The 139,696-nt window shown below is 50.2% G+C and overlaps 3 protein-coding genes and 1 non-coding gene across 6 annotated transcripts; 2 read left to right on the forward strand and 2 right to left on the reverse strand.

Annotated features, from left to right (window-relative positions):
• Positions 1-12,447: 12,447 nt before the first annotated feature.
• Mafa (MAF bZIP transcription factor A) lies at positions 12,448-15,216 on the reverse strand. The gene has a single exon (XM_052161479.1). The coding sequence runs from the start codon at positions 14,840-14,842 to the stop codon at positions 13,751-13,753; it is 1,092 nt and encodes a 363-aa protein (XP_052017439.1). The 5' UTR covers positions 14,843-15,216; the 3' UTR covers positions 12,448-13,750.
• Positions 15,217-21,252: 6,036 nt separating this feature from the next.
• Positions 21,253-108,087, reverse strand: Zc3h3 (zinc finger CCCH-type containing 3). Of its 2 annotated transcripts, XM_052160890.1 has the most exons (12): positions 108,010-108,087; positions 105,416-106,730; positions 102,984-103,180; positions 75,719-75,869; positions 51,284-51,468; positions 45,792-45,834; positions 45,558-45,716; positions 45,399-45,468; positions 42,998-43,129; positions 24,380-24,564; positions 23,442-23,788; positions 21,253-21,779 (listed from the first exon to the last, which is right to left on the reverse strand). In XM_052160890.1, the coding sequence occupies exons 1-12, from the start codon at positions 108,053-108,055 to the stop codon at positions 21,748-21,750; spliced, it is 2,862 nt and encodes a 953-aa protein (XP_052016850.1). In that variant the 5' UTR covers positions 108,056-108,087; the 3' UTR covers positions 21,253-21,747. The 2 variants fall into 2 exon arrangements, with proteins under 2 accessions (XP_052016850.1, XP_052016851.1); XM_052160891.1 differs by lacking the exons at positions 21,253-21,779; positions 23,442-23,788 and adding an exon at positions 39,076-39,199 and having other exon boundaries at positions 24,476-24,564.
• LOC127668257 (small nucleolar RNA SNORA17) lies at positions 26,697-26,827 on the forward strand. Its single transcript, XR_007974038.1, has one exon. It is a non-coding gene; the product is annotated as a small nucleolar RNA SNORA17 (small nucleolar RNA).
• A 17,387-nt stretch (positions 108,088-125,474) lies between the features above and the next one.
• Gsdmd (gasdermin D) lies at positions 125,475-130,281 on the forward strand. Of its 2 annotated transcripts, none has more exons than XM_052161318.1 (11): positions 125,475-125,868; positions 126,719-126,942; positions 127,176-127,368; positions 127,935-128,103; positions 128,284-128,386; positions 128,636-128,686; positions 128,960-129,049; positions 129,168-129,340; positions 129,417-129,561; positions 129,665-129,744; positions 129,873-130,281. In XM_052161318.1, exons 2-11 carry the CDS (start codon positions 126,723-126,725, stop codon positions 130,110-130,112), a joined length of 1,464 nt encoding a protein of 487 aa, XP_052017278.1. In that variant the 5' UTR covers positions 125,475-125,868; positions 126,719-126,722; the 3' UTR covers positions 130,113-130,281. The 2 variants fall into 2 exon arrangements, with proteins under 2 accessions (XP_052017278.1, XP_052017280.1); XM_052161320.1 differs by lacking the exon at positions 125,475-125,868 and adding an exon at positions 125,897-126,038.
• The last annotated feature ends 9,415 nt before the right edge of the window (positions 130,282-139,696 follow it).

Here is a 139,696-nt window from a genome sequence, read left to right on the forward strand (position 1 = left end):
GTGCGGTTGGGGCTGCTTCACAGCAACCTGAGCCCCAGGCCCCTTCCTGGCCCGCTTCATCATACCATGCATAGGGCACCATGGAAGGAACAGAAACGGGTACCACCTTATGGTCAGCTTTGCTCTTCTTTGGGTGTTTGGGAGAGGGGTTTGGCTGATGATGAACCCAAGGCCCCGCCCATGCAGTGGTGATGGTGATAGGAGAAACAGTGGTGATGGTGGTAATGGTAATGATGGGTGTGGTGGTAATGGTGATGATGATGACTGTGGTACTGATGGTGATGATGGTGGTAGTGGTGAAGATGATGCTGGTGGTGGTAATGACGGTGATGGTGGTGATATGGCCGCGGTGGTGGTGGTAGTATGGTGATGGTGATGACAGAGTGGTGGTGCTGAGACAAGAGAAGAGGTGAGGGGCTTTGGGGACTGTGCACCTGAGGTAGAGCATGATGCCTTTGTAACCCACCCTGCCCTATAGAGCTCCGCCTGTCAACACCCACGGGACTCTAGCAGTCTGTGTCTTGAACACAGGCTCAGAATGTCAAGGCCTCCCCTTGTCCAGAGAGAAGTCAGGGCCCCAGTGTTCTTGGAGAATGTTTGGGAGTCAGAAGTCCTGGTCAGAGGCTAGATGGGTCCTTGAGCCTTCCTAGACTTTCCTGACCTGCCCCCCTGTGACTAGAAAACCTCATGACAGGACACTGGTTAACCATGGAGGTCTACTTGAGCTGGCATGTTGGCACATGGGAGGTTCCAATCCTTGGTGGCCTGTCACTGATGAGACCTGGGAGACCACCATAGGCTGACAAAGAGAGTGGCAGTAGCCTCAGGGGAGGGTAGAAACCAGCCACCAAGCTCAGTGTCAGGGCTATGGTACAAGAGCATCTTCCACACAGGAGGCCTAGAGAGAAAGTCCTCCCTGTGTCTACTTTGCATGAGTCCTGCTGTGCTTGAAACTCCCACCTGGGCGACCTTCTTCCCCAAAGGCAAACTGAGGCACTGGGCAGGTGTCAGTGCTTATTATTGCTAGACCAGGGCAAACAGGCTAGCCAGGATCCACCTTGAAAAGCCAGAGGCTCCCGGCACCGTCTATGACTTGGGTCCCTTTACTGTGCCTCAATCTCAGGAGAAATCCCAGGCAGAAAGCATGATGCTTTTCCAGGCCTATATCTTCCACCCAAGCTTGGGGCGGGGGTGGGGGGTGGGGAGGTGCAGAGCCTGGAACCTCTGCAGAGCCGAGGGGCCAGGGCTGTGGTAGTGGCAGGCCAGGAGTGTGGAGGCCTCTGGACCTCCCATGCCCATGGTGGGTGCTCAGAGTCACATATAATTACTCACCCAGTGTATCCTAATTACCACAAATAGCCCATTAAAAGAAATTATCATCAAGATGATATTAGCAGACAGCAGGGGAAATGAAGAAAGAAAAGTGCTTATTCCCTATTGTCCCTTAATGGGGACAGGGGATGGCCAGTGGGCAGCAGCCAGAGCCTTAGCACCAGAGCTTGCTGGGCTGCCCCAGTGTGGCATGAAGGGTGGCCCGCCTCAGGCCTATTACAGGCAGATACCACAGCCCGTCCCTCAGCCTCACACCCAGAACCCTCACATCCACCCAAAGCCTTCAGAAAACCCTATCCTGGAACAGTGTCTGTGTCCTGCAAATCCCAAGAACTTAGGCATCCTCTAAACACAGTGGCCTGAGCTCAGGCCCTGAAGTCTCCCAAATGCCACCAAAAAATAGCATCTGGAGAGAGGTGTAGTCTGTGGGAATAAGGATAAGCTGGAAGGGGGCAGAGACTCTTGAGGGGGAAGGGGCAGAAGGTCAAAGTTCTGTTTGGTGGACCTCCGTGGTTTCAGCCACCAGACCCCCTCTCTCTGGCTCCTGGGGACTCCTGGGACCAAGTTTACTAAGGACAGGCAGAAGACCCTCACTGAACACAAGGGATTAGTGACACTCCAGACTCAGACCCTCTTCCTCTCATCAAGGACACCAAGAGCCCTTCAGCTGGGAAGAAGAGTGGACAAGCTTCCTCTGAGAGATTCCCACAGCCACGGAGAAATGACCAGCCACTGGCCACAGTGATATCCAAGAAGCTGCCGACCATGGGCTGGCACCTCGTTGGGGAGGCCCTACCTCAACAACACCTGGCCTCCTCCGGGAAGCCATAAGGCCGTATCTTACCTGTAACTAATTCAGAACAGCTAACCATGAGCAGGCAACAGGCAGGTGATAAAATATCCACAGTGTGGGGCTGGAAAAGGGTTTGGTGGTTAAGAGCATGCACATACCATTCTTTGAGAGGATCTAAGTTTGATTTCCAGAGCCCATGTTAGGAATTGTCAGGTGTCTCACAACTATCGGGAACTCCAACTCAGAGGGTCTGCAGGACACCTGCATGTATGTGCACATACCCCCCACACCCACACACAGACTTACATGCATGTACATAATTTAAAGAGTAATAAATAAATACGTAAAAATGTTCCCTATGGGGCAGACCAAATAGAGAAATGGAGCCTGAAAAATCAGGACACCATGACAGCAAAGAGAGGCAAGGGTGCTCAGCCTCGCCATCTAGGGTGGGGCCCCAGAGGTCAGCAGCATTATTATAAAAGACTTGAGGCTAAATGAGGTCTCACACATCTCCCCAAAGTCAAAGAATCTAGAAGTGGCCAAGTTAGCAATAAGGGAGGGGAGAAACACAATCTTAGAGCCAGAGAAAGTTTAAAGGGGAAATGTACTCGCCAGCAAGATTAAAAGATAAATGATAGACAGACAGTGAGGGTGTCATTAAAATGTAGGGATGATCCAGGAGGCCCAACTTGCTGCATCTGCAGTAGAAACATGAGTGTCAGGGTCTTCAAAGGGACCCTGGAGATGGGTGGTGCCAGGGTCTCCTGGCCTTGCAGGAGTCCATGAGTGAGCCTCTAGACAGACAGGCTCACCCAAATTCAGTGTGGCTGGGAAGGGGGGAGGGGAAGAGGGAAAGCTCCAAATGCTGCAAATCTGGTAATAGCAAGTGGAATCAAGATCCCTACTAGTGCTGGGCGGTGGTGGCACACACCTGTAATCCCAGCACTCTGGGAGGCAGAGGCAGGCAGATTTCTAAGTTCGAGGCCGGCCTGGTCTACAGAGTGAGCTCCAGGACAGCCAGGGCTATACAGAGAAACCCTGTCACAAAAAAAAAAAAAAAAAAAAAAATCCAAAAAACCAAAAAAAAAAAAAAAAGACCCTACTGGTGGGGGATACAGAGGGAAACTGTCAGCAGGCAGACAGGTCACTTTGCTGGAAGGAACAGGGACAAAGCCCTTTAGGGGACAAGTCACACGAGGGAGGGGTTCAAGGCCAGCAGTGCTACCCAGGCCTAGAGTGGAGGAGGAACCAGCAGAGGGTTTAGTGAGGAGCAGCTCAGCTGTGGGGGACAAAGTTCCCAGCACCATAGAATGGAGGGAGGTGGGTAAGGGGAAGTGGGAGGAGCCTTTGCTGGTCATCTTGCCATCTTCCTGGGGTCAGGCTTTGTGGGAGGCTCAGGAAACAGTAGTTAGTGTAAACACACACACCGCCCTCCCTTGCTAACAGTGTGACAGCCAGGGCAGGTGCTGGAGACCAGCAGGTGAGTCAGATGAGAAGAGCAGAGAGAAATGAGAGACAGGCTAGGCAAGGGCCTGTAGAGCCCTCGGCTGTAGGCATCTGGACATGAGTGGGTGAGATTCGAAGGGGACAATAAAGAGGTGGGCACGGCAGGAGGAGACCTGCTGTGTGAACTTGGAGCTGCCTGTGGCTCTCTATACCTCCCTTCCCACTCAGCTTACCTCTCTACTAGTTCCACTCACCTATCCATCCACATGTCTACACCCACGCATTCACATGCTCACCCACCCATTCATCCACATCTATCCACCTACTCGTCCATCTGCCTGTCCATTCACCTATCCACCCAGCTACCCATACATTCACCTATGCATCCAAATACCCATCCATTTATTCACCTATCCAACAATCCACCATTCTACCCATCAATACACCCATACACCCATGCATCCACACATACATACACACACATATATACATGCATCCACACATACATACATATATACATGCATGCATACATGCATCCACACATACATACATCCACACATACATACATATATACATGCATGCATCCATACATATATACACACACACACACACATACATACATATATACATACATGCATGCATGCGGGCATGCATATATCCTCAGGCCCATTCTGAACCATTCATGCATCCCTCTATCCAGTCACCATCCTCCCCCAGTCGTCCTCCCCCATCTCTGATCCACAGGCTCTGGTTCTCTCACAGTGACTTGGTTATGGTTAGGAGGGTCTTGAAGGACATCTGTGGCTAGCTTGTCTGGGGCTTTCTCTATAGCAGGAAGGTCCATAGCCCGCAGTCCTTACTCAGGTAACGTCTTACACACAGAGAGCCAAGCCATTTTCTCATTCTCACAGCTGCGTTGACCCCCTACCTCTCCTCTTCCTGCGCCCCAAGCCTTGGCTTCGGTTCCTGGATGGCACTGTGAGATCGCTCATCCCCCTCCTAAGGCTTCCCCTCCACGACTCTGCAGCTAACACCTGTGGATCCTGAGCTTTCTTGCGGTCAACAAAGGCCATGTGGCTGACTTCCGGCCACCAGACACAAGTGGACAGGTCTCCCTTAACACATGACAGCTTCCCAGCCACTTGTTGGAAGATTAGCAGGAAGTCTTTGGTTAGACTGTGAATTCAAGACCCATCTAGGTTATATAAGACCATTTCTCAAAAAGCAAGCAAACAAACCAAAACCCCAACAACATACAAGAAGCAATAGTTTCTTTCTCCTTCCTAGAACGCGGATGCGATGCCTGGAGTGGAAGCAGCTAATCTGGACCACAAGACTTGGAGAATGTAGACCCAGGGAGAAAAATGTCAGGGGGTGCTTCATGAAGCCTCTGGGTTTTCATAAGATAGAAGTTTAATTTGTAGTACTAAGGATGTAGTACAATTAGTACAGAGCGAGGATGAGCAAAGACTTGGGGTCACTCCCCAACTCTAAATAAACCTGGCTTGGTTGCACACATCAGCTCTAGGGGTGGGGATAGAGGCAGGAGGGTCAGAAATTCAAGGTCATCCTTAGTGATACAGAGTTCAAGGCCAGCTAGGGATACTTGAGACTCTGTCTCAAAAATGTTTTGTCTCTTTATGGAGTCTTTGTCCACTCAATGCTCTATTAGCTGACTTCCCGTTGTTCACTATGCATTGCAGGTTTTTTCAGTAAAGATTTGGAAAACTGTGGGCAGCTCAAGCCAGAAGATAGATGAGGGTGTGTCCTTCACTGCTCAGGGTGGGAAAGCCCATCTCTTGCCCCTTTCTCATTGTGTTCAAGAACTGGAGCTCTAAGCGGAAGGGATCCTGAAGCCCCCCTGCATGGCTCTCCCCCCAAGGCCTCTGGGGGGGCGGGGGGGGATCTGCAGATGAGTCTGAGAATGGTCTTTTCTTCAAATGTCTTTCTAGGTAAGAATAAGAGGTATTTGCTTGTTTGCCACCGTGAAAAGCATCTCCAGTGTTGTTTAATGTGTGATGTTTAAATGTTCTTAATGTTTGATGTTTAAAATATGCCAGATAATGGGGTCTGTGAATATCTCTGGGCTTTTCTTATAAATTCTTGTAGAGTAATTCTCTGCGGGTTCTAAAGACCGTGCCTTCCTGGATTCTGATTTCCATGTGACCCCAAGTCCAGGGCTCCAGAGTGTCTTCAGACTAGCTTCCCCTCCAAAAAAAAAAAAAAAAAACCCTAAGAGGTTTGGGTAGACTGTCCCTAGAATAGCATTCCCAGACTGGTCAGGGCTGGGCTCTGCCTGCTGCATAGGACCCACAGGGCACAGGCTCATATCAGACATAGCAGCTCCTGCTGCAGAGTGCAGAAAGGTGGTTATTGTAAGGACAGAGCTCAGCTAAATGTCATCCTTACTGACTGGCAACTCCTGGGTCCCAGCACCAGAAGTCAAACCACTCTCAGGAGACAGCTATGCTCCTAACCCACCAAGTACCCCATAAACATGGCCAATATATCCCTAGCCATGGATTGGGGGCCACCCTGGCACAGCAGTTTCGTGTCCTCCCTTGTCAAAGCTTTTCAGAGTGCCTAAGGACTGTGGAGAGACCTTCTGCGGGTCCTTACCATGGCCCCCTGTGAAGGGGTGGGTGGGGACAGCTCAGTGTCATTGTTGATGGGATATGGCAGGGCTGGGGGTGTGCTCAGTCTGACTGTCCAGGAGGAGAGGGTTGTCTGTCCTCCCCTGCTGAGACCACTGCCCCCTTGGCCCACTCAGTCTCCAAGGACACAGAGGGAAGTGGGTTCAGCTATAGTGGCTCCCGTCACACAGGGCTCAGAATGATTGAAACGACCCCTCAGACGGCTTGAAGTTGTTGTGGGTGCTGAGCCTGCAGCCCTTTTTCTCACAGCTCTGGCTGCCTTCCTAAAACTGACTGGCACAGAACAGGCACCCTGCTGATGCCCAGTGAGTCACCTGAGCTGAATCCTCCTTCCCTGTCAGGCTCCCCTTTCTTCCCTCTGGCTGTTCTTCCCTGCCCCTCCCCCTTCTCTACCCTCCAGCTACCTTTCTTCTGCCTTCTCCCTCCCAGCCTTTTACCCCTTCTCTCTCGCATCCCTCCCTTTCTCTTCTCTAGGCCCTCCCTTGTCCCTCTTTCCCCTCTCTCCTTCTTCTACCCCTCCTTCCCTTCCTTCTCCATCCTCTTTCCCCCACCCCAATCAACTCCCCTTCTTTTTCTTCCTCTTCCACCATGTCTCCCAATCCTTCTTTCTCCTTCCCATCCTCTGTACTCCCGTTCACTCTCGCAACCACACCTCTGCATCTTTGATTCTGCCCCCTGATCCGAGCCACGCCCCCTTGCACTGCCCCCCCCCCCCCGGTTGGCTGCAATGCTTACCTGCCGCTCAGACATAAGAGGTCCTACAGATACTGCCCTGCTCCAGGTCCTGGGGTAGCCCAGTCTGCATCTCACACACCAACATACACAAGATGTGCACGTGTCTGCAAATGCAATCTCTCAATATATCTGCCAAAGTTACCCCCACCTTGGCAAAGCATAGCCTCCCCGATTCCACCCCTGCTCGAACTGTAGCAGAGGAGATGCCAGCCAGGCAAGACCAGGGTGACAGGCAGGGCAGTGGGTGGACAAGGCAAAGAGAACAGCTCCTCACTGCCCTGATCGAGGCAATGATGGCCTTGCTTTAAGAAACTTGGTGATGGCTGGGCGGTGGTGGCACACACCTTTAATCCAGCACTTGGGAGGCAGAAACAAGTGGATTTCTGAGTTCGAGGCCAGCCTGGTCTACAGAATGAGCTCCAGGACAGCCAGGGCTATAGAAAAAAAAAAAGAAAGAAAGAAGGAAGGAAGGAAGGGAGAGAGAGAGAGAGAGAGAGAGAGAGAGAGAGAGAGAGAGAAAGAAAGAAAGAAAGAAAGAAAGAAAGAAAGAAAGAAAGAAAGAAAGAAAGAAAGAAAGAAAGAAAGAAAGAAAAAGAAACTTGGTGATGGCCTCCACCTAGGAACAGCCTATCTTGGGTGAAAGGGGTCTCTCACAAGAGAATCAGGATAATCTGAGGTGGAGCCTGGGGCAGCTGTGCCACCAAAAGGGGCCCCCCAAGGGGTGTCTTGGAGCTACCTTGGCAGCACACTAGCCAGGTGGCATTGAGTAGCCCTTGACCTCTCTTTGCCTCAGCAACCTCTTCTGCACAGTCAGTGCCTGCCATCCCCCAGACCACTCGGAGGCCTGGCAGATCATGCGTGTGGCACACTCGAGGTCCTCTAGTGTTCATCTCTGAGGACAGGTTTGGAGTGAAAAGAGCTGGCTGCCCTTCTGAGCCAGGGCAAGGCTGCTATTGGGTGATGCTTGGGGGCTGGGCTAGGTCAGGTCTCTGGTGACTTGCACCTGACCACTGGACAGCCTTGGGAGAGGGAAGGAGGACACAGAGAGGAGTGGTAGAGTCAGTCCTTCAGCTCCATCGCAGGTGATGGGGAAGCATCACCCCCACACTAGAGCTGATCTCGCTGTCTGCAGGACATTAGACCTTGGTGTCAGTGGACAAGAACACTGGAGTCACAGCAGCCAGCACAGGAGAAGCCAGCCTGAGGGGGCATTAAAGTTAGTGACTTAAATGCTCACATCCAGAAACAGGTTTCCAGCCTTTGCTATAGTTGCGGGTCCCCCACAATCCACCCCCAGCACGTATCTCCCCAGCCCCAGGCTAATTGGCTGTGACAGCTCAAACCCTCAGCAGCTGAGCAGTGTCGCTGTGAATTAGGCAGCCGCTGAGCCTGCCAGTCGCAAATTACTCTGCCTCTGCTGTGCTATGGGGGCTGCTGAGCGGCTGTGAGGTCCACGTAGTGTGCCTGCACCTGGGTAGTGGGCAGTGCACCGGGCCAGAGAGCGCAGACACTAGTCTTTCTCCTTTCTCCTCATGTTGACCAAGGGTCTCACTCTCCCGCAGCCCTTTGACCCCTGACACCTCACATCTTCCCAGGGGACCCTGATCTGCCTTTTTTCCTTTCCCTTGCCCCAGATTGGTTCTCACTGGCTAGTGATGGCAGGGGTGCATCTCTGGCTCACCCCTGAGTGAGCCCTAGAGGATACTTAGGGCTCCTAGAGTATCCACTGACCCCCACCACTGGACACCCTGAAACTTGGATATACCCCCTTCTGCTCACAGAAGCTCCAGGAAGCCAGCGCCTCTTTCCCAGGGTCACTAACACAGTATCTGTCCCCTGTTCCTCCTCTGGCTTCTAGACTGCAGCATTTCTGGGTTCATACAGCTACTGGGGTATCATACTATGAAAGTGGGGTTCATCCTCATCTATTCCTCTGAGATTGCTCATAATATATACCTACCTGCCAGTGTTTACTGCTCCCCAGTTCCCTCTGCATAGGAACTTCTTCCCCGGGCTACTCCATCCTGGTTCTTCTCAGTCTCTGCACACTCCCCTCCTCCCATCACTCCATTCTGCACATCTGCCTCTCAAGAAGGAGACCTCTGGGTTGGCTCTGTCATATCCAGAATGATTCACTTCCTGAGAGCCTGCATCACACAGTAGATGCTCAATCAACACTCAAATAAACGAGTCCCCTTTCCAGCATCTCTCACTTTTTACAAGGCATGCCTGGCAGGAGGCAGAGGCAGGAGGATTGTGGTAATGGGTCATGGTGTGCCCCACCATCCTACCTTGGCCTGGGCTGGGCTTGAATCTGGAAGATCAGGTGGCAGAGACCCAGTCCGTGCACCCAACACGGCTTCTCTGGCTTCTAGCCTGACTCCAGATCCTTTGCAACTGCTGACCAGGCAACTGGGTTCTGAACTGGAGGGGGATAAGCAAGAGAGCTGTGGACCCTGAGGGACTGGTGTCCCTTCACCGTGGCTTTCACAGATGGCTCAAAGTTCCCACGCTTACTCTTACCAGAGCAGCTGGTGGATGAAGAAATCCCTAGCTTGGGGCCTAGGCTTGGGGCCAGTTTCTTCCTCATGCTTGCCCCATGCAAGCAGCAACTGCATGCACAGGGCGTGGCACGGGGGGGGGGGAACCATCACACCTGAAACCCCTGCTCTCCCCCCTTGGCTTCTGTGTGAGGCTCAGAGGCCTTCGTCTGCTGGTGTGTACTCAAGGACCCGTGCCCTTGCTGGGATGGGAGGGGTCTGTAGGTGTCTGTATGTGCATAGTCTGCACCCACATGTATGGCTCTCCGCACGCACATATCCATGTATGCTAGGGCCATGTCCATGTAGGTACACAACACGATGGGGTTCCCTCCTGTGGGGTGCTGGGGACACTTGGGTCTTGTCTTGCCCCAGCCTTAGAGTTATCTATGAATAAGATGGGGAGGGAGCTTCAGGGTTTCCATGTGCAGAGGACGCAGGGGAGGAGGGCAGAGCAGCACCCAGCTGTAGCAGAGGTGGGGAGGCCCAGGAGTGGCAGCTTCCTCTGGAGCTTGCAAATGGGCTGCCCAGAAGGAGCGGCAGGGCCAAGAGCCAGAGCCAGGAGAGCGCGAACGACCTGAGCCCAGTTAAGACTGCTGGATCCAAGTCCGCAGACTTTTCTGGGAAGTTAGTCTTCTGTGAGATCTTTGTAGACCACAGGAAACAGCTGGGCAGCCCCCAACCTTCCTCCAGGTCACAGCTAGGATCTTAAGCTAGACCCATCGTCGCCAGTCATTTGAGTCCAGAGGGGGGCAGGATGTGGGGGTGTTGCCTGGGTGCAGGGTGTGAGTGTAGGCTGAGCAGATCTTGTCCTCAGGCAGCCTCGTCAGGGAGTTATCTATCTCCCCACCCCAACCCACTCCTTGTCTTCAGACCAGAATGGCTGGCGAGAGAGGACTGGGGGCCTGATCTGCTCCAAGGCTCCTGAGAACCAGGCTCATGACTACCTCTTAGAGCATCTGTGGAACAGGCGAAGACTCCGGACGAATAGTCAACAAAGTTGAATATAAGGCTAATCCCGTTGCCTTGCACTGTGGTCATCTTTGCCTCAGTCTCATAACCAGATTGCTCCCTAGCCCCAGTGGTCCATATAGGTCCTGGCGGATACCTGGTATTGACACGCCGACAGAATGAACAAGCATGTATATCTGCACACACACACACACACACACACACACACACACGTACACTGAGCACCTGCAGGACTCTCAAGTTTCTCAAGAACACACTGAGACCTCCTTAGAAAACGGAGCCCTAAGGTGGGTATGATGGCTCCCGTCTTAATCCCAACACTTGGGAGGCAGAAGCAGGGTGAATCTCTAATCCAGGACAGCCTGGTCTACAAAGTGAGTTTCAGGACAGCCAAGTCTACACAGAGAAATCCTGTCTCAGAAAATGGAAAAGAAAAAAAGTGGTGGTGGTAGGGCTTTGTGTAAGAGTACCCATGCCCTTGTGCACAGGCCAGGGCTTCCTTCCCTGCACAGGACAAGGGAACTTCCCACACATGGGGTTTTCTCCCCCACCCTCCCACCCCCCAGTTTCAGAGCTCTCCAAAAGACCTCTAGACAAGACCATTTTTGGACTCCATATTCATTTGCATGCCTCACTAGTCCTAGAGGAAAAGCAGGAAAAGAGAAGGGGAAAGAAGGGAAGTGAACTCAGATCTAGTGAGATCCCTCATAAATGGAGCAGGAGCACAGGCAGCCCTGTGCCTCTGTGGCCCCTCAGTACCACACACAGCAGCAGCAGCCCTGCAGCAGAGCCCCAGATGCTCAAACGGGAGAGAGGAAGCCTTGGAGTACTGGACGCTGAGGGGCCAAGAGCCAGTGTACTAAGCAGGTAGGGTAGACACAGCTATTGTCACCTCTCCCCAAAAGAAATCCAGTGGTGGGGGGTGTCACTCAGGCTGGACCTGTCTCTGTATATCCTCTCAACAGAGAGGGGTTCTGTTACAGCTCTGTGGCTCTGTGTAATGGAGGGGTAACACAGAAATGTCCCGATTCTTCTGTGCTAAACCAGGACCTGTCATTGGGTCCCAGGGGCCGAGTTTCCCTCAACTTAGATCCCTTCTCCGGGAGACAATTTTTGTGAACTCCCTCAGCAAGGCTGGCTGGAACCTGCAGGTCTCTCCTTGCACCCAATTAGTTCTTACAGTTCACCCCTCCCCCAGTTTCTCCCCTTTCCAACATTTTCTCTCCCTCACCCCCCCCCAAAAAAAGACTGGCACAGTTGCTCCCAGCCTGAGGCCCTGCAGGGCTGTCCCCTGAGTTTTATTCTAAGGCAGTAGGATCAGGGGGACAAAGGTGGCCTGCCTCTCTCTGGTTGGGATCGAGACTCAAACTCAGGTGGTTCTCTCAAGAATCCTCTGCTTGTGGCACTGATGCAGAGCTTCCGCTTTCTGACAGAGAATCTGAGGTCTAGGGAGGAGCCTGGCTGCCTCCAAACTTGCCAGATTCAGGAACTTTACACTCTACTCCGATGGAGGGAGGGAACTGTCATTTAAAAGTTTGCAGAGGCCCAGAGAGCAGGGTGAGATTTTTCAGAGAACTCTTACTATCCAAATTGGATCCGCATCCTTTGGAGAACAGAAGCTGGGCCACCCTTCAGGGAGGAACAGCTATCTACCGAGAATGGCTGTTCAGGTCACCTGGAAAAGACTGCAATGGCCTTGGAGTCACCACCAAGGCCGCCTGGAGCCTCTGCACTGGCCTGCCTCGATGGCCAGCCAGAGAATGCTGTCTTGCTTTTGCATTTGCAAAAATACATTTACCTCTTGGTCAGTTCCTCCCTGCTCTTGCTTATCTGGACATGCCAGCTCCCATAAAACCCAATCCAGAGACTTTCACAGTTTTCTATTCCAAGAGAAACATGTACAAGAATGAAAGCCACAGACACAACAGCCAGGTTCCAGTGACTTTTGGATCGAAACAGATTTATTTTTTTTTTAATTTTTTTCCTTTCCTCAGTTTCGTAACAAATGGAAAAAAAAGAGAACACAACAAAAACCAACAACACAAAAATTTTTTCCCAACGATTTGTCTAGCGTCCTGTTCAGAAGGCTCAGCAGGAGCCACCTGGGAGCAGACGGAAAAGGAGTCTCAGTGCACCGGGGCCAAGCCTCGGAAAACCAGACCTCGGCCGGTGCAAACGCCATAGCTTAACACCCTCCACCGGGCCTCTCTTCCAGCTAGTCCAAAAAAGCGACCAAGCTTTAAAAAAGATTCCACAAACGAAACACAATTGAAATTAAATAAAAACACCTTTCCACCCGCCCATGCCAGGAGGTTCAAGCCTAAGCCTCCTCTTTAAAAATTTTTTTCTTCTAAAACTGTGCATTACTTTTTAAATTCTTTCGCTTCTCTGGAAGGTTAAAATAAGATATATTTCCCCAGGAGTCATAAATACGATCTGGTGCATAGAGAAATAGCAGCGCGGGAGTCCGGGCCAGCCCCAACCCGGCTGAGCACGGCTACCCCCCACCCCCCTCCCCCAGTCGAGTATAGCAGGACAGTGGGACCAACACTTAAGTTCCTCGACTTCCTCTACAGGGAGCAGCGAACAGGGTGGGGACAAGCGGGCTGGAAGGCAGGCAGGGCCGGACCCCTCAGAGCGAATGAGCGAGGAGGGCACATGCGAGCACTCGCCGACCTCCGAGGGCGCACGGGGACCAGGGGGTTCCTCCGGGTTTTCTAATTACCAAGCAAAATAAATATTAATGTTGCGAAAATATGACCGCTTTAAAAAGGAGGAGGAGGAGGAGTAAAAACAGGGCAAGGAAACAGAGGCAGAAAGAACGACGACGGAGGAGGAGCGCGGGGCCGGCGGAGGCTACCGGGAGCTGGTGGCGGCGCGGCCCCGCTGCGGCTGGGCGGAGGTTGGGACGCAGAACTGCGCTCCACGTCTGTACAAGTGGACGCTGCCGAGGAAGTCAGACCTGGCTCGGACTTCCCTAAGTAATCACCGTTCCCGGGGCGCCGAGGGACTCCGGCAAAGTCTAGACGGCGACCCCGAAGACGCTCGGACCGGGATCCGGCGGGAGAGGCGCACCGCGGTAGGTACCTGGAGCTGGGGCTTCGCGGCGGCGCGCGCAGGGCGGACTGGAGGACCCCGGCAGCCGCGGCTGCACCGCCGGAGCGCGCGTCCCGGGCCTCAGAGTCCGAACCGAGACCGGGGCGGCCTGCGCAAACTTGTCCCCGGCGGCGGCTGCGGCGGCGGCGGCGGCGGTGGCGAGGCCCAGGGTCCAGCGCTCACAGAAAGAAGTCGGGTGCGCCTTTGGCCGCCCCGGGGCCAGCTTGCGCTGGCGAGGGCTCCCGAGGGAAGCCGGCCCCGCCCGCGCCCCCGGGGCCGCCCCGGCCCGCCAACTTCTCGTATTTCTCCTTGTACAGGTCCCGCTCCTTGGCCAGACGCCCCACCTCCAGCTTCAGCTGCTCCACCTGGCTCTGGAGCTGGCACTTCTCGCTCTCCAGAATGTGCCGCTGCTGCACCCGCTTGAAGCGGCACGACTGCGCGTAGCCGCGGTTCTTGAGCGTGCGCCGCTTCTGTTTCAGTCGGATGACCTCCTCCTTGCTGAAGCCGCGGAGCTGCCGGTTCAGCTCCCGCACGGACATGGACACCAGCTGGTCGTCGGAGAAGCGCTCCTCCAAGCGCACGTGGTGGCCCGCGCCGCCTCCGCCGTGACCCGCGCCTCCGCCGTGGTGGCCAGAGCCGCCGTGGTGGTGGTGGTGGTGATGGTGGTGGTGGGCAGAGTGGTGATGGTGGGCAGTGTGGTGTGCGCCGTGGTGGTGGCCCGCACCCATGTCGTCCGCGCCGCCGCCGCCGCCGCCGCCGCCCGCGAAGCTCTGGCCCCGGAAGGCCTCATAGGCCGCAGCAGCCGCCGGGTGATGCGCGCCGTGGTGCGCGCCGTGGTGGCCGCTGCCGATGAGCGCCTCCACCGCGTCCTCCGGCGTCAGGTTGAGCGCCTCGGGGTTCAGGTGGTGCTGGTACCCACTCATCCAGTACAGATCCTCCAGCACCGCTTTTCCTGAGGCGCCCCCGACAGTGCCGGGGCCTCCACTCGGCGGCCCAGGGGCGCCCCCGGCCTGAGCCGCGCTGCCCCCGCCGCCCGCGCCGCCGCCGGTGCCCGGGCTGGGTGCGCAGAAGCTGGGCGAAGAGGGCACCGAGGAGCAGGGCGTGCTGAGGGGCGTCGAGGACAGAGAGCCGGGCGGTAAGCGGTGGCAGAAGCGCTCGGCCTCGGGCGGCTCCTTCTTCACCTCGAACTTCATCAGGTCGAAGTCGTTGACGTACTCGATGGCCAGTGGGCTGCTGGGCAGCTCTGCGCCCATCGCCAGCTCCGCGGCCATCGCCCGGGGCCCCAGCCCCGCCGCCGCCGCGCCCGGCCGCGCCCCGACGGGCGGCGGGGGAGCGTGGGGGGAGCCGCGGGCCTCTCTCCCCCTAGCTCCCCCCGGGCCGCGGTGGGCGCAGGCTCTGGTCGCGCCGCCGAAGGGTGCAGCAAAAGTTTCGTGCTGTCAACTCAGGGCTGCGCTCAGGGGACGCCGCCGGCCCGTCCTCTCGGGCGGCCCCCCGGCCCGCTGCGGGCGGGCGCCGGGCCCCCGATCCGGTGCTCCTCCTCCTGTTTCTCCGCCGTCCTGGCCTGGAGGGTGCAGAGGCCGCGCCCCGGGCTCTGCTGCGCTTGGGGCTCTCCCGCCCGGCCCCGCCCCGCGCCCCACCCGCTCTGTTGGCCGGCCCCGCCTCCCTCGGTCAAGCGCAGCGCCGCACAAGCCTTTATAGAGACGCGCTTCTGGGCCCGCCTCCCCAGGTGGGGGCCGACGCCCCCGGGCCAATCGGAGCCCCAGACCTGCCGCCTTCATTTGCCTATCCCCATGGCAACCCGGAGCCCAGCTGTCAATCTCCTGCGGGAAACAGCTGTGGGTAGGGGTGGGGAAGGGCCGCCGGCAAGAGGAGTGGGCAGGGCCCCCTGGTGGCCGCCGCAAGGGACTGCACAGCAGAGGGCGCGAGACCAAGAGGTAGATCCCGAGATTCCAGGATCGCATAACCAGAGAGTGCAGGGGAGCTGAGGAGGTCCTCGTCCAGGGGACTCCCTCGGTGTCTCGGATCCATTAGGTGGCCTAGCTGGCTGTGTCCCGCACCAGGCCCAAGTGGCCTGGAGTCCCCAGAACGGGAACCTCTAACTATCCTGACACCGGTGACTCCGAGCTGCCCGGGAGCGCCGGCTATTTTTATCCTGTGGTTGGGACAGGTTCAGGAATTCAGTCAACAAAGTTGCTGGCACCTCGGGCGGCGGGATGCACAGTGGAACCGCAGGCCTCCGAGCTGTGCGGAGGCGGAGTGGGACAGACGCCTGTGGCCACCGCTGGGTTAGAGGAGCAGGTCTTGGGAACTGCCTGCGTAGAGAGCCCATTGAATGCATGGGGCTGATGGGGCTGGACGCCTGTGGAAAGGCCCACAGGGAATCTCAGACCCAGCTGCCCACCGGGGCGGTTTGGGGGCGCAAGTTGGGGTGACAAGTGGAAAGCAGATTGCTACCCTCACACTTGCTGAATGTCTCTACACACCTACTGGGAGGCCGACTCAGAGCAAAAGAAAGCCACAAGGGGAAACAGAGGGTGGGTGACAAGATGTGAGTTTTGTGACACTCCCCCCCCCCCCCCCCACTCCTCCAGAATTCCAGATCCCAACGGAAGATAGAGGAGGAGTGCACTCAGGAACTACAGCTGGGCATGACCCAGAGTGGGGCTTTCTCCTCTCTCTAATCTATATTCTTAATCGCTGTTGACTATTAGAAATAATAGTGGAGCAATAGCGGTGCAGGCCTTTAGCCCCAGCTCTCCTGAGGTAGAGGCAAGAAGATTTCTGGGAGTTCAAGGCCAGCCTGGTCTACAGAGCAAGTTCCAGGGCAGCCAAGGCTACACAGAGAAACCTTGTCTCGGAAAAACCAAATATCAATCAACCAGTTAATCAATCAATTCTTAAATATAAATCATTTGTTTATATTTAAGAAAATATAAAAAGCCTGAAAGGATATATTCACAGACACCTGTCCCGTGATGTCACAGTGCCAGCGGCTCTGCCTGCTCCCTCTACAGGTGCCTGCTATTTTACAGGGCATGCCTGGCAGCTAGGAGTGGATAGCTCCCAACTCCTTCCCTCAGTGTCCAGACCCTCCTCATCTTCATCTTCATCTTCATCTGTGCAGGGCTTGGTCTTCAGAAACAAAAGGAGCATGAGGAAACCCCTACGAAAGTCTCCCTTCAGTCTGTTCTAAAGGAGGCTTCAGGGAACCATTGGTGGAATGTATATCTTGAGGACTCTATAGTGCTGAGGCGGTAGCCACAGCCATCAATGTGATCGTGTCCATTCTACAGACGAGAAAAGGCCGTGAAAAGCAATTGGTCTTGTCCAAGGTAACCCATATCAGGTACACCTGTGGCCAAAGGGGAGCCTTTGAGTTAGAGAATGAGGCCTCACCAAATGAGCTGGTGTTTCAGCTCTGTCTCTTGTACCCTGGCAAAGGCATTGGACCAGGGCAGTCAGCCCGAGTCCCAGAAACTCAGGGCCTTAAGAATGAGCTACATGTCTGGGCACCGCATCCCATGTGGTCTTCGGCATACTAAAAAGGGTACAGAGAGAGGGGATGAGATTGGGCAGCCTGCCTCCTCTGAGCCCCGCTCCTGGTGTGGGTGTGGTGGCATACACCTTTAATCCCAGTACTTGGGAAGCTGGGGAGTGTGGATTTCTGAGTTCAAGGCCAGCCTGGTCTACAGAGTGAGTTCCAGGACAGCCAGGGCTACACAGAGAAACCTATCTCAAAGAAAGAAAGAAAGAAAGAAAAGAAAGAAAGAAAGGAAGAAAAGGAAGAAAGGAAAGAAAGAAAGAAAGAAAGAAAGACAGACAGACAGACAGAAAGAAAGAAAGAAAGAAAGAAAGAAAGAAAGAAAGAAAGGAAGGAAGGAAGGAAGGAAGGGAGGGAGGAAGAAAGGAAGAAAAGGAAGAAAGGAAAGAAAGAAAGAAAGAAAGAAAGAAAGAAAGAAAGAAAGAAAGAAAGAAAGAAAGAAAGAAAGAAAAGAAAGAGAAAGGAAGAGAGAGAAAGGAAGGAAGATGGATAGATAGATAGATAGATAGATAAAAAAGGATATGTTGATTCCCTCCCGTGTGCCATCACAACTTTAGCACCTCAAAGAGAGTATGTTCCCCCAACTGTTTCAGGGCATCAGGATAGGAACACAGGCCGGGCCCAACAGGGTCTTCTGCTGGCATTTCCCAGGCTGCAGTGAGCTGTGGTTCATCTAGGACAGGCTATTTTGACTCCAGGACAGTTCTGACTTGCTATTGGCTGAGTGAAGTGTGGGAAGAGCAGAAGAGACAGGGGGGCCTCAGAAGCGAGTGAGGGGAAGAGTGAGCCCTGAAAGCAGGGGCAGGAGCTGGGAGGGGCTGCTTGGCAGAGTGGCAGGGCTGCCGGATCAAGGTTAGACCTGTGGGGGTGTTGAGGAGCCTGAGAGGCCATGTGTGGCTCAGGGCTTCCTCAAGGGCTCTTGGGCAGAGGGGAACTGGTCTGTGAGACGTGATGGAGACATTGGGGTACCCATCATACTACCCCCAATAGCCAGTACCACCTACCTCCCGAGTCTACCCAATGCTGCTGCTTGCTATTGGCCTGCTTTGGGCTCAGTGCACCAGATACTCAGCTCAGGAGCTCCAACGACTACTGGATGGCATCAACAGGGTGGGGTCATTGCACAGGGCACGAGTCACAAGCAAAGCTGATCTAGCTTCCGTGGCAGTAGAACATCACCCATCAGAAAGCACTGTGCTGGGTGTGACCTATCATGTTGTATTTAATTCACAGGAACAGGGCCACTGGGTGAGACACTGAGTGTCGGATTACACAGAGCCAAACCTACACTGTGCCCCTTATTAGAAAGGGTCTCACTGTGTAGCACAACAGAGCTTTAAACTGGAGGTAATCTTTCTTCTACTGGCCGAATACTGGGGTTACAGTTATGTATCACCATGCCAGGTCAGAAAGTTCTAAACGTCTGTCTCAGGTGAGAGATATGGCTGAGGTGCTTGTCTTTCATACACGAAGGCCCCTGGGATTTGACCTCCAGCACCTCAAAGCTGGGCATGCTGGCACAGACCTAAAATTCCAGCTCTCAGGATGTGGAGGCAAGGGGATCAGAAGTTCAAGGTCATCCTCATCTACATATTGAGTTCCAAGAGCCGACTGGGATAATTGAGACCTTGTCTCCAAACAACAAAAATATTCTCTGCATTTTCCAGGTGGAGGCTGCAGAGTTCTACGGCAGCTAAGATGCAGAGGCCTACTTGGGATCATTTATATTTAAAAAGATAGACTGGACTGTGGAGATGGCTCGGTCAGTTAAGTGCTTGTCTTGAAAGCATAGACTAGAGTTTGAATCGCTGGAACCCATGTAAAAAGGCATGTGTGGTGATACACTTGCAATCCCAGTGTCGGCCAGATGGAGAGTGGGGAGAGGTAGACTGGCCTGCACTATGTGACAAAATTATAGGCCATGGAAAGATTCTGATGTCAGTCCTTGGCTTGGCCATTGCTGCCTGGCTATAATCCAGGCACCTTTGGTCGGTGCATGTGCCTTGGAGCAGTAGGTCCAACCAAGAGGCCCACTGCCAGCCCCAAGAGAGCAGCTCGTGACATGTTCTCCCCGTTTTCCACCCTTCCCATACCATAGTCCCATCACGGGTTCCCATGACTTCTTCTAGGCACATAGAGGCAGAATTCTACAAATACAGCTCTAGGCACATTCTCTACCTTAGGGCCCTCCACTTAGAGGAAGCAGTATCTGGGCCATCTGACCAGTGTAGCTGGGCAGCTCCTCAGCTGGGAGGGAGGCAGGCTGCCCTGCTGGCCTCAGGGAACCAGCTTGGAGCTCAGGAATTCCCCGCTGCATGGCTCTGTCCAGCAGGCCCTGACACCGGCAGCTGCTCATATAGACCAGTGTCTCACTTAGTTCCTTGGGACTCGGAGCTTGTGAGGATCAGTGACATGCTGATGCTGGGAGGTGGAGCCCTTCTAGATGATGCAGCATGGTCTGTGGGCTGTGTGCAACTCTGGTCAGGTGCTTGCTAAGTGCTGGACATGAAGGTGAGCTACAGCCAGAAAAGCAGCACCTAGCGTGGCTGTCTCAGGCTAGGCCAGTACCAGGTGACTGTAGGTACCCTCTGGCCTATTCAGGGATGCCCACTGGGGAAGTGAGCACAAGAAGTAAGGGTGTGCTCCCTTAGAACCTCCCTATGAAACCAGAGTGCTCAAGGATCCTAGCTCAAGAAGCCAGCCATGTCCCTTTGCCAGCCGGTGGGACATCAGTCACAGAGCAAGAGGTGGGAGCAGGGGACAGGTGAGTGCCACAGACTGGTAGCCTGCAGTTCTGCTTATTTCTATTCCTCCTCCCCAGAAGAGGAGAGAGATCAGAAACGTCATATTCTCATAGGTGGGTAGGTACCCCAGAGGCATGGGGAGGAGGATGCGGGGGTGGCCCTGTAAGCCCAGGGGCACTGGATGATAGTTCATTTTGGTGGACTTAGCGCCTCACATTCTAGGCAAGCATTCTACCCGAGCTACACACCACCTCCAGGACACAGGTCTAATGGCATGTGACTGTCCCGCCCCGCCCCCACCTTCTCTGCTGGTTCTCATGGGATGACCCTGGCTATCCAATAAGGAAGAGCAATCTGAGGGACAGTTAAATACTAAGCCATCCACTCAAGGTCAAGGCTGGTGGCACAGGGCAAACACCCCACTCCCAACCTCCGATTGCAGGCAAGGATTGGAGTTGCCAACAGAAAACCCACCCAGTGTCCGGGGACTCTGAGCCGTCCTCTCTGATGGATCTCACGCTTTTCTGCTAGACTGGTCCGGGTTCTGAGCCCGCCTTCTTGCCAGGCTCCCTACAGCAGGCCCTGATTAGCCATGGTGAGGGCGTCTGGCCTCACCAGACTAGACCCGCCTATGTTGGACAATTTTTATGAATCAGCCTCAGGATTTTTTGTCTTGTTTTGTTTTTGTTTTTGAAGCCTGGGTGAGGAAACTCTCCTCCTGAGCAGAGACTGTGGTAGAGTGTGGAACAGCATACCTATAGCTCCTACAGCCTTAAGGGCAGAGGTCATTGCCACCTGTGTGTGGGTTGGACACCAGGATCCTGAAGGACAGACTTGGCGCTGCAAAGGCTTAGGGGTTTGGGGTACTGAGTCACAGCAAGGCATATGGACCCAGGTTACATGGTAGTGACGTCACACACTACAGTATAGCACGGGGCAGTAGCTGACCTATACAACCATCAGTACAGATACCAGGACGTTGCTGGCCTGCATCACTGGAAACCTATAAACAAATGCATTGACGATCCGTGTCTCATCCTTGGAAGGACCACTTGAACCATCCTGTGTCTCCAGTCTTTCCTATCCAGCATCTCTGTTGGAGGAAGCAAGATCTCAACCCAGTCTTCTGGAGACACCTGCAGAGAGGAAGTCTATCCAAGCCATGCCCCTCCCCAGGGTTGCCAAGCCTTCCCTTCCTGTGCCTCAGTCCCCGCCTGTCCCATGTAACTTCAGACTATAACCTGCAACCCAGCAAACCACATTTACATTGGCCTGGCCAAAGGGAAAGGCTGCTCTGAACCTCTAAGCCACACCAGAATTGGAAAGAGCAGGCCATACTCTCACCTCCCTTATATGTTCACAGTCTTGGGGTTGTGTGGTAGTCAAGACAGCCAACTAGACACAGGATAAAACCTTTATTGCTGAACATAAATACCCAACAGAGAGGCCTGGCCAGTAGCCTCTTCCCTGGGCAGGAGTTCTGGGTAAGGAGGGTTAGGGCACCAGTCCTACAGCTACTGCCAATGCCACCACAGGAGACAGACTGGGACAAACCTCACGAGGCACCCTGATGGATAGAAAGCCAGGGACAAGTCCTAGAGTGAGGCTGGGTGCCTTGGAGGGGAGAAGGGGAAGAGGGAAGGAGGGGGAGAGGGGAGGAGGGGAGGGAGAGGAACAGGGAATGGACAGGGCCTTGGCTTGAGGGAGAACAAGGCCTGGGCACACAGAGACCTCCAGAGGCTGAGCCATGGGAGGAGCTATGTACCCCTGCTCATAGCCCCAGCTGGGCTCAGTGGCAGGCTGCTTCTCCTCAGGAGCAGTGGTGAGTAGAGCCTCCATCCTCTCCAGGGGTGAGGGTCTGAGGTAGGTGCGGGCTGGTCCCCAGGGAGCCTCACAGGCGTGGCTTGATGTGTAGCGGCTTCCCTATATGGAGAGCAAAGGTCAAGTATCAAGCAGGAACTTCCCCACTCCAAGCTTCTGGCTGAGACTCAGGCCTGGGAAAACTACCAGCCCAGGCCTGTCAGCAAAGGTCCACAAGGGGCCAGCCTCCAGGTCTCATCTACCTCGTCAGTCCCTGCCACGAACCAGGCCCTGAGGAGCAGAGAGGGGAAAGGGACCAGGATTCTGCCACTTCAAGGTCTTCCCGGGCTGAGAGGCAGCTCAGGAGGGCCCGGCAGCCCTTGTTCAGTGGGCGGGCCCACAGGTGGGAGCCACAACACTGCAGGCTGAGCTATAAATACCAGGTGCATGCAGACACGTAGGCACATGCCACACTCACACCTGGGAGCAAGGCTGCCAGACACAGACGGGCAGGTGTGCTTTCCACATGGAAAGCTGAGGTGTGTGAGAGCAGGTGGCCCCCCCAAGGGGTGGGGTTAGGAAGACCAGTAGAAGCTGACAGGGTCTGAAGGCAGAAGGGCAGGAAGGGTCCCTGGAGTGGACTATCCTGAGGGCTCCTGCCTGGTGGGAGCTTTCTTTTCATAAATGTTCTGTGTCACTCTCCAGGTGCCAGTGTCCTGGTGGTCACAGTTATTTCAGTGCGGCTCTGTGGCAGGGCCCGCATGCACCACAGTGTGGCAAGGCCTCTCTCATGACAGGTTCCTTTCTTCAGGGCTGTTAATTCCATTCACTGTCCAGCCCGCTAGAGACAAGCGTGAGGCCCAGCAGCTGGGCCCAGGCCTGTAGAGTCAATGCCTAGGCCAGGTTAACCCCCATTTTTCCTCTGAGCTGCTTCGACAGGCCCAGCCAGGCTTCCCGCCAGAGACTGCCCAGCTCAGCTGCACTTGCCCCGCAGCCCCCTTCCCGGCTGAACAAACCGGAGTTTTCTGGAGCCCTTTTCTAGTCTGCCCAACCTACACACAGGGTACTTACACCCTGTGGCTCCTTTCCTCCTGGGATTAACTTCTGGGTTCCTGGTCTTTAAAGACACATACTGCCTCGGGGGCCCCAGCTGCTCCCCACACGGTGCCACCTACATGGAAGGAACTGTCGTCCCATCTAAGTTCCACTGGGCAAGGGTCTGGCATCATCTACTCTGCACCCAAGAAGGGCGATGTAGCCAGGAGGCAGCCCCTCCAGCAGGCACTTCAGGGTGCTCAGTGGGGCTGTTAGGGAAGCCTGCAGCAAGCATCTTCCATTAACGTTACGGCCGTGAAATATGACAATAAAATGATAGCCGTATGGTCGCAAATTTGCAGCCCGCCGAGCTGCGTGGGGTTTATCGTCACTCAAACGCGCAGAGAGCTGTAAAATGTTTACAGAAAGGGTCGTTTGCAGCCATAAAATCCTCTTTTCTCTCCTAAACAAGGCTGAGTGGAGCCATTTACCAAGCCCCAAACGCTCACTGGGGAGAGGGAACATCTGTTCTCTCCAGGAGTGTGCGGTGATCTTCCAGAACAAATTAACAGAAATGGGTGCTTTCTAATTAAATCAGCCCTCGCTGGGGTGGTCTTCAAGGCGGCCACTGCTGTGCTTGCTCCTTGCTGGCCCGCCCTGGGCACCCTGTACACTAACTCCCAGGCCCCACCCAGAGATGTCATTCTGACTGTACGTTTAAAAAGACCCAGGAGGGGCCAGACTGCTCACCTGAGTCCTTGGTGCGAGGGCTCCTGGGGGCCTGGGACCCAGTCTGGCCTCCTGGGCTTGGAGAGGAACGCAGGGAGATGAAGGACGGCAGCTTGCAGAGGCTGCTGGAACCTGTTCCTGAGCCTGTCCCACCTGTCCCAGAGACAGCTTCTTCCTGCTCCAAGGAAGGGGCAGGGGAGCTAGTAGAGGGAGAGGAGGAAGGAGAGGAGGCAGCGGTGGCCTTTGAAGACAGGGTAGAGGTGGAGGCTAATACCCTTGGGGAGGGAGGCGGGGAGGCTGGGGCCTCAGTTCCCGAAGCCAGACCACTGGACATCTGTCTGGCAGAGCGCTGCGTAGTAGTAGGCTTCCTGCAGGAAAGGGGGAACAAGAGTGAGGGCGGGTGACTGTGGAGAGACAGGGGACTTGCCAAGTGTTTGCATGGTGCCTATCCTATTAACAGGGCTCTTGGCCCCTTGCCCCATACAAAGCCTGGAGACCACTGGGCTTGTCTCTACAGATCTAGGGCTGGCCTACAGTCCAAGGGCATGCTGGTTCCAGAGACTTTCACCTGAGGCGGATAGAGCTGAAGCCTGTGAATTTCCAGCTCCATTCCTCACCTTCTAGAGCCTAGGGCTGGTTCATTTGTAGGGAATCCCTACAATCCACAGGATATGGGCACAACTCTGAGTCCCATCCTCCAGAGGGCTCACTCCTCTCCCCAGACAGTGGGTCTCTGAAGGCCTCCATGCATGGGGGCTGTTTGTGACTCTGTCCACATTCAGGGATCCAGAATGTAGGCATCTTAGGAGCTCTGGCCTCCAACTGAGATTCCCCTTTGGATCTAAAGCCCCAGTGTTGGAGTAAGACTTTACCTCAAGGGTCCTACATGTCCTTAGAGCAGGAATGGGCCACCTCCAGCTCACATAAACTCACACACGCAACACCCACTCATCTGTCACCTGAGGACATGGCCAGCTGAGGCCTTGCTTCTGGGGGTTCCATCACTGGGCCCTGGGATAGGAGGTGCAACTGTCCGCCGGCCATGTCGCTTCTGGTTACGATGGAGCAGCTGGCACTGGGAGCCACGGGGACAAATACCCCTGCGGGCAAAGTCAGGACACAGCAGCGTGTGCTTCTTCTTGCACTAGGGGAAGAGTAACAGTTGATAGGACCAAGTGGATACTGTGAGAGGAGGGCCAAATACAGCCCAGTGAGAGCCCACTGACCCTGTAAGCTACCCACCAGGTCTGAGCTAAAGGCAGCTTGCTGGAGTGACAAGGCCACCAGGCTAGAGCTGTTCTACATGGACATGCACTGAGGGCAGGGCCAGGGCCAGTGCCTGCCTGGGGATTCCCAGAGGCTGAGGCCAGGCTACTGCTGGGGCTCTGCCTGTCTGCTCTGTCTGCTTGTCTCTACTCCAGTGGGTGTGTTTGCAGCAGAGGAAGGTGGGTGGGGCTTGAGGCCTCAGGGGACCTCATGGGATAGGGTTTGGGCTAGGAGCCCAGGCTAGCAGGGAAGGCAGGTCGGCTGAGGCCGGGCATCACTGGGTTAGGGCTGGGCCAGGCACTCGATCCATGGCACCTGTCGTGGGGCTAATTATACCAGTGTAGAGGGTAGGGGGAGGGCCATGCCAGGCAGCAGGTGTCCCAGGCCAAGGCTTAGACTCAGTTCTGTCCACCAGACCATATCAGGGACTCCAGAAGCCTCAGCCTAGGGTGCAAAGGCAAGGTCCAGCCAGGGGGAGCCTTGGATGGTGACTGGAGCTCAGAACTCCTGAGTCTACTCTGTAGCCCCACTGCTACAAATCCAAAGGCTCTGCAAAGGAGGGTTCCCTCTTCACAGCTCAGACGGACACACTGGCAGAGCAAGCCAGGGTCTAGCTAACCTCGGCACCCAGACTATAACTTCTGTTGGACCAGGAAACAAGAAGCCCTAGGTCAAGCTGAATCCAGTGAATTCACAGGATTTGCCAAGAGTTAAAATCTCAAAATCACCCATGGTACCAGAGCAGCCCATGCCAAGTCATGGCTACAGAATGGTCAGCCAGCAGGAAATAGGTCTCAGTCTCAGAGCCATTTCCTCACAGGCCTTATGAGGTCCCTATTGGAATGTATCACATGAGGGAAGGGGTGTCCCTACCCTGCTTTCACCAAGTAGGACAAAGCCTGGCAGAGTGGCAGACACTTCCCAGCAGGTGTCCGGCTACAGTGAGAGGAACTGGACCAAGTAAGCACCCTAGAATGATTTGCTCCTGTGATGTGGGTCCCCCACCTGCTCCACATGCAGGTGCAGGCAAGGTTCCTCTCTCCTAGACTCACTTGTTCATTCCCACAGGGATGTGAGCTCCTGTGCACTGGGCCTTAAAACCTGGGGCTTAAAACTAAGGGCGGCCTGACAGGTATGAGCACTGGGGTGGCCAGGCGCTTGCTCCCAGCATGCATGTGAACATGTGGCCGTGAGCCAATGCAGGTGTGTGGTGTGAACAGTCACATTGGGTAGTGCCAAGTGCCCCCAGGCATGTTTTATCTAAGCCATAGCAGACCAGCGGAGTTGGCTCACGGGCAGCTTGGCCCCTACTGCTCTATACTACGACCCACAAGCACCTAAAGTGGGATGAATGCAAGCAGAGATACACCACAGAGGTCAAACATGATTGACTTTAAACTTGGGACAAGAAGAACATAAAATATGGAATTCTATTTTCCATTGATAACATGTTAATTTTTTGATACACTGAATAAAAAGTAACTTTTATTTGTTTCCCTCCACATTTTTTTAACACCTGTATATTCTTCCCTGAAAGTATTCATCTGGTCTAATACTCCTGAAAAACTCCCAAAACTCTAGGACAAGTGTAGAACTTCCTTAGATCACCCAAGAGCTATGATGAGGAAGCATGATTAAAGAAGATTCTTAGATAGCAGAGACAGGGACCACCTCACTCATAGGCTGCAAGGGCCTGGCCAGCAACCTAAACAAGGACCTGGAGTTAGGCTCTCACTATTACATAAGCAGAAAAATGAACCAAAGAAATGGGAAGGAGATAAGAAAAGAATAGCAGGAATTAAAGCCAGGACGCTCCAAAGGCACTCCTTCGCACACCTAATGATCAGAGAGCAAGGCATGAAGACAGAAGCAATGACAGCACAGAGGACAGCCAGGTGCTGGAATGACACAGAGATAGAAGGCAGGTGACAGCTCAGTGGAAGAGAATAGGCCATGGCTCAAGTCTGTAAAGTCTTGGATTCAATCATTGACACTTAAAAGAAAAGACCACCTGAGCCTAGAGGCCTTGCAGGTGTGGCTGCTGTGTCACATGTGCATCAGTAGGTAGCAGAGAGGAGAGAGACTATGTCTATGCTATGGGTTCTGACCTGTGACACCTGAATGATTAGTAGTCTAATATTCCCTGAAAAAAGTGAACCTGAGAGGACCAGCACTTTGGCGCTCTGACAGGCATCCAGGACAGAGAGCTAGTGGAGATGAGAAGAACCCCACCTAGGACCATGGCTCCAGGTACGAGTGAGCCCAAGGCAGATGACCTTTGCAAGGGTCAGGAAGGGCAAGCAAGTAGCAAGCCAGAGAGAACCACCAAATCAGTGCCATTGGGTCAGACAGACAGGAACCAGCCTGAGATGACCACAAGTCTGGTGCCACACAGGCCTGGGGAGTGTCAGGACCATGACGAAGATGACCCCCACCCGGCACCATACTACATGAGTGGGACAGAGCACTCCTGAGATGACCAGGCACCACTAAGAGGAGTAAGTAGGAGGTGGAGAAATGGAAAAGAACGAGAAACAGAAGCGTGTGGGCACAGTGACGAGAGGCAGAGCTGGAGACTCACGGGGAGTGAGGAACAGCCTGATGTGAGTAGCTAGTGATGCCCCTGAGACCACAGTGGGGTCCAAGCCTGGGCTGCTACCAGAAGCCACATCTGAGTCCAGAACCCTACAGCAGCTGGGGTCTGTTGTCACCAAAGGCCAGGTGGACCTCCCCAGTCTGGGCTGCCAACCTGGACCGTGTTGATGTCTGACGGCTGCAGAGAGCTGGTCCCACTCTTCACCTGGGCACTGTTGGAGAGCTGGCCCTGCGTATCACTAGCTGCAGCACTTAGCTGTGGGCCCTGCCCTTGCCTGGGTACCACAGTAGAGCTGGCCCTGGAAGTGGAGGTTGTAGGTGAGCCACCCCTGAGGGTGTGAGAACAGGAGTGCTGGCCCTGCCTCTTGTCAAGACACCCTCCTCCACTCTTTCACCCCTCACCGTCCACAGTAGGGGAAGAGATGACCCCAGGGCCATGAGAGTGGGAGGACTGGTCCTGCCCTCACCAGCTGTAGCATTCAGGAGAGCAGGACCTGTAACTAGTCTGGGCAGCAGGGTAGAGCTGGCCCTGGTTGTGGGCATTGCTGGTGGGCAGGCCTCAAGGGCAGGAGACCAGGAGAGCCAGCAGGCTGACCAGCTCAGATAGCTCTCAGACCCAGACCCAGGGCTTTGAACTGGCCCACCCCAACATCTACCCCATCAATGGACTGAGGTGTATGAGGAGGCCAGTCCTGCAGATCCAAAACGAAGAATCTTCATGAAGCGGGGCAGCAACAGGAGGAGTCCAAGTAAGACTCCAGTATTCAGAGTAGCAGACGCTACAACAAGCCTCAAACCAGACTAACCAGTCACTGCAGTGAACATTTGCAAGCAAAGAAATGTGGACAAAAGGATATACTGTGGGACACATTGTGACACAAGACAGCCTCCACAAGGAGATTTTTTTTTCTGTTGGAGAAGCAGTTACAAGGGTGGTGGGTGGGTCCAAGGGGAGGGGGAGATGAGTGGGATTGGGGTGCATGATGTGCAATTCCCAAAGAGCCAATAAAAAGGTAAAAAAAAAAAAAAAAGCAAAAAAAAAAAAAAGCAAAAAAAAAGAAGAAGAAGAAGAAGAAGAAGAAGAAGAAGAAGAAGAAGAAGAAGAAGAAGAAGAAGAAGAAGACAAACGCCACGCTGTGATCAGCTTTATGTGGTAATCAATCTGAATGTACAGGTGAAATCAACAAGCTCCAGAAAAATTAACAAGGAATAACAACATTTGGATTTTCTTACTGCCATAAAGGAGTTTCAATCAATAGTTAAGAAAGTTCCAACCCAAAGGGGTTTTCATGATAGTTTTCCAAGAATTCACAAGACAATCCTATTTCATGAACAAATCAAATTCACAGAAGTGTAAGAGAAGAGCCGCTCTCTATGCGGCCAGAACAGTCCTGAAAAAAAAGAGCTTGTCCTGAGGAGAACGTCTGCGCCCACACTGGTCACATGCGGAGGTGCATGAGGAGACCTAACCTCCCAGGACTGCGGAAATCAACAAACAAAACCAAACAAACAAAAGGCAGAAAGTTAAAGAAAGACTGGAGGACAGACGGCAAGATGGTCCTGTGGGTAAAGTGGCTGGCGGCCCAAAAGCCTGACGGATTAAGTTTAACTGCGGGAGCCGACATAAAGGCTTGGAATGAGAGCGCTAATCCATGGGGTCATCCACATATACACCATCACAAGAACAAAAACAAATGTCCAGAAAGCAAGTGTGGTCCAGAGGAAAGGCACTACATACACTATGGCCAAGAGTGGCAAGAAGAGGAAAGAAACTGGGAATGTGCCTGGACTAAGGGAACAAAAAAAGCCCTCACTGATTAAAACACCACCGCTTACAAACTGTTCTCATCACCATCACAGATGCCATGTAGCTAGGTTGCAGGAAACAAGATCAACATAAAGGCTGTTTCTCTGGACATGAATGAATAGTAAGAAAATAAAATTTAAAAATACTTTTTTATGGTGGACCTGGAACTGAACCAGGGCTCCATGTACGCTAAGCAGGAATTCTACAGTTGAGTCCTATCCCCAGCCCACTAGATTCTATTTGTAATAGTAACAGTGACACTTTAATGGCTGGAAAGCACACTGTGACAAAGGTCTATGTCCATTCTCACTGCCCTGACCCACAGACAGAACTCCAAGTGTGTCAGGTGTGCAAAGCCCATGTGTGACCCCATCACCCAGCAGGCTGAGGCAGGAGACTCCTGAATTGGAGACGAGCAAGACTCTATAAACAAAAAAAATGGAAATCAACAAGCAAACAGAATCACCCAAGTATCTTTTTAACTTGACAAAGTGGCTCTCAACTTCACATCTAGGATCAGTGGTATCACACCTGCCCAGCATGTGCAGAAGGAATGAACGACTGAATGACTGCGTGAATGAATGAATAGAGGAAAATACTTTTGGAAGAACAAGGGTGAATATAATGAAAACTAGTTAGTGTGGTAGTGTACAACTTTAATCCCAGCATTCGGGAAGCAGAGGCAGGTGGATCTCTCTGAGTTTGAGGCCAACCTGGCCTCCAGAGTGAGTTCCAGGATAGCCACAGTTACAAAGAGAAACTCTGTCTCAAAAAAAAAATCTTTTTTTTTTTTTTTTTGTTCTTCAAAAATATGCCAGAAAAATACAATGAAAAGAAAACTTTACATTCTAGTACGGAAGTCAGCCACACAGGTGAGTCATGCCTGCATCCCCACCCCTCTGAGAGCAAAGGCAAGGGAGTCTGAGGCTAGCCTGGGCCATGTGTAATCAGAGCCTGCCTCAAACAACCCGGCTGCACAGAGCAGGGAAAGGATGTCTAGCAGTAAGGAACAGAAAAGGAGAACACCGCACGCGCAGTGAAGGGAAGGCTCGTGCTAAGATTCACACCCGAGATCCCCAACAGCTATTCTTACAGGCCTGTCTTCAAACACTAGCAAACTCCTTCCAAGCCAGCATGAAGGATAAAAACCCAAAGGAAGACTACACATACTGCGTAAAAATTATCAGAAAGGAAGGCACACAGGGCTCACACAGCAGAACAGTCCTCAGAGAAACACAGCTTCACAGTTCAAGAAAACCCCCAATTCCTCCAGGGACTGGAAGGAAAGGCCAACATCTGTGAGGCTGCGCAGAGAGAAGCTGGCAACACTCCGGCTGTGCGTGTGTCTGGGTAACAGAGCTGGGTTCACATGCTCTGCCCGCCGTCCTCCGAGTGCAGCCTTCCACAATGGCTCCCGGCTGTGTGCTCTTCAGTACCCAGCGTCCCCCATGGAGCGTGTTCCACGGTGAGGGCCACGGCCCATTCCCAACAGCTGCCCACTCTAGACTAGCACAGGTACGGTGGTGGTTTTCCTAGCAGGTGGCTTGCGCTCCTGTAGCTAACGTGAGGGGTGAAAGGATCAAGGTCTGACGGCACGCTGACCCGTGGACAACAATGACTGCTCGCACCCCTAGTTCCTGAAGTCTACATCTACTAACTTTTCCTAGGTCACGCCCTCAGCCATGCCAGCACTGTCTCCACCAGATGGCTTGCTCACAGCCCCATCCTCAGGGCCAGCTCTAGCCTCATTCCTACCATCTAAAATTAGAGCTGTATCTACACCCTGAAGCTCAGACGGACCCTCTGAGCACCCTGCCTATTCTTGCTGTCCTGTCCTAGTCACAACCTATCTCACCCAGCCCCCTTCATCCTGAAGCTGGTGAATAAATGCAGTGGAAGATGGGTGGGAATCTGGAGAAACCCACGTGAAGCTCGGACAGAAGGTGGCAGAGGCTGGCAGCAGCGTGACACATGATGGAGCAGCAGGCCTCTCTACTGGGCTTTTCGCTTGTTTTGTAAGTGTCTCCTAGCTGCTGACCAGTCATGGGTACAAAGGGTATCAGCAGCAAAGGAGCCACACGTGGCCATGGAATCTTTGCACATCTTTGGTAAAGCTATACTGATTGCAAAGTTAAAGTTTATTAGGTAACAGAAGTGGCACTGGTAGTAGGTTTGGGAGAGCAGGGAAGGGCAGCAGCAGCACTGTGGGAAGTGTGCTCCAACCAGGAGTACAGCCTTGAGATGGGGCCCAGATTCAACCAATTCTAGAGAGGGCCAGAGCACCAAAGACCCACAGAGCAGGATCTGAGTTTCAGATCAGGACCAGTGCATGAGGCAGAGGAGACACTGCTTCTTAGGGACTTCCAGGTTCAAGGTCATTAGATATGGACAGCTGATGAGAGTGTTTTCTGGAACTATCTACTTCCAGATGGGGCTGGGCTGAACCTAGGAAATGAATTGATGTTCTAGAGCACAGAGACTGAGGCCTTGGGTTGTGAGGGAGGCACCAGGTTTGAGTGAGCTGGCTATGCCTGGAGCCGGGTCAGAAGGCAGAAGGCAGTTGTGTATTGCTAAGAGAAGAGCAAGGGGTTTAGAAGAAGAGAACCCAACTAGGACCAAGGACACGGCCAAAGGGACATCATAGGGATAACAGTCAAAAACGTTAGGTAGAAGACCAAGATGAGGGGAGGGACTGTTAGGGATGGCCCTGGGTTGAGGGACAGTGAGCAGGGACATTTTGTTTACTTTTGAGGCAGGGTCTCCTGTAGCCCAGGCTGGCCTGGAACTTGCTATTGCTATGTAGCCAAGAATGACCTTGAACTTCTGATCCTCTACCTTTTTAAGTACGAGATTACAGACATGTACTTCCATGTATAGCTTATGTGGTCCTGGAGACCAAACTCAGGGCTTCCTGCATGTAACTCTGCCTACTGAGGCCACATCCGAAGCAGCTTCTGTCTTCAACTAAAGTGGACAGTGGACAGAGAAGACAGGGCAGTCAGCAGTTTTTACCCCATTTGGTGATAATGAGGAAGACTTCCCACCAACAACAGATAAGATGCCCAAGTTCAAGTGGAAAACAATGTATTATCTAGAGAACAAAGAGGAGCCCGAAGAAATGCTATGGCAGCATTGGAATTTGAGGCTGGGAAAGCCCCTGGCTGCTGGAGGGTCAGTGAGTGAGCTGAGGTGTGGGGGCTCGGCTGAGGGGAGCGCTGAGAGCGGTGTGGGTGGTGAGGTGTGCCTGCGATGTTTCAGAGGGAAGCGAGGACGCTATCAGAGCTCTGCATGTGAGACCTGGACTTCAGCATCTGTGGTTCTGGTCAGGTAGAGTTGAGGAACTGGAAGAGACCAGAACCACTAAAGTAAAACCTTTGTTTTGCTGGGACAACTGAAAGCTTCTGGAAAGCGTTTCCTCAGAGTCAGCACGCAGAAGCTGCATTCCAGAAGTAGCCAATGTTGTATGTACCTCATGCTGGGACTCAGCCGTGGCAGGGTACCAGTCACCCGGATGGACAGCAGTGGCTCTGAAAGTACAGGGAGGTGATGCCAGAGCCATGGTTGACCGTCAAGGACAGCAGCAGCCGTGGAACAGTCAGCCGAGCCTAGCTCACACGCTGCACGTTCTGCAGAGCTGAGCCCAGCGCGTGACCCACGCACTTAGGAGAAGCCACCAGACACTGGACACTAAGGCACTCACACTGTGGTTATTTGGTTTCACTTTGTTCATATTGACCATGCCCTGGTTCTTCCTTCTTGGGGTATAGCATTTGACTTGTTTTTGATATTACAGGAATGCACAGTTTTATGACAGAGAGACTTTCGATAATTTGAGAGAACTGGATATTTTAGAGAGAGATTTTGGACCTTGACAGAAACAGGATATTTTCAAGAGACTGAACTTTTAAAGTATTGAAAAACTAAAAGACTATGGGACTTTTAAGTTATACTATGTTTATATTGTGATTTTAATATGAGATCTTGGAGATGAAGAAAAAGAAATTTTTTTTGAATTTTTAAAAATGTTTGTCCTGTGCACTGGTGTTTTGTCTGTATGTATAACTGTGTGAGGGTGCTGGATCCTCTCAACCTGGAGTTACACACCATTGTGAGCTGCCATGTGGTTGCTGGGAATTAGACCTGGGTTCTTTGGAAGAGCAGCCAGTGCTCTTAACCACTGAGCCATCTTTCTAGCCCTGAAATATTACTGTTTAATAGTGTTATGTTGGTATGTCAAGTTGACAAGGGGCTAATTATCTTGGCTAGTTTTATGTCAATTTGACACAAGTTAGAGTCATTTAGGGAGAGAGACTCTCAACTGAGAAAATGCCTCCATAAGATTTGCCTCTAGACTACTAGTCTGTAACATATTCTCTTGATGAGTGATTGATAAGGGAGGGCCCTGCTTACCGAGTGGTGCCACCCCGGGCAGGTGGTTCCAGGTGTAGGCAGCACTCTTTCACGGTGTGTGCTCCTGCTCCTACCGCCCGGCTCCTACTCTGACTCCCCTAGATGATGGCCTACAGGATGTGAGCTAAAATGAAGCCTTCCCTCCCCAGGTGTGCGTGTGCTTCTGGAAGCCTTACTAACAAAGTGCTGAGACATGGGCATGTGTCAGCCTGGAGGGGACAGAGGTTAGAACCCCTGACAAAGGTAAAGCAGCATCAGAAACACGCACCACACTAATAGTGCGTGTGCCAAAAAAGATAGGGGAGTGCAGGCGAGCCAGTGGGAGATTTAGAGCTGAGAAGTACAGTGACTGAAATAAACTCAGCAGTGGACAAAGGGGCACAACTGAAGTGGAAATTAACCTGAACCACAGAAATAACAAAGTCACACCAGGGACCTGGAGTCTGTAAGCCAAGACCTAACTGTCCTGTAGGAGAAGCCACAGAAGGGAACAAACAAACAAACACACAAACAAACAACCCTCAATCCAGGAAGCAGAGTAATCTCCAAACTGGGCAGACTAAGAAATCCTCTCAGAATACAAAATGATCAGACACAAAAGAGAAACAGCATGACCTTCAAGATAAAAAGAGAATAGTGCTAAGCTAGAATCTATTGGTTTGTTTTCTCACCATGTAGCCCTGTTAGTCTTGCAACTTGCTATGTAGACCAGGCTGACCTCAAACTCACAGAGATCAGCCTTGATTTTGCCTCCTGAGTGTTTGGAATTAAACGTGTGTTCTTTTATGCCCAGCTTTCCTGTCCTTTTTTGAGCACAATGTCTAAACTGTGCTTGAAATGAAAGTTAGAGTGTTGACTGTGCTTTTAATTTTTATTTAATTATTTTGTTTCAGGCAGAGTTCTACTACGCAGCTAAGGCTTTCCTCAAGACAAAGGCGAGCCTTCTGTTTCGGCCTCTTGAGTGCTGAGATTTCTCCTTTGACCCTACATGCCAAATATAAATGGTACAGACTCACTAATTTAAAAAACAGATATTGGCAGAATGCATTTTAAAACATGACTCTGTTATCACTGTCTAAAAAAATTTCACTTAAAATATAATGAATAGATAAGTTTAAAATAAAAATATAAAAGCTGGGTACATACTTTCAGTGGTGCACACTTTCAATCCTAGCACTTGGGAAGCAGAGACAAGTGGATTTCTGTGAATTCAAAGCCAGCCTGCTACAAGCCAGCCAGCATTACATAATAAGACTGTTGTCCCAGTGTATATGTATATGTACATGTATGTTTATATGTATATGAGTGTACATACATATTATATATTACATATAATTATATTATATACAATAGATATATGTGGAGAAAATCTCTTATAAGCAACAACTGCCAGTAAAAACGCCGGTGGCAATGAGCTGAGGCAGAAAATAGGAAGTGAGACACTGGCAGGAAGAGAGAGGATTCTTGGAAATAGAGTATAAGAGAGACACAGAGAAATGGACATAAATCACCAAGTAGCTGAACTCAGGACAGAATAAAGAAGAGACTAAAGAGAGATCTGAGACAGCCACAGAAAGGCATGTAAACCAGCATGTGGATGAACTCAGGAAGATGCTGAGGAAGACGCTAAGGAAGAAGTGGGCCGGGACTGAAGAGAGGTAATTAACCAAGTGGTAGACATAGAATAGTTTGAATGGGTTAAATAAGTTATGAGCTAGTCAGAAAATAAGTCAAAGCTAATGACCTACACATTTAATAAATAGTGTCAGAGTCATTGATAGAAACTAAGTGGCCAGGAGGAAAAAGTTAATTTTTTTAACACACACACACACACACACACACACACACACACACACACACACAGATGTATGTATGTGTGTGTGTATGTATGTATGTATGTATGTATGTATGTATGTGTAGAGAAATTGGAGAGATGGATCAGTGACTTGGAGGAGTTCTGTTCTTGGTGCCATGTTAGGCGGCTCACAACTATTACTCTAGCTCCAGATAAACCTGATACCTCTGGCCTTCATGGATACCTGCATTCATGTGCACAGATACTTACAGCATACATGATTAAAAATAAAGTGAAAATGAAAAAAGATGTGAGGGTGGGTGGGTGGATACATGCAGAAGGGATGGTTCAGAGAGGTTAAGACCACTGGCTACACCCACACAGCAGCTTACTACTGTCTCTAACTATAGTTTCAAAGGATTCAATGCCCTCTTCTGGCCTCATGGGGAGTAGCTCATAGGGAGTGGCACTAAGACACTACATGCATGCAAGTGATGCACAGACAGACATACAGGCAAAATACTCAAGATGTATACACTAAAAACAAATAAAGCGCCGGGCAGGGTGGCACACGCCTATAATCCCAGCACTTGGGAGGCAGAGGCAGGCGGATTTCTGAGTTCAAGGCCAGCCTGGTCTACAGGGCGAGCTCCAGGACAGCCAGGGCTACACAGAGAAACCCTGTCTTGAAAAACCATACACACACACACAAAATAAGTAAATAAAATAAAACAAAATAAAATTAGTGTTAGGTGGTGATGGTGCACAACTTTAATCTCAGTACTCAGAAGGCAGATGTCTGTGAGTTTGGGTCTATAGAGCTAGATGTCCTGGAACTGTCCAAAGTGTCCTGGAACTAGCTTTCCAGGACAGACAGAGTTGCACAGAGGAAACCCAGCCCTGGGGGGGAGGGGGGGGAACCAAAACAGAACAAAAAACAAAACAAGCAAACAAACAAATTTTTTATATACACATTCATACACACACACACACACACACACACACACAGAGAGAGAGAGAGAGAGAGAGAGAGAGAGAGAGAGAGAGAGAGAGAGAGAGAGAGAGAGAGAGAAGAGGACTAGCTCACACAGAGTTGAACTGAACGGATAGAATCCAATCTGAAAAGGAGGCTGCAGAGCAAAGAAAGCAGAGCCAGGCTTTATACCATGATAAAAAGTCAATCTATAAAAGGATGAAGCAACTCCAAACACACATGCCCCAGCTGGCTGCGTGCACTTGCCTGTAGCCCCAGCACGGAGAAGCAGGAGTGGAACTGCCACAAGCAGGAGACTCGCCTCCTTTAAATTGTGAGTTCTAGTCTCACAATTGAGACTAGACACCCTGTCTCAATAAGTCTAACCTAATAAGGTAAAACCTAAAATGCATATGCACCAAACAAAAGAGCTTTTTCTTTAAAAAAAAAAAAAAGTATTTTATGTGCATTAGTATGTATGTGTAGGATGTGTATGCCTAGTACCTGCAGAGGTCAAAAAACAGCACAGATCCATTGGAACTGGAGTTACAAATGATCATGAGCCAACATGTGGGTGCTGGGAATCAAACCCAGGGCCTCTGAAGGGGTAGCAAGTGCCCTTATCTGCTGAGCCACGTCTCTAGCCTTAATAGAACAAAGCAAGACTAGCAATAGAAACCATAACTGAGACACCCTGTCTCCAAAATTAAAGTGAAGAGCAACTGAAGAAGACACTTGATGTCAATCTCTGGCCTTTACATACACACGAACGCATGTACACACATGCCAGAACACACATGCACATGCATATGTGCATACACAACAACCACAAGACTGACTGGAAGGAGTGATTAACAGACTGAGGAAAACCTGACACCCAGGGGCTAAGGACGCAGCTAGCTGGCAGAAGGCTTACCCACTGTACCTGATGCCCAAGGCTTTGGTCTCCCATGCCACATAACTCAGGCAGGGTGACACAGACCTGTAATCACAATTCTTTGAATATAAAGCCAAGAAGATCAAATGTTCAAGATCATCCTTAGCTACATATTGAGTTAGAAGTCAAGTTGGGCTCCATAAAACTCTGTTTCAAAAAAAGGAAAGAAAAGAGAAAGCTAGACGAAAACTCAGAAAGGATATAGTACAGAACTTAAAATACCTTCAGGACCAGCAAGATGGTTCAGTGGATGAAGGAGACTGATAGGACAAGCCTGACCAGTTAAGTAATATATACACACATACACACGATATGTATACTCATACATACGCACATATACAATAATAAGAAATTTTTTAAAAAAAATCTTTCAACAGCAAAATCTATTATGCAATCACAGAATGTTTTACCTGACAAAAGAACAAGATATTTCCCCCAGGGCACCACAGCCCCTCCTTTTTCCTTACATGGTGATGTCTGTTAAGGCCTAATGTTCTCACATAACAACAGAAAACTGGCATCTGTGGTCCAACTTGTTTGAAGCACAGGTAGGACAGAATGTAGTCTCATCATTGGGAAACAAATAGGTTCAAAGTTTGAGTTTAGCCTTGGCTACATAGTTATATTTTGTCACAAACAAACAAACAAACAAACAAACCAAAAATCCAGTATAAAATACACAAGGAACATAAATACATAAATGGGCAGTGTGTCTGAGATTACAGGTGAAATGCCAGCTATTTCTAACTCAAGGTCAGCAATAAACCACGGACAGAAACCAGCGGATAAGAAGGGAAGGTGGGTCCAGGGCTTGTACTTTCCCATCCTGTAGAAAAGACCCAAGACAGTTCATTCCCTGAGCTATAAAAACAGGCCCAAAGAGCCAGGCTGTGATGGTGTATGCCTTTAATCCCAGTACTTGGGAGGCAGAAGCAGGCAGGTCTCTGTGAGTTTGAGGCCAGCCTGGTGTACACAAGTGAGTTCCAAGACAGCCAGGATGATGCAGAGAAACTCTGCCTGGAAAAACAAAAACTGAAACCAAACAAACAAACAAATCCAAAGAAACACAAATGGCTGGGGATGCACTGTAACTTAGGGTAGAGCATTTTCCTAGCCTGGGTCTAAGTCCAAGCTGGATAGGGATAAGGGCAGAGAGAAATACTAAAATTACACAGTGTATTCTTTACTCTGAGGGCTCAATTCAAGGCTAGAAAGACAAGAAACATTTCTGCAATCCTGACAACCGAGGAGTACACTTCTAAATCACCGGGGTCAGAAAGCACAGAGACAAGCAGCCCAGCGTGAGAGCACAGCAGGGCAGTGCTGGGGACACAGCTAACCAAACATACCGAGATAAAGGGAAAACCTCCTAGTACTCAAGTACATAGAGGTGGAAAAGGGCAAAATAAATGCCAAGCAAGCAGAAATAAATAACGAAAAGAACAAAAAGTGATGAAATTGTAAAGGGAAGAAAGCACCAACAGAACAATCACTGAGCCGGGGCTGTCGTGTGGAAGGCCAATGGACCAGCGAACTCCAGCCACACCAGGGGGAAAGACAACACTAAGTGTCAGGAATGCATGCTCAGTAGACCCTGGACACCATAAATACAATCAGAAAATACTTCAGTCACATATACATTTGACAACTTAGATGAAACCGGTCAATTTCTAGAAACACTTCCTACTGACACTGACTCTCACAGAGCACTGAGTAAAAGCCCCTCCCCAGGGAAAGCCTGCGACCACAGACTGTAGGCCCCACTGCTGAATTCTACGTCGTTTGACAAAGAATCAGCACTACTTTTTCTCAAACTTTCCTAACTGGCAAGACGGACATATTTCTAAACCTCTCCCATAAGGTCAGCATTACCTGGGAACCACAACATCACACTCCATCAGAAGCCCACGGCCGGCAGCACACTCAGTGACAGAAAAGAGGAAGGCTCCACTGTCGCCACCTTTACTCCACAGTATTGACTTTCCAGACAGAACAACTAGGCAAGGAAAAGAAACAAAAAGCCTTTTGATTGAATGGGAGCAGTAACATTTTGTCTGCCTTCAGATGACAGGTCTTATGTTTAAAAGATCCTAAGGAACCTGCAAAAGATTGTTAGTGCTAACAAACGAATTCACAGCATGCGGTGGGGAAGATGTCCTGTTTATGGAAATATGAAGTCGTCTAGTCACCATGGAACACAGTTTGGCAGGTCTACAAAAAGACAAATATAGGACTGACACATGATCCAGCAAGGAAGTAAAAGCAGACATTGATGCCAGTGTCCATTACAGAATCATTCACACCAGCCAAAAGGTGGCAGTAACCCATGTCTATTTACAGATGTGCAGGGATGAACAGAATGCCTGCACACATGTGATGGAATACTATTTGGTCATAAAAAGGAATGAAGTTCTTATATATGTAACAATATGAATCCTGAAAACACTATACTGAGAGAAAGAATACATGCCAGACACAGAGGAACAATTACTGCCTGGTTTTATCATGGGAACGCCCAGATGAGGCTGCTGGAAGCTGGGGACAGGGAGGAAAAGGCAGTTGCACTTACTGCATTTACAGCATTTTCAGTTTGAAGTGCTGGAAAAGGTTTGAAACTATTTCATAGAGGTGCTGAATGCAGAATACTGTGAATACTTACTTACTCTTGAGATGAATCTTGCTGTGTGGCCCTGGCTGGCCTAGAACTCAGTATGTATATCAGAATGGGCATAAACATGTATTGATCTTCCCACCTCTGTATCCCAAGTGCTGATTCACTATTGTAAATCTAATTCATCAGTGACAGGGCTGTTGCCTTAGAAATGGCTACGTTAACAAGCCTTGCTATAAGTGTTACTGAGCAAATTTGCCTGGGGTTTTAGGGCTCACACTCAGGGCCTTCCCTTGCTAATGCAGGCTCTCTACCACGGAGTTAAATCCTAGCTCTGTATTACACTAGTCTGCTTCATTTCATGCCATAATTAAAAAACAAAGCACAACAAATGGTGAATGAGGAGGGCTTATGTCTATGGCGGGGTGCTTGTCTAGTGTGCATGAAGCCCCAGGCTCAGTCCTGAGCATTAATAAGAAACAAAAATAATATTCCAAAAGCCATGACACTGAAAACAAGAGGGTGCACTGTGTAAATTACATGTCAGGGAAGCTGCCCTCATCTCTACAGGAGGAAATAGCCCTAGTGGTCATGGCCTATGCAGGGGCATGGCTGCAAGTGATAGAGCAAGCTGCACAGGCCTGACCCCTTACTCACCAACACCTCACCACAGCCTGTGGAGATGGCAGTACCAAACATGGGCACTCACCATGATCATGGATGAAGATAAGTCCTTTGACAGACTCAACACACAAATTACGGGGAAATGGAAGGGCTGCCCATAAAGTAAGGATCTGAAGAGATTGAAGGGCAGAGATAACATGTGGCGATGGGCAGGGAAACCAAAGATGCGGTGGGAGAACTCAGTGCTTCAGTACCATGAGGGTTAGGGGGTAGATTAGTGCAGAGTCTAACCTAACTCTTCTGTCCAGGGTCCTGGACAGGCCTGAGCACATGCCAGGGACAATAGAGCAGGAAGCGGACTGGAGAGAGGGGAGCTATGTGGTAGGTTCAGCAGAGAGATGGAAGAAGCTAGGACACATGCACACACATTCTCTCTACACACATGCACATACAAATGAAAGGATGGTGCCCAAAGGCACACACATACCCCAAATGCACTTGTATACATTATACCAAAAAAAAAAAAAAAAAAAAAAAAAGGATTGGCAGCTCTGTGCCCTGGGGCATGTGCACACAGAATACTCAAGATCCAAGGAGATATGTGGTAGGGCAAAGCTGGCATCACATCCATCAAGTGATCAAAGTGTGCCCTAGGTCACAATCAGGAGCAGGACACAGTGCAACCCTGACCATGACAGTGAGAGGCAGACTACAGAACAGTCAGCAGCCTGCAGCTACAATCTGTCTGCAAGGCCAGGAGGGACGGCTGCCAGCTGGCACAGGTTACCCTCTGAGTGGTAAGACCTGGAACAGCCCTGTGCCCCCCAGAAAGGGAAGGAGCAGAGACTTACTCCCAGCCTAAATTATTCAAAAGGAAAGGGAACGTGCCTCTTTAACAAGCCCTGGCTTTATGAAGCAAGGTTAACAGTTTCACTTGATTCAGTGGAATATTATAAACTCTCCAGGGCCCATTTGAGGACTTCTACTTCAGGCGCAAGGTGACGACTCAGCACTTTTTATATTATTTAGAGAATAAAATTAACCCTCACAGGCCCAGACTGCTGCCTCCCCTCCCGCTGGATCTGGCCTGCTCAGCGCTTTCCCCCATATATAATTACAAGCTGCTATCCATCATGCAGCGGGGACGCAGCGCTGACACGCCGAAAGGGACGCAGTAAGCACTTCCACTAATAGAAGCAGGACTTAAATATCGCTCTGATATCTTCATTTAAATTGGAATATTTTACAATAATCAGCTGCAGCCTCTATGGGGTCTTGCCCCTCACCTGGGCCAGCACCTAAAAGTAACCCTGCCAGGACCTGCCAGTCCGCACCTCCCCGGAAGGACTTCCTTGCCAGGGATCAGTGCCCTTCACAGTGACCTGACAGGGCCTGTCATGCTTACGCTATCAGTAGCAATACAGAAGCATCAGTGGGCTCAAGGAAGTCATCTGGAAGGGAGTCTCGAGCCACTTTGTTGGGGGGCAGGATAAAAGACAGAAAGCACCAAAGAGCTCAAGCAACTAACTTTAGAGGGCTATGCCTAGGTATGAGACAGGGTACATAAGCTGTGTTTTTGGTGCCTCCTGTGATGTGAAGCTCCTAACAGAGGGCTATCCCATGCCACAGGGTTTGTGGGATAGGGGCTGGCCTTGTGCTTACATACCCTACACTGGCTGTTAGCCTTGATTTCACTCTCACTGGCAAAGTGAGGTTGGGGACAGGGAAGACAGCAAAGGCATTTTCCATAGGCCCCCAAGTGGTGTGTCATGGCTCTACTCTAGCACACTAGGGACTAAAGGACACTCTCCAAGAGGGTTCAGCCTCGCTCAGGCCCACCGCAGGCATAGAGCCCCAGTACGAGTAGCTCAGGTCTGAGAGGCTTAAAGAGGAGGCTCTTCTGTAGATGTGCAGTTGATAAGATCAAGCTGGCTCAGCCACAGAGAGTTTCCTGTAAGAGCAGGAAGGCAGGACTGAGCTGCCCGGGCAGTCAAGTAAGTGGTCTTGAACATCTAGGAGAAGGCAGCAAGCAGTTACCCAGGGATAGGGTGGCAGCCCCTCCTGACCACTTGCCACCCCTTAACTCCATACTGGGTACCTCCAATGGGCAATGGAATCAAGCCCTAGTCTCTTTGATAGAGAATAGCTGCCCTCTATTAAAGGTGAGAAGGAAGTGAGAGATGTATACACACATACGCAAACACACACACACACACACCCTTCCAGCATCAGGTAGCCACTTCAGTCCTATAGAGCCTCCAACCTTTGACATCTGTTTCAGTGACTCCTGGTCTTAACCCTCAGCAGTCTCCTTGAGTTTTGCTGTCTCAGCCACTACATCTCTCTCATCTTCTGAGTAGGCTCTACTCTATACCCATTGCCCCTGCAAGAGGACCTGGGATGCTATGGCACTGAAGGACTCTGGGCAAGTTACTGTACCTCTCAGTCATTTATGAGATGGATGGAATTATAGATCACCTCAAAGCTAAGCAAGACTACAGAAACCAATGCAGATGGTGCTGTTTAACTATCTGTCCCATGCCCAACTGTAGTCCTCACCTTTGCACCCAGTGGGCAATAGCCTTTGAGGAAGTCACTGCAGACCTCGGCCTTGCGGGACACGTACACGTGGCTGTAGGGGCAGTTGCTGTTGCTGCAGATCCCCTTCAGAAAGTAGGAGCACACAGGCATCTGTGATGGGAGGGAGGGAGAAGTGAGGACCTGAAGGTCTATACCTTTGTACCATACTCACATTACAAGTAAAAATATCACAACTTGCAGGCCCCTGAGAGGGTCCCACACCTGGACAACAGCCACCCAGATTCTGCTGGAGACTATCACCCTGGCTCTCCTGTGGGAGAAACAAACACAGAGCTGGGTGTAATGGCACACACCCAACACTTGTGAAGCAGAGACAGGTGAATTTCTGAGTTCCAGACCAGCCTGGTCTACACAGCAAGCTCCAGGCTAGCCAGAGCTGCATAGTGAGATTCCAGAGTGTGGGGGATGGGGTGGGAGTGACAAAACCCCAAAAAACCCCACAAGAAATGAACACACATGCCAGCGGCTAGCACCAGGGCGCCCCCTTCCCATAGTAGACCCCCCTTCCCTCCTCTGCTCTAACTTTACCCCAATGAAGATAGTCTGTAGCAGTGGCTTGGTCCTGGGTGCGCTGTTCTCTACATGTGAGCACAGCAAACAGGGCTCCTAGCCACCAACACGCGGGAGCTCTGGGACATGAGCCTACTATGTATGCAGGGCATACTTGGAGCTGTGCATCTAGTTTATCAGGCTAAGTACTGGCCACAAGGTAGCACAAGGCCTAGCATATCAGTAGGTTGGGTCCTGGAGCAGGCAGTCTGGACGCACCCTAGCAGCTGTGGGTAGACAGGCCTGGGCAAGCAACTCAGCCCAGGAGCTAGACATACCCCCCTGTTCCTCTCAGCAGAGAGCTCCAGCAGCCCTGGGGACTGGTGGCTACAGTTGCATGTGGCCTAGAGGAGGAAGAAGGGCAGCCCAACCCCAAGGTGGTCCTATAACACAGGACCTGGATTGAGACCACCAGGAAGAGGCTACTTCTGAATTTTCCAGGCAACTTTGTTAGTTCCCTCCCTGTGTGATAGCCACCAGTCCTTCTTGGACTGTTAGAAGACTAGGCATTGTCACTGTCCCGGGCCAGCATGTCCTCCTCAGCTGCATTTATACCACACAATGCACACCTGAGCCTTCTGACAGATATTCCACCCTTAGACCAGCAGTGGGTCTGAGGAGTACTTCCCTGTCCCAAGGAGCCCATGGACTTTAAAGAGTCACTTTTCTGGGACAAGGTGGGAGAGGGAAAGGTAGGAACCTATCTGGGAAGAGGCTGGGACAGCAGCCCTGGAGTAGAGAGAGGAGGGGAAATCGAAGAAACAAAGGGTGATTTACTGAGCAAGAGTTTATTTTTAATTGTCTTTTAACTGCAGCCACAGAGGGGAGAGGGGCTGGGGGCCCCGTTTGGGCTGGTGCTGGAGAAGCTATAGACAATTCCCTTAATGTGGTTTTTGATATAGAGCCCAAATTAGCTCTAATAAAAAGGGATAATAAAGCCAACTCTTGCACCAAACAGAGCTCCTCCTGGCTGTCAGAGCGGGGCCGTTACCAAGAGGAAACTGCGTTCTCATTTCAATTAACCTTGTTTGCACCCCGCCACGTCCACACAAATAACAATAACATTAATTCAGGGCGCTGGTGCGGCCCACACATTAGACAGCTTGGAGTGCGCACGGGCTTCGGAGCTGGCGCTTAATGAACCTGAAACTCGACGTGAATTTCCAAATTGCTCACGACAGAGTTTCGAAGCTCGATTAGGGAGAAAAATGCTGATTCTCTCCAAGCTTCTCAAGGGGAAAAGCTGTCGGAGCAGCAGCAGACCTCACCCACCCGCCTCCTCTGCACTGTGCGGCCCTGGCCCCAGGCGCTCCCTCACGCTCAGAGGTCAGTAGGTATAAGTAAGGTCCAGTGGTCTGGCTAGCACTGGGCCCTGACTGCATGCTCTCAGGCTTTCCAGGCTGGGCACACCTGCACATGGCAGTCATGGCTATGCCACCGTGGCTCTTCTGACCATCACGCCATCCATGACAGGAGGTAGTTGAGACCTTGGCCCCATACTCTAAGAGCATCTACTAGGCTTCCCTCCCCTGTGCCTATAGTGGAGGTAGGAAGTGGTTTGGTACCAATGCAGGACCCAAGGTGATGGTGACAGGAGAAAGCAGACTTTTGATTTTGGTAATGTTGGGACCCCAGGCCTGGTGCTGCTTCCAGCTGAAAGAAAAGGCAATACCACAGCCAGGACGTGGGAGTGAGGAGGCTGGAGGAGCACATGTGGTGGGAGCTGCTAACTAAGACCAAGGAGGACAGTGCAAGCGCCCGGAGGCTGGGGTGTGTGCAAGAGAGGGCCTGCTGACCACACAACACTCACCTTTTCCTTCGACACATGGTGAGAGAAAGGACAGGACCCATCCGTCTTCTTGCACGTGCCTCGGACAAATCTGCAGCATGGGATAGGAAGGTGTGGGGAGGGCTGGGAGCAGGTTCTGCCACAAACCCCCCAAGTTATCAGGAAAGCTGGACAGGGCACCTGGTGCACACGGCCACCTTCTCGGGGTCATGGATGTAGGGGCAGCATTCACCACGGTTACACCTGCCAAAGCGGTTGTAATACATGCAGTACTCTCTCTTCTTCTCTTTCTTCTGCTTCGCCTGCCGGATGATAGCCAGGCTCCGCTGGATGGCCCGGCTACACACAGGGAGAGATTTGTGAGCCCCTAAGTGAGCAGGGAAGCCCTTACCTTCCCAGCCTCAAGGGACGCACCTGGCCAAGGAACGACTGCAGGTGGTGGCAGGGTCCAGGCGTCCTATAGGGAAAAGGAACAGGCCACATCAGGCCACAGCCCAGCTGTAACCCTTCCCTACCCTTCCCTGGCAGGGGCACACCTTCAAAGGCCCTTGAGCCCCTGGCACACAGCTTAGGCAGAGTTGCTTCCTCCAGGAGCCCTTCCCTGGGGGTCAAAGCATCAAGAGTGGGAAAGTGCTGGGCCCTGTGTATGGGTCATGTCACAGGTGGGCAGCCTTGGATGCCAAGGACAAGGACAGCCCTGATTTCTTCAACCAGCTGGGATCCCTAAGATCAACTTGTTGCTTAGTGGTTCCCTACTAAGCTCCCAGCTTCCTGCTCCCCTCAGTGTCCAGATGGCTCATGGCGCAAGTCCTTGGGCTGAGGTAATGAATGGCCCATGGACATGTTTCTAGGCTCTGTCCTTGGCCTGGCTACCAAGGAGACCATTGTACAAATGACAAGGGGCGATGGCACCTCACTTTGTCAAGCCTGGGAAAGAAACAGAAAGGGTTGCTTATACCAGAGTAGAATAGATGGACCAGTAGATACAGGAGAAAAATTGGTTTTAAAGAATTGTTAAAAAAACAAAAAGAAGAAGGGAGGAGTGGAAGGGGGAGGAGAAAAAGAAGGAAAAGAGAGGGAGGAAGGAAGAGGAAAAAGAAGAGGAAGGAAAATGGAGAAGAGAAGAGGGGGAGGAAGGAAGAGGAGAGGAAGGAGGAGAAAGGGGAAGAAACAGGAAATGCTAAAGGAAGATGGGCGGAAGGAGAGGGAAGAAGTGGGGAAGGATGAAGAGGAAGAGACAGAAAAGAAGAGGGAGGAGGGAGAGGGAAGCATAGGGAAGAAGGAGAAGGGAAGGAGAGGGGGAAGGGGACAGAAGAAGCGAGAAGAGGAGGAAGAGGACAATGAGGAGAGACGGGGATGCGGGAAGGAGAGAAGAGGAGGAGGAGGAATGCGGCACTGTGGCTGCAGACAAGGGTGTCTGTCTGCGGTGGCCATGTGGCATAAGACAGTAGGATGGGAATGGTGATCTCTGAGAACATCAAGGTATCCATGGGGTGGGGAGGTGGGGGGGGGGGGAGTGCCCAGGCTCAGCACACAGCTTTGCCTGCCTTTTAAAGACACAGGCCAACTCCAGGATCACAGGGCAGGCAGGGGAGGACCTCCTCAGGATGGCTTCCCTGGTTCCTCAAATACGCACATGACCCTTCCCAGAACAGATCCAATTTCCTACAGAGCAGCTGCTGAAATGAATACAGCACTAAGAGGCACAAGTGACATCATTCAGAAATTCTGAGGACTGAGGTGATGACAAAGCCATCTAGGTTTTAAAAGGGGATGTTCTAAAGCGCCTGAACCCACATAACCAGGCCCTAATCCTCCATGGGAACACTTGTGATCGGCTCCAGAGCACTCTTCAGTCTACCCAGCCCACTGCAGCCCTTCATGTCTCGCTGGTTGAAAACCCAGACCCTCTCCCCTGGAAACCCTGTAAGCCACACGGCCCTGAAAGATCCTCGCTGGTTTACCATCCTCCCTAGGCAGGGGTGGGGCGTCTGCTGAACCCTGACACCTTAGGAACTTTGGGCCTAAGACAAGCCGGGGCCTGCAAGGGAACCCAGCCTGCTGCGAGGGCGTACCTGAGGCGCCTGCGCTAAACGAGCTGAGGCTGGATACTGCCTGCATGGGATTCTGGGGGACTCTGTGGCCAGAGGTTGTCCTATACTTAATCCCGATGCCCTTGAGTTTGAAAAGGGCATCCATGGGGTCCCAGGGGGAAGCAGAGGCCCTGCTGAGTGACTGCCAGCTCAGACAGTTGGGGCCCGGATGTGGACCAAGGAAGATACGGGAGCTGAGGGCATAGGGAAGACTGCAGGGTCTAAGGAGGAAGCAACAAGGCCAAAGGGGCATGATAAGACTTCCTGGGCATGCAGAGGCAAAGAATTTAAGGTGGCCTCTAGTTCCAGTGAAGGACACCTGTCCTTAGGGTGACAGTGGAGTACTGTCCAGGTGGCACAGACGCACACTCACACCTGCCAGTCTTTGTAACCAGTGACGTGCAATGTGATAGTCTGTCAATGAGCACTGGTTCCCGGGCTGTCGCCCAGGCTGCTGGTGGCACTGGCACCATCTGCTCCCAGACAGGAACACGCGGGCGTCACGTGCCACCTGTCAGGACCTGGTAGGGAGCAGCTTTCTCTCTTTCCACTTTCTGCTTTTAAAAACACATCAGCGTGGGGTTCACGGTGGGAGTTTTGACAAGGATAGGAAGCACCTTTCCAAATGCTTTGCAGTGTTAAAAATGCACATAAAGTAGCTGGCTTGAAAAGAAGCAGCAGAGGTGCAAAAGCATAGCCCTGACCTGGGAGCACAAGGTGGTGGTGGTGGTGGTGGTGGTGGTGCTGCTGCTGCTGCTGCTGCTGCTGCTGCTGCTGCTGCTACACGCTCTGGAGCCCTTCACTTCCTGGAGCTTCCCAAAATAAATCCTGGCTCCCTCTAGCTCTACCCTTGCTAGTGTCCTGTCTGGTCCCGGGTCCTCAAAGGGAGCTCATCTTTCTGAGAGGTCAAAGCCTCCTCAGCTCGTGGCTGCAACTCTGGCAGATCCCCTCAGGCAAACAAGGAACCAAGCACAGGTATTTGCCTGAGGCCCACTGCAGAGCTGCTCCCAGGAGGTTAGACAAGGGCCTCCTAAGGCCCAGATCTACTCTGCTGAGAGCCTGCCAGGTCCAGGCAGGGCACATTCAACAAAAGCACCTGGAGCTGCAATCTTGGAAAGAAAACCAAAATGGCAGAGGAACTGTCAGTAGAACCAGCATGTGAGCAGGTTCTCCATGACCCGGCAGTTCTGCAGCCCTGGAGTGCAGCTGACAAGGCTTCCCTGTATGCCCTCTATGCCATTCCTATCATCCAGGGAGGGGAAGGCAGGCCTCAAAATTAGCTACAGGGGGCTAGGTGTGGTGACATGTGCTTTTAATGTCAGGACTCGGGAGGCAGAGACAGATGGATCTCTAAGTCTGAGGCCCGAGTTCCAGGGCCTCCAGACCTACATAACAGAAGGACCCTGCCTCAAAAAACAAACAAAAGAAAAAAATGTGCTGATACCTCACTTGCCCAGAAACATGTAGGTAGCTAGTCAGCAGCAAAAAATACATATCACACCTGCCTCTCTTTGGCCTGAGGGCCCTGGAGTGCCTCAAGAAGCCAGGGCTAGCTTGAGACTGTCTCTCACTGAAAGGACTGTCAGGTTCTTTGTGCCCTTAGCAAGTCCAGCCAACCAAGGACACAGGTCCCAGGCCAAATTACAGGGCAAGGGTGCAGGAACTGAGCCATCTGAATAGCAGGAAACCCTGGGAAGGTGGGCTGAACTTCAGAAAGCCAAGAAAGCCATGGCTATGCTGACTCTGTCCTTGAGGGCCTGGAGGGGGGCCAGGAGAGGAGTCAATGCCCCATCCCTCCTGTGAAGGGTTGTACTTTCTTGTTGAAGTCAAAGGTTTGCTGACACTAGGGAAGGAAATTTATTTCTTTAATTATGACTACTGTAAGTGGGCCAGTCAGCAGTAGTGCACAGTTGGGAGCAATATACCTTCTTCACTGTGGGGGGGTCATGGGGAGTTTGTCTGGGCATCAGGTGCTATCCAGCCCACGGATCATCTCTCCTGGCTCAGAAGGAAGGGTGTGGTTTTACCAGGCTGTGTCTCTCATCCCATCAGAGAAAAGTCAAGCCCTAGAAGGGTCCCAGGGTGGCTGCCAAAGCTTAGTTGGTAAGTCAGCGACAGTAATAGTCCTGACTGCAGCAGTTTGGCAAGAGCAGAGACAGGAAGAGAGGCAGCGGTAGAGAGGTCCACCGGGACTCCCAGCCGGCTCTCTGGTTAAATGGAGGCTGCTAGGGTACTGGGGAATAAGGCTCCAAGAGCTTGTGGGAACACAGATTCCTTCGTAGTTGGGTCTATAGCAGAGAAAGGGAACAAAAAAGGACAGGCCCAGAGGAACTGTTCACAGCACAATGATATGGATGCTCTGAGGGCAGAGTCCAGAGAACTCAGCATTTGGCCCCTAGGTTACAGAAGCAGACAGCTTCCCAGTGAGAAATAAGAGGGAAGCAGGCCAGCCCTCTTTGTAGCTTAGAACCTACCATCTCCCAGCGAAGAACACTTGCCTATGACAGGCCAAACCTAACCCTGCCACCTGCCCTGCCTGAATTTACATCTCTTATCGCCACCTTCCCTAGGTATGAGGTATACAAGAAGCTCAGGTGGCTGGTATGGGCCCTAGGCCCATCCAGCCTGACACAGTGTAAATCAAGACACAGCACAAGCATCTGAGGACAGGACCACGTGGCAGTTACTGTATAGGGATGGTAGTCAGTACAGGAAGACGAGAGGGCTTATTTCCCAGTTCAAGGTTCAGTCCTAACACAAGCCTTTGTGCTTAGGAAGCCTGGAGCATGAGGCAGAGCAAAGTCACAGGCACAGGGAGACCACAGTGGGTACTAGTGGGGAGATGGGGACCCAAGGGCATGGAAGAGTCAGGGCAGGAGCCTCGGCTACTACCACAGTTCGCAGTCAGTCTGTCAGGCTCTCCCACTCCCAAAAGAATAAATCACAGGAGCCATGGTCCCTGTCCATTTTCCCTAGATAACAGCACCTGGAAATGCCTCTCCTGAAGAGCAGCCCTCAAGCACAGCCTGGCGGGACACAGAGAAGATGGCTGTCCCAAGTGGGATGTGTCTCCGCCCTGAGCACTCCCATCTCCAGGCTGAGCCCTTCTCCTTTCAGCCCCTCTGGTGAGTGAATAAGGCGGCTGGGCACAGCTGAGCCTCTGCAATTCCACAGCAATCCACAATCTTGCCGTATTTTTTGATGGGCAAAGAAGAGGGTAAAATTGGACTGAAACCAAAATACTTTTCTAGTTAATTTGTACAATAAGCACATCCAAAGCCTTTCCTTCTCCTCAGCCTGTCCCAGGCTACAGGGGGTTTGCAGCAGCACTGGTGGTGCCTGCCTCCGGATACAGTTGGTGAGGCATCACCAATGTGATTAGGGTGCCATGGCCTCAGGTGTCCGCTCACCCGGGCATGTTTACCATACCTGGTTTATCCTTTGTCCAAAAGCAAAACACAGGCGCTCCTGCATCGTCTCCCACAGAAAATCTGGGGCTGCTCAGCCAAGCAAGAGGCAAGCGCCATTCAGACTCCCAGGAGACACTAGGGTTGCAGGGCCTCCCAACGCTGCCCCCACCTGGCTGCCCCTTCAGTTTTATAAGGGATAGCTCCTAGAGCCCTATGTCTATCCAGTTCTCTGGGTGTATCTATTCTTTAGCTTAGAAGTTCCAGGACCCAAACCTTGTCCCCCTTAGGTGGCTATGCCCACAGCTGAGAGCTTCAGGGTAGAACCAAGGTCCAGAGAAAGTGAGACACTAACATTCGGTGCCTACCCTCCCCCACATACTCTTCACCATCCCAGCTCGCTCACCTGTGCGGAGGAGGGTCCTGTTGCCATCACTGGGCCTGCTGGAAGTTTTGGAGAGCTTGTTGGCAGACACCTTGTACAGAACCCCTCCAATGCAGCGGTAGCCTTTGTTGCGCCATCGAGGGGAACCAGGTGGGGCTTTCCCTCCCCCAGTGATTGCTGGACGAAGGCGGTTCAGCACCAGGGACCTACAGAGACAACAAACTGTCTATCAGACATGGTTCAGAATAAGCTCTAGATCTGGTGGCCAGGGCTAAAGCCAGCCTGAAGCACTTGCTGTATGGATGTATTGTAGTTGGAGTGGCTGGGAGTCTTTGGTCCTGCTGTTGCCAAGAGACCTCTGCCCCCTTCCCTCTCATAGAGACAGTTCCATAGAGGTACCCAAGGAGTCCCATGTCACAGTATTATACAAGCTGGCTAGGAAATCATGAGCTCCCAAAGGGTCAGAGAGGAATGGAGTCTTCCGACACACACCTGTCCTTGGAGACTGTCTCCTAGCCTGGCCACTAGTTGAGTATCCCTGTGCTGGGATGTCCCCTGGGCACAAGAGAAGGCAGCTATCTGGGCACCTATGTTTTGAAAAGTTGTGCAGGGCCCTAGTCCCTTGGCACCAGTATACGACACCCACTTGGGCTCCTGCCAAGGTTGGTGTAAACTCTGCCCTAGGACAAGAGATGTCATGGGATCAACAGGGACTACTGTTCATTATGCCCTTCTCTTTAACCACTGTTCCGAGAACTCTGTGCTGAAAATGTATGAGAGCAGTCCTACAACCCTAGCAGGACCACTATATAGGATAAAAACTGCTGTCCAAGCCAGGCAGTGGTGGTGAACACCTTTTAATCCCAGTACTAACTGAGAGGCAGAGGCATGTAGATCTCTAAGTTCAAGGTCAGCCTGGTCTACAGAGTGAGTTCCAGGGTAGCCAGGGCTACACAGAGAACCTCCCCCACCTCCCACCCCCATCTCAAACAAACAAAAGAGGTGGGGGGGTGAAGGGGAGGAGAAGGGAAGGGAAGGGAAGGGAAGGGGAGGGGAGGGGAAGGGGAGGGGGAAGAGGAAGGGGGAAGGGGTGGGGAGGGGATGAAAGGGAGGGGGAGGGGAGGGGGGGGAGGGAAGGGAAGGGGAGGAGAGGGAAAGGGAAGGGAGGGAGGGGGGAGGGGAGGGGAGGGGAAGGAAAGGGAAGGGGAGGGAGGGGAGGGGAGGGGAAGGAAAAGGAAGGGGAGGAAGGGAGGGGGAGGGGAAGGGAGGGGAGGGGAAGGGAAGGGGAAGGAGGGAGGGGAGGGGAAGGAAAGGGTAGGGGAGGGAGGGAGGGGAGGGGAGGGAAAGGAGCAGAGGGGAGGGAAGGGGAAGAAAGGGAAGGGATTGCTGTTCAAGAGTTTGAGGCAGCTGTGGGATTGGTGGCTTGGAGAACAGATCGGAGTTAGATCAGTCTTGAACTTCAGAGGCCACCCTATTGCTTTTTCCAAGCTTTCAGGTCTACCTGACACCCTAGGACCCCTGGAGGCTCAAGCTCTAAACAATCTAAGGAAGGGCCTTGATGTTGCTATCACTTGGGAGAGAAGGCCTCTGTCCTCCACCAATGTGACAGGCCCTTCTTAACTGAGATTGGAGCAGACTGTCCCCAGGGAGGGAGGGAACTGCTGTGTCCTTTTTATGCAAATCAGACACTACTTATCACATGATCACAACCTGCAAACACTGCCTTCTAGTGGCAGGTGTGAGCAACAGGCACCAGCTACATATCAGCAGAGCACACAGCCTTTCCCAGTCCCCAGAGAACAGCTAAAACTGAAGGTAAGGCCAGCATATCCTGCCCGGTACAAGGCTGTAACCCATCTCTTCCAGATCTCACAGGGTACCCCCACTGGCTCACATGGCCCTGTGGCCTGTTCATGCCCCGCTCCTGAGAGAATGTCTGAGATCCCACAGCTGTAAGAGACCTTCTCCAGCAAACTAGGGTCAGGGAGGTATCCCCAGAGCTGAGCTGTGGAGTAACAGCCAGAGGGGGCTTGCTTGCTTGCCTTGCGAAGACACCTGCGGCACTGCCCACCATGGCCTGACCTGCCACCCACAGGGTGAGCCACAGGAAGGAATCACTGCGTGAAGGGTAGCCATGTGCTTGGGCCCAGCTCCTCTCTAACACTCAGCACAGACCCCCCTCTTTGAACATTAGTCTCTCCTCACAGCCAGTGGCCTCGGAGGGCTCATTAGTGAGATAATGTGAGCAAAGCGAGGCAGACGTCAGGGGACCAAAGCTGCGGTGTAAGTACAAACACGGTGGTAGGAAGGCCACAGAAGGCACTTAACCCAGTTTCTCTTAATTAAAATTCAAGTTCACAAACACCAATCTTGGAAGGAAAGAGGCCTCCAAGAAGCCAAGCTACGGTGATCGGTCTGCCCGGCCTTTCCCTGCCCCACCTATCACACACTTCACCAGTCATATCGTGGGTGCCATCCGGGTTAGCTAGGGGCACCCTAAGAGACTGGGACCTCCAGGAGCTTGTCTATCAGACTTTGTACCCTGGCTTTCACTGAGTATGAGGAAGGCCCAACCAAGAACGGTCTTCTCCTGGACCAGCCCCTTACCTGTCAGCCTTAGAAGCTTGGTAGGATATCCTGGCCTTTCATCAGATCTGTGTCCATTCACAAACGGATGTTCAACTCAATCTTAAGCCCTCAGTTAAAATAAACTGACACTAGAGCAGTAGCTGATGGAGTTTGGTCAACCTGAGGCTGTCTTCTCACTATTCATAGGGAAGGTAGCCCTGTACCCACCATCCTGGGGCTAGAGTAGCATTCTGAGGTAGAGGAGACTGGAGATTGGAGAGGACCATTCTGAAGCCATGGCTTCTCACCTAGTTTCTGGCCACCCTATAACTGGAGCTAGAAGCCAGCTCTGGTCCTTACCAGAAAGACTGATAAGCCCCTGACTGGAGTCTATGTAGGCACTCTTCTCATAATACCTCTCCCAAGCACTCCATCTCTATAACCATCTATATAATATGAGCACACACACAGCCACCAGAAATATGAGGGTTAGAAGACAAGCACACCCACGCTCAACTACAGGCTTGGCGGGGCCCTGTGAGAACACACCTGATGTTCTCCCTCTAGTGGCTTCTTAGAGGGCTGTGCTAATGCACAGTAAGCCCTGAATGGGATTCCCATCTAGTCCTCCCTAGATATAGCCACAGAAAAGGAGCCACAGGCTAAAACAGTGTGAGGCAGCCAGAGACCAAGGCATGTCCAGCCAGAACTGTAGAGTTCCATTCCTTCTTCAAGGACTTGCCCAAAAGGAGGCCGGCCCTTAGGCATGAGGGAGTCTTGAGTTGGAAACCATCAGGAAACCTGCTTCAAGGAACCAGGAGTCAGGAGCCAGGATGGGTCGCCGGTTGGGCTAGGACCCCTCAGCCTCAGTTCCCACTGGTTCACATTGCCTTCACCCTCAGATGGACAAGCCAGTTTGTTATGATTGGTCTTCAGAGCTGAAAGGCTCATCTGTGGTTACAGCTCTTCCCCAAATGGTCTTAATTATTCCACGTGTTTATCTTGTCTCAGTTTGTATTGCTTTTTTGAGACAAGGTCTCACTATTTAGGGCAAGGTGAATTCAAATGAGACATTTGTCTCTTGGCTTTTTGAGTGCTGGAATTATAGGTGTGTACCATGCATGGCTTCTTGAGTTCTGGGATTATAGGTGTATACCACACATGGCTTGACATGTTTAAATTCTTTTGGATGGTCAGGAAATATACATTTGCCCCTTCCTCTTTCTTCCTTTTTAAAAAACAAACAAACAAAACCCTGCTCACTAGACAGTGATAACAACTGTAGGCTATCTGTGGACCCCCTGTCCTTACCCCAGGCTCTGTGTGCAGAGGCCTATAGACCCAGGCTCTGCAGGGAATGGGGACAGGTACTACCTGCTGCTTTGCTCCACCAGGAGCCTGGAAGCCTTGTATGGCAAAGGCTACACTGGGGTGTTGATATGGATAAGCACTCAAGGAGACCTGCTGGACCCGGGGGCTTAACCCGGCCAAGGCAAAGGCCTTTCCCTCACCCATCCACCCATACCCTTGCCAGCTCACTGGCTTTGGAAGCTACAACAGAGGGCACCAGGTGGGGCCTTGTAGCTTTTTACTGCCATGGGTGTCACAGCACTCCAGTAAATTGTTACCCTAATGGAGAGGACAGCCTTTGGAAACGAACTGTACAGAGAAGAGGGGATAAAATTAATGAGATAATAGCAGGGCCAAGGACCCTGCAAGCGCCTGCCCTCGCGGCACGGCTCTGTAATTCCTTTTCTGCAATGGGAGCCGCAGATCTAAAGGCTTTTCCCATCCGTCCAGCAGGCCCATGCCGCCAGGAAATTTCATTAACGCTGGAAAATAGGAAAGGTATTAAGCGTGGATAATGAAGGCCAGGGAGGGAACAGTGCCTTAAGATAGTCTTCTTTCTCGCCTTTGTAATGGGAGGCATGAACTTTCCCTTCAAATCCATTTCTAATCCATTTGAAATACTACAGCAAATTATCTTTCCTTCAGCCCGAAAGCGGCCAGCCAATTTACTCCGAATAGAAGTGACAATGCCCCAGGATTTATCACCATAACCTTGACTACACCGGGGTGAGGCTGGGCCTCCCCTCTTACCCTTGGGGGGGCACACAAAGGATGGGGCAGGGGGAGATAACATTTTAAATGAAAAGCAGTGATAATGGGGAGAAAGACACACACCTCAAAAGTAGGTTTTTCTTTCTTTCTTTTTAAGAAAGAAGGAAAAAAATCAGAAGAAGTGCTGTGTGTCCACTTCCTTATGAGCAGTGGGAACTTCCAAGCCTGAATCTGTCTGGTCTGGCAGAGAGATAGTGATGTGGTTGGGGATACTTGGGTGGCTAAACCCTGGCATTCCCTAGCTTTATAGGATCTGGACACAATAGACTGCTCCCATTCTTGTATAACCAGCACCAGCCTGAGGTCAGTGGACAGGTATCTAGCAGACAGTTCTTCCTATACTGTCTAGCAGACAGTATACCTCTTGGGCATAGTCCTCTAGGCAGCCTGGCCTCTCCAACCCAGACTCTGGGCACTATTCTCCTGGCTCATGCATGGGACCTTAACATGAAACACACCCCTATCTTACAGAACAGCACAACCAGTACAGACCCAGCACAGGTGGTAAGAAGGCCAAGGACCCTGGAAAAGACTCTGGGCAAGGGACAGTTAGGTGACATGCAGAGTCTCAGGTCACAGCCAAGTAAAACTTGGAAGCCCACATATACCAGGTCCGATGGCATCTTTGAACAACAGATACTAAATCATAGCCAGGTCTCAATAATGACTGGTGCTGAGGGAAGAGAGCTATTACTCTAGTAGCTGGGCAAGGAGTATGGTTCTTAGAGAGAAGAGGCCCAGAGTGGCTGGGAAATGAACCTGAGGTTCATTTCTTTTCAGCAGCACAGATAGAAGAAATCCAACCCTTAACAGCAAGGGTGCAGACCATGAAGAGTTCTACCCAGAACCCTCTTGTCCTGCCCAGTTCTGCCCATACTCACCCTCTTCCTCTAATCTGTCCACCTCTATCCCCAGTACCTTCTGTCTCCCAGACTTCTAACAAACAAAGGCCTTGTCACCTCCCCTCCAAGGCTAGGCCTCATCTATTTGTCCTCTGCTGACACCCTAGAGCCCAGCCAGGCTCGAACTGGGGCAGGTTAAGGGTCCCTTCATCCACTCATCCCAGACCATTTGTTTGAAACTACACAATTGATAACGTTCCTCCAATTTCCTCCGTCTATGTATTTCACAAAGGGTCCATAGGACTGGGCTGTTGAGTCCTTTCTAGTCATGTTCAGCCCCCACCCCCACCCCATCTAGAATTTCAGTTTTCCTAGAAAGTTGCAGAGCCTACAAAGTATTGTACTCCCTGGTAGTGGGCCTTTGCTCTTGCTGCCCCTCTGCCTAGACATGATTAGATCTGGATCCACGCTACACCAGATCATGGCCTTGGGGAAGCTTTCCTCAATGCCCAGTGAGGGGGAGACACTCCCAGCCTGGAAGACATGGGTTCTACCTAGCCATTTGTCTGTCATCTAGGACTCCCGGGGGCAAGGCCTATGCTGGGTGGCATGTGGGACGCTCTAGAAATCTGTGCTAAAGGACACATGCCAGATGGGGCAGAGGTGTGTGGTATGGGGCTCCCAGGACCTCTCAGGAAGCACAAGGACCAGGGTGCATCTGAAAGCTCTGGTCAGTTACAGGCAGGGACAGCAGGAGAAAGAACAAGGAGGACTTGCTACAGAGGGCAAGGAGACCTGGCAAACAAGGTACCCATCTGTGCATCAGAGGCTGAGCACCAATGAAGCAATAGGCTGGCAAAGAAGAGGAGGAGGGTCAGAGGACATATGAGGGCAGAATGGTGACCCCACCACAGCTAGCCAGAGACTGGCAGCATGTGGAGCCAGGCTGCCCAAGCTGGTCATGATGGAACAGGAGTTGGGCAGGCTGGCTGGGGAGCAGAGAAAACAACCAGAGAAGCATTTTTCAGGAAATGGAGCACGGTTTTTGAAGCTTGGAGCTGAGCGATCGAGAGTGCGCAGTCAGCAGAAGAGGCAGCTTGCACGGCGAATCCCCAAGTAGGTCAGGCGGAGCCGCCGTGACAGGCACTAAACTGCTTAGCAGGGCTTTCCACCAGAAACAGACCGCCCCACCCGAGCCAGTCAGCTCAGGAGTGAGCCAGTATGTGTGCCCATGTGTATGCAAGTGCGTGAGCAAGGGTGGGGTGGGGGATGGTAACAGTGTAAACACTCCTTTTCCCCAGTGATAGTCCTACCTAAGGGTTTCAGTACCTGCACATCTTGTCAAGGCAACACTCGAAATGCTTTGGAAGACAAAAGCCTCACTCCATAGGCTTGTCTCAATGACTTGGACAACTCAGCATCTCAGGTTCCCAAGATGGAGACAGTCCTGGGGAGAAGACTACCAGGGCCACGAGAGACGAGCAGAGCAGAGCCAGAGGCTGTTGGCTAACTGAGAAGACTTATTATCCCTGGGATACAGGCATCATGTACAAAGAAAAGGGGCATTCCTGCCCCAGAGGGCCTCAGTGAGGGTAAGGATATGCACAGAAAAAGCTGACTATGTGTACTGTACTGAAGGAAAGAGGTCAACCTGGGACAGATGAGACCACGTAGTAGGTGGGGATGCAGTGGATGGCTGTTGGTGACGTGGGTGGAACAGAGTAAGCTAATTACGGCCCGAGGTTGACCCATAAACAGGGCTCCAAGGAAGAGCTCTGCTAGGTCACCAAGGACCCGACAGGCATCACTCCTTGAAGGGTCCTGCTCCACCCTCTGTCTTACACACATTAATACGTAACAGTAATTCAGGGGCACCCCTTGGCAGCCCAGCTCCGTGGTGGTGGGTAAAGCTAATTGCACTGCCTCCATTACAAACACCACTGCCCTATTACAAGGGGCTGGGCGATTTTATGTACTTTATGAGCTCACGTCTATTCAATTGGTATTTCGATCAATGGATACATTACAAGCTTTCCCTTTAAGAGCCTAATAAACAACAAGATGGAAAGTAAAATTCTCCATAAAATGACACTTTTAAAAATCCATTTCAGCTGAAGCTATTGGTGTTTTGTATGTTAGCTGCAAAAAACAGGTATTGCTAGGTCTTAATAGCCCTACTCAGAGTGCAGAGTTCAGCAACACGGGTAAAGAGGCTGTAGCCCAGTGGCCAGCACAATTATCCTTGGTGGTAATGGCTAGAACATACCACAGGCAATGCCCTCCATCCTCTGCAACTAGGCACCAGTTTTCCCACACCATCAGCCCAGGACCCACTCAATACCAATGAGCCAGCAGCTGAGGCGCAGGACTAGGCCCTCAGGTACCACGGGTCAGACTATTTGAGTAGACCCATAACAACGATCTTCCACCATGCCATGGGAAAAGCCCTCCCAGACTGTATATCAAATCCAGTTAGCTCCCTGTATGAGGGGAGCCTCACTAAAAAGTGGCTTCTACACCAAAACCAGGGAAAGACCACAAGGCTCAATGATAAAAACTCATTAGAAGGATGAGTAGGTAAATGTACGTGAGAATCAATATCCTTCCAAGATGTCAACAAAAGCAGCTGGAATATACAGCGGAGAAAGTAGTAAGAACTCAGAAGAACTTCATGGCAGGCGTATCTATACAGTCCACATGTGAAGGCACAGTGGCACCCGGAACACTGATAACAGGAAACACACACAGCAAGGCAGGGCCTTCCAGACTGCGCAAGAAGCAGATCACTACGAAAGTTGTTGGTTTGGAGGACGATTATTGGGGAAGACTACAAACAGGACCCAGTATCCCTAAAGTTCACCCGAAAGAACAAGTGTTAAGGACTGATTCAAATGGACAAGGCATCATTGGTAAAACTGAAGGGTCCAACAGCCCCAGTGTTTAAGGGTCTAAATGAAAGCTGAATCCCACGTATGTGGGTGAGTTAAGGGAGCTCCTTTTTTAATTGCCTTTGACAGACAAAAGAGTGCTAACCTACCGCATAAAATAAAACTCAGCCCAAAAAGGATTATAGACTCAGATGTGATTTCCAAGTTTCTGGAAGAAAATACGACCTTGGATAGGCAAATTCTTCTTAAACAGGATACAAAGAACACTATTCATAAGCATTAAAAAGCACCCTCAGACTGCTGGTGGAGCTCAGTAATAGAGCACTTATCTAGCATATGCAAGAGCCTGGCTTCGCTGGGCGGTGGTGGCGCACACCTTTAATCCTAGCACTTGGGAGGCAGAGGCAGGCAGATTTCTGAGTTCAAGGCCAGCCTGGTCTACAGAGTGAGTTCCAGGACAGCCAAGGCTACACAGAGAAACCCTGTCTCAAAAAACCCCCCAAAAAACAAAACAAAACAAAAAAAACAACAACAACAAAAAAGAGCCTGGCTTCATCCCCAGCAATACAAAACACAAGTTTTACAATACAAGAAGACAGTACTGCAGCAAATCAATAAAAAGGCAAACATACAAAAAACCAGGAGAAAGACTTGACAAAGCGCCCCATGAAAAAGTCCCACCACAGTATGCTAGGTGTGGAAGACAGTCTACACCAGCTACTCGTCAAGATGTACAAATGAAGCCATCAGGGAAAGGGCTGGCAAGATGGCTTAGCATGTGACTGTGCTGTGGAACAGGAGCGTAGGGGCTAGTTGTCTAATCTACTTATCCTTTCATCCACCCCAAGGCTGAACTCCATAGACTAGAAGGTTCTCTGTCACCTAAGACAGGCTGAGAGCAGCTCTGTGGACAGATGCCATTGACACCCATCAATAGCAAAATGGACAAGCCATGACAAAGCTAGTACCACACACAGCACCCTGGACAGCCTGAGGACCAGTGAGTGGTAAGGTGCCTATCTCAGGTTACCCCACAGAACGCTGTAGCAAGGTTGCTTCAAAAACAGAAACATGCTTCTTCCTGAGGCTGAGAGGCCCAGACCCAGGGGCCACTGGCTGGTCTCAGGGAGGCCTCATTTCCTGGCTCTAGAAGGTTACCTTCCCACTGTTCTCACCTGGCTTTTCTCCAGTGTACACCTGTGTCTCTTTCCTTTTTTTATATGGCACCAGTTGGACTGGATTAGAGCTGAACATGTGTGACCCCCATTAACTTTACTCACACCCAGAGACCTCTTCTCCAAATAAGGTCACATGAGGGTCAGGGCTTTACCTTATGAATTCGAATGGGACACAATCCAATCCACAGCAAGAGGCAAACAGAAGTAATTGTCTAGACCACTGTATGTTTCCAGTAGCAGGGAAAGCCCAGGACAGAGCCTTGGAGATCAGAGTGCTCTAGGAAGCAGGCAGGTGGCTTTCTGGAGCTCAGCAGAGTAGGGAAGGCTGTTCTACAGAAACTGATGCATGGAGTCTTAAGAGGCAGACTCCACAGCATCTGGCAAATGACCTTAAACAGAAGAGCAAGACAGAAACTGAGGTAAATGACGAAGATGACACCCTGAACTCTAAAAGGGACCTGTGAATCCATGAGGAACAAGCAAGCTAGAGACACGTGAATAATAAACAAGGATGAATTAAAGAACCAAACCAAAACTCAGGAACTACATTTATAGTGACAATGGCCAACATAGACAGGGCAAAGCAGCTCTGCCAGGATATGTCCACCTCCTGTCTCCCAAAACTGGAATAGCCCTGCACCAGACCCATACAATAAATAGCCCAGCCAAGACACCTGCCCTAGCCAGAGCCACTGTCATCATACGAGAGCTCCCGTGGGAAGAGGACTGCAGGAACAACAGTGAAGAAGAAAGGGGACCCTAAAGTCAGGGTCACCTCAGGGGCACTCTGCTGCCAAACAAGCAGAGGGATGGCCCTCCTCTAAGATGGCTTCTTCTGCAAATACCAGAGGACAGCATGGGGTACAGAATCATTTGCTCTAGCAAATCTCAGTCCTGTTCTGTCACTCCTAAAGATGACATACAAGGGCTATTCTAGCACCTCATGACACTATTGGCCCACTCTGCCAGGACTACCCAGACCTGGGACAAACAAGAGGCAGGAGGGAAGGGCTATGTCACACAACCAACCTCCCTGCAGCTGAGACACTTGAGACCACAGGACAGGACCCTCAGAGCTGTCCCTCTAGCTGCTGCTCAGGCTCTGTACTTAAGCCCTTACCCTGCCCAGGCCCGACCTCCCTGACCCAAACATGGAGGGGAGGAGGCACCATAATTTATGCTCCCACCTATGCTTTATGGCTTTCTTAATTCAGCTCCTGCTACTATTAATGTAGTTAATGCTGAGATTATATCTATTTTCTGGCGTCAGGCAGAGATTTATTCAAGCCATTTTTCCGGTGGAGGCTCCCACGCTGTTAAATCAAGCACCTTGCCAATTAAGTGCTGACTTGGGAAGTGGACGCAATCTTAACAGGCATCCCACTGCAAATTACACAAGGGACTCTGGCTCTGGGGAGGGGTGGGGAGGAGTGGGGAGGGGCAGGCAGCCACAGGCACCCTGCTGGCTTGGGGAAAGCCCTCAAGAGCCTGGCCTGGTATTGGCAGTGGCTCAGCATGAGTTGGGGTCCCAACCTGCCCACACACCTGCAGGCTGACCAGGGTACTTGGGCCCGCTCCTGATACAAAGAGGTCTTTCAAACTTCAATTCCAATCCATATACCAGGTTGATGTCACAGTAAAACACACCTCAGGTCCCACGAGCCTTAGCTGCCCAGGCAGCACAGTAAGTCCTAGAACCTCCAACAGCCTTAGAAACGCCAGACTGGGAAGGGTGCTGTGGAGGAGGACAGAAACCGAAGGGCCTGCTCCTTAGGCTCAGGGTAGAGACAGGATAGCATCCAAGTCCCACATCCCAAAACAGAGCCTTTAAGAGGGTAAATGTAATGAGAGATGGGGAGGCAGGTAACAGAGATAGGACAAAGAGAGGCCTGACACTGGCCTGGGAGTCCATGCCCCTTGGGGACATTCTTAGACCCCCATAGAAGTATTTCTTCCCAGAAGTATTGTAATAACAGAGATGCCAGCCTGGCCACCCTCCTGCCCAGCATGATACAATGGAGTCCTAGGGTAAGACCACCTGGATCCGAAGTGAGCACCTGGCAGGGAGCAGGAGAAATAGCGTGATCCTTTCAGATAGCAGCTCTCACCGGAGCCGATCCCAAGAAATGCCAGTTTCTCAAGTTCTGAGGTAAGGCCACTACCCACCAGCCCAACACCAGACCCAGCCATGGGAGGTTGGGGCATATTTTGAGGTACGATCAGCTGGAGGATGATTTATGGGAAGTTAGACATGGTATTGATTATTTGAATGACACTTTACTACCACCTCTAAAAACAGGCTAACAGAGGTATTTAAAACAGCATTTAATGATGTAAGGCACCCAGGTGGCACTGAATGACAAAGATATTTTGCTTCTCCCTATTAGAACAGCATCTTCCAAGTTTTCTTCTGAATATATGTCCAAAACTGCCCATGTCTGCCCCTCAGCCTTCTGAATGCCCCTTCTTACCAACCATCCTCAGAGAAAGGAAAGTCTGTGCCTTCCAGCTCAGTCATTAAACACATCATGATGTGGTCCATGGTTATGTTGTGGCAGAGCCTCACTGAGGCCCGCCTGGGTCCTGGTCCTAAGGATTCACCCAATAGAAAGAGGGGCAGCCATCCATAAACCAGAAGGGAGTAAGGACAGCCCTGTCTGATTGTGATATTCTTTACCATAGGCCTCTCACAACAGACAGAACTTTAGCCACACAAGGCAACAAGAAGGGTAAAGAGGGCAGTCACCTTTACACCCTTTGTATCAGATTCTACCACATGGGGCTCAAGAACAGAAGCAGAACCCAGCGTCTTGGAAGCCAGCCCTGATCTGGGATCCACAAATTTCTCAGTAGGTACACAGAAACCCCCATGACCCACTGTCCTAGCCTTCTGTCACCATCCTAACCCAAGAAGACTGTCCATGTGCTATAGAGCGTCTAGTTCCACTGGAAGGGAAAGTGCTGGGCTGCGAGGGTTCTACAGAAGGCTTGGATCCAGAGCAGACTGGAGGAGGATCAAGGTGTGCCCGCTTGAGCTATCCCTCAGGCCTGCACTCAAGAGCACCACCATGCACAGCAAGCACTCCTCTGCTGGGAAGGCCTCAGCCTCCTTGTGCCTGGCAGCATATTCTGGAGAGCATCTCCCACTTGTTCACAGAGCCTCAGGGTCAGGCACAGTGTCACTCAGACAAAGAAGCAAAAGTGAAGGCAAGAGAGCATGTCACAGAGGGACTCGAGCAAAGAGAAAGGAGGGAAAAAAGACAGCACATGCAGATGTCACAGAGCATACCAGACTGAGACTGAGTCAAGAGACACAGATATCCACAAACACCGACTTCGCAAAGGTCAGCAGGAGGCAGAACCCATAAGGGGTATCAGTGCAGAGCCCTGGCCAGGGAGGATGGACAGGTTCGACTTTTGGGTGTCTTATTGTCCTGCCACTTCCCAATGCCCTCATGCTGGTCTGAAGCACCGCGAGTGCTTCACTAGCAGGACAAAGAGACCACGGATGACCAAGATGACCCAGGGGAGCAAACAGATCACTGCTGCTTGCCCTGCCTTCCTTCTGTCCCACAGGGCCTCCACATGGGTCCATTCCAAGTTCAAGGCCCTGGGCCCATATGTCCAGAAGCCTCTTACCTTGAACCTGTACCCTAGCCTGGACCCCTTCCCTGTCTCTTCTCAGAAGGCCATGTCACAAACACTCTAGCTGTCGCTTCCTAGCTCCATACCAGTAGTCCTGAATGCCTGACGAAACAGCAGTGATAGTGTTGGAAGAGGTTGTCATAGGGATATGTGACTCTGTAGGAAGAGGATCCTGTAGACTACAGCCCTATCCTATTCTTCTGAGAGACAGTTGAGGAACAACTTAAGCTCTGCTCCTACCTTGGAGCACAGGAGCACTGAAGTCTCCTGGGAAATTCTCATGTCCCGGTCACAGGGCCATTCCTAAGCTCACCCAGGAGCTATCACTGAGATGTGGAGTGACCAAGCAAAGGCACAGACCTGAGCGCAGAAGCTCCATCTTGCTCCCTGCTCTGAGGCAGAGTCCAGGAAGGGTAAAGCACAGTATTTATGTACTGCCTGTCAGAAGATTAAAGAGCACAACAGTAGTAACCAACACAGCCAGCAGCAGCTCCTGGGTCCTGGCGCCCAAGAGCTTCTTCCTCAAGGGCTCAACTCTTAGTCTTGGCTCTATCCCACCAGTTAGCAAGGGCTGAGTTTAAAGAGCTCTGAGAAGGGGTGGAAGAGATAGCTAAGTGCTTATGAGAACTTGTTGCTCTTGTAGAGGATCAGAGTTCAACTTCTAGCACCTACATGGTGGCTCACAATGGTCTATAACTCTAGTTCCAGGGATCTGAACTATTTTGGTCTCTACAAGCACCAAACATGCAGCTGATACACAGATACACAGGCAGGCAAAACACCTTATACATAAATAAAATAAAGTAACAATAAACAAAAAGACCTCTAAGAAAGTATTATCCTCTCTTCCTGAGAGCTGTGTATCCCTTAAGCACAGGCCAGCCTCAGTGCTAGTCAGGGGCTAAAAGCTGCCCTTCCAAGATGACTTTCCTGCCAGTCCCTCCCTGAAAGGCTTTGAAAGGGTGTGGGCCTCAGCTTTGGAGGAAGCAGCAGGTGTCCAGCTCAGGGGGATGCCACTCAGCCTTGCTATGGAGGACACAGGCTCAAAGGCCTGCCTGCCTCAAACAGAAATAAATAACCAAGGCATGCTTTGAAATGACTTCCAAATTAAGAGTTGCATCCGTGCTGTCAAGCCCCTGCTAGCAACTTCTGTGGCACCTTCCGTGCAAAAACGTATCTCAGCCCATTTATTAGAATGATGAAGGCAAAGGGATCTAAAAATTGCACTCCTTCCTTAATGAGCAGCCGAAGGGATCGGTAAGCATAATTTCAGAAGCCAGTAATATTTTATATAATCGCCGAGTGGTTTAAATTGAAAACCCCCAACTGAATCAATATTTACTGCATTGAAACGAAATGAATAGTAATAAGTCACTAAGCTCCCTGTCCTGTTTCATAAAATAAAAAATTATAAAAATGAGCACAGGCGCAGGGAGGCCATCACATTAACTTTTACAGCACTTGGGGAGCTGTAACCGCCTGTTCTCATAAAATAAAATTCTAAAAAACCTGCCGGAAGAGGCCTCCTCCAACACCACGTGGGGAAGCTTGTGGGGCCAGAGCAGGAGGGGATGAGGGCTCCAGGACTCACTCAAGAGCCCTCCCCTGGCCAAAGAGAATCCAGAGCTCTCCTGCTGCCCTGCTGCAGGCTCACAACACCTGGGGCTTGCTTAGCTCCTGCACAGAGAGAAGAGCTACCTTGAATGTAACTCCTGGTCCCCACAGGCAATATCCTACTTTGGTTTCTTTACCTATGTCTCCAATTTCAGACCATCAGATGGAATATAAGTGAGCAGTCAGACAGTGGACACAAGGGCCCACACAGACGCACTCAGGCCTGCATCTCTACCCAGCGTAGGAAGGGACACGAATGAGCTGGCAGGGAATGGGACCCAGTAAATGTTCCTTGAGGTATGACCCTGGGATCGGGGCTTAGAGCAGAATGGTGTTAGCAGACAGCCTGCCTGAGAGGGAAGTGTGTTCAGGGTACACTGTGTGTATGTGCATGAGACAGGTGACAGAGAGAGCAGGTGGGACACACAGGGGACAAGGACAAGAATGAGATCCCTGAAGCCACAACCTTCTTGTTTCCTCATCCTCAGCCAATCCGTGAGGCTGAGGGTGGGGGAGGGGAGACATGTGGTGCTATAAAAAAACTAAATGGACCCCATAGCTTAAGAACAACCAAGCTTGAGTAAATGCTCAACATTATGGTCACCAGGGGCTGAAGTGAGACTCTGCCACATACTGACAGTAGAAATAAAAACCAAAGCAAACTGAGCCAAGACCCAATAATAGTAGGTCAAAGGAACAGAAAGGATGCCTCCCTTTGGGAGAAAGACAAGAGGGAGACACTACCATAACCTAAACGTGCCCTCTCTGCACTCCAGCAATCCCCAGCACAGGGATGGAAAGGGAAGCTCCGGGTGCACGGCGGCTTGGCAGCCTTCGTTTACCCCTCTCAAATGAGAACCAGCTCAAATGCTCACCCAGAGAGAAGTCACAGCAGTGTGGAGTTAGCTTGGCAGTAAATAAAGTACAGAAGCCACAAAGATTGTGTAAACCAGATCCATTGCACTGCACAGACAACGTGAGGAACAGTCATATATATATATATATATATCATTCCAAAACAAATGACTGAGTCCACAGGAAGAAAAGTTGGATAGAGCTGCCCTGGGTTTGGAGGCCCCAGAAGAGGCATGAGAATGACCCAGGCAGGGCACAGGACCATGTCTCTGCACAGGCAAGCACTGTACATTAGCATCCAGCAAGACTCAGAATCCTATATTTATATTTCTATATTTCACACACACCAAGCACAATGTGGAACTCTACTTAGTAAGCCTGCTTTTCTTGGTGCTTCACTGAAAGAAGGAAACCTGCATCCCAGGCTTGAACAAATGCACAAATGAGCATCCAAACACAGGTAGATATGAGGAAATCCAAAAGCAACATGGCATGCTGTGCACACCCAGACCTAATTTCTTTTCTTTTCTTCTTTAAAGATTTATTTTTATATATGAGTACACTGTAGCTGTCTTCAGACACACCAGAAGAGGCCATCAGATCCCATTACAGACGGTTATGAGCCACCATGTAGTTGCTAGGATTTGAACCCAGGACCTCTGGAAGAGCAGTCAGTGCTCTTAACTGCTGAGTCATCTCTCCAGCCCCAAAACTAAATTTCAACACTACTAACACTTGGTCACAGGAGGCTTTCTACCCACTGCAAAGACTGGTCAAGTGTTGACATACCATAAGGGGCAAAGTTTAGTAAAGAAGTGGCTGATCCAGGACCATGGATGGGAAAGTCTGGGGTGGAGCTGGATGCCTTCATCCCACTGAAAGCCAGAGTCCAGGGCATGGCGAGGCTGCTGAGAAGCCCAAGGCAGTCTGAAGGAAAAGACTGACTGAGGACCAAAATAAATAATGATAGGAACAGATTACAATCTACTTAAGCATGTGAGCTCAAGATCACGCCATTATAAACAAACAATCATATACAACAAGGGTCACTACTTACAGGCAGAGTTCCATCAGCCCATCAGAATGAAGGAGGGATTGGAAAATCAGATGATCAAGGAGCAACAGTCTACCAAGTCTTCACAATCTCCTACCAATGGATCAGAGTAACATGCACAACACAGGCTGGCCAAAAGCTCCGGTACCAAGTGGCTCCTCACTGAGCAAGCCAAGAACATATAAGAACCTGTACAACATTCCCACCCAACAGCAAATCTATGCCTAATTCCAGAGACATCGAAAAAGCCCAGTAAAGGGACATTCCCCACAAAACCTTGGCCTTTACTCTCCAAGTACATGATCACAGAGACCAAGTCAGGCCTCAGACAGCCCTCCTGCCCTAGAGACTTGCATAGGACCACAGACAGTCCTTAAGAACCAGTTCAAAAAGCACAAAGGCAGCCGGGCAGTGGTGGCGCATGCCTGTAATCCCAGCACTCTGGGAGGCAGAGGCAGGCGGATTTGTGAGTTCGAGGCCAGCCTGGTCTACAGAATGAGTTCCAGGACAGCCAGGGTTATACAGAGAAACCCTGTCTCAAAAAAACCAAATCCAAAAAAAAAAACAAAACAACAACAAAAACAACAACAACAACAAAACAAAAAACAAAAAAAAGCAAAGCAAAACAAAACAAAAAGCACAAAGGCAATGCAGTAGTAAATGGGCAAAATGAAAAAAACTGGGAGACCTGGGTAAAGAATATTAGAGTTCTATATTATTTCTGTGCCTTTTCTCTAAGTATAAAACATACCAAAATAAACAAAGTTATTCAAAGAAACTAAAAGTAAGAAGCTGGTTAGGAAAGAACACGTGAACCATGAACTAAAGGTGACTTCTCACTCCCTTTTCTGGGCACTGCTGACACAGAACAAGGAGGAGGAGGAAGCCTGTGGTCCCCTGCGAGCAGAGGCAAGGAACAGACTCAGGAAAGCTTCAGGCCAGGCCCAGCAGACCTGCTGGCAGCCATCTACAGGCCACTCACCAGCCCCAGTGGGCAGTGCATAAACACCAGCAGGCCGTGCGTGGGACAATGGCTACATTAAGCCCATACAGATATTATATCCACCATTGTCACTGTGCAGCAAGAGCTGGGACTGGGCAGCTGATTTGCTATAGCCAGGCCTTCTTGGCCCCTCCAGGGCCCCATATTAATTCTTTAAAGCCAGACTCATCTACTACAGACCCAGCTGAGCATCTGCATTGGTACTTTTCTGGCCTCCACATGGGCTCCCCTAGGATCTCCGAATCTAACCTGTACCACTTTCCCTACCAAGAAGCCTCTGCTTGGCCTGTGACCTTTAATTCATCAACATGGTCCTGAGAGCTACAGCCTGGCTGTCACCCTCAGCCTAGGAATACTGAGCTGTTGGGGCTGGCTTCTGCTGGCAGTAGCTTCCAGGTAGGCAGGGGCCTTCAGTGATCAGTGAGTGAGGGAATACGAACACTGATTAAAAAAGAGCAAGGCAGAAACCACCTGGGCTTTCAGGCGGGCTGTCAGGCGCTTCCAATCTACTTCCTAAGCAGAAAGGAGTCATCCACCTGTGGCCTGCCTGCAACACCCACTTAAGGGAGCTTAGAAGGAAAGTCAGGAAGACTCTGACCTGAGCCACAACACCCACACAGTCAACAATAACATATGGGTGCCAATCAGGTGAATAACCCCATCCACATGATCGCCATTCTATGCTACTGACCAGAGCCAGTTCCCCCAGAACCACAGTACTGGACATTCCTCTTCTGCTGTCCTGGCCTTGAGTGAATCAGGAAACCTCTAGGCTTAGGGTTACCTGTACCTAGGATCTCTTGACCTGAGGTAACAGTCTTTGCGTACACATAATCCAATGCCTCCCAAATTTTTCCCAGTACTGACACTAAGGTGAGGAAAGGGAGTCCGAGTTGGGTGTAGTGGCTTCCAGGATAAATGTAATCCTTCTAACTACTGTACCCACCATGTGCAGCACCACCCTAGGCATCTTCTGCTACCACCTCTCAACACCCATGCTATAGGGACTGAGCACAAATGTAAGCTGCTTGTCTTACTGACAACATGCAAGGCACCTGGATGAGGTCCTCACAGTCAGACACTGAAGCTTGAAGCTGCAACTGCTGGGGGACCCAGCAGAGCAAGCACCCGGTCCTCGGGAAGCCTGACAGTAGAAGAACTGGTTGTTGTAAGCTGGTCTGACAGTCAGCAGCACTGTACTGGTATCAGTCTCTAGGGCCAAAGCATGGCCTAAACTGAAAGAACAGTCAGAGGGAACCAGCTCTGCCCTTGGGACCTTTTCCCCCAACCCAGCCAGAACTAGGGACAGCGTTCACCTGCAGAACCAGGGGGCAACCCCCAAGGAGGGCTTGCAACAGTGCTGCCTCACTGGCAAGTTGCTCCTCACCTGTGGAGGGAATAATGCCTATTCTGGTATCCCATGATACCCAACACTGAGTTGGGTCCTGCCTTGCACACCAGCCTCTTTCCTCTTAGCACTCTAAATTCTTCTCCATGCCACAGAAAGGCTGTTGTGGCATGTGCTGTCCTTGCCATAACTCCTGGAAGCCTTCCTTTCAGATGGGTCTTCCCTCAGACCCACCCCCAACCTGCCATTTGGGGCAGATCTCAGGGCCTCAGTGTGTCCTACCAGTGGCTATTCACAAAACCTCATGCCTCATTTGTCCATGTTCCCGGCTGCCATCTCCACTAGGACTGGCTCCCAACGGGCTCCTAACCTAATGTACACTTAGCTCCTTGGCAACTCAGACCATCAGTATGAACAGGACCCCATACTGAGTGGACCTAGGGCCTGTGTAAACTCCCAGGGGGCTGTTCAAGACCAGGCAGGGGATGAGGTCGAAAGCAATCTGGAGAAGGGAGTGGCGTCATAAGGAGTCACTCTAAGCACCTCTCACTACTGCACTCCCTGGGAGTGTCCGGAAGCTGTGGGAACGCTAGCTCTAGCTGGCAGTGGACCTTCCTTGCCATGGATGGAATGGCTGTGCCCTTCAAATCTCCATGCTGCAGCCATTTGAAGGTAGGGCTTTGGAGAGGCTATTCAGAGTCACATTAAGTACTAAAGATCAAGGCCCTCAGGATGGGATGAGGCTCCTCTAAGTGAAAAGTGCAAACAAATGTTCATGAGCTCTCCTCCCTTATATGAAGATGTTCCCCCAGGAAGCCGAGAGCAAGCCCTCATCAGCCCCTCAATCTGCCTTCACCCTGATCTCAGATTTTGACCTCCAGAGGAGAATAGCAAATACATGATTCTAAGCCACACACATAGTGACAGTTTGTTGTGGCAGCCCTGGCAGTCACAAGACAGTACCCTGCACAGAGAGCAAGCAGGAGGCTGAACAGGGCTGTTGCTGGTAGCCAGGCTAGTGGGGGCCCCTGCTCATTAAGGAAACGCATGGAGACAGAGCATAGGGACCAGCCGTGCAGTTGGAGATGCCTCCCATTCTTGGCTGAATCCTCTCTAATGAGACGTCACTTTGGAGAAGCGTTTCAGAGCCTTTCAAAATCTTGGCCTAAACCTCGTCAAACTGCACAGAGATTACTTAAGATTTACCGCACAGGCACAAAATAAAATAAAATAAGGCAGCCCAGCAAGCAGCAGCTCTGTGACAGGACCATTTGTAGTTGGGCTGGAAAAGCCTCCCGATTCATCTGCTTAAGCACAGTGGCTTCTGTTTATTTCGCACTTTCATGTCAAATGAATTTGGTGAAACAAAAAAAGTGACAGGCAGTTTAGGGATATAAGTCACATCAGCTTCAGTTCAGATTAATGAACTTGCTGAAAGCCACAAGGACACAGGCAAATCCACAAATCTTAGGGGAAAAAACCACCTGCCATACAGATGTGTGCCTCTGTTCTGGGATGGCTTCTCTCTGAGGCCCCATTCAATTTCTGCCCCTGCATCTTAGACCCTAGGCCTGAACAGTATCCTTTGTGTGACGGGCTGGTTCTGGGCTCTGGGCCTGAAACCCCCGGAGACAAGCCCTATGCCAAGACATCAGTATTCTGCAAGGTTCAAGGATTGCTCTGGGAGGCTGACGTGGGGCCAAGATAGAGTGCGCAGTAGGGGCTCCTGGGGCCCTGGACTGAACTAACTGAACAACGGTTCCATCCCGCTGGCTCCCCTGGGTATAAGCTAAGCAGCACATTCAACAGAAAGCCTCAGAGCTGAGCCAACAGTGATTGCCAAATACCCAAGGAAGACAGACATCAGTGCCACAGACACTACCCTTAAGTCGGAGTCCTGTACCAGAAGGGACCTTCTGTCTCAGGCCGCTATGCATTCACCTGACCAGGACAACAGGGGAGCTTGCCAACCACAGCCTCAATGGGCACGGCCATCCTCATAGACCCTGAATGGGAATACTTCAACGTTCTAGGGCTTTGCTCAGCAGCCTCCCAGCCTTCTGTCTGGACAGAAACAAGCACTGACCAGCCATGAGCTGACTCCCGGCATGTCCAGTCCAGAGTGTGCCCACAGCAGAAGGAAGACCCACTCCCCCCCCCACCCAACCCAGGTTCTCATGGCCTTAGAGTAAGATCACCTCATACCATAAAATGTGTTCAGAGATAATAGGTGATGGCAGTTCCCCTACAGTGCCACCTTAGGCTCCAAGGAAAGGATGTATAGAACTTCCCAGAAGGGAACAAGATGGTCATTCCTGCTCTTTCCCAAAACAGAAGCATTGTTAACAGCCCAGGATGCCAGAGACTTCCTGCCTTCCCAGGAAAGTGGGGGAGGGAGACATAGACAGGAGGCCCCGGATGTGGCAGGGAGGCCTCATGTAAATAAATCATGGCATTGCCAGTTTGTGCACTCCATCACCCTGGTGACTTAAGGAGGACAGAGATGTACCAAGCTACTGTCAGGCGGCACAGTGCTGAGCCCTGTCACTGAGAAGCCCTGTTTAGGATGAGGGCATTATCTGGGCCTCTGAAGATCTGTCTGAACCCTGGAGCCTCCCTGCCACTCACTACCCATATGTTCTATACCCACTACCTACTATCCCATACTTTCTCATACTTCAGAAAAAATAATACCAACTCAAGGGCAGATTAGAAATTGAGACTTCAAGTAAGAAGTGGCTTACCCAGCCAAGGTCCTTTAGCAATGATCAGGAGTGGCCAAATCTCTAACCACAGTATCTGCAAAGAATGAGAAGACGCCATCTCATGCCCATGCTTACCATCACATGTGTTCACCAGTCTCCATCTCTGTCCATCAAAACTTCTACGACTGCCAGGGCTACCCACCAGAGTAGGGAAGATGCCCTCCCTCAGGGGAGTGGACAGCTATAAGCCCAGTAAATAGCACTGCAGCAGTCCTTAGTCTGCAGTGGCTTGAATCTGACACCACCACAATCCCTCCTATTACACAAGGAAACCCAAGAAGCCTTCTGTGTGAGCTGCATGGAAGCAAGCCTGCCAAATAATCACTGTGGCCCCCAGATTGGACAGGGCACAGGCAGCAGGGAGGCAGGCACCAACTTACCACTGGCCCTAAAGACAGGCTCGAGCTGCTGTTTCAATAAGCCAAGCCCAAGTGTATGTGGCCGACACAGCAAGTCAGGCAGCTGGCTGGCAGCCACTCTGCTGAGCAGGCAGCTACGCCAGGGCATGGGTGACCTTGGGTAAGGGAAGCCTAACCTGATGGCCATTCTCTCTAGGGTCTCCTGAGAATTGTACCCCTAAGCTTAGTCCCTTTCTTAGTCCTAGGCAAAGAAGTCACGACCCCCAAGAGTTTCAAATATCTGGCAAAGGATTAAAAATGACTGGGATGAATGGTCAGGAAAAAGTGGAAGGGCTCCTTTACATATCGTCAACAACTGTATCCAAGCTGGCGTGTTCCTCTGAGTGCAGGGAGAACACTGAGACCTGGTGTCCACAACAGCTAGCCAGCACAGCAAACACATGAATCCAATCCAGGCAGGCAGCCAGGGCTGTGGGATCTGAGCCATCAAAAGGCAATATCCACCCCACCTCCTGCCCACCCACACAGCTGAACCACACCAGGTACCACCTCAGCAGAACAGGAAGTCTAGAGAGAAGAGCCCAGTTGATTTGGTGTTCTTTACCTCCTAGACTCTGTAAGAGACCGTGTGATATGCCTGCAGACTGGGCACCCTTAGTCTGCTATAGACACTTCCCTTTTCCAGGACTCAGCCCACTGCAACCAAGGCCCAAGTTTCTACGTAGTAACTCCTTTAGAGCCCTCCTAGGAGGCCCTACTGAACTGAAACTTGGAACCTGCTTGGCTCTCCAAGGCTGGAGGGAAAAGATGGCTGGGTCCCCAAGGAGCATTACCTTGGGCCCCATCCACGCCTTACAAGAGGAGGGATGCAGGCCTAATACTGGCTGCAGGAGGGGGAGGTTCTCACTAGCTGAGAACCAATAAATCTGAACCTCATTCATGATGATCTGGGGCTCTTATTAAGTAAATTAATTTAAGTTAATTTAGCTCGATCATGACTCCCGATCACAGTGATTTAGTGAGGGGGAAATTGCATTAGGAAAGGCCATGCTCACCAGATAGAGGAACGGAAGAAAATTAGATCCACTTAGCAATGTGAATTAATATGGAAATAGCAGGTGTAAATTTAACCTTATCGAGAGAGTAAAAATTATCTTCATAAATTTGTAGAAATAGCCCCCAAGATGCGTATAAATCTATTTAAAACAAAAATATTACAAAAAGTGCAGTAAAATTAATTTAAAATATACTTCCAGCTATTGCCTCCAGAAAAGTCAGCAACAGGGCCAAACCTGGTGTAGCCAGTGGTAAGGGAAGAAGCTGGCGGGCCTTGTACATACAAGCTAAGTATATTTGCCCACCCTAGGCCCTAGAGCCAGGCAGGACTGCCCACACAGCATGATGTTCCTCTGCTGCTGGTCTCAGCCCTGGAATGCTCTGGGTGGCAGCAAGAACAACAACCAAGCAGTATATGGAGGGCGGAGGCCCTGAAATGCTCTGTTTTGCAGGTAGGCCACCCAGTCTCCAGACCCTCATCTCCCCCACGCTCTACTACTTCCTGTTCCCTACCCACCCACAGGGATTCCACCCCTCACTGTGACTGGAGGTAGGACATCTCCACCTAAAATAAGAGAGGGGTGGAATCAATGTCCTAAAAGACCCAGTCTTCTCCTGGGACCCAGAGGGAGCCCCAAGAATGCCGGACACCTTGCTGTCTGACACAGCTACAGCAAGGCCCGTGCATTCTGAGGGAAGATGGTGGGAGACGGCCTAGGTGGGGTAATGAAGAACCTACATCACCACTCTTGACAGTTAACATGTTGACAGTTTTCCGACAGGGTGCTTAGGGCCTGACTTCTCACAGCAGGATACCAATAGGCAGCTCATAGCAGAGGACCCAAAGATCTTGGGGACAGCTATTTCCATGGTGCCTGAGGTTCCACCAATTAGTAGGCATGTCGATATCAGAAGTGGACATATGCACACATGTACCTTTGTAAACATGCAATATAAGCAAGTTGGCCATGTATATGGTATATACACTGCTAAACAAATGAAAAAAATTAAGCTGTTTTCTACCCAAGATGTTGCCTCCCTAGCAGTGCCTTGAGGGAAACTGAGATCCTATAGCCCAAAGGCCTCAAACTCTAGTCCTCAATGTCCAGACAGTGAGCACAGTATGCAGGTTTACAGAAGCCTAGGCTTGGTCTTCCTACCTGGATAATGAGATGCGCCGGGCCCGCCAGGAAGGCAGGGATGAGGGGAAGGATGGAGCACCAAAGGAAGCGCTTGGGGTCTTCTTGACAATGCGGTAACGGGTCTTGATCACCTTATTGGAGGGTGGAATCCGCGTGTGCACACTGGAAGCTGTAACAAAAACCCAGGTTCAGCATAGGTCAGTAAGAGTCAGCAGGGCCCTAGCGGCCCAAGGCTACCCTCTGAGTTACAGGAATTTCTATCATACCCTGCCTCCAGCCTCACTCCTTGCACAGATAGATGTCCCCTTAGCCTGGCAGAGAAGGCTTTACAAGGTGGCTAGTGTGGCTTCCTCACAGCCACCAAAACAAAATGGGGACACTGCATGACTGCTCCCAGTAAGAGCCCAGCAAGTGAGCCCGGGCAACAGGGAGGTCTCACAGTGAGAGTCCACACCAGGAAACCCTAGACTCTAACTCCAGGGTTGGTCCCAGAGGCCGGAGCAGACCAAGTCCTGCATGGGAAGGGTACCAGAACACACACTTCCTCTCCAGTACCTCCCAACAACATGCCCAAACAGATTTATGTACTTAATCACTGTTTTCATAACATTCTGTGCAGTGGTGTCCACGATGGCTTTTTCTTGCTGAATGTTTCTTGCAATTAGCAGGGATCTGTTTTGCCCGAGTTCCCTTCCACTTGATAGCCAGCAATTTCTCCATAGCTTCAAGGAACACGCCTAATTGCCCGACTTTCATAATGTACAGCTCTAACTGCCCAGATAATTAAAGCTAACACGGCCGCCTCTCATGGCTGCTCCCCTGACATGAGGCACAGGGCCCTAAACAGAGCTGAGCCAAACCCAGCCAGGTGGTCTGATTCCCTTCGGTCTGTGCCTAACTCCCTCCAGCCCCAGGAACCCTCAAATTCACTTGTCTGTCCCTGCTCAGTACTCAGGCTAAGTACTCAGAGTGACCAAGTGACCAGCAGCAGCAGTGACAGTTCCTCAGAGAAATGTCAGCAGAGCTCCCACATTTCAGCTTCCTGAGGGAGTACCTCAGCCACACAGCCTCTGGGAAGGCCAGGGAGGTGAAGAGCTCACATGCCCACCATGCTCACACCACAACTGCCCTTCCTCATTTAGATGTGAGCAAGAGCCTCCCCACCCCCTTGGACACTGACCGCCCCACTCACAGAGGAGTTACAGCTTCAACCATGGCTTACTGAATGTCTCAGGGTCACTTGGTCAAAGCCCTCTGGGTGGTGTTGGGGTTGAGTGGCCCTCAGAGTGACAGTTCAAGAGCTATCTGGTTCCAGAGAATAGAGGCAGATGCCAGCCAAAACAATGCCATCGCTGCATCTGGAGGACTCATCCTAAATACATCTTCCATCTGCAATCGTGCCTTCATCAACAGTTTTCTTCTCTTTTCTTATTAAATATAAAATATCACTGAGAGTGCATTATGTCTATTTATTTACTTGTGTAGGTGACTGCACACATGCACACGTGCCACATCACCCATACAGAGTTCCCTTATACTACATGGGTCCCAGGGATCAAATTCAGGTCTCACAGTTGGCAGCCAGCAAGTGCCTTTACCCACTGATCCATCTCACCAGCCTTCTGGCTTTCTCTTTTTTAGCTTGCCCTTCTGGTTCTCTCTGTTCCCATCCTTGTCTGTCTCAAGGAGACCAAGGGGAAAACAGGAGCTCAGGGACCAAAGCAAGAAGCTGCATTAGAGTGGGAAAGATGATTCAGCAGTTAACAGCACATACTACTCTTGTACAGGACCTAAGTTTGCTCTCCAGCACCGATACCAGGCAGCTCACTACAACCTATGACCCCAGCTCCAGAGAATCAGATGCCCTTTCCTGCCCTCCACAGGCACCTACAATATGCACATACCCAGACAGACAGACAGACAGACAGACACACACACACACACACACACACACACACACCACAATACAACACATCTTTAATTCCAGCACCCAGGAAGCAGAGGCAAAGGTAAGCAGATCTCTGAGTTCAAGGCCATCCTGGTCTAATAGTGAATTCTACACCAGTCAGGCTACATAACTGAAACCATCTCTCAAAAAACCTAAATAAATATTGCATCCAAGAGAAGCTGCATTACTTGGAATTCTGTGATCCTCTCTGAGTTTCTAAAGTGAATCTGCAACTCTGAGCGCTGCCCTATAACTCAGCATGTTCTAAGACGCAGGGGTGAGCCTGGTGTATAGTGGGTATCAATAAAAAAAATGTTTGTTGAGTTGAATTTTCAAGGTCTTAGAAGCAAGTAGAGGCCAACATCCAATCAATATAAGCTTGTTTCAACTAAGAGCTCAAGAATACAGGCGTCGTCACTGTCAATAACACCAACATGACTTCACTGCCTGCAAGCCCAGCCCAAGGCTCCCTGCTTCTTCCTGAGATGAGAATGTGGCCCATTCTTTCCTTACATGGGACAGTTGGGCTACCTGATGCCAGTATTCCCAGTAGACAGGGACAAGTCAACCAGAGCAACACTTGGCTCAATGTGTTTGCTCCTCATGCTAAGGTTCCCCATTAAAAAAGGCTGTAGGGCTTCCAATTAGGAGCTAGCAACTTCTTCTGTTCTAACCCTGCTCATGGGTCTCCTGAGTCTGTCCATAGCTAATGAAATACAAATCCTAAAACTCTCCCACAGCTGAGAGCCACACACTTAGTTCTGGCAGCAGCTTGGGCTGGGCGGTTCTAGAACCCCACCTTCCCTCTGACAGCCTGGATCAGATCAGAACCAGCTCTGCTCCTATTCCCTGGCCATCTCGTCAGCTAAAACAACTTCTCTTACCCAGCTTCCTCTAGGAAGTGTTATGTCCCCCCACCACCACCCCCCCAACACCACCACCCCCCACCCCCCCCCCCACCCTACTGCCCACAGGCTGAATGCTAGAAAGGAGTTCCCGCTATGTGGCAGCTCAGAACAGTCAGCACTTGAGTGGCAGAGGTTTCTGCTAGCAAACCTAGGGTCGAATTTCTTCACTAACTTCCTACATTTCACTGAGCTTCCAATTGTCACACCAGGAAAATACAAGGTAACAATTCTTGATTCACTGAGGTTGAGTCACTGTAAAGCAAGGTGGGGTATTTTCTCACAACCTCACCCCTACCATAGTCCCAAGGGATAGTCCTCCCATGAAAGTGAAATTATTTGAGGGGTTAACAAAGATTATGAAGCCCATGTCACCCAATAGTTAGTTGGGTGGCATCCCACTAGTATGGCCCCAAACTACTCACAGTCCCCAGCCTTTTCCAGATGGACAGCTTAGATATTTCATAACAATGACCCTGGAGACACAGGGCAAATTGTCAGACAGAGAAAACCTCAGATGCAGTAGCCAGCAGGAGAAAGAATTTCTAAGACTGTGCCTAACACAGAGGGACCAGACAGGCTTAAAAGAGGATGGGCCCCTCGCTGGTGGACAGAGGAGAAGGACTTAGAGCTACTGGGCAGCAGACTGACTGTCAGGAACAGCCTCAGCCCTCCTCCCAGAGGACACAGGTGGGGGCAGCCCAGCCCGCCTTGCTGGCTGAAGGGTTTTGTGTAGATAATCATGTTATTTAGATAGGATGTTGGTTTAATTCCCTTCATTACAGACTCCCAGGGCTGTAATTTTTTTTCTCCGCATGATGTATCCCCTGTGGCACGCTTCACTCAAATCAAGCCCCTTGTGCCTTTATTGCCTACGCTGCCCTAGCTGTGTTATCAGACCCACACATGCAGCCCTCTCCGCCCGCCGTCCAGAGGTCACTTCTAATGACTAATCGAACTCATTAGCTTTCCTAATTAAAAACTTTACTACCGCAATGGAAGACAAACTACAAAAAAACTGCTGGCATCATATTTGAATGGGATATGAGCCCCATCTATCAGCAGGGCTCCAGCTCCTGTCTGAGACTGAACCTTCTGGCTGTGAGGTTCAACACCCTCACTCCCAGGCTGGGGGCTGGTCAGGGGCAGGCAGCTCAAGGGTACCCTCGAGAGCATGGTTTGTACCCTCATCCAGGGACAGACTATCAGGAGGGAAGGGGGAGACCCCTGAGACCAGGAAGTCTGGACAGCTCCTACGTGGAGGGCTGGAGGGCTGGAGGGCCAATGAAGGCAGCACTGCCCAGTTGCAAGGCCCTAGGTCCTAGGCAGCTCCGCCACAGATGGCAGAATCCTCTCCTGGATGCTGGAAGCCAGGAGCTAAGAAGCAGTTCAGTCTTTTATGGCACTTCAGAGGGAAATGACTGGGAAGAAAATAAGTTGCTAATTTCACAACCAGTTAATAAATAGGATGATATAAGAATTAGCATTTTGTGCAAAGAAATGCCTAAGGCAACCCAAGAAAAAGCTGCTTCCCCACCTCTTGCTGCAGCCAGCTGAAGAGTCAAGGACAGTGTCCTCACCACAAAACCCACACAAACTCCCTTCGGGAAAAGGGAGGACGCTCAAGCGGAACCTTGCCCTGCCAGGACTCAAGAGCACGTCCGAGAGCAGTGTCCACCAACCCCTGAGCTGGGCCCAGCTGAGGGAAAACAGCAGCAGCTGCTGTGGAGGGGCTAACACAGGACAGTAGGAATCACCAGCAGAGCAGAGCTCTGGTTTAAGAAAACCTCCTTTCATCCCAGCCCAGTGAAGGGGTTAGCTCAGGAGGAGGCCAGAGATTGGCACTGAACACAGAATGTGCCAGGGTTAGCCGTGAGGCGGACAGGCCAGCGGAACAGGAGAAGTAGGACCTACAAAGAAGAGTATGACCTGTTGATGGAACTCTGAAATTTCTCCAAATTCTTGACAGCAGAGATGCTTGGGAACAGGCAGGCAGGGGTCAGACCCACTGGGAGACTACAGCACTCCAGGATTCGTGAGGAAAGGATAGAGACACAAGGTTTGCTGGGGCTGGCTTCTCAGCTGTGAGAGCACTGCCCAGGTTGAGAACTCTTCACGGTAGAGAACAAAGGGGCAGGCGACAGAGATGGCTACAGAACCCAGTCAGGCTCTCTGCCCCTAATTCTGAATGATTCAACTTTCTTCCTATATTGCCTAATCTGCTTTTTATCAACAGCTATGCTGACACTTCTTCAATAGCTTCAAACTGTCTATACTCTTCACTGGCTGATGACAACTCTAAGAAGTCATCATGGATTAGCCCTTCCAGAAGTCACATTGATTTCTACTCTGCTCCATAAACCATGCTCCCTTCCCATTTGGCTCACCGGCTACATGTCCTGTCTGTCCACCAACAGCATCTTCTTCCATGGTCCCCACCTCAGGATCAGCATGGGCATTCCTTAACCAGCTCACAGTGACACTAGCTAAATTCATACATCCAGCTCTCTTTTGTCAGTGATAGTTGTCTAAAGGGTCTTGAGGACAGCTCAAGGATCTGCCCTGGTGCACCAGACCTGAGAGAATAAGCATGAGGCCAGGGGAGCAGTCAGCAGGAGCCAGCCTGATCCCTCTCTAGCACACCAGGTGGGAGTGAACTACAAAAGCCTTCGGGATGTGTTGACAAAGATGGGGCTATGTCTATCGCCTTGGCCTACAAGTGCTCCCTAATGATGTGACCCTAGACTAGCACAGCCCTTCCTGCCCACCCATCCTCCTATAAGTCCTTCTCTTCTCCCTATGCATTGTTCTTGCTGTCCTATAGTTCAAGAGCTGAGCATGAGTCTCCACAAGTACTGAAGGGCTCCAGAGCCAAAGCAGAGGCATCCTCCCAGGAGAGCAGACTTCTCACAATTAATTGCCTAATTAGTTGTGTTACAATAGATGGTGTTCCAGTGCCATATGTACACACAGCAGGCAAGACAGGAAACATCATTCCAGAGATTACAGAGCAATTTTGAACCTGGTTCTGAAGGAGCAAGAGTAGCCATGGATTACAGTCACGAGCCAGGACTAGAGAAGGGCCAGGGCTTCAAGAAGCAGGGACAGTACGAGACAGTGGTACCCTAATCAGAATCAGACAGACAGACAGACAGACAGACACTCTAGAGATTGCAAAAAATGAGAGCACATTGACTGGGTACTCAGTAATACCTGACAAGTCAGGACCCTTTCTTAAGCCTTTAGAAGTCCAGTTCATGTGACAGTGTCCTGTCCCTCTTGCTGTGGGCTAGGAATTGGCTGAAGGGCAAAGGTCCAGCAGTGGAGGGGGCAGGAGTGGATCCATTGTCTGTCTGGGATGAGCAAGACCCAGAGAGCAGTGGTCGTGAGAAGTCACCCAAGCTTAGTGGCATCTGAGCAGATTCTCAGCAGCTGAGACAGCACAGTGGGAAAGGAACACCGTCTTATCCTATTCAATTCCACTTCTCAGAGGCCCTTGTCTCTTCTGCTGCAGTCAGCAGGTACCCCAGGGGACACCAGTCCTCTCCAACAACTCATCATCCTCCACAAGTCCTGCAGAAAGGCTACATGTCACACATAGAAGGCATAAAAGGCCAACGCTCAGGTCTGACTCTGTAGAGCCAGTCTGGTGTCTGCCAGCACGGGGCCCTGTCAGACAGCCTCTTCACCAGCAACTGCTGAGTTGCACTCTTGGGAAAATGGCCACAAAATTCTAAACAGAACATGCAGCATACATTTCTGAAAGGCCTCTGCTCCTACATTTAAAACCGTGACGTACATCTGAACTGTCTGCAAACCCCACGAGCTGAAAGGAGCACAGTGCCCACTAGTGCAGCAGGAAGAAGCAGAGGCAGTGTCAGCAGGACTTTCTGTCTCTCACAAAAAGCAGGGCAGGCAAGAGCTCTCTGGAGTGAGAAGGCTCTTCCTGACTTAAGCAGGCATACCCTACCCTGTAAGGCCTAGGGTTGGACCCTGAGATCTAGAGCACTGTAGTCTACAATGTAGCCTGGAAGCACAGTCAGGACCAGAGCTGAGGGACACAGCAAGACTTAACCAAAGTGAGGACCACAAAATCAGCCACTTCCTGACCACAGGAAATCACCTCAGCCCACAGCTCATCACTCTTGGGGAATCTGAAACCAAGACCATATATGTGTTCGAGTTTTAGTCCCAGAGGTAGCTGAAGGTCAAACAAGGTCAGGCTCTGGCACTCCTGTGTCATAATGGAGAGAAAGGAAGCTCAAGAGACTATTCCCCTTGGGCATCCCTAAGCCATCTAAATCCATCTCACCCTTCCCATGAGACTGTGGGACCTTCTCTGGCTCAGGACTATTTCTCTCCTGTTTCTGCCATAACAACACTTGCTTAGAACCAAAGGCCAGAGTCAAATGCCCCATCTCAGGCTCTGCCTCAGCTCCTCCCCTCCCGGTGCCAAATTCTGGCTGTACCACATAGATTGCCTCCAGCACAGACATGCAACATACAACACACACACACACACACACACACACACACACACACATTTCCTTTTTCCATAGCTCAGTAGTATGATACCCATAGCTCCTGCACAAGGCAAATCTAAAGTTCCAGTCTTCACCCTACAGCCTTCTTCAGTATCTGTGACACCAAGTTACCAGAGCTGGGACACCCTGCTCTGGGCTACAAAGGAAAGAAGAGCTCCCACAGAGCCTGGCCCTGAAGCCCTGAGCTCACACTTGGGAGTACAGCTGGGGAGGAACATCTGAGTCTGGCATCAACAGCCAGGTTCCTACTGACACCAGGGAAAGTCCAAGACTGATCACACAGTGTCCCAGGCCAGAAGCATAGAAGCTCCTTTCTGTGTCTGTCTCTGTTCTTTCTGATCCCCGACCATCTTCATCATCACCTCTCCTCTATGTAAGAAAGGAAGGGCTTGGGGGAAAGGAGGTGAGAGGGAGGGATTAGGAAGAGGAGAAGGGGAAGCTATCATCAGGATGTAAAGTAAATTAAAAAAAAAAAAGTGCAGCCAGGCTTGGCTGTGTCAGTGTGTGGCTTCTGCTTCTAGAGAGCTGAGGCATGTTACCAGGTCCCATTCACTCCACAGTAATAATTCCCTCCACTGGACCAGGGGTGCAGAGAGCCAGCATGGCTTCCTCTCCCTCCTCCCAGTCATCAGTTCACACCTCTCTATACCCAGACAATATAAGGGCCAGTCCTTGGCAGAGTCCCAAGAGTGTCCATGGCATCCCTACCCAGACCTACTAGAAGTATAAATGTGTCTACTGGTCCTTCACACCTAGCTAGGAAGTTCTAACTGCCTTTCTCTCCAGGCACCAAGGATGGAATATGTGCTGCCTCTAGCCCTCGGTCATGGCAGCCAGGCAGTCAGCAACAGGGCCCTTCAGAGTTCAAGAAATAATCAGCACTGATCAGTACTGCATCCTGTCTGCTCATGCGTGACACCTGCCTCCCTGCTGAGGGCACTGGCAGGCTGCGGGGGACCAATGGCTGTGAGAGGAAGCAAAATCAAAGCAGAAAAAGCTAACAGTCTGACCCTGCCCCATGGCTTCCCAGGTGTCTAGACCCTCAACTATTTAGGGAGGCAAAAGCCAGATGATCAGACATCCCTGTCATTAGAAAGGAGAAAGTTCTCTGCCTCTCACAATCTCACATATAACAATGTAAATCATATGGTAGAACTGAAGGTCATGTCAGCCCCTCAAAATATTGATGAGAAGAAGACAGCAAGACTTATAGGAACTGAGAGCAGCCTGCCTATACTACCTAGCACAGGGGCTCAGGACATGGGTCTAGCTCAGGTCATGTGGGCCAAGCAGCCTTTATAGGACACACAGGGTAAACTCCTACTATCACCAGCCTGGCAATAATTAGAGGCACTGCATCCTCGTCATGACAATGGCTAGAATCATGGTTGCCCACTTGAACTTGGCCTCCTATACCTGTCCACCTATGCCCATGTCTTCACCTATGCCCACAGACTACAGGCAGATTGCGGCCAGTCTGCACACAGGTATAATGCCAACCTGAACTAGCCCCAGAGACCACTCACACCTAGTGCTCCAACACCTGACCAGTCTCAGTCCAGGTCTTTAGCACAAAGAGCTTCACACACCTGCTCTCACCCATAAGGACACAGCCCAGAAGATTACAGCTGTATTACTGCAGCAAAATTCCTGTCCTCCCAACCACCCTCCTTTGAGAAAGAATGGCTCATGTGCTTCCAGGACCTGTCTGTCTGTTTTTCTAAATAAGGCAGGGTGGCAGCTAAGGCAGGGAGGACTGGCGAGCCCTCCCCACCAGCACACTAGCACGGCAGGAGCTGCCAGGGACCTTGCTCTAACAAGCTTCAGATGTGGGATGACTGGAATCACAAAGTATGAATTTTTATGAGTCTAATAAATCACTCTACTTTTCCTGTGCTTGATAGTTCCCAGCAAATCAAAAGGGAAAAGACATGCCACAAGCAGCCAGGCCCTTGGGTCTGCAGGTGGGCACAGGCAGCATAATGCAGCATCTCAGGCCCCTCCTAAGCACCTTGGCTCTGCACTCTAAGGACCAGGCCAGTATGTCCAGAAGGTCCCTTTGGAACAGCAACATGCAGATGGAAGTTCCTTAGCTCTAGAAAGGCTACCAGAATCCCAAAATGGTACAAAAGCATCTCTCAAGTTCTTGCCAGCAAAGGAGGACTTATAATCACATGAGCTGCTACAGAAACAGGGCTTCTAGTTCCCAGCTTCACAAGGGACAGTGACACATGTGTACACCCACATACACCTATGTTTACCTAACACAGAAATGGCAGGAAGAGCCAGCTCTTTGAGAGGAAGAGGCTCTTGGGTGTCATATCCCAGGCCCAGCCCAGGTTCCTGACTGAAGACCCAGAAACTTCAGCCATTCTGTCTCCTCAAGTGTACATGGTCGAGTGACTGTCCGCATCTCTTAGCCCTCCGCTAGCTTGTCATCAGCCTTCATTGCAGCACCATGGAACCAAGGAATCCATCTTTGACAAACATTTACAGATTATCAAATCACAACGGCAGCCCCAGACAGAGCCATAAGTCACCCTAAGCAGCCATTCGCACCGCAGTCTGCGGAGTTTGGGCAGCTCGGTGATGATAAATAACTGCTGTCAGCCACCCTGTCCCCCTGTGCAAGATCCGTGTTCTCTGTTGTTCCACACTACCTGGTGTTTAATGACAACACTGTCAGCCCAACACTCAGCCACCAAAGCCGCTGCCGCCTCAGACTGTCAGCGCCCTATTAGAGGGAAGATTGAGACCCTACTCTTCCTAAAGTCACTCAAGCAACGCGAGCTGCGAGTTCCTGTAATTATTGTGCGCTAGCCATCGATCGTGCACGACACCTGACCCGCCTGTATGAAATGGGAGTAGTTTGCTGTGTGACAGTCGCTATAGATTATGGGGGGTGGATCTCCCCTCCCCTTCTAACCATCACTCTACCCGACCTTAAAGGCTGGTGAGAGGAGGAGGAAAGATAGTGCCACCCACCATCAGAGAACGGCCACCAACAGAGTGAAGGTGGGCCTACCCTGACTTCAGGGGGCCACTCAACTAACTGGCTTGTAGCTGTACCCAGTCAACTTCAGATCCCGGGCAATTAGAAGGTAGCCTGTTCCACTTCAATATTCTATAGGGACTTAGGCATATGGACAGCATATGGAAAAGGACCTTCCTCAGTACTGTGAGTCCTAGCTGGATCACGGATCATGATGGCTTCACCTTGCTGATCTGCTGTGACACTAGCTCCAAGCATGCAGAGACACAATGCTCCCTCTGTGCCACAGGACCACCTATACACCACAAACCATAATGTAGCAGCCTGAAGATGGGAACCTACTCCTAAGCCTGATGCTCCAATCCCTAAAGACAGGTATAGCGCCAACTCACCCAAGAGGCTCACCCTTGCTCCACCATCCCTGTGATGTAGGGACCCTGTGACCCTTCTCCTCTTCTTTGGGATGCTTATGTACCCAAGCGCTCTAGAGACCATGCCCTCACAAGGAAGAGTCAAACTCACAGACATGTATGGGCAGAAGCACAGTGCCAGAGGACAGGGCCTGCCGGTGTCAATGTCGCACCGCCAAGCTCTGGGTAAGGCATGGGCAGAATGCTCTGGCCCTCCTCACTCAATTTCAGGGGACAGGCCATAGTGACTTTTTAATCCAGATTCAGGTTCCCTCAATTTCTGTTGGTCACAGCTAGCTAATGCCCTAGGACTCCAGCCACTGCTACATAAACACAGCATGATGTTCAAGGCACAGTAAGAGGCCAGGGCAAAGGACAGGCTGCACCAGAGGGCCCCAGTACCTAAGCTGCTACAGTCACTAGATGATTTCATTGGAAATCTGAGGAAACAGCCTCAGCTTACCCTAAAGAGCCACAGATTGAACCATCATGGGGCTAATGCCAATAACACCCATAGTGGTGACACAGAAGTCAAGAGGATAGATCACAAGGCTGAGTGGCAGCCAGACGGCCTGAGGTCCTAACTCCATCCTGTAAACTTCCCCAGAGAGCACAAGCATCCTGCTCACCACAGCTTGGCCTTTTCTTGGCATCCTCCCTCTTACTACCTGAGTTAGAGCCAAGAAAAGATGCTATGAAAAGAAGCCTGAAAACCGCACTAAAAAACCAGGCACAACTTGGAGGAAGCTCCTCTTGTTAACACTGGGTTACCAGGCCCTTCTTGGCCACTCTTCACTGTCCTGGGCCACCCTGGCCTTCTACTGTGGAGCAATGAGCCAGCTGCAGAGAGAAACCCTGGAGCTAGGTACTAAGGATGCTAAGCCTTTGGGGATATGTCACTGAGTCTGCACTGTGAACTACACTCTCAGGAAAGATCCAGTTCTATGTTCACCTGTTCACACTTGTGTGTGTGTGTGTGTGTGTGTGTGTGTGTGTGAGTACACTGCCCACGGAGCCACAGAGCTGTCAGTAGAGATTGGGGCCCTAAGAAATCAACAAGAACCTCCCCAATCCCCAGCCCAGTGTAGATGACAGTGTAGATGCCAGTGTAGATGCCAGTGTAGATGCCAGCAGACAGCAGGGCTCCCTCCCTGGCCTCAAATGAAGCCCACTGGAAGGATAGTCACCATCACCCTCAAAATGTGAAAACTACATCCTTTTCCTCTGGAGTCTCCGGGCCAGCAGCCGTGACACAATCTGCTTCAACATCTCCTGGTAACATCCCCTCAGGAGCAAAGAACCTGCTGGGGCCTAAGGCCAGGAGGCACCAAATGCTATGTGAGGCCAGGCAAAGGGTGTCCTGGAGTGAAAGGGTCCTCAACACAGCACAGTACCTGTGGGAACCAGGAATACTTCTGACCACAGGACCCTCTACAGGAGGTAGAACAGGAAGGGCAGGAAGGAACAGAAGGAACTGTGCTGTGGTCTGGGAAGGGCTGAGGGGCGCAAGGCCCACCAGGTGCGAGTCAACTGGAATTAGGCAGACAGCTGCAGCGGCAGACTGGTGAGTGGATCTTCAAACAGTCCTGGCCCACGCCCATGTGCAGCACTCTAATTCACCTACAGTGTCCAAGGACTGAGGATTCCATGGTGATGCCTCCTCTGGATTAATGGTACCACAGGGAAGCTTCACATAGTAGCAGCTAATCCTGAATCATCAAACAGTATCCACAACCCAGGCCTGTTCCCATGGCCCACCTGACCATGAGACCTAAAGAAGAACCCTGGGATATGAGGGCAGGACGACTGCCACCCCGGCCTACATCTGGAAAGCACAGTCAGAAGCCCACTGGGCTTCTCTGCAGGAGACAGAGTTAAACAGGCCTCTGGGGTTGGGGTAGGTGAAAGCAGTGAGTTCTCTAGAACAACAGCTCCCAGGATGGCAAGCCCAGCCCGGGCTCCTCAGCTGAAGGCTCCCAGCACTACTGAGTGGAGAGAGTGGCAGACAGATGATCTGAGCCTGGAAAACAAGAGTCAGGAGACAATCTCCAAAACACTAGTCTAATCTCAAGCTTCTAAACATTCGATGACAACTGTACACAGGACTAGACTTGTGTGTGGCCATAGCTCAGAAGGGCTTGGTGTCCTCATGTGAGCTACTCAGGATTCCAGGACATCCTGAGAGACACACATGAGGATTCTGCTGCCAGCTGTTAGACAACTCAACCCTGTCCAAAAACCTTCTTCTTGGGTGACTAGGGCTCCAGAAAGCAGCCAATGTCACCACCCAGGACTTACCCTCTGTAAGTTACACCAACCCACCACAGGACCAGAACTTCTACCCAGGCTTCCACGCACCTGTGCCCTACCACTTACATGCTCTGCTACTGATGCAGAGAGGGCAGTTAGGAGAAAAGCCGCCAGCTCCCAGCCCAGCCCATGCAGCTTTGAATGCACTGTAAAGAGGAAAGTCACAGCTTCAGGACTAATTTAGATGAGACGAGCCCAAAGAATGACAAGAGAGAAGCTGGAGGGCCTGACCACAGCACCTTCTGTGGCCTGAAGTAACCTTCACAGCCCTGGCTCTCAGCGCCTGGGCTCTGGCTAACTGTCCAGGACAGTCATCCAGGACAGCAGCATCTGCAGCATCTCTGACAGCAAGCCCACCCCCAACCATGCTTTAACAAGCTGAGAGAGAGATGTGTGCCAAGAACATAGATCTTTGGGCACTGCGCTTTATCCTATGAATATGTAGCACTGGGTTCCCTCATTGTGCCCCAACCAGGCTCTGGAGCAGCATGGCTAACATGGAGTGGGTCCTGGTAGGCTCTGACATCTACTCCTCCCAGGACAGCTGTAGCAAGTAAAGGGCAAATCCCCAGAACCTGTCATCCACTGAGCCCGACAAGCTTCCCGATACTTGGCGATTACAGGCTCAAGGGAGTTACCTGGAGCTATCCCCATGTGAGCTACTCAGGATTCCAGGACATCCTGTGAAACACACACAAGGATTCCCTGTCAGCTGCTAGACAGCTCAACCCTGTCCCAACCTTAATTCTCAGGTGGCCAGGGCTCAAATAGAAGTTGATGTCATGACCCAGGATTTAACCTCTGTAGGTGGCACCAACCCATAGCAGGACAAACAGCAGCCTGCATCTGGGCTACTTATCTGAATTCTAATGTCCCAATTAGATACAATTCTCCACAAGGAGGAAGAAGAAAGACCACAGGGAAGATTCTAGCTAGGCCCTATGTTGAACTATACTAGCGAGATCTATCTGGCTAAGACACCCAACTGAGACAGGAGGCCCAGAGCCCGCTGTGCCCCTAAGCCTACTCTACCCACCTCATACCAGCAGAAAGCCAGGCAGCCTGTGACTGATTATGTGACAGCTGCCCAAGGCAGCCTATGTATTAGCCCCAGGAGAAAAACTTAGCCCCTCTGAGCATGTGCATCCAGCCAGCATCTCTACCTAGGCATCTCCTTCAGGACAAAGGGGAGCAGCTGCATTCCCTTGCTTGGGGCTAGATGGCTCTGGGGCTCAGTACTCTGGGACTCAGTACTGTGAGGGAGAGTGGGGAAGACAGTAGTTGGCTTGTAGTTAGTAGACTTCCCCACAGCAGTGACCCATCGAGTCTACCTAAACTAAATGCTTTGTCCTGACTCTGCAGGGCCAGGCACAAGTGGAAATAAGCATGCAGGTCATGAACAGCTGCTAGCCCCTGAAGAAGACTCCTGAGAAGACTCATGGATCAAAAGTATCAAAACGGAGATTGGGACCCAGGGGCTTATCTCTAAGGCCAGGGTTCCTCCTGCCAGGCCTGAGAGATAGACACTCAAACAAAGCCACAAATAACTGGACACTTAATGATCACAAGCTGCTGGATTTACAGTCATTGGACCCAGCTATAGATTTTCTTTGCAAATTCCATCAATTTCTCTGCATTTAGACTAAATCTTCAACTTGGAAGACATGAGCCCTAAAACCCCAGCTATGTGACTATGGTGCTTTCCAGACTACTCCTGACCTTGAAGACTTCCTTTCCAGCAGGCTCAGCCTAATCCATGCCTCCTCTTCCTCCTCTTCCTCCTAGCAAGACACTAGCCTTGTTCAGAGAATGAGGGCTTTTACAGTAAACAAGCTATTAATGGCGATACTCAACCACCACCATGCCATGGTGACAAGGGAAGGGATGGGCAATCAGAAAATCCACAATAAGCGGAAGGCCACAGTGAGTGCAGACTCCTCTCCAGGACTCCCTGTGCTACCTAGATGCTGACAGCAGGAGAGGACACACAACCTGGCCCTGAGACAGACCCTGTGTCTGAAGATCTTCCTTTGGCAGGACCACAAAAGAGACCCCAGCATTAAGGAAAGGAAGGCACTCAGCTCCAGATCCCAGTGGGCAAGATATCATGGGAGGGTGGAGCTCTATCTGGGTCACATCTCCCAAAGAGGACGTGAGCCAGGAAGACTGCAGATGCCAAGAGGAAGTCCAGCAAGGGCTCTCAGTCTGGGGAGTTCCAACCAAGAGCACCAGATGGCCTTCCAGGCTGACCTAGACTCTGACTGTGGTACCTCCTCGATGAGCAGGTACACAGAAAAGCCCTGCTGGGTCTCTTGGCAAGGAGTGGCCCCATCAGCCCCCAGCTCTTTTCCCTGGATGCCCTCTTGACAAGAGCACTAGCCTACAGTAGGCTACAACAGCAAGGAACAAGCTCTTCAGGAAACCCAAGACCCAATCTGGTCATCCTTGCTTGCTATGATTATCCCTACTTACTTATTCCCTTGCTGTATTCTACAATGTCTCTGAGCCAGTCTGCACTTAGGCAAAACATGAATTAGTACTGGAGACCACTCCCACTCCCTCCCAGTCTGGAGGGGGCATTTTTTTTACGAGGTTCCTGCTTCTCTTATGACTCTAGCTTGTGTCAGGTTTACATTTTCTTGCCTGGTGATTGGTGTGGGAAGGTCCAGCTCATTGTGGGTGGTGCCACCTTTGGTGCTGTGAGAAAGCAGTCTGAGCAAGCCATGAGGAAGACACTGGTAAGCGGCTTGCCTCCATGCCTCTGCTTCAGTTCCCTCCTCCAGGTTCCTACCTTGAGGTCTTGTGCTGATTTCCTTTAACCATTTCTTGCAGTGATGTGGAAGTCTAAGCAAAACAAACCCTTCCCTCCTGAAGCTACTCTTGGTCATGGTGTTGCACTGAAGCAACAGAAAGCCTAAGATAGGCCTGCTCAGCTCAACATCAAGCACAGTGAACTCTTGGGCACAGAGAGGCGCTACCAGCAAAGACCAGAAGCTCACATGGTATCCTTGGACCTTAACGGACCTATACCCCAATTCTTCCTGGGGTTTATAAAGCTATAGTCCAGCCACAACTGCCCAACAAAGAGTCCTTCCCTGGTCAGGACAATCATCCAGCGGCCTAGAAGACTGACTGTAGGTCCTGTCATACAACTGAAAGAAGACATCACCCATCCTCAAGTTTCTTCAAATCTCTCATACACATCGTCTACTACTCTCTATAAAATAACCAAACATGTGAATAAGTCAGAGTTGGCTCAAAACTAAGAAAAGAAACACACACACACACACACACACACACACACACACACACACGACAGACAGCAAGATGGCCAGCCATCTTAATAATTAGTGGTCTTTAACAGTACAGTACAGGTGAATGCTGAGCTCCATGCAATAGAGCATGCCAAACACCTGGGAGCTGGGGTTCGGTCTGCAGCACGAAGGGGTAAAGTCCAGACTCGGGCTTGAAAGATGGACTGGCCGAAAGCCAGGTGAGCTGCACAGACCTTCGAGGCCAACACTCAGGCCAGGCAGAAGAACATTCTTTTCAAACGCAATTTACACAAGCTGAGCTACAAATTTGCAGAAACATCATGGTCTGAAATCCAATTGCACACACAAACTGAAGTAAAAAAACCATTAGTTAAAATAACTTCAAAATCTCCACATCTGCAAATTATAATGTACCTTTTATAACCCACAGGTCAAAGAAGGAAGAGTCACATAAAAACTACAAAGTATCTAGAGGAAAAACAAAAATAATTAACTTATGGAAAACAGCTAAAGTAAGCCAGCAAGATAGCTTAGCATATAAAAGTTCTTGCCACCAAGCCAGATGACCTGAGTTCAATCCCCAGAACCCACATGACAGAAGGCATCCTCTGACCACCACATGCACTGTGTGGCACATGTGTACACACACACACACACACACACACAGAGAGAGAGAGAGAGAGAGAGAGAGAGAGAGAGAGAGAGAGAACAAATATATGAAATGTAGCAATTTTGAAAAGCTTCACCTAGAGTGAAATTCTAGCTATCTATAAAGCCAGACCCCACACAGTGCCTGCTCAGACCCTCACCGGGTGGCCTCTGTGGTAGCTGGGGTCCTACCATGAGGACTTGCTTGCTCACTTTAAAGCACTATAACCCCAACCAATCCTCATTCTCTAGGTAGACCAGGGTCCCTGACAATGGGAGTCAGGGTGAGCTTACACCCTTACCTTCAGGCGATCACCAACCATGCCCAGCAGCCTGATGCCCAGATCAAGTTATGGGTATAGAAGACCATCCTGAACTAAAACCAGATGAACCCCACCCAGGCATGTGTTCCCCTTAAAAATTAGGAATGGCCAGGCATGAAAGAAAGGGCTAAAGAATGGTTTTAGAGGTTTTTTGTTTTATTTTTTGGAGCGGATCTTTTTGAGGAAAGCATATTCTTGGAGACCCTAGCCACAGCTGTCAGTCCTAAGACCCAGACCTACCTGCCCAGCCAGCTGGCTGCTCGTGTCAAACTCAGACACACCCTAGCTAAATTTCATTGTTGGGCTCCAGCACAGGTATCAGACAGGGTCTCTGTGCATCCCCAGGCAGCAATGGTCGCCTGATCTCTAGCCCCACGCAGACATACCTGCTCCTTTCCACAAGGCCAACTCATGGAGGGAGATGAGCTCCCCATTCAGCTACCTAGCCCAGAACCCTCACAGGCATCTCCTGTCCCTGCAGGCCGACTTGTCCTCCTTAAGGGGTGCTGCCCTGGAGTTCCCAGTAGAACTCTGCAGGAATAACACCCTTTCTATTTAGTGTCCTTGACCAGAGGGACCACATCAGGGCCTTTTACTGAGTGGAGGCAAACCAGGAAGGCTCCCTGGCAAGAGGACAAAGGAAACCCTGCCTGTCCTAGAACACTGTGTCCCAGCTACCCAGCTGCTTTCCATGCCCAGCTGTCTTAAGCAGGAAAAAATTCCTCATGGAATGCTCTCCAGCCTATCATGGGCACACCCTTCTGGGGCAAGCAGCTTCTAGCATCATCCACGGGTTCATGTCCCTGAGCACCGAGCAGTACTGCTGCCCATGGCTCTGCGTGGGTCTAGAGGGAAGGTTCTCCCCACCTACGGAAAAGTAGACCTGGGAAGAGCAGCCTAAGTCATGAACGGGTGACCCAAACCAGGCTCTCTGGCACACTGTGCCATTATTGCTCTCCATCATGTGAAACATCTTGACTTGGGGATTCAGAGGATTGTCTGAATCCATCCAACATGGTCTGCCACACCCATACATGATATCTAGGTTCTAGACCCAAATGTCATAAAAAGCAATAATGGCCGGGGACCTACTGTAGACACAGTGCCACAGACAAAGCAGCACTCTCAGGAACAAGCTGGGTGGAGTTCATCACGTGCCTCTCCCAACCAGAGGGGTGTGCTCTGGACACAGAGTACTGTAACCTGCCCCATTACAGTGAGATTGAGTACACTCCTAAGACCACCAACCACCTGAGGACTAGCCAACAAAAAAGAGGCTCTTGGAAAGTCCGCTATCAGGGCAGAGCCCAGCACAGGGGAGGCATTCACTAAGGCTGGCTCATGGGCTGTGTCCTGACCCGACTCTATCCCACACTCATAACATGTTTGGGCATGGGCTCCTTTCCTGGCCCACCTAAAACCCTGTCACTATGTCCTGATCCCTGCAGCCTACCACAAGCTGGTTCTAACGCTACGTGAAGGGCATAGCTGGCACCCAGTCACTGCCAGGCACAAAGCAAGGGGTGAATATACTAAACTGCAGCCACATGCTGCTGTAGTCCTTGCTGACTGTGCTTGAGGACAGACCAGGCCATGGGCATAGAGTCTAGGACAGATCTCATGCCATGTTCTCTGAGAAAAAACTCCTGGGTACTCAATAACATAACCTCAGGGGAGTCATCAGCTTCTGTGGGCCCTGACAGCCTAGCAAGAGGCAGCTGGACAAAGCTTAAGTCCAAACCCTAGTATGAAACTAATCTCTTGAGACCCATAAGCCAGTCCATGCTCAATGACCAAGGTGCAGTATTTGATTAAAAGTCAGTCCGGACATAGAGAAGACAGGCAATTCTTTGACCAGGAGGAAAGTGACAAAAGAGTTACAGAGGAGCTAGCCAAACTGTCCTGAGCCAGAGGGGAGGGCCTGCTGTCTTAGATACAAGCTCCAGCCACCCTGATACCACCACCCTTCCCAAGCCAGGAGTCAGAAGGGGCAAACTCACCAGAAGTAGCACACACATGTGTCTTCATGCCAATTCTTGTGGAATAATTAATTAGCATGGTTGCAACAAACGTAAAATTGGAGGCCTCCAGCGTGCCTGATAATTTATGCAAGATCCAAGGATCGCTGCGGATGCCTTTCTCAGAGCCTAATTCAGCATTTTCTTTTTTCCCTTATGAAAGCAGGACTCCAGATTTAACTGTTCTCATGCCCTTTAACAGTGTTTGCCATAGCCATAGTAAAACCGAACAGTCCAGCTGCATACCAGTGAGCAACAATGGATCGCAGACCCCTGAGGCACTGGGTAGGACTTTGCAGGCAGCAGCAGCAGCCACCACATAGCACAGAGCCATACCACACTGGTCTGAAACTCCCAAAGGCTCCAGCTCCTTGATCTGCATAAAGACCCTGGGGCCAGTCAACTCTAATTTTACAGAAATATTAAAACAAAAATATAAATAAATAAACACAGAACACAGATAGTAATGAAAAGAACACAAAAGATCCAAACTCTCTCCGCAAGACAATGGCACCAACCAGCATAGAGAGGATGTGTATTTTATGTGTACAATATCTCAGTCAAATCCTAGAACTTTAATACCAGATGTGGCTGCTCCCAGCACCCACCATTAAAGGGTGTCTATCAAGCCTGTCCTCTTGCGGCTGGAGAGATGGCACAGAGGTTAAGAGCACTGACTGCTCTTCTGAAGGTCCTGAGTTCAAATCCCAGCAACCACATGGTGGCTAACAACCATCCATAATGAGATCTGACTCCCACTTCTGGAGTGTCTGAAGACAGCTACAGTGTACCTACATATAAGAAATAAATAAATCTTTAAAAAAAAAAAAGCCTGGCCTCACCAGGCAGTGGTGGCGCACACCTGTAATCCCAGCACTCTGGGAAGCGGAGGCAGGCAGATTTCTGAGTTTGAGGCCAGCCTGGTTTACAGAATGAGTTCCAGGACAGTCAGGGCTACACAGAGAAACCCTGTCTCGAAAAAAACAAATCCAAAAAACAAACAAACAAACAAACAAAAAGCCTGGCCTCTTCCGCAGATCCTGGCCCTGAGCTCTTCCCTACCAGATACAACAAGCCTCCCTGTGTACGCCCAACAAGTACTTGAGGCTCCAATGACTTCAAAACCCTTCCCATAGCATCTGCTGCCTCGGCTATAGTTATGACTAGAAGGAAAGCAGCACGCATCCTTGTTGTCTAACTTGGGGCCCTGATTGAAGCTCTCTACTTCCCTGTTCTGGGCAGCATTGGAGAAGGCAGCTGGCCAAGACCACCATGAGCTACTGCCCAAGCCTAGGTCAGATAGGGAAGGATGCTGCCACTCCTAACATGTGCCACCAGTCTTTGCTCTCTGGCTCAACTCTGTTGGAAGTCAGATCCCCAGAGGCCACAAGGCATAGGGAAAAGCAGAGGACTGGGCACCTGAGAGACTGCAGATCACACTGCTGTTGTACAGCCAGCCTGGGAGCATTCTCATCTGCCAACCCTCCTGCTCCCAGACTTCCCCAACCGCCCTCAGTGACAGAAAAGTGGTGAGACGATGCCATTCCATAGCCAGCCGGTGTTATGGGATGTTCGCGAGCCCTTCTAGCATGCCACTACCAGCTCCTACCCACCAGGAACACTTGGCTCAGGGCAGGATCAATATCCCAACAGGCAGGCCTGTTGTGTCTCCTTGCAGGCCAGTCCCTTTCAGACTCTCGTCCTTAGATGCTGAATGACGCTCCAAGAGTCCTGGGCTTAGGAAAAAAGACCTGAGATCTCCCAGTGAGCAATCAAACACACCATGATGAATGCCTTTCTGCCCACACACTGACCAAGCCCTACCCAGCTTAAGTCAGATGAACAGGTATCCCACAAGCAGCAGGGCTTGCTCACCCAATAAAAGCTTTGGGTTGAAGCCAGGAATTGGCTTCTAACACATGTGACAACAAAATTAGAGAGAACAACCTTCACCCAGAATATTCTGCAGAAGCAGTCCCAAACAGTGCTTCTGCAATGGAATAAGCTTCCTTCCTCTGGCTCTGTACCAAGAGACTCACATCTATGTGACAAGAGTAGGACAAAGTCCTCGTAAGGACTTTCTAGTGAGGCAATACAGACAGTTAACACAGACACCCACACACTGCAGATATGAAGCAGGAAGCGGGGATGCACTGGTGATCTTAAAGCAGCTAGGCTTGTAAGGCTGGCCACGGGCACTAAGCAGGTGCCTGAAGGAAGGCAGGCAGCCCTAGATATCTGAAGGAAGACGGCCACACTGCAAAAAGCAGGTAGATGGACAGTGTGGAGGTATGGCTAGCCAGAGTGGGTGGGACCTGTTCACAGAAAAGAATCGCCTGGCTGGAGATGGGCAACGCCTTCAGAGGCAGGGTCTATTGAAGGGGTGAAGTCTAGTGTCTGGCCAGAACAGGTGGGCCCTGGCTGAGAGGGGTAGAATCTGGCCCATGAATGAACAAATCCTGGCCAAGAAGGAGTAAGACTTTCAAAAGGGGGCAGAATTTTAAAGGACAAAACCTAGGCAGAGAGAAGGCATGCTTAACCAGAGGCAAGATCCCCATAGTACTTTGACATAGGAGAAGTGAATGTCATGGTGGCTCATGCCTATAATCCCAGCACTGGGAGGCAGGGGCAGGAGGCTCAGGAACACCCTTAACTCCATATTTAGCCTAGGCTGCATACATAGCCTAGGCTTTAAAAATGAGTAGGATGAGCTGGGCAATGGTGGCGCATGCCTGTAATCCCAGCACTCTGGGAGGCAGAGACAGGCGGATTTCTGAGTTCGAGGCCAGCCTGGTCTACAGAGTGAGTTCCAGGACAGCCAGGGCTACACAGAGAAACCCTGTCTTGAAAAAACAAAATCCAAAAAACAAACAAAAAACAAAACACAAAAAACAAAAAACAAAAAAACCCCAAACAAACAAAAACAAAATGAGTAGGATGAAGTAAGAAGGGTAACTAATCCCAGTTCCCAGGAAGCTAAAGCCCTTCACAATTCAATGCCTCTCTTGGTTGCAGTGTGAGTCCAAGGCCACACAGAACAACTTAGTAACCCTGTCTAAAAATAAAAAGTAAAGAGAACTGAAGACAGAGGTCAGCGGGAGAGCATGTGCTTGGGCATGTTCAAGGCCCCGAGTTCAGTCCCCCGTCTCCCAGTTGAGTGGACAAGTGTGAAGCTCTGAGCCCAGGAAGAATACGGACAGGCTTCCTCCCATGCCCCAAAGCACCTGGAAAGCAGCCCCTCCCCCAGGACAGCCACAACATGATTCTGAAATGACCCACAGATGCCAAAAAAGCCTGCTTAGGAACCCTGTCAGAGCAGGGGATGCAAGGGGTCACAGAGTGAAGCTGACGGGCAGGGCCTAAAAGCACACAAAATCAGGTCAGCAGGCTTGAAAACATTTGTCTATGTGGTCAGGAGGGACAATGAGGAAGCTGTCCTACCACAGTATGAAGGCAGGCCTCACCCAGACACCAGGAAAGACTGACCAGAGCTCTGGGAAAGCTGCCTTCAGGATGGCTAGAAGATGGAGGGGAGGGCCAGCTCTCAGAGAACACTGCATATCTGAGGGCTTCTCAGCCCTCAGATTGGTGCCAGTCCTGGGCTGAGGATGGCAAAAGAGCTACCCAGTTTGTAGCAGGGTGAGTGAACTAATAGAGCTCATACTAGGAAGACTCCATGAGCACTTCCTTAAAAACCATCAAATGTGGGAATGAACACCCATCCTAGCAGACTCTCACCATAGGCAGGACAAGAGGTCCTTCACTGAGTGATCTGTGGCCAAGACTCTTCCTAATTTTTATGCCAGTGACCCAAAATGAATGGTCACTCTGTTTCTTACCTGTAAGCATTGACAGTGGTTCCTTCACACCACAGAGCCACCACAGTGAACTGAGGGATGGTTCCCGCCACAAGCCGGAAAAACTCTGTACTAAAGGTGGTAACCATCCCCGGGAGCTCATGGGATAGCCTGGGAGGCTGGATGGAATCACAGTGAGAACTCACCTAGTCCTTATTATCCAGCCCTCTAGCAAGCCCTAGCCCAGAACCTACCAAATTAATTCTTTACCTAAGAAGGCTCGATTTCCAGGGCAAGGCTAAGGCTTATTAAAAAAAATTTTTAATTTTATTTTATTGTTTACTTATTTTTATATAATTCATTCATTTTATTTATTTATTTTTGTTTTTTTAAGACAGGGTTTCTCTGTATAGCCCTGGCTGTCTGTAAAAGAGACTGACCTTAAACTCAGAGATCCACCCACCTGCCTTTGCTAGAGTGCTAGGACTAAAGGCATGTACCACCACACCCTGCCAATTCATTTATTTTTAACAGTGTGAGTGTGTGTGTGTGTGTGTGTGTGTGTGTGTGTGTATGGGGGAGTGTATGGGTGAGTATGGGTGTCCACGGAAGCTGGGGGTGTCAAGATTTCCCTAGAACAGGAGTTATAGGCAGTTATGAGCCACCTAACTTGGGTGCTGGGAATGAAACTGGAGTACTCTAGAAGAGCAGCATATCCTCTTAACTGCTAAGCCATTGTCCCAGCCTTGTTCTTAGAAACATTTTATCTTAAATAATCTCTGTATGTGTGTCCCTATGTGGGTATGTGTACATGCATGCACTTAGGCATGGCATCCAGAAGAGGGGGACAGATCCCCTGGAGACAAAGTTATAAGCATCTGTGAACTGAACTTGAGTACCGCAAAAGCAGTAATGTTTTTAACTGAGCCCCAAAACCAAAATTTTAACATAGTTATAGGAAGAAAAGGACAGGCAATGGCCACACATCCACTATGTGCAGATAAGAGGGTCTTCCTATCCAAACCTTCCTCTGAGAGGTGATGACACAGCCTGTCTGCCCACAGTGGCTCTTTCTCAGCAGTGGCCAGCTAATGCTTCCAAGAGGCTGTTGGTTAGAAGCCCACAACTTCCTGGTTCTAAGCTGCTTCCTGAGCTAGAGCAGCAGGTGCTATATCAGATAAAGCACCCATTCACAAAGCTCAGGGAGCCAAGCCTCGCACTAGGCCTAGGCCACGCCTTCTGTGAGTAAGCCTGAGAGCTCACTGCAAGCCTACCAGGTCCCATATCCCCACACTGAGCAGAGGAAGAGCATCACATGCTACCCACCTACCAATCGCCACATCCCTAAAGGGTCATCATCACCTCTCCTCAAGTACCTTTTCTAACATTCTTCCATGGGAGGGAGACACACCAAGCAGGTCTCAGCAGCAGACGGAGCACACGTGCCTCCTTGACCACCTCAGGGCTCTCTAGGGGGCTCATCCCACCCCACAACCAAAGGCTGACCAGATGAGAGACACTAACTATATCAGACTGGAACCTTCCTGATACTCTCAGTCCCCAGGCCTGAGCAGCCCCATGGCTGCTGAACAATGCAGTTTTGAATTCAATTAAAGCGATTATCTGTTGTGCCAAATAAATTGTGTACAGCATATATCCTGCGGCACTTTACACCTCCAGGCTCATTATTCCCTAACTGTTTCCTCCTGTTTATGCGCTCTCAAATTAAATTGCTGATAATACGCGCCAAAATAAAAAATGAGCGCACCTTGTCCCAAGAAAATTGATTCTCCTTCTCCTGAACTGGCGATTGCCAGGTTTTATATACTCGGTTCCTGGTGATCATTAGTAATTCAATTTTCTTTTTATTAGCCCCCTTATCTGCTGAGCAATATAGTGGCAGCGCTGACCTCTTTCGCACGGGTAAATGTTTAAAATCTTTTCCCTGATTAATTTTGCCAGTTAAGAAAAAGAGGAGAAATGGCCCGGCTCTTAGCCATCACAATGAATAAAGCTTAATGTTGATTGTGATGGAATTTCTAATGCCAGGGAAATTGATTGAACGCGGCAATTACGCTGCAAGAGTAACTCGAGGGAGATGGGATCGCTTTCTTCTGGCCGTAGCCTTTTGGTTATTTAAAACAATCCAATTTGCAAGGATAATTATGTATTAGTGTTTTATCTGCCACTTGAAATGAACAGGGGAGTTTCGATACTGGCCCAGCATTAGCAGGTTATTGCTGCAAATTACTTGATATCTGCTTTCTTTCACATAAAGAGGAAATTAGGCAATCAATTACCAGAAAAAGGTGGATGGAGGGAATAAGAGGGGCAAGTGTGCCCTCTGCTGGCTGCTAGGCCACACAGTAGGGCTGGGTAGGGACCTGGAGGAGGGGCTGGCCAGAGCAGCTAGGTTAATCCAATTCCTTGGCATACAATGTCTAGATACCAGGGTACTGGCACCAAGAAAATTCTGGAACCAGGACTAAGTGTTTTATTGGAGGGAAGCAGAAAGAAAAGATTCTAAGGACTAGCTTAAGAGGCATCCCCTATTCACTGACCCCATGACTGGGAGACGCAGACTTTAATAGCCACGGGAGCTTAGGGGCTGCGCCCCCTTGGGGCTAGAAAAGCTCCAATCAGCAATATGGCCCAGGGAATCAAACAGACTGGCTTTGAACATCATTCAGGCTGGGATACTTAGACACTCAAGGAAAGAGGCCAACAATAAGCCTTGCAAAAAGAAGCTGAGGAAACCACAAGCAGGTTCCTAGAGCAAGCCAAATCCATCCAGGCTCCAGTCCAGAGGAATTACCACTGTCACTCCCATCTCCTCCTGTTCACAGCCTGCCCTGTGACCTCCGCCTATCTAGAGCAGTCGAGAGTATAGTCTCTGGGACCACTACCTGAGTAGCACAGGCTCAGCATCTCCTGTTTTCATAACTCGTTTGCTTCTTAGATGATGAATGCCCCTTGAGCTCACACACAGGCCTTGCATGCCAGCCATCCTGACTCACTGTCTACTCCAGCCTGCTAGCCCAACCCTGTCACCTGATAGTCCTGAGAGCAGCAACACAAGCTGTGTCCTGGCTCCCTCCTCTATCCTTCCCTGAAATCACAGAACCTATTCCCTTCCTTACTGTGGCATAAAAGAGCTTCCCCCATTACCTAGTGCCCTTTCCACTGGGCCATCCCCTTTCTGATGCTGTAAAGCACATTGACTGTATGTCTTCCTTCCATTCTGTGGGCCACCAGAACCTTCACCTGCACAGCTGAGTGCTATTTCCTCTCCTCACTAGAGTCTCCTCCAGAAGTACTTCTAATGCCTGCCTAGTGTTGACACTCTCCCATAACTATATGCTTCTGCTTTCTTGTTCACACCTTTACCACCCAAAGCCAACTATCCAGGCTAATGACAGGGGTTCAGGCAGCCATTTGTCTCAACTAGATCATGGCTCAGTATCCCCAGGAACCAGCACGACAATTCTTGGCCCTAAGGTGCCTATCGCATGCTTGGTGGGTAAGCAGGTGAACAATGGATAGAGAGACTCCCCAGAGCCTTTCTTCAAACAGAAACACCAGGGGCACTATGCAGTCATCACACCTGTCTATAATTAGAGGCTATCCCTTCCTCCTCTCATAGTGGAGGCGCCACCAACAGTTTCAATAGCCCCTAACACATCCAAGGCACCACTGTGGTAGAGCCACTCAACTCAAGACCCCTCACCCTTCACTCTTCCCTGGCCACCTGTGGGGCTGGGGGACACTGTAACAGCCACTACCAACAGGAGACAATCTTTGCTGTTCCCAGTCAGTATGTCCATAGACTCTACCCCACAGACACAAGCAAGTGGTAATATCCTAGAGGATTCCAGTGAGGAGCCCACAGCCCTTCCTCACACTCTGCCAGGCAACAGCACCAGCAGACTTTCCATTTTCTCTCAACCTATCCTTCTCAACTAGCCAAGGGGAACCCAGCCACGTCCAGCCCGCCCCTCTCTCTAGCCTTTCACTTGGGTCCCACACCCCACCCTCCTAACATGATTCCTCATCCTCCCGGTGGAGTGCAGGCCCCCCCTCCGCCAGTGCCTATGGCCTTCCTCCTTGTCATACCTTCCTTGGTGGGGAGGTGGGTCCGACTGGTTGGCATGCAGCACAGTCGGTGCCTGTTGACCTGCATCAGACCCTTGTGGGGAGTCTTCCTTAGAATGGGGCTACTCTTCCCCCGGAGGGCCTGTCTCCGTCGCTGGGTAAGATGGTTTTTGCTGCTGGTGGCAGTTGAGGGGCTGTTCTTCTTGTCCCCAGGAAGGCTATGAAGATAAAATGCGGAAAAACTACTGACAGGCTCACTGGGTAGATCTGCCCAACACCATCATCTACTGGAGAGAGCACAGGTACAATGCTCTCCAAGCAAAGCAGACCGCCCTGCCCTTCCCTGTCTAGTAAAGCCGACTGCCCCACCCTTGACTGCCCCACCCTTCTCTAAGCCTACAGGAAAAGCTGCTGCCATCAGGCTTGACGCCTTCTCCCAAGCACACCTTCAAGGATGCTACAAAATGTCACCTCTGAGGGCCCCACCATAGAGGAAGGCACCAGTATAAGAAGAAGAAATCTATCCTCTAGGCTTGGGAGCACGGCACCCAGGCTCTGACAACCACAGACAGCACATGTCTGAAGCACAGAGCTAGAAGAAGGGAGCATATACAGAGCCAAAGACCAGGGGCTGGAAAGATGGCTCAGCGGTTAAGAGCACGGATTGTTCCTCCGAAGGTCCTGAGTTCAAATCCCAGAACCATCCATAAAGAGATCTGATGCCCTCTTCTGGTGCATCTGAAGACAGCTACAGTGTACTTAGATGTAATAATAAGTTAAAAAAAAAAAAAAAAAGCTGGGGGGAGGTGACACTGCCTTTAATCCCAGCATTTGGAAGGCAGACGCAGGCGGATTTCTGAGTTTGAGGCTGGCCTGGTCTACAGAGTGAGTTCCAGGATAGCCAGAGCTACACAGAGAAACCCTGTCTCAGGAAAAAAAAAAAAAAAAGAAAGAAAAAGGAAGAAGAAGGAAGAAGAAAAAGAAGAAGAGGAAAAGGAGGAGGAGAAGGAAGAGGAGGAGGAAGAGGAGGAGGAAGAGGAGGAGGAAGAGGAGGAGGAGGAAGAGGAGGAAGAGGAGGAGGAAGAGGAGGAGGAGGAGGAGGAGGAGGAGGAGGAGGAGGAGGAGGAGGAGGAGGAGCAGCCAAAGACCAAATTAAGACAGCAGGAAGAACTTCCTTAGGGGGACTTATGGCAAGGACAGTAAATGTCTTTTGGAAGAACATGGCATAGGCAGGCCCTCTGCCTGGTAAGCAGACAATACCTTTGCCATCAGTGGCTGGTCTGAAGTTTCTGACCCCTAACCATTTCCTCTGGACTAGAAGGCCATCTTATAGTCTCCTGAAAGCCTGCTAGGGTAAGGATCTCAGTGATACCTGCTCCTATCAGCTTGGCCTGGTCACTTGGCCACCAGCCAAGGGCCAGCTGGGACGTAAGATCTATCTGCTTCCTCTGGAGCAATGGACACCCAACAGCTCAGCACACTCACAAGGTGGCAACAGAGCACAAGGCAGAAAAAGCCTGGGACTGCAGCGCTGCTGTCCCATTCACAGACACCCCACATAGCACAAATGGTACATCCTTCTGTCTGGACAGGGGCCGAATGGCCCCAAAACCTGACTTCCTAGAACCTAAAGCCCTCAAGTAAAAACAGCAGGAAAGCCAGGAGGTGGTGGTGCACGCCTGTAATCCCAACTCTCTAGGAGGCAGAGGCAGGCGGATTTCTGAGTTCGAGGCCAGCCTGGTCTACAGAGTGAGTTCCAGGACAGTCAGGGATATACAGAGAAACCCTGTCTCGAAAAAAAAAAAAATCCAAAAATCCAAAAATCAAAAAAAAAAAAAAAAAAAAAAAAAAAACCAAAAACAACAACAACAAAACAAACAAACAAACAAAAAAAAAACAGCAGGAAAAGGCCAGGCACACCTGGCAGAGTCTAGCACCCTAGTCCATCACCCACAGCTCAGACACATAGCCCACTGCTCTGGCCAGAAAAGCCATGTAACATTCACCTACTGCTACACACTGGACAGACCCGGGGGCTGCTCCCCAAGCACCTAACCGGGCATGGCACCATGTTTTTGAACCCTGCCCACCTAGAAAGGAAACTACCTGAAATAACCTAGTTTCTCAGCAAGAGAAGAAAGGATGGGTCTGTCGGCAGTACCAGTGCCAGAGCTCTTGCCTCTCCATCACAACTGGGGCCCCATGCAAGCCCCTGAATCATTCAGCCTTTACCTGACACGTCTGTATGACAACAGTACTTCCAGCCTCACTCCCATGAAGCATGACCCAAAATTATACTCAAAGCTCCCAGCTTAGGTCACACATCAGTGGTGCTGAACAGATCCAACAGGAAGGGAGCACAAGCTAAGGTCCCAATGCCCTAATGCAGGAACCAAAAACACTTAATGAGCTCTATCCCGCCCACCTAGATGGGACATGGTAAGATAGCACACCTGGTATTGCCCCGCCTCCGGATAATCTTGGTACGGCTCTTCACTTTGTAAGCTGAGAGCTGCGGCTCTCCAAAGAGGGGCTTCAAGCTACTCGGTGGTCCCCCTGCTGGTCTGTCCCCCGACGGGGGCCTAGATAGGACTGGGGAGAGCTGAGACATATGGTCCTTGCTACCAGCCTCAGACTGCCAACGGAAAGAGGAAGAGGAGGAAGCAGACGGGCTGGAAGCCTTCCACTTGTACTTGCTGGGAGAGGGGCCAGGCTTGGATGATGTGGCCAGTTTCTCAGGCCTCGCCTCTGCATCAACCTTAAGCTGTGGCTTCTCTGTCTTTCCAACTGTACCAAAAGCAGCCTTGTTCACACCCTCCAGAGTCGTTCTGGGACTGAGGGCTCTCCGAGTGACCCGTGGGCTCTTTTCTGAGGCAGCCACCCATTTGTAGTTGTTTTTCCGAAACTTGCTGGTTCGACAAGACACTAGCAGTGAGGCCTCCCTGACCTGCCTGGCTCCCGTTGATGGTCTGACTGAGGTCACCACTGACCCCAAGGAAGCCAGCTGGTCTGTATGGCCAGTACTTGCTCTTTGGTCTCCAATGAGCTGTTCAGAATAGCTGGTAGAATGAGGGCCTATCTTCCGGCCCAGAACCACCCCAGTGCGTTGGGATAGGACAGATGGGAAGTGTGCCCTGATGGCAATTTCACTTTCACTGACAGTCCGCCGATGCTCAGGGGAGCTGTCACTAACCCTGCCCACAGACTTCACTACCCGAGGCTTGCCAGGCTCCTTCTGGCAGACCAAGAGGGGGTCATCCACACTGTAACCCACGTTGGTTCTTCCTGGCCTTGCAGGCTGCAGTTGTCCACCAGGGACCTCAACCTCACCTCCTTGGACTCTTTGGTCACTCCAAGATGGGTCATCACAATCTTCCAAGGCCCCACGAGGGATCCCTGAGGCATTGATGGAACCTGCCTTTGATGGTGGCTTGATTTTAATAACCATATTCTGGTCTGGACTGAGCTGGACCTGTCTCTCCAGGATGTACTGTTGGGGTTCAGGATGTTGGCTCTCCTCAGACCTGAGGGCGGCCTGGAAGGCATGATCACTGGCTGGGTCAGAAGATTCCAGAGGCTGATTCACAAGGGAGTATTTCTTGCGCCATGAAGGGCCATGGTGTGAGGAGAAGCCCCTCCGGCTTGGACGGGAGTAGCGGGCACCAAAGGCCCTGCCAGCCTGGAACACGGGTGGCTGCCACCGAGTAGTTGATGAGTTGCCCAGGGCAGGGCCATTGCCGTGGAGGGTTTTATAGTCATCAATTAGACCTGAGAAGGCAGAATCACAGGCTCAGTTACCTAGGAGATGTGAATAAAAACAGCAACAATCAAGACTACTAACTACCCCTACCATAATACTCCAGACCCACTCGCCTTCCGGAGCCCCTTGCTGACTTGAGAGCAGCCCTAAGTGTCTGGAAATCACAGAAAATTCAATCCCAATCTCTAGTCTTGTCAAGTCTATGAGCGCTTCTCCATCAATTTTACTATTTGGCCTGCTTATCCTGAAGATGGCAGCTTTTGCGATATGTCTGCTTCTAGTCACTGGCCTACTAGGTCTCCAATGTTTTGAGAGCAAGTGTCACTCCCTATACAAAAAAAACAAAAACAAAAACAAAAACAAAAAACAGTCAGGGACCAGAAACCTGTGGTGTCTGGATAAGAACTAGACAAGTCCCAAAAGAAAAGAAAAAAAAAAAAAAAAAAAAAAAAAGAACTAGACAAGTCTTCCACGGAGGCCCTGCGGTTTACCCACTCATGGGAAAAATGCAGGAGACTGAACCTTAGTAATCTCAGAACGGACGACTCTCTAATCCAGTACTTGACAAAAAAACAAAAAACAAAAACAAAAAAATACACCCACTGATGACCCAACCGCTAATATCATCTCCTACAGAAAACACCTAATACCATCATCACAAGGATTTTCCAATGAAATGACTCATGGAGCCCTGGAGGAAGAGAGAAGGAACGCAAGCAGGTTCACTGGGTCCCCAATAACCAATCCCCGCACCGCCCCCCAAACATAGGGCCTGCCTCTACCCTCGCCGGGTGTTAGGGGAACCCAACAAGTAGCCCCAAGGCAAGCCACCTGGACTCTCCTTAGCACATGATTTCCAAAGCCCTAAGTATTTTCTGTGGGGAAAACCTTGAACGCTTATAAAAGACCAACTTGAGTCTAAAAATTTGAAGCTGAAGAAGCTGCTGCCTGGGGACAAGGGGGGCTGTGCTTGAATCGAGCCAAAGGCACTCAACGGCATTAGACGAGAAACGCTTCCGAGCCAGCCGAGCCGGAGGTCGGCTGACGCGACCACCCGCGGGTAGACCACGGTTGTGTCGTCTCCTGACAGCCCTCTGAGGCCCGGCCCGCTCAATCGCCCCGAAGCCCGGAGGGTCTGTCACCCGCGGGCCGCACCCGACTCGTACGCTCCGTTGCCCACCCATGACGAAACATCAGGAGACCGCAACCGACAGCAGCCCCTTCTTAGAGGGTCTACGGCAATCACAAGAAACGAGTGAACACAAGCCCCGACCGCGGCCAGCTCACCCTGCAGGAGGCGTATCTGCCGCCGCAGCTGCTCCTTTTCCTCCATCTCCGGAGTACGCGACGCCTAGCCAGACCCCCTCGACGTCATCGCTGCGCGACTGTTTCCCGCGGGCGGGGACAAGGGAACGCCGAACTTCACTGTGCGCGGACCTGGGGTTGGAAGGCGCCGTTGCCCCGGCAACCCGGGGAGGACGCATGCGCAGAATGAAAAAACCGTCATCTTGAAGCGTCCGGAAGTGGCTGGAATCTGGCTTCTACACCAATTCCTGCGCCTCATTTCCACCGCTGGGGGTAGCGTGGAAGACTTGAAGGAGATGAGTTGGTAACAGTTTTCCCGAGATCCGAGAATTCCTTTTATGAATTTATTTGTTTGAGACAGGCTCTCACTATGTATTCCTAGCTGGGGAGAAACATAACTTGGGAACTTGCTATGTAGACTAGGCTGGCCTCGAACTTACGGAAGATCACTTTCCTCTGCCTCCGGACCTGGAATTAAAGGGATGCCCTTTTAACGCCTTTGCTGCCGCAGCACGAGAACAGTGGGAAAAAATCGGAGGCTATTTTTTGCGGATGGTTACAGGTGTTAAGACGAGAAAATTCTCGAGGGCATTTAGTAGGAAAGGCTGCATTTAGAAAATACTGAAGAAAACTCACGATAGTTACCACGTGATCAGACAATCCCACGTCTAGGTGTATAACCAACTTGTAGAAAACACCGATTCCTACATACTTGTATGTAGGAATTTATAATAGCTAACTGGACGCAACCCAAATGACTGTTCACATGGAAATGGGATATTATCCGGTGTTTTGTTTTGTTAGAGACGGGATCTCACTATGTACCTCTGGTTGTCCTGGAATTCCCTATGTAGACCAGGCTGGCCTCGAACTCCCAGAAATTTGCCTGCCTTTGCCACCCAAGTGCTGGGATTAAAAGAGTGTAACCGGCCGGGCTGTGGTGGCTCACGCCTGTAATCCCAGCTCTCTGGGAGGCAGAGGCAGGTGGATTTCTGAATTCGAGGCCAGCCTGGTCTACAGAGTGAGTTCCAGGACAGCCAGGGCTATACAGAGAAACCCTGTCTCAAAAAAAAAAAAAAAAAATCAAAAAAAAAAAAAAAAAGAGAGTGTATCACTACATGGGGATGTGCAGTATCTTTGTAGAGGCCTCAAGTCAGACCAAGTCTCTATCAGTGAGCTACATCTGCATGGTCTATGTTAAACCTGAAAAAGAAGTTCTAGAAGCTGGGTTTGGTAGTGTTTGCCTGTAAGACCAGCATTAAGAAGTGAGGGTAGACAGCTGCGCAGTGATGGCACACACATTTAATCCCAGCACTCTAGAGACAGGCAGGCACTCTGGAGGCAAAGGCAGGAGGAGCTCTTGAGTTCAAGGCCAGCCTAATGTACTGAGTAGAATCCAGGACGGCCAAGTTAGACAGTGAAGGAGTTGAAAAACAAAAAGTTGGTGATAATATCATAGAACAAGGGGCCCATGTTCCGGGCTGGAGAGATGGCTCAGTGGTTAAGAGCACTGAATGCTCTTGCAAAGGTCCTGAGTTAAAATCCCAGCAACCACATGGTGGCTCACAGCCATCCGTAATGGGATTTGATGCCCTCTTCTGGGGTGTCTGAAGACAGCTACAGTGTACTTACATATAATAAATAAATCTTTAAAAAAAAAGGGGGGGAGGATCATGTTCCAACTCCTGCAAGCAGCAGAACTCAACAGCTTTGGCCATGTGGCTCTGGCTTTAGAGTCAAGAATAGAAGGGACTACTGGGACAATTGATGCTGGTTAGTTGGAGCTAAGAAATTAGTGGTGATTAAGAAGAGACCAGCCAGCCAGGCGGTGGTGGCGCACGCCTATAATCCCAGCACTCTGGGAGGCAGAGGCAGGTGGATTTCTGAGTTCAAGGCCAGCCTGGTCTACAGAGTAAGTTCCAGGACAGCCAGGGCTACACAGGGAAACCCTGTCTCGATAAAAACAAAAGAGAGAGAGAGAGGGAGGAGACCAACCAGGCAGTGGTGGCGCACGCCTGTAATCCCAGCACTTGGGAGGCAGAGAGAGGCAGGCTGATTTCTGAGTTCAAGGCCAGCCTGGTCTACAGAGTGAGTTCCAGGACAGCCAAAGTTGTACCTCATGCTGGTAGCCAGACTCAGTAATGTATAAAAATCACCCAGGTGGTACTGGTTTTGAAGGCGTGATGTGTCATGGAGAGCAGTTGAGGCTTGGCACTGTGAGAAGCCACAAACAGCCATTGGGGGAATTGCAACTTCAGTTGCAGTTGATGGCCCAGGCCTGAAGGGGTCAGGCAAAGAAGCTGAGGTCAGGCACCTTAAAGGGAGCCTATGAGACACTATTGATGAAGCCTAATTATAGTGAGAAGTCCCAGCATATTAGAGATGCCAGCACCACGGGATGACCACCAGGAACAGCAATGGAATGGAGTCAACCAGAGCCTAGAGTGCTACAGAAGGCAGAGCCGGAGAAGTGATGGATCCAGAACAAGGAGTTATAAAATTGAAGTCCTTGGAGACCCCAAGATATTCCAGAAGACAGAGTCATGTGATATCTGCTGAGGAAATCTGCTAATAGGGAGTGGAACCAGCCAAAGAGAATTGTCATCAAGGCAGAAATGAGTTGGAATTAGACATGGAGATGCAGAGTTTGGAGTTTTCCAGCTGACTGTGGTCTTTTGTTCAGGATTTCCTCACTCTGGTGTTTTGGAATGGTAATGTATATCTATGATGTTGGAAGTATGTGATCTGCCTTTTGACTTTGATTTATAAAAGATTATAGGGGCTGGTGAGATGACTCAGTGGTTAAGAGCACCGACTGCTCTTCCAAAGGACCAGAATTCAAATTCCAGCAACCACATGGTGGCTCACAATCATCCATAACGAGATCCGACTCCCTCTTCTGGAGTGTCTGAAGACAGCTACACTGTACTTTCATATGATAATAAATAAATCTTTAAAAAGTAAATAAATAAAAAATAAATAAAGGATTACAGTTAAGTGTTTGGATGAATCTCAGAAGAGACTTTGAACTTGGGACTTTTAACATTGTTGAGACTATTATAGACTTTGGGACTTTTGAAGTCAGACTAAATGTATTTTGCTTTATACTTTGGCTAGGTGTGGATCCCCCATAGACTCAGGTGTTTGACTAAGCCTAGGGTCAGGGAGTGGAATGTGGTGGTTTGAATATGCTTGGCCCAGGGAGTAGCACTACTAGGAGTGTGGCCTTGTTAGTGGAAGTGTGTCATTGTGGGGGTGTGCTTTAAGACCTACCTCCTGGCTGCCAGGAAACAGTCTGCTCCTGGCTTCCTTTGAAGACAAAAGAACTCTCAGTTCGTCCAGTAGCATGCCTGCCTGGACACTGCCGTGCTTTCTGCCATAATAGTACTGTGTAAGCCAGCCCCAATTAAATGTTGTCCTTTATAAGACAACATGCCTTGGTCACAGTGTCTCTTCACAGCAGTGGAAACCCTAACTAAGACTCAGACGGCAGCAACTTTTCAATCCTCAGAATTCTGAGAGAAGCCATCACCAGCCAGCAGCAGCTCAGGGAAGAGGGAAACCTAGTGCTTCCTGATCAGCTGTGACTCTGTGATAAGCTGTAAACTCACCTCATACTAAAAATGAACCATAACAATTCATTTCTTACACATCTACCATGGACCTTCACAATAAGTAAAAGTAAAGGAAATTTCTTCAGACTGGCTATGGGAACTCAGTTCTACAGTAATAAAAAGTACAGGGAGTAGAGATGTGCTAGCTCAACATCTTACTCAAAAACAAATATCTTCAGCAAAACAAATATGTATAAAGGAATATATAAAATGTATAATGTAAAAATATATATATTAACTCAGTGGGTACAGGTACTTACCATCAAACCTAATGACCTCAGTTTGAACCCTAGAATCTACACAGTGGAAGGAGAAAACTGATTCCTTTAAGATGTCATCTGGCCTCCAGGCACATGCCATAGCATGGCTGTGCAACCAAACACACATACACAAATAGATAAACACATGCCTCTATAAATATCCATTTGAATATATTGTCCACAGTGTCGTGGATTCATGTGAATTGTGCTTCTAATGAAGGCTCTGCTCACACAGACAAGGATATAACCCATGGCCTGAGCCCCACCTATTGAAGCTCCCAATGCACCTACATGCAATGACAGGGACTTTGAGGACCTCAGCACAGTGGTGACACATGCCTTTGGTCCTAGGACTCAGGAGACAGAGGCAGGTGGATCTTAAGAGTTCCATTCTAGCCTGGTCTTCAGATGAATTGCAGGACAACACAGAGAAACCCTATCTTGAAAAATAAAGAAATGAAAAGGCTGCAGGTGGAGGTCTGCATGCAGGACTAAAAGGGCCTGGCTTTCCAGGTCAGAACAAATGGAGGCTGGGGAGTCTTGGCGGGCATATGGCCCACGCAGGGACTTCAGGAAGCAAGATGAGAAGCCACTCTTGTATGGGTCATTGCTATGGAGAGGTTGACCCTATCAGAAGCATCTTTGCTTCCTGCTTCTGTCTTTACCCAGCCCTGTCTCCCTCCAGACCTCACTGTCACACTCTCAGCTGAACTTTGGAATGTTTCTGATTCTTTCCAGCCATTTTTAGTCTGATGTACCCAGTAGCTAAGGAAACAAGCCCGTGAGAGACTTACGTGCCAGGAGTAGTGACTGTGGGTTGGCCCTGCCCATTCCTCAACACTTAGGAGACTTGGGCCTTGGCAAACTCAGAGAAGAAAAAGGAAATATCCCAAAACGTGTGAGATGTACTCTCCACTTGCAGTCTTTTTTTTTTTTTTAAGATTTGTCTTGATGTGTTTGTTTTGTCTGCATGTATGTCTGTGCACCACATCTGTGCAATGCATAAAGAAGTTGGAAAAAACCAGGCAGCGGTGGCACACACCTTTAATCCCAGCGCTTGGGAGGCAGAGGCAGGCAGATTTCTGAGTTCAAGGAAGGCCAGCCTGGTCTACAAAATGAGCTAGGACAGCCAGGGCTACACAGAGAAACCCTGTCTCAAAAAACCAAAAAAGGCCGGGCGGTGGTGGCACATGCCTGTAAGCCCAGCACTCTGGGAGGCAGAGGCAGGCGGATTTCTGAGTTCAAGGCCAGCCTGGTCTACAAAGTGAGTTCCAGGACAGCCAGGGCTATAGAGAATCCCTGTCTCTGGGGGGGTGGGGGGGGAGGGACACAAAAAAAAAGAAGAGGAGGAGGACGAGAAGGAGGAGGAGGGCGAGAAGCTGGAAAAGGCATTGGATCACTTGGACCTCTCCTTACTGGTGCTTATGAGCTGCCGTGTGGGTGCTAGGAATCAAACACGGGTCCTCTGCATGAGCAACAACTGCACTTAAGCTCTGAGCTCTCTCTTCAGACCTCTACCTGCAGACTTTTTTTTCCTTAAGAAGCACTTGTACATTGGCCTAGCCCAATCTTACTTCCCATAAGTCTCCCACAACTGCCATCTTGTAAAGAAGTTAAAGTTGGCCTCCTGGAAGATAAACAGCACATACTCAGTTATGACTGTTTCTGTCCCTCCTCCAAATTTATATGCTGAAATCCCGGTCCTGGTCCTTTCTGACACATTAAGAAGTAGGAGCTTTTTTTTGTTTGGTTGGTTGGTTTTTTGTTTTTGTTTTTCCGAGACAGGGTTTCTCTGTGTAGCCCTAGCTGTCCTGGAACTCACTCTGTAGACCAGGCTGGCCTCGAACTCAGAGATCCGCCTGACTCTGCCTTCCAAGTGCTGGGATTAAAGGCGTGTGCCACGATTGCCCAGCAAAGTAGGAACTTGATAGGTAAAGAGGTCATCAGCGTAAAATTCTGATAATAAATAGTTATCATAAGAGAAGAGGCCAGGGGCTGGAAAGATGGCTCAGCAGTTAGAAACACTGACTGCTCTTCAGACGGTCCTGAGTTCAAATCCCAGCAACCACATGGTGGCTCTCAACCATCCATAATGAGATCTGACGATGCCCTCTTCTGGTGTGTCTGAAGACAGCTACAGTGTACTTCCATATGATAAATAAATCTTTAAAAAAAAGAGAGAGAGAGAGAAGAGGCCAGGGCTGCAGAGATAGCTCAGCAGTTAAGAGCACTGACTGCTCTTCCAGAGGTCCTGAATTCAATTCCCAACAACCACATGGTGGCTCACCATCATCTGTAATAGAATCTGATGCCCTCTTCTGGTGTGTCTAAAGACAGCGATGTACTCACATAAAATAAATAAATACATAAATCTTTAAGAGAGAGAGAGAGGAGAGACCAGAGAGCTAGCTCACTCACCACCATGTGACAGCAAGAAGACTATCCTTTAAAACCACCAAGAGCCCAACTATGCAAGTACCTGTGGTGGCTAATCTTAGTTGACAACTTGACAACATCTAGAATCAGCTAAAACACAAGCAATGGGAGACTGCCGATCAGATTATTTGAGCAGGTAGAGTCACCCTAAGCTTAACTGACACCTTCTAATGGCAGCAAGATAAAAGGAAGTGAAACACAGACTGGCTTTTGCATCCTTTCTCTCCCTGTCGAGCTCCTCCATCCTGTTGCTGCATCACCTTTCACTGATATTAGAACTAATTACAGCCGGGGGGGGGGGGGGTGGTGGCACATGCCTTTAATCCTAGCTCTTGGGAGGAAGAGGCAGGTGGATTTCTGAGTCTGAGGCCAGCCTGGTCTACAGAGTGAGTTCTAGGACAGCCAGGGCCATATAGAGAAACCCTATCTGGAAAAAACAAACAAACAAAAACAAATAAACAAACAAAAAGAACTAATTACTTTGGGCCTCCCAAGTACACAAGAGAAGACCAGCAGCTCTCCAGGAATCCTCCAAGTCCTGTTCCATGGATACAGCATCTGCTCTTGAACTATGGGCTGTGAGAAATACTTAAATCTAAGTCTCTAGAGCAGTCTTGGTGGCTGGCCAGTTTACTAGCACTGACTCTGCTGACAACCATCTGCCACATGTGTGAAGCCACTGCTTGTCTTCTGAGCACAGGACTTGAACAATGCCTCAGGAAACAGATGAAGCCATCTCTGCTGAGTCCTGCTCAAACCACCAACTCCCAGAATTAGCGGCAAATTTTATTTATTTATTTATTTTTGAGACAGGGTTTCTCTGTGTAGCCTTGGCTGTCCTGGAACTCACTATGTAGACCAGGCTGGCCTCGAACTCAGAAATCCTTCTGCCTCTGCCTCCCAAGTGCTGGGATAAAGGCATGTGCCATCACCACCTGGCTTAAAATTATTTTTAATTTATTAATTTTTTACATGTAGTAGAGCTCTGTCTACATGTACACCTACACACCAGAAGATCCCTTTATAGATGGTCTTGAGCCACCATGAGGTTGCTGGGAATTGAACTCAGGACCTCTAGAAGAGCAGCCAGCATTCTTAACCCCTGAACCATCTCACCAGCCCTTGTTTTCTGCTTTCTGATTTTGTGTTGTTGTTCATGTTAAGAACTAAGTTTAACTTTGATTTATTTGCAGCAAAATCTGATGGGCTCACAGGTCCAGCACTAAGACGTGTCCTTGTATGTGCTGACTGAAATCTCAGCTCCTGGGATCCAGAATGAGATCACAGCAGAGCCCTGGGCACTTGCTAAGAGGATGGGGCTTATGGATTTGTCCAAGGCTGAACAACTGTCAATGAGATGGGCACCGTCAGAATTATTTTACAGACATTGATCTTAGCAGTGATACTTGTCATATTGAAGAGAAAAGAATCTACCTCTGGGGCCAGGAAGATGGCTCAGTGGGTAAAGGCACTTGCCACCACGCCTGACAACCTGAGTTCAATGCCTGGATCCCACGTGCCGGAAGAAAGAACCAACTCCTGAAATTTGACCTTCATAGGCAATCTGTGGTACACACACACACACACACACACACACACACACACGCTTGCACACACATACCCGCATACTAAATTAAATGGTTTGTTTTTTTAATCCACATCTAGTTTTTGACAGCAGGAGTAGAAGTGTGCAGTCCAGTCACCTTGACAACCATGTCATTTTTCTGAAGGGTAGTCTGACATCTGAGTCAAAAATACCTTTAAAAGAAAAAAAATATTTACTTTGATTATCTGAATATATTTATGTGAGTGGGGGTGTACACACACAAGCAAAGATGCGTTTGGAGGCCAGAGGCATGGGATATCCCTAGAGATGGAGTTATAACTGGTGTCTAGACACAAAGTGTGGCTGCTAGGAATCAAACTAGGGCCTTCTGTAAGAGCAACTGTTGAACAGTGTCTCTACCCAATGTTACCGTTTGAATATTTTATTCTTAGGAAACAATGAAGCATATTCAGAGAGTAACATAAAAAATATCAAGTGCCACATTGCTTATAAATTCCAAAACTATGGAATACGTTTATCACACTAAAATTAACATGATGTGTACATGGATATGTGTGAGGGGTGGTGGGTATGACTTCAGTGAAACTCAGCACAGAAAAGGGGAGGTATCCGAGAATGACTGCATTGGGATCTTCCATCATAAAGCTTAAAATGCCCTTATATGGGGGCTGGAGAGACGGCTCAGTGGCTGAGAGGACCGGCTGCTCTTCCAGAGACCCAGGTTCCATTCCCAGAACCACATGGTTGCTCAGAATCCTCTGTAACTCCAGTCCCAAGTGATCCGATGTCCTCTTCTAACCTCCACAGGCACCGCATGGCAAAACATGCAGGCAAAACACCCATACACATAAAATAAGAGCCAAAAAATTAATGTATTAATTAATTTAAAAACAAATTGGCCACCCCTTGTGCTCGGCAGGCTCACAGCCATATCCCTGGGTGTGACAGGTGCAGTCTTCAGAACAGCCCTGTGGTATACAGAGCTGGAGTCAACACCTGAAGCCAGCACTTCAGTTAGGATGCAGGCCCACCAAACATGATGCTGGCTCAGCTTCCTGTCCCCCGGCTCAAAGGACAGTTCTGCCATCACCTGTCTTGCCTATCCTGAGCCAGTACTTTGTGGCCATCTACTCCTGGCCTGCTCTCTGGGTTTTCTGCCCTTCCCACGCCCCTACCCACCCACCGCACACACCCATTTTGTTTTTCTGGACTGGGTTTCTCTGGGTAGCCCTGACTATTCTGGACCTCGCTCTGTAGACCATTCTGGCCTCAGACTCAGAGATCCACCTTCCTCTGCCTCCATCATCCTGCCCTGCCTGTGCTTTTTCTCCATGAAACATGCCTGCTTGCAGAGAAGCCCACATGCAAGTTGCAGTGGAGAATAGGTAGCCCTTCAGCAAGCAGAGAAAACTGAGTCGCACATCCATGTTGCCCACGCTGTAGTAGGCTCCTTCTTTTCCTTCCCCAAGGAACATTTGTCTCTAGTCCCTCTCCATCCCCTCGGCGTTTATGCAGCACTGCCTGCACTGCCTTCCAGCTCTTACAATGCAAGGGCTTCCTCTGGTCTTCCCACCTTCATCCTGATCTGTCCCCAAGTCACCTTGAGTGTACCCTAGGCCTGGCCATACATACTTTCCCAGCCTTAACTTCTGAGACCTCCCAGATACTGCCTCAGTAAAGTGTATCCTGGCACTAGTGTAAGGGGAACGTGTCACCACTGGACTTCCTGGTTGGACCTCAGTGGGAGGGGATGTACTGCTGGGACTAGATGTCTCAGGGTGGGGCGGGTACCCAAGGAGAGCTCCTCCTTCTCTGAGTAGAAGGAGATGGATTTGTAAGTGTGGGACTTGGGGGAAAGAAGGGAGGGAGGGAGAGGCTGGAATATAAAGTGAATTTTTATTTTTATTTTTTTTAAAGATTTATTTATTTATTATATGTAAGTATACTGTAGCTGTCTTCAGACAGTCCAGAAGAGGGCATCAGATCTTGTTATGGATGCTTGTGAGCCACCATATGGTTGTCGGGATTTGAACTCAGGACCTTCAGAAGAGCAATCGGTGCTCTTAACCGCTGAGCCATCTCTCCAGCTCCAGAAACTTTAAAAACAAATCGTTGTTTTTTAAAAGTTCTCGTTGAGGGCTGGAGAGATGACTCAGCAGTTAAGAGCACTGACTGCTCTTCCAGAGGTTTTGAGTTCAAATCCCAGCAACCACATGGCTCACAACCATCTGTAATGAGATCCAATGCCCTCTTCTGGTGTGTTTGAAGACAGCTACAATGTACTTACATATAATAAATAAATAAATCTTTTAAAAGTATTTTTCTCTGGAGAACGTGGGCAGAATGTCAGCTCCACTGTGTACACCTTACCTACAGCCACACACACTTCATCGGCCTTCCAAAACTTCTGCTCCCCCTCCACTGACTGACTCAGCCTGCACTCAGTTTGGGAATCTTTTCCATTCCACTTTCAGGGTGTGGCTCTTCAGCCTCCTTCCTGACCAGCTCAACAATCATCGTCAGCAAGCTGGAGCCATCAGCTGAGCATGACACTGAATGCTGCAACGGAAAGGCCCTTGGCAGGCCTCCTGGAGAGCCGGGAGCAGGAAGTGACTGAAAGAGAGCGCCAGGACCCAGCATGCATCGCTCTGACACCCCCCCCCCCCCCCCCCCCCCCGCAAAGCTTCTCAGACCCACAGAGCTACCCCTGGTTTATTTTGTTGGTGTGAAGGTGGATAATCTCAGGATGAGCTCCCTCTTGTTAGACTCAGTAAAACTAGACACAGTAAGGCTTCAGCCCCATGTGTCTGGGGCAATGACTTTTCAGGAGCCCTCCCAGAGAGTCTATTCTACATGGACCTGTGCTTTGCAGGCCCAACCCACAACACACAGAGGGTTGTGTGTGTGTGTGTGTGTGTGTGTGTGTGTGTGTGTGTGTGTGTGTGCATGTTAAAAAATTAAAATAGAATTAAAAAGAATTATTTGGTCGGGCAGTGTTGGTGCACGCCTTTAATCCCAGCACTTGGGAGGCAGAAGCAGGTGGATTTCTGAGTTCAAGGCCAGCCTGGTCTACAGAGTGAGTTCCAGGACAACCAGGGCTATATAGGGAAATTCTGTCTCGAAAATACAAAATATATATATATAAAATAAAATAAAAAAGAAATATTTGTTTTTTGTGTATGTGAGTACACTAACTGTTTTCAGACACACCAGAAAAGAGCATCCCATCCCATTACAGATGGTTGTGAGCCACCATGTATTACTGGGAATTGAATTCAGGACCTCTGGAAAAAACAGTTGGTGCTTTTAACTGCTGAACCATCTCTCCATGCCCCATTTGTTTGTTTTTTTGAGACAGAGTTTCTCTGTGTAGATCCCAGATGTCCTGGAACTTACTTTACAGACCAGGCTGGCTTCATACTCACAGAGATCCACCTCTACCTCCCAAGTGCTGGGATTAAAGGAGTGCACTACCACGTCTGGTGCATAGATCTTTGTAATGGAAACAACTCAGATGAGATGGTTTAAACAGTACAACAGAGCCACCTCCACCACCTGCAGCTATCAAGCCATACCCTGGGTTTCCAAAAACAGTCAAACTGGATCTCAGCAGCCCATCCACACTTCCCCTTCCGCCCTTTTAAAAACCATCTTGCCAAGCCAGCAGTATTGGCACACACTCAGGAGGCAGAGGCAGGTGGATGTGAGTTCAAAACCAGCCTGGTCTACAGATTGAGTTCCAGGACAGCCAGGGTTACACAGAGAAACCCTTTCTGCAAAAACAAAACCCAAACAACAAAAACTTCTTGCCGACAAACACCTTTCCTCTTTGGAGAATTTGTGTGGTTTAGGTTGAATTTGGTTGGCATCCTTGGCTCTAAAATGGGGCATTCCACCAGGCTCTTGGGGATATGAACTGGGACAGTATAAACTTGTCAGAGACAGGCGGTATAGCTCCCCAGTGTCACCCTCAGATACCTGAAGAATTCCCTTAGACTTTTAGGGACCTCGACTCAGACCAAAGTTAGATTTGTACCTTTGACGCATTAAAAAACATCAGGACTAGCCAATATGAAGCAAAGTTGGGGTATAATAAACACACTTAAATATAGGATTAAGCACCAGAATTAAGGGAATTAGAATGAATGAATGCTCAGATGGAAATCACGGGCCAGGGGTTCTCAAAGAGAAATCACTCAAAGTAAGACACACTCATGCATGGGCACAGGCTCCTCGAGGGATAATTATAGCTGGTTGTTTTACAATAATCATATATTGTGTTTTGGTGGGATTTGAAATTTTCTTCAAAAAGCTGCTAAGAAACCTAAATGAGGGGCTAGAGAGATGGCTCAGCGGTTAAGAACACCGACTACTCTTCCAAAGGTCCTGAGTTCAATTTCTAGCCACCACATGGTGGCTTACAACCATCTGTCATGGGATCTGATGCCCTCTTCTGGTGTGTCTGAAGACAGCTACAGTGTACTCGCATACATGAAATAAATAAATCTTTTTTTAAAAAGAGAAAAGAAACCTAAACGAGGCTACCAGATGGTTCCTGGGGGACAATTTGTTAGGGTCACAAAAGTCCTTGTGCCTACAGACCACTGGGGACACCAGGAATATTAAACACACAGGGGCCTCTTCTCAACGGAGGATACAAAATGCCTGCTTTCCCATCCTGAAGGCTGGGAATGGGTTTTATCAACAACCGGATGACATATCTGTGGAGGCAGACCTCACCCACCTGTCTCTCTAGAGGGAGACCTCACCCAAATTCCCCAGAATGATTATCCCAGACTCCCTGCTCCCTGGACCATTACTCATCCGTAGAGGAGACATCACACGTACTCTGTGGACTACTGACCTCTATAATGTCAGTCAAAGCCCACATTCAATCTATAACTTTGAGCTATAGAACTTACCCCCATGGTCACATGGTCACATGGACTTTGTAAAGGAATTTATATGTGGGCACACACCTTAAGATTAATTGTGCATCTGGAATTGGACTGGTTGTTACCTGAAAACCTTTCTCTAAATTGTACTATGTTTTAAATCCACTGACAATGAATCACCTGGCGTTAGATTCCTGAAAGTCTGATCCAGGTTGACAAGGTCAGTTTGAGGGGGCTTAAAAAGAGAGGATTGGATTGGGGGTTTAGAGAAATGTGGCACGGCGGTGTGGGGGAAGGGGGGTGTCCAGGCAGGCCCTTGTCCAGGCACCTCTTGCCCCTGAGGGACCACACGCACACAGACATGGTATAGAATAGAGTTTATTCAGGGTAGAGGTTGGAAGTTAGTGGTATAGTGGAAGTAGAGAAAGGCAGAGAGAGAAAGAGAGAGAGAGAGAGAGAGAGAGAGAGAGAGGCCATCAGCCATGACCACGTGGAGGGGGGGGGGAGGAGAGCTCAAGGGGCAGAGAGGTGAGAGTAGGATGAGAGAGAGGAGGGGCAAGTAGCCCCTTTTATAGTGGGCCAGATCTATGGGGCGGGGCATACCTGGCTATTGCCAGGTAGGTGTGGGGTGGAGCTTAGACAGAATACTAACACAGTCTGCACTCATCTCTCATCTCTCCAAGCCTTTTGCTTCCTTGTCTGTCACCTGCAAGGACCCCTGGACAACTAACAGTAAAGAGTGAGGACCTAGCCAAAGTGATACAGTTCAGGCCTTAGACCCGGCAATGCTGCTTAATATCTAGACGTGAGAATGTTATCTTTATGTCAGCAGCCTTTACTGCTAATGTTAATCTTGCTTCTCCGCTGTTGAGAGGTTTCGATCTGATCCCAGGATGAGTAAGGGGGGTTCTTTCCCGTCCTGTGTCGTCATAAATTTCAGTTTTGCTATCCTGCCTCTGCGTCACTATCTAGTCTTCCATCTGCTAAGTCCTGGGCCTTCAGGGAAACTAACAGACGAAAAAGAAGCCCTGCTCCCAAAGCAGCGTCTTGCAGAAAGACCCGGGGGGAGATGCTGTGGTCGGTAGGGGTTGGAGGCACAGGCCGCTATGTCCTTTCATCCCACCCAGCTGGTTCTGGGATCTGACTCCCTCAAGAGGAAGGAAGGATGTGACAGGAACGGGCACTTACACGTGGGCCTGGGCTATGGTGAGGTAACATGGGACCCCTTTAACTTCCACTGCCTGTCTCCAGGGGACAGCTGCTGGGCCACTTTCCCTGCACTTGGTCCCTCAGCACCCTGGGTCTTTCTGCAGCCTCTCCTGACCCCTCGGAAGTGACACTTGCCCCATCCCATCTGGACCCAAAAGGCCTATCCTATTGGTCCCATTGTGCCCAGTGCTGCCTGCAAGATTCGCTGAAAGCAGACTGGGCTGGAGGAGGGGCCAAGTTAATGCTTCCCTCCCTCCCTCCCTGGGGAGGAGAATCAAGCAGCTCAGGAACTAGATAGAAGCTCCTCTCTACTTCCTCCCTCTCATTCCTAGATCCTCTGGTTACAGAGTCCTGACTACGCTCCCCGCCCCCACCCCACGCCCACCCCCACCCCCACCCCTATGCTGGCTGCTGACTAGTCCTGAGTCCCTTTTGTCATTGGCCTTCTTGTGTTCCACAACTTGTCCCCGTTCTGTGACCAGGGTCGTTAGTTCCTGAGGTCCACTGCTGTTATTGGCCCCGTGTCGCCGTTCTTGACCCAGTGCCAAGTCTGGCAGGCAGTAACCGCACAGTGTACTTCCTCTTTAGCAGGACCATACATGTACAGGCACGCCTCCCCTAAACAACCCTTCTCCCACTCGCCCCAGAATTTAGTCCAAGGGTCTCAGGCCCTGGTCACAGTTCAGCCACAAAGGCCTGTCCAGATTTTGCCCAGAGTGGCCTTGGTCACCCTCATAGACTCCCAAGCCCCATAATCTAATCAGAAGGAGGAAGCCGGTCACACAAGGTGTCTGGGTGTTGCAGCAACATGTCCTAGACACCTAAATCCTCAAGAGGAACTAGGGTCCCTCGGCCTGCGAATGAGGCCAGAGTGGGAATGAGTCCTGGCCCTGTGCATACACTAATGCCTTCCTGCCGTGTCCTTCATGCCCTGTTCTCTCTGACCAGGCTGTCTGGAGCCAACAAGCTCAGCGCTTTTGTTTTGGGGTTATTATTAAAGAACTGAAAATGTGAATAAGGGATGCACAGCAGGCACACATGCATCCAGGCCGTTGGCTACCTCAGACCGCTGTCTGCAGAAGGCAGGCACAGGGATGCATGCATAGGTGTGCACTTGCATGCACACACACACACACACAGAGAGAGAGAGAGAGAGAGAGAGAGAGAGAGAGGAGGGAGGGAGGGAGGGAGAGAACAAGTCTTTAAGGTAAAAACCTAGATGCAGCAGAAAGGAGTGGCTCAGGAAGGGATAAAGGCCTCCATTGCCATGGTCGTGGCATCTCTGCCCTGGGTATCTCCAGCCAGATCCAAGGTTGGGTCACAAGGTCTGCACTAGCAGGTGGGCAGAGCTTGGTTTGCATTACCCCTTGCCCAGGGCAGGAAAGAGGCTGATCCTTCAGGAAGGGAGAAGGCAAAGAAGACAAGCCCCCAATACCTAGAGTCAGGAGCTAACAAACTCAGAACTTCTCATTTCAGATTGTTTTTTAAAGTACCGAAAATTGTGAACAAGGAATTACACCCCCATAATGAAGTGCCCAGTCGTCATCGTGGAGAGACCACACCAAGTTAGCATCACGTGCATGGGCCCCTCCAACAGAGAGGGGGCCTACAAATATCTAGAGTCAGAATGCGAATGAGCTTCTGGAGGTCTGGGGTCTTGGGAGAGAACAGCTCTGTCTAGCAATATGTTGAAATGTTATGTTGGACAGGCTGCAAACATCCCTGAAGAGCTGGGAGATGACAATGAAGGGACCTGGTCGAAGCCTGTTCCTACCATGGCCAAGCCTGGGAGAGGGGACACTCCCTACTATGGCCCTGAGGAGCCTGTAGCTAGATTGAGTGCTTCTACGAAACTCCAGACTTATTTAAAACATTTTTCCTTATTATTTTATGCTTTGTCTTCTTGTATCTCTCTCTCTCTCTCTCTCTCTCTCTCTCTCTCTCTCTGTGTGTGTGTGTGTGTGTGTGTGTGTGTGTGTGTAGTGCCCATATGAGTGCTAGGAACTGAACTTGAATCCTCTATCAGACTGCATGTGCCCTTAACTGTTAAGCCATCTCTACACCCCCCGGCCTGGGAGTCCAAAGCTTTTAAAATAAATGCCATCATTGAGAAGCAATTCATACACCATATACTCCAGCCATCTAAAAGTGCATAATTCTGTGAGTCTAGTATATTCAAACATGTATAGGCAAGGTGGCTCATGCCTTTAATCTCAACATTCAGGAGGCAGAGGCAGGTGAATCTCTGAGTCCCAAGACAGTCCTGTTTATTTTGTGAGCTCGGGGCCATCAGGGGATACATAAAGAGACCCTGTCTCAATTAAATTAAATAAACAAATGTGTACATAAATACAGGTGTGTAGCTAATGCCCATACACACCCTCCAAAAAACACTCCACAACCATTAGGAGTTTCTCCCGTTTCTTCATCCCTTAGACTTTGGCAACCACTAACAGACTGACTTATCTGGGGGATTTCATACAAAATGACTTGCACAGGAATGTGTCAGGTATTTTTGTTTGTTTGTTTAGTTGGTTGGTTGGTTGGCTTGGTTTAGTTTTGGTCTGGCCTCTTCTGCTTCTGACAGTGTATCTTGGAAGTATATTCATGCCCCCCCATTGCTGTGCAAGCAACCTATTGTGTGTTGGTGACAGAATTTAGTCATAGGGTGCTTTCTTGCCTAGTGTGTGCAGGACCCAGAACTGGAGAAAAAAATATTGTATGTTTCTTCTCTAGTTCATTTGTTTGTTTGTTTGTTTTTGGAGACAGGGTTTCTCTGTGTAGCCCTAGCTGTCCTGGAACTCACTCTGTAGACCAGGCTGGCCTCGAACTCAGAAATCTGCCACCACCGCCCAGCTAAAATGTTGTATGGATTTCCTATTTTTTAAATCTATGTATGAATTGGTGGACATTCAGGTTATCTACTTGGCTCTTTAAAATGTTACCATGGAGACTGAAGAGATGATTCAGGGGTTAAGAGCACTTGCTGCTCTTACAGAGGACCAGGACTCAATTCCTGGCTCCTATATATGGTGCACGTGTATCCATGCAGACAAAACACTCCCACACATAAGGTAAAAGTTTAAAAAATCTCAAGAGAAAAATGTAAACACTATCACAAACATTGCTGTACACATTAAACAACTTTTCACCATTGATAGCCGCAACCCCAGGATGATCTCTTGCTTTGGATATGCACCTAAAAGTCCAATTCCTAGGTCACCTGGTATCTCTACATTCATCCATTTGAAAAATTGCCTTTGTATTCTAGAGCAGCTCCTCTGCTTTCGGTCTCCTGTCTGAAAGGACCTCGGGGTTTGTTTTTCTAGTCTTACTACTATTTACTTAGGATGACAGCCAGTCTACTGGCTTTGACGCTATCTAGTTTTGATTTGCATTTCCCTGATAACTAATGTGGTGCTGGCAGGCAGCTGGTACAATCGTGTATCTCTAGAGAAGTCCATTCAGAGCTTTTACTATGGCACAGGTGTTTAAGAAAAAGAATGAGCACTGAGAAGAAGTTGTAGGCACCCGGACCAGAAGAAACCGAAGCTCCCCGATTACAGGGTCTTCCCGACGCCCAGGAGGGCTCCGGAGGGGAGGAGGAGGCTAGGGCAGGCTGCGCCGCCGGCGCGGCTGCTGTTCCGGGAGGAAGGGCTCCTTGAACTCCCCGCGCCGCTACGTCGTCGGGCTGCAGCTTCACGGTTTCACTTTTGTGTCCTCGAGAACCGCTCTTGCTGGTACCTCCCGTTGCTCCCGGGGTGAGCAGACAAGAGACCCCACCCCGGTACCCCGGCAACCCAGCACAAACCCTGCTTCGCTTGGTGGACCCAGATACCTCGGCAGGGGTGAAGATCGTGGTGAGCAACTTTGCCCTCCCGGAGCCCAGTCGCCCCTTCTTAGGTGTGGTCTACTCTATGGCCCGGATGCCTGCTTGTTGAGTTGGGGATTCGGACCTTCCCAGAAGCCCCACTATACCTTGAAGACAGCTTGAAGAGACCCTAGCAGCTAGAGCCTAGCCTCTATGGAGGTGACCTTCTAGGCATACAGTGGGACCAGCCTGGTTTGGGCTTGACGCTGGGGCGGGATGAGTGGGGGTGGGTGGGTGGGGGAGGACGGGAGGAGGAGGAGGATGGGAGACTCTCTAGGCTTCTGGGCTGAATGCTGATTTCCTGGCCCACAAGTCCCTCCCTGATCCCCAAGGACCTTCCTGGCCCAGAGACCCAGTTTCCTAGGGGTAGAACTGTTCCTCCACGCTGCACAGGTTGCCTGTCCCAGGCCTGTTTTGGCCTCTGACCCGTGAAAGTTCAACCAGGTCAGGTAGCTCACAGCTGTACACGAGAGCCTCTGGGACTATGGCTTTGCTGTGAGCTCCTGTACCAAGTCCTCTAGAAGTGGGGACTTGTGTTCCTTCCCCAACCTTGGCCCTCAGCCAGGGAGGGCAACAGGGTATCTTAGACTTTAGCAGGTGGCCAAGGGCTATGCATGGTAATCAACGGTGTGGATAGTGCCCGGCCTGCTATAGGCTTCCTCCTCCTCCTCGATCAAATGCGGGAGGCCCCATGGAATGACAGATAAGTGAGCCACAGAGTGAATTGTTGTGTTGGCCGGGCAGGAGGTACCAGGACTAACAAGGCAAAGCTACTTTGAAGGGATGGGGTTCTAAGTGCTGGAGGCATCTAAGGATGGACCTCTGCCGGCTGCCTCCAGGATCATGCCATCGGCCTTTGAGAAAGTGGTCAAGAGTGTGATCAAGGAGGTCGGCGGCAGCAGAGGAGACCTCATCCCAGTGGACTGCCTTCGGAATTCGACCAGCTTCAGGCCCTACTGCCTCCTGAGCAGGAAACTCTCAAGTTCATGGTTCTGGAAGCCCCGTTATACCTGTGTCAACCTGTCAATCAAGGACATCTTGGAACCCAATACTCCAGAACCAGGTATCTCCTTGCCCACCCCCCCTCTTCCCCATCCAAAGCCCCTCCCCACACCGGATTGAATAGAAGAAGGGAGAGGGTAAAGCCCAGCCTGCCATCTTACTGGGCATGCTCAGCTCTACTCCTCTGGCCCTGTTTCCAGAGTAGGGAGTCCTTTAAAGCCCCCATTGCTACAGAGGAAAGACAAGGCAGTGGCTACTGGAAAAGGACCTTAGAGCTGGTCTCGTTTTTTTTAGAACCGGAGTGTTCTGGCCACTTCCAAGTCTCTGATGTCATTGATGGGACCGTTGAGGGCAGTGTGACGTTGTCAGGCACGGGAGAAGGGAAGATTTCGGGTGGAGCTGCAGTGTCTGACAGTTCCAGTGCCTCCATGAATGTGTGTATACTGCGAGTGACTCAGAACACCTGGGAAATCATGCAGCGTGAAAGGTGAGCCCCTGAAGAGGCACCGGCTCCCTTACCTTGAGCCCCCACACATCTCGGGAAGGTTGCTGGGTTGAGGGCATGGGAAAGCTTCTGAGGCAGTATCTCTCAGCACTGAACAAGGGAAGCCTCAGAGGAACCGGACAGTATAAACAACGGCAGGCTGGGAAGGATGTTAAGCCTCGGTTGCCAGGACTGTGTGTAACCTGAAGATCAGGATATCGAGGCAGAGCCCAAGAGCCTTGGAATCAGGCTGAGCTCCTGGTTGCCATGGAGAGGGACTGACCTGGACCTGTAGCATTTATGGATTGTACATAATGGAGTCCCCCCCCGCCCCCCCCCCGCAAGCACACGTGTCCTCCGCTTCTCTGAGTTTGAAGCGTTTGAACTTGTCACACCCCCATGACCACCTAGATAGACACTGTTGGGAGCGCCCTGGGGGTGGGAGGGCCGTTCCCTAGCCTGGTATCCACAGAGTCCTGGATTCCCTAGCCGTTCCATCTCACCTGTCAGCAGGATGGGAGGGAAGGAAGCTAGGCTACGGTGGGCAAGCCCCGGCAATCTTTCTGTAGGCACCTTCAGCAACCTGAGAACAAAATCCTGCAACAGCTTCGGAGTCGTGGGGATGACGTGTTTGTGGTGACCGAGGTGCTGCAGACAAAGGAGGAAGTGCAGATCACGCATGTCCACAAACAGGAGGGCTCGGGCCAGTGTACACTGCCTGGAACCTTATGCTTGCAGGTGTGTGGCTAGCCCCAACACCTGCCTAGCTCTACTTAGGCACATAGCAATGGCGGGAATCTTTAAAGCCAGGGGCAGTGGTGGAAGACTGGATTGGGAATTACCAATGGCCAGCCTGTCACCAACACCCCCATTCATAGCTATTCACTCTACACCCCTGAGCCCATATCCATCCTTCAGGGTGAAGGCAAGGGCCACCAAAGCCGGAAGAAGATGGTGACCATTCCTGCAGGCAGCATCCTTGCATTCCGAGTGGCCCAACTGCTCATTGGCTCTAAATGGGGTGAGTGGCTAGAGACTGTCTCTAGAGCCCAGACTGTGTGGCAGAGAAGCAGGAAGTCTGGAAGGCATCAGCTAGGGAATGCTCTGGACATCTGGCTGCATGATCTGCATCCCCTGCATGCCATCTGCAGACAGGATGGCCAAGTGTGCCGGGAACTGATATGTGGGTGATAGGGGTGGGATCTCATGAGGTCCCAGGAGCCCTGGGGATAAGGGAGTTGGTGACCCGCTTGCTTCTGCCTGCTCCCAGATATCCTCTTTGTCTCGGATGAGAAACAGAGGACCTTTGAACCCCCCTCAGGTAAGGCCCCAGACCCTCTGGCTCTATATACCCCTTAGCTTCGAGGTGTTCTGTGCACACATACACGTGTCTACACAATGGGTGAGGTTCAATTCAGACGATGATGATGCTGGGCCTGCTTAGCTTTCCATTTGCCCCAGGCTGCCATTACTAGGAGGGATGGATCTGGGAGGGTCCAGGGAAAATCTCAGCCCTTTTGGACATGAGATAATGGTCCCTGGGTCACTGCACAAAACAGCTCTTCCCCTTCCACCACCCTTATGTGCTGCCTAGACCACACAAGAGCAGCGGGCAAGAGGCGCCGTGGCTTTAATCTGCTCTCGGCACTACATTCCATCGGGGAGCAGTTCAAGCTCATGTCAGGTCAGTTCCCACCCTGAGCACCCTGGGGTCCACGGGCTCTGCGTCTGCTCCCTGGATCTGCCCCCTGTTCCCCAAGACCTCATGGGCATCGGCTGGTACTGTCCCTCTGTCCCTCCAGATGGAATCCATGATGAAGAAGAAATCAGTGAAGACTGCCAAGGCCTGTATGCAGAGGTGAAGGCTGGCTCCTTAGAACTGGAGAGCATAGAAACGGAGTTGAGACAACAGCTGCTAGTGGACATCGGGAGGCTTTTACAGGACCAGCCCGGCATGGAAGTCTTAGAGGCCTCAGTGAGTGAGAGAGTGTTGGCGGTGGACAGGGCCTGCCCAAGCCTGCCTTGCCTCTCTCACCCTCTCCCTACCTCAGCTGGAGCAGGGCCTGTGCAGTGGTGGACAGGTGGAGCCTCTGGATGGCCCAGCGGGCAGCGTCCTTGAGTATCTGGTGCTCGACTCTGGAGAGCTGGTGCCGGAACTCGCGGCCACTATCTTCTACCTGCTGGGAGCACTGATTGGTGAGCAGCCAGCCCAAGGCGGGGCTAGTAGGGGACAGGAAGGGAGGACTAGATTCTATATTGGGCATTCTGGAACCCTCCCTCAGCCCAGATCTCTTCCCAGTGCTGAGTGAAACCCAGCAGCAGCTGCTGGCTAAGGCTCTGGAGACGACGACGACGGTGCTGTCAAAGCAGCTGGAGCTGGTGAGAGGACATGGCCTTGGGAATGCAGTGGGGTCCTGGGTGCATTGAGGTTGACACAGGCAGGTGCTGCATCCCTCGGGCTCAAACCACGGCTGCATCTATAACCTCTTACCCTCCTCTGTTGGTAGGTGAAGTACGTCTTGGAACAGAGCACCCCGTGGCAGGAGCAGAGTTCTGTGTCCCTGCCATCCGGGCTCCTTGGGGACAGCTGGGATGAGGAGGTTCCCACCTGGGTCTTACTAGAAGAATGTGGCCTCAGGCTGCAGGTGGAACCTCCCCAGGTGCACTGGGAACCAAAGTCTCAGGGCCCCACATGTGCGCTGTATGCCTCCCTGGCCCTATTGTCAAGTCTAGGCCAGAAACCTTAGTAGTCTGTGGGGCCTCCCTTCCCACAACATCTTCATGCCCTCCAGCCAGGGCAGAATCTTGCCAAGCCCAGCCTCTAGGAAAGCCAAGAACCCAACTCAGGGTTAGGATGCAGTGAGACCCAGGAGTTGGGAAAACTCAATAAATGTACAAAGAAAAGAATGCGCTGCATTTTTGAGGAGTACTGGATCATCGGTAGGATGGGGAAGGGTGGGATTCTGCTGCCCACATAGAATCAAGATGGGTAGGAAGCCTATGACCTCACTCCTGTCTCCCTGTGAGGACAAAGTGAGCCTGCCTTGTTGTGTGACAGACTTTTTCCAGGGTGACACGAACAAATGTCTGCCTACCCCTTGTCTTAGTTAGGGTTTTTATCGTTATGAAGTGCCACCATGACCAAGACAACTCTTATAAAGGGAAAACATTTAATTGGGGCTGGCTTACAGCTTCAGAGGTTCTGTCCATCATCATCGTGGTGGGAAGCACAACAGCCTGCAAGCAGACATGGTGCTGGAGCAGGAGTTTAGAGTTCTACATCTTGATCCACAGGAAGCAGAAGGGGACTGGGTGCCACACTGGTTGTAGCTTGAGCACAGAAGACCCCTACAGTGACAGACTTTCTTGAATGAGACCACTCCTATTCCAATAAGGCCACGCCTCCTAATAATGCCACTCCCTATGGGCCAAGAATGCAAACAAAGTCTGTGGAGGTTTTATCAGTCCAAACCACCACACCCCAGTTAGGGAACCAGGGGACAGTTCAAAGCAGGAATAGGACCAGAGTCCAACTTGGTGAGCTAAGTGATTGTGTTGGGATTAATCACAGGAATATGGATGAGGGGCAACTTACAGGAGCAAACATGACTCAAAGACAGTTGCAACACCAAAGGGTCTCACCAGCACGGGGACAGCCCATGGAAGCTGGGAACCGGAGCACACTGCACAGCCTGCAGATAGCTCCAAAGTTCGGAGTGTGTCCTTACCAACGCTCTAAAGTCCTCCAGGCAGCTCAGCTGATCTTTGTTTCTTCTAGGCAGGTCTTTGACCTTCGAAGTCTCTTTGGCAATTGGGCTTGATGGGGAGTGATTATTTGCATCTTTATTATGCATATACTCTTGGAGAAGGAGGGAGCTAGTGGACATGGCTTACATCCTGTCTTAAGGAGCTTTCTTGAAAGATGGAAACTGCTACACGACACCTGTCATACCCTAATGTGCCCACACAAACTTTTCCAGAAAAGATGCACAGAACAGTTTAAGGGTAAGTCTGTACATGGGACAGGATGACCTTCTGCTTCAGGGCACACAACTAAGGCAGCAGACTCTTACTCTGCAACAGTGCTGTTCTACAGGCGTACAAGTGTGACTACAGACAGGCAGATTCTGGTAATCAACAGGTTTCGTGACACGGGGAAATTCATGGGCTCTGTGTCTAGGGAGAAGATGTTTCTAACTGATATGGTCAAGGGGTTATGATCATGCCTGAGAGCTTGTACAGCTAGGAGAAGGCTTTGGTACTTGGTGGGGACCACACCACCTCTATAGTACAGCTCAGTCTCAGCTTGCTGAGAGGTGAAAGAAGCAACCTCTTGTCCTGATGGGTTTTTTTTTTTCTCTTTCTCAGTGGTGCAAACATAGGCCAGATTAGACCTGACTAAAAGTAGATAAAGGCAGGCTTATTAGGAGGCAGCTCTCTGGTGGGTCTTCCCGTGTCACATGTGGAGGTCAGTGAAGTCACACATCCAGGCTAAAGCAAGGGGGAATTTACGGTTCTAGGATGGGGGGTGATGACATGTGATCTAGGAGCTGGGATTGTGTCCATCCATGATCAAAAACTGAGCCCCTGGCTGGAAACTCCGAGATGAGAATTGATGACAAGTTAGCCCAGAGTTTTCTCCAAGCAGGCAGAGTTGGGGGAAGGAGAAGCAGATGGGGTTTCCTGGATTGTTCCAGAGATGAGCAGGGGTTCCAGCCTAACATCCCAACCTCTTTAGGTCTAGGGACTCCTGTTCTGATCTGGCTACTTCCTGCTGAAGAGGGATGGCATGGGGTGGGAGGGTCAGGAGTTGGTGGGTTCCTGCCAGGGGGAGGTATGGGTGCAGAAGCAATTGGTTGACTGCCATCCTGCAGACTTCACAATCCCATTTGTGGAAGAAGAGGTATGGGGCCTTAAGAAGAAAAAATAGATTTGTATCCTCGGCCCTATGAACAGGCTAGCCTTGTGTGAAGAGCAAAGGCTGCCAGAAAGAGAGGATTGCAGATGTGTCCTGGTTGTATGGGCGGAGTTCTTTAAACAATTTGTGGTGTGAATCTAGGTCTCCATGCATCTCGGGTTTTTTTTTTCCCAGACACATGTAGGTCTCTCACCCTTATTAGTCATGAAGACATTTATTTATATCCCCTAGTTTGGTAGGGCCACTGAAGCTTATAAGAATCTTATTACGTTTACAAAAAGAGATAAGTTTAGACACATTAGCATTATCATTTGTACTGGCTGGTTTTGTGTGTCAACTTGACACAAGCTGGAGTTACCACAGAGAAAGGAGCCTCCCTTGAGGAAATGCCTCCATGAGATCCAGCTGTAAGGCATTTTCTCAATGAGGGATCAAGGGTGGGATGGCCCATTGTGGGTGGTGCTATCCCTGGGCTGGTGGTCCTGGGTTCTATAAGAAAGCAGGCTGAGCAAGGCACGGGAAGCAAGCCAGTAAGCAGCACCCTCCATGGCCTCTGCATCAGTTCCTTCCTCCAAGTTCCTGCCCTGTGTGAGTTCCTATTCTAACTTCCTTTGGTGATGAACAGCAATATGGAAGTGTAAGCTGAATAAACCCTTTCCTCCCCAACTTTCTTCTTGGTCATGATGTTTTGGGCAGGAATAGAAACCCTGACTAAGACATCATTGTTTGGAATCTATACTGAAACTCACATTGTAGAAAAGACAGTAAGTAGACTCATAGCTTCATTGTAGTAGAGGCTTGGAAAATGACTTTGGGTTAAGGTAAGCTCAGGGAAGACAAACCTTCCGTGAAACAGAAGGGACAAAAGTTCCCTTGACCATGGTTTGTAGTATGATTAGAGATCAAACTGGCCGGAGGTGGTGCACGCCTTTAATCCCAGCACTCTGTGAGGCAGAGGCAGTGGATTTCTGAGTTCAAGGCCAGCCTGGTCTACAGAGTGAGTTCCTGGACAGCCAGGGCTACACAGAGAAACCCTGTCTCAGAAAAAAAACAAGAACAACAAAAAATTAGAGATCAAGAAGGAGGGGCTTTTTTCCTCTCTCCAGGAGGCTGGGTGCATATAGATTAGACATACCTCTTTAATGAGAAACACTTTTAAGTCTATATGTAGAAAACAACCAGAGGAAATTTAAAGTCTTGAGCTTGTGACTATGATAATACAGTGGAAGGCTTTATCAGAGTTAGACTAATAGTGTATCAGCACTCTATTGGTTAATGTCAAGATTTTGAACTTTTGAAGCTTAATACAACAGTAATATAGAGAGAGATCAGAACCCGAAGCATTTTTAATTTCCCCCATACACCTTAAATCATTTTTATGTTGCCTAAGATTTTTACACCCTCCAACCTCATACCTTACATTTACCAACCTCAAGACACCGTCCTAGACCCTTAAACATTCTCTTAGATCCTTAAACACTTTCTTAGAAGCCTTCGTATCCTCAGACTTGCGTAAACCTAAAACTTTACATTTTTTCCTACCCTGAGACATGGGTGGTTGATCATTGGGAGCAGGCATTGTAAAGTGAGTTTTTTTAGACTTTATATAGTAGTCATAAAAGGTTATATTGATTTTTTTTTTAATCTGGTAAGGAGGTGAATTGTGTCTAGACCTAGCAGTGGCCGCTTTAGGACAGTGAGGCTTGAGGCCTGATGTTTACATATGAAGAGGACTGAGAAGGCAGCTGAAGCCATGGTTTTTGTTATTAAACTGATCCTCAAACCCATGAGACCTGAGAAGGATAAATTTTACCAGAGGAAGCAGAAGTGAAATAAAGAATGAGCAGCTTCCTAGTCTATTAAAAATGACACAGACTTGGCTGGAGAGATGGCTCAGTGGTTAAGAGCACTGACTGCTCTCTCCAAAGGTCCTGAGTTCAAATCCCAGCAACCACGAGGTAGTTCACAACCATCCATAATGAGATCTGATGACCTCTTCTGGTGTGTCTGAAGACAGCTACAGTGTACATATTTATAATAATAAATAAATCTTTTTTAAAAATGGCACAGACTTACCCGCTACATGGGTAGGATTCCTCTGTGGTCAGTGGGGCATCCATTTTTGGCCTTCAGGGCCAGAAAATCTTGCAGACTTTCCTGTGGAGCAGGACCGTAGGGGACTGTCCTACCTTGTCTAGAGAAAGTGAGTCAACTTCCCAGTGTCTTGTTCCTCCGCAGTCTGGACAGTGTGACCAGCAGTATAGACCAAGGGCAGTTTACAGCCCAGTGGCCTGCTTTGTCATATATGAAGCAAACTCCAGGTGGGTGTTCTTCTGTACCCATATTTTTTGGAGGAGATCAAGGATGCTGTCAGAAACCAGTGTGTGCCTATTACAAAATGTTTTTTTATTAAACATTTTAATAAATGTTTAAATACCCATAGTCTGTAGATCTCTGAAGTGTTTGAGAACCACCTGTCTATCTAAAGTATACCCAAATAGACAAACACTGATTTTTTTTTAATTAGTTACTTTTTGTTTAACTTTGAAAACATACATAGAAGGCTAAAGCTTGTTTTGGTAATTAATCATGGCTATAAGTATAGTTATGAACATATTAAAGAATGTGATTATTTAGGAACTAATTGACAAGTAACTTGTATGGTTTAATTAATTTTAATTGTTTATAAAATTAGGTTTAAGCTGAAGGCAGCAGAGACAGGCAGATTTCTGAGTTCAAGGCCAGCCTGGTCTACAGAGTGAGTTCCAGGACAGGCAGGGCTACACAGAGAAACCTGAAAGGCAGTGTCAGGACAGGAAAGGGTTAATAATCTGGGAGACAATAGCAAGGATCTTGGCTAAGGGAACTATTATCACAAGGTCATACATTATTTTGTAGCTTATTTGGTTATCAACAGTGTAGAACTTAGCTTTAGGGAGGGAGTCAGAGAGGCATGTTGGGCTGAAAGAAGGGGGCTTTTTTTGACCAGGTCAGTGAGCAGGCAGCAGGACTGTTGAAGTGGTGCAGCTGGAACAAGTTTTGGGACCCATGTTAACAAAGGGGGAAGGGGGAAGGTTTGTGGGAGGAAGGCAATAGCCCTTCACAGGCCTAAGGGAGAACATTAGCCTGGACTTTTTTCCAACTGGGAGGGGGAGTTTTTTCTGTGCAGGTGGAATTTGGAAAACAGCAGATGAGGTTCCTAGCTCAGCTCATGAGGGGTGGGGAGAGCACGATGTGTGTGTGTGTGTATGTGTGTGTGTGTGTGTGTGTGTGTGTGTGTGAGAGAGAGAGAGAGAGAGAGAGAGAGAGAGAGAGAGAGAGAGAGAGCAGGGTTCCAGCCTGACACTTACTTCCAAGCACACCACAGATAATGCAGCTTTCGGGACTTACTAGCCGGAAGGGACTAAAGCATTCCACCATGGCTGGAGCGTTAGACTGCTGGTGCAGGCACTGTCTCTATTGCTATGAGGTGACACCGCGACCGAGACACCGTGACAAGCTTTAGCCTTCTATGTATGTTTTCAACGTTAAACAAAAAGTAACTAACTAAAAAAAAAAACAGTGTTTGTCTATTTGGGTATACTTTAGATAGACAGGTGGTCCGCAAACACTTCAGAGATCTACAGACTATGGGAATTTAAACATTTATTAAAATGTTTAATAAAAAAGCATTTTGTAATAGGCACACACTGGTTTCTGACAGCATCCTTGATCTCCTCCAACTCTTATAAAGGAAAACATTTGATTGAATCTAGCTTACAGTTTCAGAGGTTTAGTCTTTTATCAACATGGTAGTGTAAGGATTTGTGATTCACCAAAGAATGAGACCCCAGACTCAGATAGTATGTAAATGCTCTTTAGTGTTTTATTCTGCAGAAGTCCAGATGCTCTTTAGTGTTTTATTCTGCAGAAGTCCAGCATGCTGTGGTCTCCTATTACCAAGAGAGAGAACCAAGTGAGCTCACAGGCATGATTTAAAGCACAGTGGAGTTCTGGGTAGGTGAGCTTTATCTTACTCTATATCTAGAAATTCAGAACCATTATTGTGTGAAGGAGCCGGGTTTTTGTTTGTTTGTTTGTTTTTTGTTGTCCTATTAGTAATGGACTTGCTTGGGCTTGCCTAGACTTGCCCAGTTCTTAGGCCTAGTCTTCTTAACTACCAATTTGAAGTCTGTCATGGAATCAGCCTAGCCTTCTCATTAGGAAGTATGTCGGCATGCAGGCAGACATGGTGCTGGAAGAAGGAGCTGAGAGTTCTCCATCTTGATCTGCAGGCAGCAGAAGGAGACTCTGTGCCACACTGGGCGTAGCTTGTGCATAGGAGAGCTTTGAGGTGAGCCCACCCCCACCATGACGCACTTCCTCCAATGAGGCCACACCCCCAAGTAGTGCTGCTCCCTATGACCAAGCATCCAAGTACATGAGTCTATGGGAAAGACATTTCTAATCAGACCACCATATTTACAATCATCATCATGACAGGGAGCATGGTGGCAGACCTGGTGCTGAAGAAGTAGTTAAGAGCTACATCCTGGTCCACAAGCCGAGAGAGAAGGGAGAGGAGGACAGTGGGCCTGGCTTTGGCTTTTGAAACCTCAAATTCCACCCTCAAGGACACACTTTCTCCAATAAAGCCATAACCTACTCCAACAGGGCCACACCCCTCCTACACCTTTGAAATAACGCCACTTCCTGCTGACAAAGTGGTCAAATATATGAGCCTGAGGCCCCTTACACAAACCACCACAACATCAGGAGAACTAACAGTGGAAATAATATTACTTAAAGGGCCCCAGAATGGCCTCAAATATTTGAGGGTCATGTTGCAGGCAAGCCTCTCATCTTAGCTCACACAGTGAGCTCACACAGTGCTCAACAACTTCCTAGCCGCCCCCCCCCCCCATTCTTCTTTGAAAACATGTTACTTTCTCAGGCTAGCACAGAGGGATGGGATCAATCATGGCCACTTTATACCCATGTATCATTAAACCTGGTTCTCATTTGTTCCCCAACTCCACTTTCGTTCTCCACCATCCAGCTGGTTCCTTTTCTTCTCCATAATACTCCTCACATCTGCTAGCCACTCTCCCAGTGGCTCTCAGCCTGTGAGTCGTGGCTCTCCTAAGGCCATCGGAGAACACAGATACTTGCATTATGATTCGCAGCAGTAGCAAATTTACAGTTATAAATTAGCAATGAAAATAATTTTACAGTTGGGTCATCACAACCTGAGGAACTGCACTAAAGGGTCACGCACAACTTTAGGAAGGTTGGGAAACAGCACTATCTCAGCAAAGGTCAGGAGACACTCAGGTCCCTTCTCACAGGGTTTCTCTGTGTAGCCCTGGCTGTCCTGGAACTCACTCTGTAGACCAGGTCAACCTCAAACTCAGAAATCTACCTTCCTCTGCCTCTCAAGTGCTGGGATTAAAGGCATGTGCCACCTCTTCCTAGCGTTTTTCTTTTTTTCTTAAGATTTAGTTTTATTTTATGTATATTGGTGTTTTGCCTGCATGTTTGTCTGTGTGATGGGGTCAGATCCCCCTGGTACTAGAATGACAGACAGCTGTGAGCTGCCACGTGGGTGCTAAGAATAAAGCAGGTTCTCTGGAAGAGCAGCCAGTGCTTTTTTTTTTTAAAGATTTATTTCATTTATATAAGTACATTGTAGCTGTCTTCAGACACACCAGAAGAGGGCATCGGATCTCATTACAGATGGTTGTGAGCTACCTTTGGGTTGCTGGGAATTGAACTTAGGACCTTCGGAAGAAGAGTCAGCCTCTTAACTGCTGAGCCACCTCTCCAATCCAGGTATATTATTTTCTTGTTTGTTTGCTTGCTTGCCCACCTGCCTGCCTTCTTCCTTCCTTTTTTCCTTCCTTCCTTTCTTTTTTTCTTTCTGTCTTCCTTTCCTTTTTTCTTTGTATGTTTTGGGGTACATGTTTGTTTGCTTGGTTTTGTTTTTTTGGTTTTTGGTTTTTTTGAGATAGGACTTCTCTGTGTGACAGCCTTGGCTGTCCTGGAACTTGCTTTGTAGACCAGTCTGCATTGAAACTCACAGAGATCCACCTGCCTCTTCCTCCCCAGAGGTGAAGTTAAAGATGTGCACCACCACATCTGGCTGTCATTTGTTTTCTTGATGATGGCCATTCTGACTGGAATGAGAAAGACTCTCGAAGAAGTTTCAATTTGCATCTCTCTACTAGCTAAGAATGTTGAATAGTTCTTTAAGTACTCATTGTCCATTTACATTTCTTTGTTTAAGAACTATTTGGTTCAGCACTTCATTCATTCATTCATTAATTTTTGTTTATATGTATGCCAGATGTGCAGGTACCAAAGCAGGTGTTGGATCCTCTGGATCTAGAGTTATAGGTGATTGTAAGCCTCCTGATGTAGGTGCTGGGAGCTGAACTCTGGTCCTCTGGAAGAGCAGGAAGAGCTCTTTCCATCTCTCCATCATCTTTCTATCTTTCTATCATCTTTTATCATCCCTCCATCTCTCTATCATCTCTCCATCCCACTATATCTCTCCATCTCTCCATCATCTCTATCATCTCTCCATCTTTTCATCTCTCTATCATCTTTTTATCATATCTCCATATCTCCATCATCCCTCCATTCCCTCCATCATCTCCCATCATCTTTCCATCCCTCTATCATCTCTCCATCTCTCCATTATCTCTCTACCTCCCCATCTTTCCATCATGTTCCATCATGTCTCCATCATCTCTCCATATCTCCATCATCTCTCCATCTCTCTACCACAGTAGCTCACTCATTGATTGGATGATTTGATATTTTTATAGCATAAAATTCATAGTTCTTGCCGGGCGGTGGTGGCACACACCTGTAATCCTAGCACTTTGGGAGGCAGAGGCAGGCAGATTGCTGAGTTCGAGGCCAGCCTGTTCTACAGAGTGAGTTCTAGGACAGCCAGGTCTATACAGAGAAACCCTGTCTTGAAAAAAACCAAAATAAAAAAAAAAATCACAGTTCTTTAATCTGCCAACTGATGTGAAGTTGGTAAATACATTTTCCCATTGTGTAAATTGTCTCTCCACACTTTCTTTAGATACAGAGAAAGAAGCATTTTAATTGCGTGTAATCCTATTTGTCAAGTCTTGGGGATTGTTCCCTGTGATGTGGGATTCCTGTTCAGAAAATCCTTATCTCTGCCTGTGTCTTGACGTGTCTTCATCTCAGACTTTTAAAGCTTCAAGCCTTACATTGTGGTCTTTGATTCATTTTGAAGGGGTTTTCTTTTCTTTTTTCTTCCCTTCCCCCCGCCCCCAGACAGGGTTTCTCTAGTGTAGCTCTGGCTGTCCTGGAACTCTCTCTGTAGACCAGGCTGGCCTCGAACTCAGAAATCCATCTGCCTCTGCCTCCTAAGTGCTGGGATTAAAGGCGTGC

This window comes from Apodemus sylvaticus, chromosome 17 (assembly GCF_947179515.1).
Source record: "Apodemus sylvaticus chromosome 17, mApoSyl1.1, whole genome shotgun sequence".
Lineage (NCBI taxonomy): Eukaryota > Metazoa > Chordata > Mammalia > Rodentia > Muridae > Apodemus > Apodemus sylvaticus.

What these genes read in the sequence shown, in the direction of transcription:
- Mafa (XM_052161479.1), bottom strand. Translation starts at nt 14,842, where the DNA reads ATGGCCGCGGAGCTGGCGATGGGCGCAGAGCTGCCCAGCAGCCCACTG.
- Zc3h3 (XM_052160890.1), bottom strand. Translation starts at nt 108,055, where the DNA reads ATGGAGGAAAAGGAGCAGCTGCGGCGGCAGATACGCCTCCTGCAGG. An exon ending in TGCAGTCGTTCCTTGGCCAG is followed by an intron (nt 45,717 to 45,791) that starts GTGCGTCCCTTG and finishes CCCTGTGTGTAG; the next exon opens with CCGGGCCATCCAGCGGAGCC. An exon ending in AAGGTGGCCGTGTGCACCAG is followed by an intron (nt 45,469 to 45,557) that starts GTGCCCTGTCCA and finishes CCCATGCTGCAG; the next exon opens with ATTTGTCCGAGGCACGTGCA.
- Gsdmd (XM_052161318.1), top strand. Translation starts at nt 126,723, where the DNA reads ATGCCATCGGCCTTTGAGAAAGTGGTCAAGAGTGTGATCAAGGAGGTC. An exon ending in GAAATCATGCAGCGTGAAAG is followed by an intron (nt 127,369 to 127,934) that starts GTGAGCCCCTGA and finishes ATCTTTCTGTAG; the next exon opens with GCACCTTCAGCAACCTGAGA. An exon ending in GCTCATTGGCTCTAAATGGG is followed by an intron (nt 128,387 to 128,635) that starts GTGAGTGGCTAG and finishes GCCTGCTCCCAG; the next exon opens with ATATCCTCTTTGTCTCGGAT.